General features: G+C 63.7%; 5 protein-coding genes across 5 annotated transcripts; 3 read left to right on the plus strand and 2 right to left on the minus strand.

Annotated features, from left to right (window-relative positions):
- Window positions 1-3,233: 3,233 nt before the first annotated feature.
- Window positions 3,234-80,928, minus strand: SND1 (staphylococcal nuclease and tudor domain containing 1). The gene is made up of 24 exons (XM_058022474.1): window positions 80,847-80,928; window positions 77,206-77,355; window positions 74,999-75,119; window positions 72,314-72,392; window positions 71,094-71,254; window positions 70,900-70,991; window positions 69,476-69,631; window positions 68,511-68,617; window positions 68,135-68,225; window positions 60,926-61,039; window positions 41,544-41,633; window positions 33,121-33,221; window positions 29,017-29,127; window positions 26,854-26,926; window positions 25,184-25,325; window positions 20,302-20,411; window positions 7,282-7,470; window positions 6,204-6,345; window positions 5,704-5,827; window positions 5,540-5,609; window positions 5,104-5,217; window positions 4,303-4,506; window positions 3,586-3,630; window positions 3,234-3,454 (listed from the first exon to the last, which is right to left on the minus strand). Exons 1-24 carry the CDS (start codon window positions 80,919-80,921, stop codon window positions 3,389-3,391), a joined length of 2,727 nt encoding a protein of 908 aa, XP_057878457.1. The 5' UTR covers window positions 80,922-80,928; the 3' UTR covers window positions 3,234-3,388.
- On the plus strand, window positions 11,460-14,004 carry LRRC4 (leucine rich repeat containing 4). The gene has a single exon (XM_058022473.1). It carries the CDS (start codon window positions 11,538-11,540, stop codon window positions 13,506-13,508), a length of 1,971 nt encoding a protein of 656 aa, XP_057878456.1. The 5' UTR covers window positions 11,460-11,537; the 3' UTR covers window positions 13,509-14,004.
- A 7,736-nt stretch (window positions 80,929-88,664) lies between the features above and the next one.
- PAX4 (paired box 4) lies at window positions 88,665-93,621 on the plus strand. The gene is made up of 10 exons (XM_058022222.1): window positions 88,665-88,677; window positions 89,110-89,240; window positions 89,314-89,529; window positions 90,892-90,967; window positions 91,140-91,253; window positions 91,784-91,866; window positions 92,620-92,689; window positions 93,089-93,147; window positions 93,280-93,403; window positions 93,503-93,621. Exons 1-10 carry the CDS (start codon window positions 88,665-88,667, stop codon window positions 93,619-93,621), a joined length of 1,005 nt encoding a protein of 334 aa, XP_057878205.1.
- Window positions 93,622-99,796: 6,175 nt separating this feature from the next.
- On the plus strand, window positions 99,797-104,730 carry GCC1 (GRIP and coiled-coil domain containing 1). Its single transcript, XM_058022554.1, has 3 exons — window positions 99,797-99,802; window positions 100,477-101,450; window positions 101,974-104,730. The coding sequence occupies exons 2-3, from the start codon at window positions 100,488-100,490 to the stop codon at window positions 103,246-103,248; spliced, it is 2,238 nt and encodes a 745-aa protein (XP_057878537.1). The 5' UTR covers window positions 99,797-99,802; window positions 100,477-100,487; the 3' UTR covers window positions 103,249-104,730.
- Window positions 104,731-112,023: 7,293 nt separating this feature from the next.
- On the minus strand, window positions 112,024-130,395 carry DENND6B (DENN domain containing 6B). Its single transcript, XM_058022375.1, has 20 exons — window positions 130,255-130,395; window positions 126,243-126,281; window positions 126,119-126,161; window positions 125,304-125,416; window positions 123,233-123,313; window positions 122,114-122,219; window positions 121,615-121,694; window positions 121,398-121,460; window positions 120,748-120,803; window positions 119,990-120,112; window positions 118,808-118,903; window positions 118,634-118,728; window positions 116,630-116,695; window positions 116,480-116,544; window positions 115,519-115,608; window positions 115,216-115,269; window positions 114,776-114,885; window positions 113,988-114,090; window positions 112,958-113,032; window positions 112,024-112,675 (listed from the first exon to the last, which is right to left on the minus strand). The coding sequence occupies exons 1-20, from the start codon at window positions 130,393-130,395 to the stop codon at window positions 112,553-112,555; spliced, it is 1,722 nt and encodes a 573-aa protein (XP_057878358.1). The 3' UTR covers window positions 112,024-112,552.
- Between the last annotated feature and the right edge of the window lie 633 nt (window positions 130,396-131,028).

A 131,028-nucleotide genomic window follows, 5' to 3' on the forward strand; every position in this document is an offset into this window, starting at 1 on the left:
GGGGGCGGCCCCCTCCCCCGCGTCTGCCGCTATTCTGGGGACGCGGCGACAAATATAGCGCGGGAGGCCACGCCCGGCACGGGGACACCCCCGCGGGGGGGCTGCGGGACACGGGCCGGGCACCGGGACAGCCGGGGGGCGCGGGGGGCGGACACGGGGACAGCGACAGGGACAGGGACGGGGACACCAAGGGGGACACGGGGACACGGACACGGGGACGGACAGACACACCATGGGGGACACGGACACGGGGACAGCTACAAGGGAGGGACACGGGGCGAGCGGGACGGACACGGGGACAGCGACCAGAGGGGACACCGCCACAGGGGAAGGCGACAATCGGGGACCAAGGGGACACCGGGACATGGGGACACCGGGAGGCAGGGCAAGGGGACACTGGGAACTGGGGACACCGGGACATGGGGATACTGGGACACCGGGACACAAGGACATGGGGACATCGGGACAGAGGGACATGCGGGTACTGGGACAGCGGCACGTCAGGATATGGGGACACTGGGACACCGGGACATGGGGATACTGGGACACCGGGAAGTGGGGACACTGGGACACGCAGACACGGGGACACCGGGACATTGTGGGGACGCTGGAACACGGGGACATGGGGGTAACTGGGACACTGGGAACTGGGGACACTGGGACTGCTGGACATGGGGACACTGGGAGAGCGGACAGGGTACAGGACGAGGGGACAGGAACAGGGACGGGCGGGGACAGGGACCAATGGGACGGGACGGTCACAGCTGCAACGGGGCCCTAGCGGGACTGGGCCGTAATGGGGCGGGGCCTTAATGGGGTGGGGCCTTAATGGGGTGGGGCCGTAATGGGGTGGGGCCTTAATGGGGTGGGGCCGTAATGGGGTGGAGCCCTCCTGGGAGGGGTTATACTGGGATGGGGCTGTAATGGGGTAAAGCCGTAATGGGGTGGGGGCCGTACTGGGATGGGGCTGTAATGGTGTGGGGCTGTAATGGGGTGGGTTTATGGTGGGATTGGTTTGTACTGGGGCAGGTTACGCTGTGCATTCCACTGGGACGGAACTGTACTGGGATGGGTTACACGGGGATGGGTTACACTGGGATGGGCTGTACCCGCACTGGTCCATACTGGGATGGGCTCTACTGGGATGGGTTACACTGGGATGGGCTGTACCCGCACTGGTCCATACTGGGATGGGCTGTACTGGGATGGGCTGTAACCGCACTGGTCCATACTGGGATGGGCTGTACCCACACTGGTCCATACTGGGATGGGTTATACTGGGATGGGCTGTACCCGCACTGGTCCATACTGGGATGGACCGTACCCACACTGGTCCATACTGGGATGGGTTATACTGGGATGGGCTGTACCCGCACTGGTCCATACTGGGATGGGCCGTACCCGCACTGGCCCATACTGGGATGGGTTATACTGGGATGGGCCGTACCCGTACTGGTCCATACTAGGATGGGCCGTACCCACACTGGTCCATACTGGGATGGGTTATACTGGGATGGGCCGTACCCGCACTGGTCCATACTGGGATGGGCCGTACCCGCACTGGTCCGCACTGGCCGCGCTGTTCTGTTTTTGCCGTTCCCGCCGCTCCCGCCAGGTGGCGCCATTTCCCTTCCCGTTCGGTTCCCGGAGCCCGCCCGGTACGGACCAGTACGGACCCGGTACAGACCAGTACGGACCCGGTACGGACCAGTACGGACCCGGTACAGACCCGGTACGGACCAGTACGGACCCGGTACAGACCAGTACGGACCCGGTACGGACCAGTACGGACCCGGTACAGACCCGGTACGGACCAGTACGGACCCGGTACAGACCAGTACGGACCCGGTACGGACCAGTATGGGCCCGGTACGGACCAGTACAGACCAGTACGGACGAGTACGGACCCGGTACGGACCAGTATGGGCCCGGTATAGCCCAGTACGGACCAGTACGGACCCGGTACAGACCGGTATGGACCAGTACAGACCAGTATGGGCCCGGTACAGACCGGTACGGACCAGTACGGACCCAGTACAGACCGGTACGGACCAGTATGGGCCCAGTACAGACGACTACGGACCAGTATACAACCAGTACGGGCACAGTACGGACCAGTATGGGCTCGTTATGGGCCCGGTATGGACCAGTACGGACCAGTACGACCTGTATAGGTCTGGTGCGGACCAGTACGGACCAGTATGGGCCAGTACCACTCAGTAGAGTGCAGCAGCCTTCTGCACCATCCAGCAGCACCCCTGAAACCTGCAGACCCCCAGATACACCCAGAGCCCTCGAGGGACCCCCAGAGATCTCCGGACCCCCCTCCCAGATGGAGTCAGAAACGCCCAGTGCCCCAAAAGCCGCCCAGAGCCCCCCCAGACCCCCCAGACGTGCCCAGAGACCGCCCGTGTCCCCAGAGCCCCGGCTGGGGCAGGTGAGGGTGGCCGGGCTGGGGACAGGGACAGGGATGTGGCACAGGGGACAGCCCCCCCTGCCCTCCCCCTCCCGTTAATTGTGATCGTTGCCCAGCGTTAATTATCGATCCGCCCGCTCCATGTTAATTGGCTTTGGATTCAATTAGCGCTGCCCCCTCCAGCCCCCCCCACCCCGGAATCGATCGGCGGCGCGGGGACAGCGGGGACAGCGCGGGGGGGGCACCCACGGGGACCCCGCGGGGCTGGGGTGACCCTGGCTGGGGTGCGGGGGTGACAGGGGGACCCCGGGGACTCTTCTGGGGGTGCTGCCCCCCCTCCGGTCAGGGGTTCAGGGGTCACACTGGGGAGGGGTCAGGTTTGGGCTCCAGGAGTGGCACCCAGAGCTGAGGTTCAGGGTCTGGAGCCACTCTGGGACCTAAATCTGGGGGCTGGGTGGGGGTCCAAGGTCAGGGGCTGGTGTGGGGTCCCAGGGTAGGAGGCCCACAATGGGGTCCCCGGGTGTGGGGTCCACAATGGGGTCCCAGGTTTGGGGTCCAAGGGTGGGAGCTGCAGGTGGGTGAGGTGCCAGGATGGGGTCCAGATCTGGGGGCCCCACTTGGCTCTGGGGGTGTTTGGCTGCTGTTCTTGTGCTGCCCCATCCCCCTGCATTGCCCCCCAGAGCCAGGACAGGGCCGGGGGTCCCAGGGCTGCACCCCCAGAGTGCCCAGCCTTGGTCCGAGGGGATGGGGGGAGCTGACCCAAGCTGGGGGGGCTGCCCCCAGCACAGAGGGACCCCAGAACACCAGGACGCTTCACTACGTTTATTGGGCCTCTGCAGCGTTAAATACAGGCCAGGCTTTGGGGGCGGGGGCTGAGGGCGCCCCTCCCCCGCAGCACGCCCCCCCGGGTGCTGGGCCGGCCCGGGGGGGGGCCCGGGGGGTTTGGGGGCGCCCCCAGGGCCCCCCGACCCCTCAGCGGCTGTAGCCGAACTCGTCGGCGTCGTCCGCGCGGAAGTCGCCGTAACGCCACAGGTTCAGCTGGGGGGACACGGGGGGACACGGCACCGTCACGGGGGGCAACCCCACAGCCGGGGGGCTCCCCGGGGGTGCTGCCCCCAGCCCCTGCCCCGGGGAACGCCCCCACCCCGGTCTGCGGTGCCCCCACTCACCCGGGCGCTCTTGGCCGCCTCCTGCGCGTTCAGGTACTCGGTGACCTGGGGGGACAGCCCTGGGTGACCCGCGGGCCTCGGGGGGCTGGGGGCACCCCAGGGTGGGACAGGACCCCCCGGCCTTCTGAGGCTCCCACTGCCCGCAGGGGATGGGGCTGGGGTGACCCCCCCTGGCACAGCCCCGAGGGGGACTCAGGGCTTTGGGGGGGTGGGCAGCACAGGGGGTGGGGGGACCCCATAGTCCCAGTGACCCCAGTCACAGTCCCAGTGACCCCAGTCTCAGTCCCAATGGGGCAGCAGCTGGGCTGGGATGGATCAGCACCAGCGGTGGTGGGGGGGTGACAGGGACCCCCCAGAACCCACCCGACATCCCCAGCACCCCCAGAACTCTCCAGAACCCACCTGACATCCCCAGTACCCCCAGCATCCCCAGATCCCGCCCCACACTCCCCAACATTCCCCCCACCCCTCATGCACCCACCTCAGGCCTCCCAAAAACCCACCCAACATCCCAGCACCCACCAGGAGCCTCCAGCCTCTCCAAACGGCCCCTGAGCACCCAGAACAACCCCAGCACCTCCAGCACCCCCCCAACACCCAGAACAACCCCCAGCGCCTCCAGCACCCCCCAACACCCAGAACAACCCCCAGCACCTCCAGCACCCCCCCAATGCCCCCCTACCCCTTGCCAGCCCCTCCCTGCCCCCCAGCACCCACCACTTTCTGGAACTGCCTCTCCTTGCGGGGCTCCACCATGACCAGCCCCTCCTTGACCAGCCCCAGCCCCACGTCGCTCTTGGAGTCGGCGAACTGCAGGGTGACGTGGGGACAGCCGGGCCCCAGGTGCTCCACGTTGAGCAGGCACTGCGTGTTCTGGATGTCCCTCACCACGCTGTCCACGGCGTCCGCCCGCGCCTCCTCCTGCGCCCGCAGCCGTCACACACCCCGAGGGACACCCCGGGACAGCGGGGACACCCCACAACCCCGGGGACACCCCACCCATTGGGGACACTCTGGGCCACCAGGAACAGCCCACAACTTTGGGAACACCCCCAGGGCTGCTGGGGACACCCCACACCCACAGAGACACACCATGGCCTTCAGAGACCCCCAAGACCCTCAGGGATCCCCCCCACCCCTCAGACCCCAGGGACTCCTAGGTGTTTTGGGGACACCCACAACCCACTGAGGGCTTGGGGTACCCCTGGGATTGGGGTGTGGGGGGGGCTGGGGTTACCCTGGGATCATGGATCAGGATTGGGGTCAGGGTTGGGGGTCAGGGCACACACGGGGGAGCTGGGGTTGGTGTTCGGGGTCAGGAGACACATTTGGGTCCCAGTGTTCCCAACTGGGACCAAGCTTGGGGTTGGGGCCCACCGGTGGCACCTGGGGCTCAGGGTGTGGGTCTGGGGGCCACGGGTGGGACACGGGGTGGAGGCTCGAGGTCAGGGGCCACAGTGGGAGCCCAGGTGTGGGGAGCCCAGGTGTGGGGTGACAGCAGGAGCCCCCCATACTCACATCCTGTGGCACCTGGATGAAGGCAAAGGTGTACTCGGTGGCCTGGGGCGGCAGCACCCGCGGGGAGAACGCCGGGGGCAGCGGGGCCAGGCGGCTGGGGGGCAGCGTCTCCTTCTGCGGGGACACCAGGGGGACACCAGGGGACATCAGAGAGGGGACACAGCGTGGGGGACACCAGGAACACCAAGGGGATGGAGGGAGGGAGGGATGGATGGATGGATGGATGGATGGATGGATGGATGGATGGATGGATGGATGGAAGGAAGGAAGGATGGATGGATCCACAGATGGACGGATCCATGGATGGATGGATCCACGGATGGACGGATCCATGGATAGGACGGATGGAAGGATGGACGAGGGATGGATGGATGGATCCACGGATGGACGGATCCATGGATGGATGCTTTCCCCCAGTTTCCCCGGTGGCACTCACGTTGCCGTAGTCAATGTAGAAAATGTGCACTTTGCCACCCGACTCCACCTTCTCCACCCGGGCACGGTACCTGCAGAGCAGGCGGGATTTTGGGGATCTGGTCCTCTCCCCACACCCCACGGCTGCCCTGGCCCAGCCCGTGGGTCGCCCCCTGCCCTCCTCACCATTCCCCGTCGACGAACTTGGCGATGCAGAAGTCGCCGCGGCGGGGGACGAAGGAGCCCTCCACGGGCGGGTGGGCGCCCACCTCAGCACGCATGTTCTCCATCAGCTTCTCCAGCTGGGCGCCTGCGGGGCCCCGGATATCCAGGATAAGCCCTCAGCCCCATCCCAAACCTGACCCCAACCCCGCTCCTCAGTGTGGCCCCAAAGCCTGAACCCCAAGTCCTAATAATGGCTTCAACAGTAGATCCCAAACCTGGACCTCAGCCCCAGACCCTGCCCCAAGACCTTTGGATCCCAAACCTGGACCCCAATCATGGACCCCTGCCCAGGTCCTGAAAATGGCCCTGGGAGATGGAGGGGCGACCCCACATCACCCTGGGCACATGGATTTGGGCGTTACCCACCAAACCCAGAGATCCTCATCCCATCCAACTCGCCAAACCACGCCTGGTCTGGGGAGCACCCCTGGGTGCTGGGGTGCCCAGGCGTCCCCCCGTACCCGTCTCCACGTCCTGCACGTAGAAGTGGAGGTCGTCGGTGATCTCGGTGACGAACACGGGTTTGTAGTTGGCTGTGCGCTCCTTCTCCTCCAGCACCTGCACCACCTCCTCCACCGGCGTCTCCTCGTAGTGGGACCACACCTGGGGGGACACGGGGACCCCAGCCACGCTCAGGGGACAGCAATGGGAGGGTGGGGGGCTGGGGACTGCAGTGGGAATGTGCCCAGGCCTCAGCTTCGGGGGTTGTGGGTGGGACATCCCTGTGGTGGGACACTCCTCAGGTGGGACATCCCTGGGCTGGGACATCCCTGGGGTGGGACACTCCTCAGGTGGGACATCCCTGGGGTAGGACATCCCTGTGGTGGGACATCCCTGGGGTAGGACATCCCTGTGGTGGGACATTCCTTAGGTGGGACATCCCTGGGGTGGGACATCCCTGGGGTGGGACATCCCTGGGGTGGGACATTCCTCAGGTGGGACATCCCTGGGCTGGGACATCCCTGGGCTGGGACATCTCTTGGCTGGGACATCCCTGGGGTAGGACATCCCTGTGGTGGGACACTCCTCAGGTGGGACATCCCTGGGCGGGGACATCTCTTGGTTAGGATATCCCTGGGGTGTTGGCATGCAACTATCTGGCATGCAACTATCATCACTTGGGGTGGGGACACCTCCAGGAGTGGGGACATTCCTTAGGGTGGAATCTCTTGGGGATGGGGACATCCATCGTGGTGGGATCACCTCTTGGTGTGTGGGCACGCACTGGGTGGGAACATTAACTGGGGCTGTGACATTCCCTGCAGTGGGGCCATCAGTTTTTTGGGTGGGGAATCCCTTTGCACAGGGACATCTCTTGGGACGGGGACATTCCTTGGCACGGGGACACCCCTCACAGTGGGAACATCTCTTGGCATGGTGACACCTCCTGGAGTGAGGCCACCCTTTGACACGGGGACATCCTTTGGTGGGCACATCTCTCAGGCTGGGGACGCCCTGTGTGGCTGGGCCATCTTTTGGGACGGGGCCGTGTCTCTGGGGTGGTGACCCTGCTGGGGCAGGTCCCCTGGCCCCCCTCACCTTCTCCTTCCTCTGCTTGGCCGCGTCCTGGGCGGCCAGCAGGGCCTTGCAGTAGGGGCTGCGCTCGGCCGTGAAGTGCACGCGGGACAGCGCCTGCTCCACCAGCGCCACCGACAGGTTCACGCCCTCGATGTGCAGCCACCCGATGAAATTCCCGGCCTTGTCCATGCTCTCCACCTCCACCTCAACCTGTGGGATCCCGGCAATCTCATGAGCTGTGGGGCCCCGTTCCCATGCCAGCCTGCCCCAGCTGCCACCTCCTCCCAGCGCTCCGACTTCACCCAGGTGGGACCCCCCAATCACCTCCCTGCAGCCAGCCCGGACCCAGGGACCCCCAGCCCAAAGCGTCCCCCTGAGGTGGGGGACAAGGGACATGGGAGCCACCCGTGGGGTACACAAAGCCACCAGGTCCTGCCACATCCTGTATCCCATCCCAGCCTGGGTATCCCATCCTGGGAATCACATCCCACTCCAGGATGGGTTGGACTTGTGGCCAGCGTGGCCCTGGGGACAGCACATGGCACAGGACATGCCAGGTGTGTGGCCGAGGCACTGGGGACAGCGAGGTTTGGGCCTGGGGTGACAGATGGGCCACACCACGATGGTTCAAACCCCGGCCATGGCCTCGGCCGTGGCCAGTGGGGTTTGGCTTTGCCAGCACTGCCACATGGAGCCTGTCCCAGCCCTGAGCTCACCCATCCCACCACAACTGCTCCCGCTGCTTCCCAAAGCCTGGAGGGGTCCCACTGTCCCTGCACTGCGGTGGCCACGGCACCACACTGGATATGGCACCAAAACTGGCCATGGCATCGTGTCAGACACAGCATTGCACTGGCCATGGCACCGAAACCCGCCACGGCATTGCTCCAACCACGGCACCGCACTGGACATTGCACCATGCCAGCCACGGCACCACACTGGACATTGCACCATGCCGGCCACGGCACCGAAACCAGCCATGGCACCACAGTGGACAGGGCATCACGGAGGAGAGAGCACCACATTGGCCACTGGGCACCAGTGCTGGTGATGGCACCATGGCAGACACAACACTGTCACCACAGCGGCCATGTCACCACTACGGATACGGCACCTCACCAGACACAGCACCGCACTGGATACAGCACTGCACCGGACATGGCACCGCACCGACACGGCACTGCACCGGACATGGTATGGCACCGGACACGGCACAGCACTGGACATGGCACTGCACCGGACACAGCACCGCACCGGACACAGCACCGCACCGGACATGGCACCACACTGTCCATGGCACCACACCGGACACAGCTCTGCACGGGACACGGCCCTGCACTGGACACAGCACTGCATTGTCCATGGCACCACACCAGACTTGGCATCACACCGGACACAGCTACGCACCGGACACGGCACAGCACTGGCCATGGCACTACACCAGACTTAGCACTGCACCGGACATGGCATGGCACTGGACACGGCACAGCACTGGACATGGCACTGCACTGGATACGGCACCACACTGTTCTTGGCACTGCACCGGACACAGCACTGCACTGTCTATGGCACCGCACCGGACAGGGCACGGCACTGGCCATGGCACCGCACCGGACACAGCACTGCACTTTCCAAGGCCGGTGTGTGGCAGGGACGTGGCCCCAGGCCACCCGCTGTCCCCCGGGCTGCCAGTGCCAGGCTGGTCCCTGGGGTCAGCACCCTGTGCACGCCTGTGGCACCTCCCCAGTGCCGCAGGGTGACACTCTGGGTGACAACAGTGTCCCTGTCCCCTGTGTCACCCCCGGCTCATTGGCCAGGGGACACGCAGGACACTGATGGACTCAGGGACAAGATGTGGCCACTGCAGTGAACAGGGAACATGTGGGACCCACCCGTGGGGCACTGGAGGTCACCAGGTCCTGCAGCTCCTGGGGGGACATCACCAGAACAGCTGCAGCCCCCTGGGGACGTGCCACCATCATGGGGAGAGTGACCCCAGTGAGGAAGGACAGGAGGGTCCTGGGGTGCCCTGGTGCATGCCAGACAGGATGTCCCAGAGGGGCCAGCAGCCCCACAGAGGTCCCCACCACCCCGCGGTAGCACTCAGGTGACAGCTCGAAGTGTCACCAGTGCCACCAGGAGCAGAGGGGCCCATAGGGTGCTGCAGGTGGCGTCGTGCACTCCCAGTCCGAGGGCAGGGAGGGGACAAGGCACAGCTGAGGGTGCAGAGCCTGGGCCCCAAGGAGCAGCGGCACCCCCAGGTCTCACGGTCCCCGTCCCCAGCCCCTGGCAGTCACCCCGTGTCCCCCCTCACCCCTGCAGGGCTGGAGCTCTCCCTCAGTGTCACAGCTCGGGTTGGGCCTCAGCCCCGCGGGCCGGGGGTCTCGGGGGTCTCCGCCCAGCCGGGGGAATCGGAGCCGGGATCCCCTCGGTCCTCGTCGCCTCCAAGCCGCCGAGCCCCGCGCTGCCCCGTCCGTCCGTTCCGTCCCTCCCTCCGTCCCTCTGTCCGTCCGTCCGTCCGTCCGTCCCCCCGGCCCCGGGGAGGGGTCGCTCGGGGAGCGGCCCCCCCCAGGCTCCACAAGCCCCGAGCGGGGCTGCGGGGAGGGGGGAGGAGGAGGAGGCGGCGGGAGGGAGGGAGGAGGAAGAGGAGGAGGAAGCGGCGCATCCCGCATCTCCCCCTCCCCGCGCACAAAACCGCTCCGGGGCCGCCGCACCGGCCGAAGCGGGGCCGGCGGGGGCCCCTCCGGAGAGCGGCGGGTGGGTGGGTGGGTGGGGGTGCGGGGGGGCGCGGGGGGGTCTGTGCGGAGCCGGGATGCGTCAGCAGGAGCAGCGGGAGCGGCGGCAGCAGCAATCCATCCGCGCTCGCACTGAAGGACAAAAGGATGAGCCAGCCGCCTGCGCGGCTGCTTCCCGCACCGCCCGCACCGCCCCGCACCGCACCGCCCGCACCGCCCGCACCGCCCCGCGCGGCCCCCGCCACCGGAGGATGCCCGCCGGCACCGCGACCGCCACCGCCGTCACCGCCGCTGTCACCGCCACCATCGCCCCGCGCCGCCGCTGAACGCGACACCCACGCGGGGACGCGGGAACGACACGCGGGAGGGGACGGGACGGGACCCCCCCGCCCCGCCACCAGCGCAGCCGCCGCCGCTACCGGGAGGTGCCCCCGCCGGCATCTCCCCCCCCCCACGCCGACGCCCTTTCCTCCCCCCCGCTCCCTCCCCGAACCGCGTTTTTCCCTCTCCCGGGGGGGGCTCCCCGCGATTTATTTATTTATTTCGGCCTATTTTTAATCTTTATTTTCCTGTTTTATTTTTAGGTTTCGTCCGGGTTGTTTGGGGTTTATTTTTTTTTTCTAATATTTTGAATTTTTATTTTTAGTTTTTCATCCGATTTTAGCCTTATTTTAACTTTTATCCTCATTTCCGTTCCTATCTCGATTCGATTTTATTTTAGATTTTTATTCCGTTTTTACCTCCTTTTCCATTTCCCTTTCCTGGCCAATTTTTTTTTTTTTTCCCCATTCCCATTTCCCTCCCCGTTTTTCATTTTTTTTCCTCACTTTTTCTCTCCTCCGCTCCCTCCCCTTTTCCCAATTCTTCCTTTTCTCCCGGCTTCTTTTTTTTAATTATTTCCTTTTTCGCCACTTTCCCCGCGTTCCCCCCCCGCGCCGTTTCCCCGCGGCCTGGGGGGGGCGGCCATGCCGGCCCCGCCGAGCCCCCCGGGCCGGCCCCACGGGCGGAGGTGCGAGGCCGCGGGGTTGGCCGCGCTCGGGGGCTGCCGGGCCCCCGCTTAGCCGGGCCGGCCCCCCCCCATCCTGCACCGCAGCCTCCAGGAGCCATTTTGTCTTTTTTTTTTTTTTTTTTTTTTTTTTTTGGGAGCCGGCCCCCCCCTCTCCCCCCCCCCTCCTCGGTTCCGCGCCCCCCGCGCTCGCCTCGAGCCCCCCCGGACCCCCCGATCCCCCTTCCTTCCCCAGGTAGGTACTGGCGAGCGGGGCCGGGCAGGGGGGGTTTCCTTCTCCTCCTCTCCCCCCACCCCCCCCCTCCCAGCACCTTCCGCTGATTTTTTTTTTCCCCTCCTTAAATTTTAATTTTTCCCTCCCCAAACCCCGCTCCCCCTCGGAGCCCCCCCCGACCCCGGCACCCCGACCCCCCCCTCCCCTCCGGCCGGCCGGGCCCCCCAGCTCGTGGGAGCCGGGAGAGGGGGGGGGCCCCGAGCCCGTTCTGCTGTTCTCGCCGCCATCCCCAGACGATGGTGAATGATGAACGTGCCACACCATGAAGCTCTTGTGGCAGGTAACTGTGCACCACCTCCGCCGCCACCGTCGCCACCGCACCTGGCCGGGGCTCCTGGCCGCCTCCCTGACCCTGCACGCGTGGCTCCTGGCCACGGCCGCCGCCTCGCCGGGCCCCCAGAGCTGCCCCTCCGTGTGCTCCTGCAGTAACCAGTTCAGCAAGGTGGTGTGCACGCGCCGCGGCCTGGCCGAGGTGCCCCCCGGCATCCCCTCCAACACCCGCTATCTCAACCTCATGGAGAACAACATCCAGATGATCCAGGCGGACACGTTCCGCCACCTGCACCACCTGGAGGTGCTGCAGCTGGGCAGGAACGCCATCCGGCAGATCGAGGTGGGCGCCTTCAACGGCCTGGCCAGCCTCAACACCCTGGAGCTCTTCGACAACTGGCTGACGGTGATCCCCAGCGGGGCCTTCGAGTACCTGTCCAAGCTGCGGGAGCTGTGGCTGCGCAACAACCCCATCGAGAGCATCCCCAGCTACGCCTTCAACCGCGTGCCCTCCCTCATGCGCCTCGACCTGGGCGAGCTCAAGAAGCTCGAGTACATCTCCGAGGGCGCCTTCGAGGGCTTGTACAACCTCAAGTACCTCAACCTGGGGATGTGCAACATTAAGGACATGCCCAACCTGACGCCCTTGGTGGGCCTGGAGGAGCTGGAGATGTCGGGCAACAACTTCCCCGAGATCAAACCGGGCTCCTTCCACGGGCTCAAATCCCTCAAAAAGCTCTGGATTATGAACTCGCAGATCAACCTGATCGAGCGCAACGCCTTCGACGACCTGACGGCGCTGGTGGAGCTCAACCTGGCCCACAACAACCTGTCGTCCCTGCCCCACGACCTGTTCGCCCCGCTGCGCTACCTGGTGGAGCTGCACCTGCACCACAACCCCTGGGACTGCGACTGCGACATCCTCTGGCTGTCGTGGTGGCTGCGGGAGTACATCCCCACCAACTCCACCTGCTGCGGCCGCTGCCACGCCCCGCTGCACATGCGGGGCCGCTTCCTGGTGGAGGTGGACCAGACCTCCTTCCAGTGCTCGGCGCCCTTCATCATGGACGCGCCCGCGGACCTCAACATCTCGGAGGGGCGCGTGGCCGAGCTGCGCTGCCGGACGCCCTCCATGTCCTCGGTGCGGTGGCTGCTGCCCAACGGGACGGTGCTGAGCCACGCCTCGAGCCACCCGCGCCTCTCCGTGCTCAACGACGGCACCCTCAACTTCTCGCACGTGCTGCTGACCGACACCGGCCTCTACACCTGCATGGTGACCAACGTGGCCGGCAACTCCAACGCCTCGGCCTTCCTCAACGTCAGCACGGCCGAGCTCAACACCTCCAACTACAGCTTCTTCACCACCGTCACGGTGGAGACCACTGAGATCTCCCCCGAGGACGTGTCCCCCAAGTTCACCAAGCCCGTGCCCACCACGTCGACGGGCTACCAGCCGGCCTACACCACCACCACCACCGTGCTGGTGCAGACCACGCGCCCGCCCAAGCAGGTGGCCGTGCCCACGGCCGACGCCGGCGACAAGCTGCAGACCAGCCTGGACGAGGTGATGAAGACCACCAAGATCATCATCGGCTGCTTCGTGGCCGTGACGCTGCTGGCCGCCGCCATGCTCATCGTCTTCTACAAGCTCCGCAAGCGCCACCAGCAGCGCAGCACCGTCACCGCCGCCCGCACCGTGGAGATCATCCAGGTGGACGAGGACATCGCGCCGGCCACCGCGGCCACGCCCGCGGCCGCCCCGGCCGGCGGGGCAGGGGAGGGGGCCGTGGTGCTGCCCAACATCCACGAGCACCTCAACTACAACACCTACAAGGCCGCACACGGCGCCCACTGGACAGAGAACGCGCTGGGCAACTCCCTGCACCCCCCCGGGACCACCCTGGCCGACCCCTATTTAATCCAGACCCACCCCAAGGAGAAAGTTCAGGAAACCCAGATATGACTCTTTTTTGGGGGATTTTTCCTGCTTTTTTTTGGGTCATCGTCCCCCCCCCACTTCCAACCCCGGCCCCGAATTATTATAAACGCAATAGATGCACAAAAGCAGAACTCCAAAAAGAAGGAAACCCAGGAGAATTCCTCAATACTAAGGAAAACCAGGAGAATTCCTCAATAATAGACACAACTTTTGTACAGGGGGGGGAAAAGACTCTTTTTCGTGTACATGCTTCTATAGCCAACCTCGGGGCCGAGAAGAGCAGCAGATTCTATTAAAATTTAACGAAACCCACCCAAAACTCCTACAAAAAACCACTATTTTCTAACTCGCAGGTTCTATTTAAACACAAAAAGAAACAAACCAGGAGAAACAGAGGAGGAAAGAAAATAATCGGTAATAAGAGGAAAAATCCCCGTGCTCGGGGACGAGCGGCGGTGCCGTGGCGCGGGGGGATGCGGGGGACGCCGGAGCGGTGGCGGAAGCTGTCGGGGTGTTTCTGGGGGGGCTCGGGGTGTTTTTGGGGGTTATCTGGGGGAGGGGGTGAGGTCGGCCCCCCCACCCCGCGGCGCTGCCCTTGGCCGCGCGCCCGCGGCTCCGGCGTCACCGGAGCGGGATCTCGGCCCCGCGCCAAGACCTTCCCAATGCAATAAAGGAACGGATTTTGGGGGGTGGGGGGCTCGAGGGGGGCGGGGGGCACAGCCTGAGGGCTGGGGATGGACGTCTGCAATGTATTCAAGCAAAAAAATTCCTCAAAAACCCACGGGAAGGGGGAGAACCCCGCAAGCGCCCGGGGGGGTGGTTTGGGGGGGATCTGGGGGGGCGGAGAGCGGGTGCCCCCCCGCTTTGCTCTGCACCCCCTTTCCCACGGTGTTTGTCACCCCCCCGGGCCCCCCGGACCCCCCGGCACAGGGCTATGGCTCCTGGGGGGCTGGGGGGGCCCCCACGGGAGACCTGACCAATGATTGTAACCACCTTCACTAAAAACGGCATTTTTAGTCCTTTTATTTGACTGGGGGGGAGGTGTGGGAAACACCCCCCCCGTCCCCGGGAGGGGGTGACAATGGGGACACCCCCCCCAAGGGCTGCTCATGGAATGGGGGGGGCTGGGAGAAATTAAGGGCTTGGGGAGGGGGGGGAGGTGACAATGGGGGGGCCACCAGCATCGGAGGTGGCGCCGGGGGGGGTCCCGGTGGGGACCCCAAGTGCCTCGTGGGGGTCCCGAGGGGATGAGGGGGTCGGGGGGGGGTCGGGCAGCAGCGAGGGGGGGCCCCCCCGGTTGCTCGGGCACTGGAATTACTTTAATTTCTTGTTTTAGCTTTAAAATGTTCTCGGAGGGGGGGGCAAAGCTGAGCTAAAATTTAGGGTTTGGGGGTGTCCGGGGGGGGAGGAAGGCGGGAAGGAGATGCAGAAGTTCCCTCTCGGGCTGTAAACGCCGGAAGGATCCGACTGTACCGCGAATCCAACAAAAAAAAAAAAAAAACAAGTGTATTTTTGTATTTTAATAAATATTGTTCCAAATTTGTAACGCCGAGTGCCCGAGGGGTTAAACGGGGGCGCTCGGGGGGGCCGCGGGGGCCCCCCCCTCCCCGCCAGCCTCAAAGGGGTTTTTTGTCCTCTCAGCAGGAAAAGCTTTGGAAAAATCGCAGAGCGGGAAAGGGAGATGGAGGCAGAGGATGGAGGAGGGGAGGGGGCGAGGACAGCTCACCGGGGGGGACAACAAGAATTTAGGGGGTGACACCGGGGTGACACGAACTGGGGGGGGGTTAAAATTAGGGGGTGACATTGGGGTGATGAGAATTGGGGGGGGGACATGGAGGGTGACATGGGGGACAATCATGGGGTGACATTGAGGGGAGTGATGAGAATCAGGGGATAACAGCAGCAGAGGGGCACTGATGGGGGGGACAGCAGGACCCTGACAGGGGCTGGGGGCGTTGGGGTCACACCCCACACATGCCAGGAATTGGGATTGGAGGGAGGGAGGAGGGACAGGGATCAGTCAGGGGCACTGCACCTGCCCAGGAGGGACATGGGGACAGCGGGACCCCCGGTGAGGGGACAGTGGGATCACTGACCCTGAGGGGACAGCGGGGTCCCCCATTCTGTGCAACGGGGACGCTTTGAGGGGACACCAGGAGCCTCGGCTGTGTGGGGACATTGGGACCTCCAGCCTGGGGACAGGACACTGCGACCCCAGCCTGGACACCGGGTGCCACTGCCAGGACACGGGGTGTGCTGGGCACTGCTGGTGGTGGGGACAGGGACACAGGGACAGGGACACAGAGTGTCCCTCTGGCAGTGGGGACACAGGGACCTCGCATGGCACCAGTGTCCCCAAGGTGTCACCTCCACCCCAGTGCCACCACCACGTCCGGGGGGCTGAGCCCCTCCCCCAGTCACCACGCAGCTGTCAGAGTTCAGTGTTGGGATTTGGGGGAATTTTTAGGATTTTTGCTATTTTTGGCAGATCCGGGTCAGTTTTTCCCAAAATCATATTCCTGCTTTTCCCTTTATTCCTGAATTTTCCCACCAAGGCCAATCGGGAATGCCAACACCTCCTGTTCACCCCGGGGGATGAACCCCCTTGTCCTCCCTGTGCTGGAGACAGACAGGAGTGATCCCAAAAATCCTGGGAATGATGCAGGGGGCTGGAGGCATTTATGGATTTTATTACCACTGATTTTAGCCCAAAATTAGAGCAACTAAGTTCATCATCTTCATCATCATTATCCCATCCTAATCCTGATCTCGATCCTGATCCTCAACCTCACCCCCACCCCCATCCCATCCCATCCCATCCCATCCCATCCCATCCCATCCCATCCCGCCCCATCCCATCCCCAAAGCCCTCTGGTTCTGGCCCCTCCCAGCTCCCACTTTCAGGAATTCCATCCCATCCATCTTGCTAAGGACAGTCCCTGTGGCACCCTGGCCCCCGGAGCAGCCTCAGGTCCTTCCCTGGAATGATTCCTTTGGAGCAGGGTGGGAATCAGGCCCTGGGATGTGGGGAAAGGCAAATACTGGCAAATTAAATCCAGCGATTTTTAGGGAATGACAGGGAAGTCCCCATGGCAGTGGGATTTGGAGTTCTGCTCATGCCTCCCCTGTCTTTGGTGGATCAAAAAGGGAGCAGGGTGAGGTGGGATGGGGTGGGATGTGGGACAATGCAATGGGACACGGCGCATGCTCCAAGCACAGGGCTGGGATTTGCCCTGGGATTGGGATCAGGGTTGGGATTGGCACTGGGACTGGGATCAGCACTGGGATCAGGCTGGGATTGGGATCAGTGCCAGGATCAGGCTGGGATTGGGATCAACTGGGATCAGGGTGGGATTAGGAATGGGCTCAGTGCTGGCATCAGGCTGGGATCAGGGTTGGGATCAGGCTGGGATTGGGTTCAGTGCCAGGATCAGGCTGGGATCAGCGCTGGGATTGGGACTGGGATCAGGGTTGGGATCCATGCTGGGATTGGGACTGGGATCAGGGTGGGATTAGGATTGGGCTCAGTGCCAGGATCAGGCTGGGATCCGTGCTGGGATTGGGACTGGGATCAGGGTGGGATCAGGATTGGGATCAGTGCCAGGATCAGGCTGGGATCTGTGCTGGGATCCGTGCTGGGATCCGTGCTGGGATCCATGCTGGGATCAGTGCCAGGATCAGGCTGGGATCTGTGCTGGGATTGGGACTGGGATCAGGGTTGGGATCAGGATTGGGATCAGTGCCAGGATCAGGCTGGGATCCATGCTGGGATCTGTGCTGGGATCAGGGTTGGGATCCATGCTGGGATCAGTGCCAGGATCAGGCTGGGATCTGTGCTGGGATTGGGACTGGGATCAGGGTTGGGATCAGGATTGGGATCAGTGCCAGGATCAGGCTGGGATCCATGCTGGGATCTGTGCTGGGATCAGGCTGGGATCTGTGCTGGGATTGGGACTGGGATCAGTGCTGGGATCGGGACTGGGATCAGGCTGGGATCTGTGCTGGGATTGGGACTGGGATCAGGGTTGGGATCAGGATTGGGATCAGTGCCAGGATCAGGCTGGGATCAGTGCTGGGATCAGCGCTGGGATCGGGACTGGGATCAGGGTTGGGATCCGTGCTGGGATCAGGGCAGCACTGACCCACTGGAACCCACATCTCCGGCAGACAAGAGGCACTGCACCATGTGGCGGGGCCGGGGCAGTTTCCCGGCAGCTCCCGGGGGTCCCGGCCCTCCCCGGGCGCTGCGGGAGCCGCGGTGCCACCGGAGCGTCCCGGCACCGCCTGCCCCCCGCGCCGCGGGGCCGGTTCGTCAGCGGCGGCTCCGGGCCCGTGAGTCAGCAGCAGCCGGAGCCGCCGGATAAAAATATCCCACGGCTGTGGGGGTGGGCAGGGACGCGGCTGCCGGCGGGAACGCGCCCGGGGCCACCGTGGGAACCGCGGGCACCCGCGCCGGGACCGCAGCCGGAGCCGGGAATCGGCCGGGGCAGCAACCCGGCTTCTCACAGCCTCCCTCCCACGGCATTCCTGCCCTGCCTCCCGAGACCCTGCCCTGCATCCCAAATTCCTGCCCTGCATCCCAAATTCCTGCCCTGCATCCCCAGCTCCTGCCCTGCATCCCAAGATCCTGTCCTCATCCCCAGCTCCTGTCCTGCATCCCCAACTCCTGCCCTGCATCCCCAGATCCTGCCCTGCACCCCCAATTCCTGCCCTGCATCCCAAATTCCTGCCCTGCATCCCAAATTCCTGCCCTGCATCCCGAGACCCTGCCCTGCATCCCCAGATCCTGCCCTGCCTCCCTAGATCCTGCCCTGCATCCCCAGCTCCTGCCCTGCATCCCCAGATTCTGCCCTGCATCCCTAGATCCTGCCCTGCATCCCGAGATCGTGCCCTGCATCCCCAACTCCTGCCCTGCATCCCCAGATCCTGCCCTGCATCCCCAACTCCTGCCCTGCATCCCGAGACCCTGCCCTGCCTCCCCAATTCCTGCCCTGCATCCCGAGACCCTGCCCTGCCTCCCCAATTCCTGCCCTGCATCCCGAGACCCTGCCCTGCCTCCCCAATTCCTGCCCTGCATCCCGAGACCCTGCCCTGCCTCCCCAATTCCTGCCCTGCATCCCCAATTCTTGTCCAGCATCCCCAGCTCCTGCCCTGCATCCCCAACTCCTATCCCACATCCCCAATTCCTGCCCAGCATCCCAAATTCCTACCTCACATCCCCAATTCCTGCCCTGCATCCCCAGATCCTGCCCTGCATCCCAAATTCCTGCCCTGCATCCCCAATTCCTGCCCAGCACCCCCAATTCCTGTTGTTCATCCCCAATTCCTGCCCAGCACCCCCAATTCCTGCCCCGCACCCCCAGCCCCACGTGGCCTCCCCCCAGCCCCGTTCCTGGGCACCAGCCCATCTTCCCATGGCCTCCCCACGACGTTCCCGGGGAGCGTCCCGGCCTCCACGTGCCCTCGGTGCCGCGGCATTCCTGGGCAGCAGCCCCGGCCCCATCTGGCCTCCCCGCCACGGCGTTCCCGGGCAGGTGCAGCGCCCGAGCCTCCGGAATGTGCCGAGGCAGCGGAGCGAAGCCCTTGGGATGCGGGTCAGCAATTCCCGGCAGCGCGAGATGCTGAGCAGGAGGGGGACGACTGCAGTGTCCCCGTGTCCCCGGACTCCCGTGTCCCTGTTTCTCCATGTTCCTGCACCCCTGCACCCCTGTGCCCTCGTGCCCCTGTGTCCCTGTTTCTCCACGTTCCTGTATCCCTACACCGCTGTGTCCCCATGTCCTTGTGTCCCTGTCCTCCTGTGTCCCTGTTTCTCTTCGTTCCTGTATCCCTACGCCTCTGTGTCCTCCTGTCCCTGTGTTTCCCTGTCCCCAGGTCCCTGCATCCCCACACCCCCGTTTCCCCATGTTCCCATGTCCCTATGTCCCTGTGTCCCTGCATCCCCATGTCCCACACCCCTGTGCCCCTGCATTCCCAATGCCCCACAGCTGGCACCACCGGCCTGCAGCTGCTGCCACATCTGGATCCACACCCACATCTGGACCCACACCTGCATCTGGGTCTACAGCCACAACTGCACCCGTGTCCACCACATCTGGCATCCATGGCAACACCTGGATCCAGGGCCACAGCTGTCACCGAGCCCACACCTGGATCTCTGCAGCCACATCTGCATCCACAAACCACATCTGTATCCTTGCCCACATCTGGATCCATGCCCACAACTGCAGCTGGGTCCACAGCTGCATCAACCGTGTCTGCAGCCACAGCCACATCCGGATCCATAAATCCCATCTGGATCCATGATTCCCATCTCTATCCATGCCCACATCTGCACCAGAGCCAACATCTGGATGGGGGCATCAGTCCCTGAATTTTGGCTCAGCAGGACTGCGACAGTCACGGGGGGGAAGGATCCGGTATCCACCTCGGAATTGTGAATCACGGAAAAATTACCCAAAATGGGCCCCGAGCTCCGGAGCTGCAATCAGGGAAATCACAGGAGTTCCAGGGAATTTTAATATTCGGAGACGTTAACAGGAGCAGCTTCAAACAGGGGGGATCCATCTGGAACCCAACCCCACATCCATCCCCACATGCGTGCTGCACCTGCCCAGCGCACTCTCAGTATCCCCAGGGATCTCCTGGATCTCTCAGTATCACCTGGCATGTGCTGGTGACACCTGGCATCTCTCCATATCCCAGAGGACACTGCTGGTATGCCCAGGATCTCTGGGTGATCTCAGCTGACAGCTGCTGCCCCCAGATCCCCCCGGATCCCCCCGGATCCCCCGAGCCCCGCGCCCGGCTCCGGCCGTACCTCCCTCTGCAGCACGAGCTCCTTGGTGAACAGTGTGGCCTCCTCGCTGAAGGGCTCCCCCTCCTGCGTCAGCCCTGGCACGTTCCGGGCACCCCGCGGGCACTCGATCCCTGCGGGACAACGGGGAAGGGTCAGGGCCTGGGAATGGCACACGGGGAATGGCACCACGGGGAATGGCGCACAGGGAAGGGCACACTGGGAATGGCACCACGGGAATGACACACTGGGAATGGCACCCCAGAATGGCACACGGGGAATGGCACACTGGGAATGGCACACGGGGAATGGCACCCCAGAATGGCACACGGGGAATGGCACACAGGGAATGGCACCCTGGGAATGGCACCACGGGAATGGCACACTGGGAATGGCATCCTGGGAATGGCACACTGGGAATGGCGCACAGGGAATGGCACACGGGGAATGGCACCACAGGAATGGCACCACGGGAATGGCACCCCAGGAAGGGCACACTGGGAATGGCACACGGGGAATGGCACCCTGGGAAGGGCACACTGGGAATGGCATCCCGGGAATGGCACCCTGGGAATGGCACACTGGGAATGGCACCCCAGAATGGCACACGGGGAATGGCACCCAGGGAATGGCACACTGGGAATGGCACCCAGGGAATGGTGCACAGGGAAGGGCACACTGAGAATGGCACCCTGGGAATGGCAACTTGGGAAGGGCTGGGAGGGAAGGGGACACTGGAAACAAGGGAGGTGTGAGGAGCTCTGGGAGGGCCCAGGGGTGGCACAGCTGTGGGACAGGCTGGGACCCGCAGGGATGGGGACATGGGGACAAACAGGGATGGGGACATGGGGATGTGTCTGCAGGGATGGGGACTCAGGGACACACAGGGATAGGGACATGGGGACACACAGGAATGGGGACATGGGGATGTGTCCGCAGGGATGGGGACACAGGGACACACCCAGCCCCCCCACCCAGACCCCTCTGTCACAGCCGCTCCCCTGCCCCCTTCTCCCGCTGCCCCCGGGATCCCCCTGCTCCAGATCAGAGCACAGGGAAGTCCTGCATTATTAATGATAATTTACATAATTTGCATAATGAATGAAGTGCAGGGAATACAGCTCCAAGCTGGAGCCACGAGTGAGGAGGTGACACATTCCCCAGGGCCATGTCAGTGTCACCAACACCCAGGGACACAAGGACACAGATCCTGCCCGGAGCAGCTGGGAGCACCCAGAGCCCATCCTGAGGGACAATGTCCCTGTGCCACCACGTCCTTCCCCATTCCCATCCTCATCCTCATCCTCATCCCTGGCCCTGTTGTATCCCCATCCCGTCCCAGTCCCCATTCCCAGGCCGTGCTGCCTCCAAGGGAAGCCATTTCCAGGGAATCCAGCAGGAGCTTCCCAGCCCTGTCCCTGCCCTTCATGGCACACACATCGGGGACAGAAAGGGGGATTTCAGGAAAAGGGGAATTCTGGGAAGCACAGCAGAATGTGGGATGGGGAGCAGGAAATCCCGGGATCTTTGTTACTGATTTGGAACCATCAGGCGCCCCCAAGATCCGGGATCACCCCAGGATTCTCCTTCCAGCACTGGCACGGCTCTGATCCCGACCCTGGCTCTGATCCTGACCCAGCACTGATCCCAAATTTCTCCAGCAAGGAGCATCCCCCAGTGCCGCACTGGGAATGGGAATGAGGGGCTGGAGCTGCCCTTCCTCCTCCATGGAAGGGGCTCGTGGGCCACAACGGAATTCTTTCCCTCAAAATAACAAGGGAAGAGCTGAGGAAGGAGCAGAATCCTTCAGCTCCACCAGCTCCCGGCTCCTCAGGGATGGGATCCCGCTCCGGATCCTCTCCGGCCTCCTGCGGGAAGGTTCTGGAAGAGGGAAAGCTCTGCAGGCTGGGCTGGGCGCGCTCATCCCCCCAGGAACGCTGGCGGGAGCGGGGAGGGGACGCTTGGCACCCGGAAAAGTTCTCCAGCACTTTAAAAATAGCAGCTAATCCCGAATCCGCGGCTGTGCCGCGCTTCCCGGGGAGCCGTGACGGATTAATGAGGGATGCGGCTGCAAGTGCTGCAGCCACCGCGCTCCCCTGGGCTTCCCAGAGAGTTCCAGCACAATCCTGCCCAGCCGGGGCTGGAGGGGGCAGGTCTGGGGCTGCTCCCATCCAGAATCAGCCCTGGAGGGATGGGGGCAAGAACTGCGCAGCGTCCCGGAGTACCCTGCAGCATCCTGAGCATCCCAAGGTATCCCTGGGCGTCCCATGGACATTCCAGAGCATTCCTGGGATATCCTGAGCATCCCAAGGTATCCCTGGGCGTCCCACGGACATTCCAGAGCATTCCTGGGATATCCTGAGCATCCCAAGGTATCCCTGGGTGTCCCATGGACATTCCAGAGCATTCCTGGGGTATCCTGAGCATCCCAGAGCATCCCAGGGCATCCCACAGCATCCCTGCAGGATCCTGCACCAGGATTCCAGGAGGAACTCCTCCCCGGCCCTCAGTGGGAACAGACAGAACAGATCTTTCAGGGAGAATCCCTTGGAGCAAGGACCCTTGCAGCCTTGATTCCAGGGATGTGAGCACTTTGTCCCCTCGCTGTGCCACAGCCAGCACCGGGATCTGGGATGGCTCCGGGCCGGGATCGGCTGTGCCGGGGCCGAGCGCCAGGGACTGACTGATCTCCCACAGGATTTACGGATTCTGGGAGCAGGGAAGGTGGGCCGGAGGGAGGGGACAGCCAGGACCTGCGGGAGTGGGGCTGGAATGCTGAGGATCCACTCCAGATCCCGGCGGGAGCAGCCCTGGGACAGCTCCACACCGGGAATGCTCACACGGAAAAACTCCGCATTCCCATCCCCGCCTCCCAGTCCCGCAGCTCCCGGGGAAGATTCTGGAGCCCGTGGAGGCACCTGGCCCCTCCAACATCCCCAGAGGTGCCCCCTCATCCCTCGGGAATCCTCCCTGCCCCAGCCCCCGCGCCGGGAAGGCGTCAGGCTCCCGAGTTTTGCCGGGAGAGAGGAATTCGGGATTAAACCGGCGCCTGTATTTGCACATATTTATAGTGCTCTGACGGATCTATTTTAGCTGGAAAGCCGGGATGAGCTCCCTCGGGAGCATCCCTGGAGTCACATTTTAAGGGACTTGGCATCTCTTTCTGGTGCTCATTTGCATTTGATATCCATAAAAAAGGCAGGCGTTGATAAAAGGCGGATATTTATCCTATTCCTGGCTTGGCAGAGGAGGGTTGGGAATGGCACCGGGGAGAAATCCAACAAAAAACAGGGAAAATAAAAGCCAGAAGGTCCCACCAGGATCATGGGATTCTATGGGATGGGATGGTCTTGGGGATGCATCCCTTCTAGAACAGAGCAGGGTGGAGCAGGATTCCCAATGGAGCAGGAGTTTCCATGGAGCAGGAATCCCAGTGGAGCAGGAATTCCTGTGGAGCAGGGATCCCAATGGAGCAGGAATTCCCATAGAGCAGGACCATGGAGCAGGAATCCCAATGGAGCAGGGATCTCCAAAGAGCAGGGATGACAGGGATCACCATGGAGCAGGGATGCCAATGGAGCAGGAATCCCAATGGAGCAGGAGCTCCCATGGAGCAGGGATCTCCAAAGAGGAGAACCATGGAGCAGGGATGCCCATGGAGCAGGGATGCCCATGGAATGGGGACTCCCCTGTGGAGCAGGGATCACAGCACCAGGAGATATCCCAGCATCACTGGGAGTAGGGATGGAGCCCCCACTTCCCAAAGGCCATCCCAGTGCTGGTGTCCACGGGGGACAGAGACAGGACACATTCCCAATTCTGGGAACAAAGGGATGGACAAAGAATCCCTGACTCCATCCTTGCTCCCCCCAGGATAAACACTCCCACTTTCCCAGTGTTTGATCCTAGGATTGAATCCTTTAAACGCTGATGGAATCCTTCCTCATCCTCATCCCCATCCCCATCCCATTCCCATCTTCATCCCCACTGCCATTTTGATCCTCATCCTATCATTATTCCCATCCCCATCCCCATCCCTGTCCTGCTCCTCATTCTCAATCCATCCTCATCCCCATCTATATCCCCATCCCCATTCCAGCATTCATTCCCTCCCTTCTGTCCAGTTTGTGCTTCCCCACCTGCTCCCAAGTTTTTAGGGTGGGATCACCCTCCCCAGTCCCAACCTCCCCCACCCCTCCCAGCCTGACTCAAGGCGGCTCCAGCGTTAATTGTGACCCCTCATCCCGGGATGCTGCTCCAATCCAGGGAATGCTCCCCGGTCAGCCTGGGCGATGCTCTGGTGCCGATCCCGGAACCCAGAGGCACCAATCCCAGAACCTCACAGTGCCAATCCTGGGATCCCAAGGTGTCAATCCCAGGAACCCTGCGGCGCTGATCTCAGAACACCACAATGATGCTGATCCTGGAACCCCACAATGCCAATCCTGGGAACCCTGCAGTGACAATCCTGGGACCTTGCAGTGCTGATCCCGGGAACCCCGCAGTGCCAATCCCACAGTGAATCCCACAGTGCCAATTCCAGGAACCCCGCAGTGCCAATCCTGGAATCCCGCAGAGCCAATCCCAGAACCCCACAGTGCCAATCACGCGGTGCCAATCCTGGGATCCGTCAGTGCCGATCCCGTGGTCCCGGTCCCAAAACCCCTCAGTGCCAATCCCATGGTGCCAATCCCAGAATCCCACATTGCTAATTCTGGGAACCCCGCAGCGCCAACCCCGGAACCCCGTGGTGCCAATGCTGCGGTGCCAATCCCGGGACCCCGTGGTGCCAATGCTGCAGTGCCAATCCTGGGACCCCGTGGTGCCAATCCCGGGATCCGTCATTGCCGATCCCACAAGCCCGCGGAGCCGATCCCGGGACCCAGCGGCGCTCCCGGCCGCGTACCTGCGAGCAGGAAGGTGATCAGGCAGGTCTCCTTGGGCAGGAAGAGCTTGAGGCGGGAGCCGCTGAACACGTACTCCACCACGGCCTCGGAGCGGCCGGCGCGCTGCAGGAACGGCAGGAACTGCTTCGCCTTCTGCGTGTCCTGCGGGAAAACGGCGCGTCAGGGACCCCGGGGGCTGCTCCTGTCCCCTGTGACACCCGGGGTGTGACACCTGGGCACGGAGCTGAGCTTCCAGCTGGGAACGGGCTGTGCGCCCCAAACACAGCCCAAATCCCAAATATAGCCCAAAACACATCTCCAAATACATCCCAAAGCAAATCCCAAATACATCCCAAAACACATCTCCAAATGCATCCCAAAGCAAATCCCAAATACATCCCAAAGCAAATCCCAAATACATCCCAAAATACATCTCCTAATACATCCCAAAGCAAATCCCAAATACATCCCAAAACACATCTCCAAATACATCCCAAGGCAAATCCCAAATACACCCCAAAATACATCTCCTAATACATCCCAAAGCAAATCCCAAATACACCCCAAAGCAAATCCCAAATACATCCCAAAACACATCTCCAAATACATCCCAAGGCAAATCCCAAATACACCCCAAATACATCTCAAAACACAACACATCTCAAAATACATCCAAAAATCCCAAATACATCCCAAAACGAATCCCTAGTACATCCCAAATCCATCCCAAAATGCAACCCAAATCCATCCCAAAATCCCAAAAATACTCTAAAACACATCTCAAATACATCTCAAAACACATGTCAAAATACATCCAAAAATCCCAAATACATCCCAAAACAAATCCCTAAGACATCTCAAAACAAGTCCCTAACACATCTCAAAACAAATCCCAAATACATCCCAAAACAAATCCCAAATACATCCCAAAGCACATCCCAAATATATCCCAAAACGCATCCCAAATCCACCCCAAAATTCCAAAAATACTCCAAAGCGCATCCCAAGTACATCTCAGAACACGTCTCAAAATACATCCAAAAATCCAAAATCCATCCCAAAATCCCAAAAATATCCCAAAGGACATCCCAAATGCATCTCAGAACACATCTCAAAATACATCCAAAAATCCCAAATAGATCCCAAAATAAATTCTAAATATATCCCAAAACGCATCCCAAATACATCCCCAGTCCAGCCAAAATGCATCCAAAATTCATCCCCAAACCCAGCCCCTAATCCATGCCAAAGCCCATCCTGTCCCTCCCCACAGGGCAGCTGCCTGGATCAGCAGGACAGATCGGGCCCCATTTCCCCATTTTTCCATTTACCCCATCCCTAATGGAGCATTCCGTCATTCCTGGGATCTGCCATTCCCCATCCCAGCATAGAAGGGCTCCACAGAAATCCTCAAAAATATTAATTAATTGAGGAGAACGTAAGGAGATCTGCTGGGAGGTATGGGGACCCCCAAATTCCCTCAGCAGAGTGGGCCAATCCCGGATTCCTGCATTCCCACCAGCATTCCTGGTTCCCAGGCTATGGGGCAACTCGCGGTTTATTTATCCAAGGAAAAAAGGGAAAAAAAACCCCCCATCAGCTCCCAAAACAACGGCAGGTGTGGGTTTTATCCCGTTTGATGCCCCGCGGAATTCCCGCCCATCCCATGCCCGAGGGGAGGGATCCTTACCCCGGAGATGTCGGCCACCCTGTGGATCGGCACCTCCTTCTTGCTGTGCAGCCCCTTCCCGTTCTTGATGGCCCTGGAGAGGAGAGGGAGCGCCAGGAATCAGCTCCGGCCGCGGCAGGAGGGGAGCTGGAGCCTCCCCATGCCCGCCGGGACACCGGGGCTGTCCCAGGCGTGGGGTGAGGGGAACGCCACACACGGAGGGCACTGAACACACACGGAGAACCAGCGGGATGCTGGAGCTGCTGCCAAGCCCAACGCTGGGCTCGGATCCTGATCCTTGTCTCAGCACAAGGATACAGGGCTGGGATGTTCCCTTGGGATGTTCCCTCGGGATGAGGCCACCAAGCTCTCTGTCCCCACCTGGAGCCTGGAGTGTCCCCTCGTGCCCCAGGGCCTGGCCTGGAGGGTTGGGAAAGGCTGGAGAGTGCCAGGATTCTGGCAGAACCAATGGTCTGGGATGTGATTCCAGGCTCTCTGAAGAGCTGGGAATGCTGAATGGATCCCCCAGACTGCTCCAGGCCCTGCACCACAACCTCATCCCAAATCCCAGAGCATCCCACTCCTGCTGCTCCTGGCATTGTCCCAGAGCTGCTAGCTCCTCTGCCTGGTGCCAGCACCATCCTGGATTTGGGATGTGCCAAAGCTCCCAATGGCATGGATGAGCCACCTCCATCACCTGATCCACTCCAGGATCGGGCAGGAACATCCAGCACCTCCACCTGGGGACATCCAGGCTGAACCCCAACCCTGGAGCGTGGCTCTGGCTCCAGGTGCCACATCCCAGATGCCTGGAGTGCCACAGCCCAGCCCCATATCCAGCTCCAGGTGCCTCATCCCAGCCCCATATTTGGCTCCAGGTGCCTCATCCCAGCCCTGTATCCAGCTCCAGGCCCCATATCCGAGCCCCATATCCAGCCCCAGGTGCCAGACCCCATCCCTGCATCTGGCTCCGGGTGCCCGATCCCATCCCTGCACCCAGCCCCAGGTGCCAGATCCCATCCCTGCATCTGGCTCCGGGTGCCCCATCCCATCCCTGCACCCAGCCCCAGGTGCCAGATGACATCCCGGCCTCCCGGTGCCCCCTCGGCAGCTCCGAGCTGCTGCCTTCCTGCCAGGCTCCCCAAAAGGCACATTCCAGGCGCTGGGAAGGAGCCTGTGAGCAATCTGCCGGCCGCCCACCGCCCGGGCGCGGCTGGGAGGGAGCGGGAGCAGCTCCCTCCGGATCGAGCCGCCTTTTCCCAGCAGCCAGCCCTGCCCGGCGAGGCGCCGCAGCCCCCTCCAAGCTGCTCTTCCCGGCTCTCGGCACCGTGCCGGGATCTGCTGCCAAGGAGGAGCTGAGATCCCACCATCCCCGCCGGGCTCAGCCGCCGCGGAGCCGCCTCCGGAGGGAGCGGGGCCGGGCACGGAAGGGTGTCCATGGCCATTCCAGGGGGAGTGTGGGATGGGGGACAGGGACACGGGGACACCTGGGGGGCTCTGGAGCGGGGCCGGGCACGGAAGGGTGTCCATGGCCACTCCAGGGGGAGCGTGGGATGGGGGACAGGGACATGGGGACACCTGTCCACATGGGACACCTGTCCACATGGGGAGCAGGGCTGGGCAGGGAAGGGTGTCCATGGCCATTCCAGGGGGAGTGTGGGATGGGGGACAGGGACACGGGGACACCTGGGGGGCTCTGGAGCGGGGCCGGGCACGGAAGGGTGTCCATGGCCACTCCAGGGGGAGCGTGGGATGGGGGACAGGGACACGGGGACACCTGTCCACATGGGACACCTGTCCAAATGGGGAGCGGGGCCGGGCAGGGAAGGGTGTCCATCGCCATTCCAGGGGGAGTGTGGGATGGGGGACAGGGACATGGGGACACCTGAGGGGCTCCTGAGGCTGGGAACAGCGATCTCTGTGTACATGGGGGGCACCAGGATATGAGATCCTCTGCATGGGGAGCTGGGCTGTGCACACCTGGATCTGGTGTACCTGAGACGCAGCTGGGGACAGACAGGGACACGGGCTGGGACAGGACAGAGGGACACAGACAGCTGTGTGGGAATCACCTCGAGCCACAGGGATGGGGCAGGGGGACACAGGACAGGGACACAGGACAGGGACACAGGATGTGACAGGGAGAGCCCAGGGGACCCTCGGAGCCCCCAGCCCCGCGCTCACCGTGCCTCAGCTGCCAGCAGCTCATCGTAGTGCGCCGAGCGCTGGTCGTCGTCCTGCCGGTAGCGCAGCACCGTGGCCAGGCCCTTGCTGACCAGCGCCTCCGCGATGTTGCTGTGGGAACGGGGTGGCATCGGGGTGGGAATGGGGCAGGGAGAGCCCAGTCCTATCCCAGTTCCATCCCATCCCATCCCATCCCACCCCATCCCAAGGGAAGGCCTTGGAGTGACACATCCCAGCTCTCTGGGCACAATGGGGGACCCAAACTGGGCTCATGCCACAGGGAGAAGCCTCCAAGGAGCACCCCAAAAATCTCACCCCAAAACCCAAAAGTCCCCTCCCCTCTCACCCCAAAGCCAGCAGGCTCAGCATTCCCGGCCCATGGGAGCCTAGTTCTGGATTTCCCAATCCCGTCACGTTTTTCCAGGAGCAGGGAGTGGTTTGGGAAGGAAGGCACCACCTCCAGATTCCCCCCAAACCCGAGGGGTGATGGCCCTCAGCCCATGGGAATTTCCTTGATTCCACCATCCTATTTTTTTCTGGTAAATAATTTGGGCACCGGTTTGGGGGGGTTGGACAGGGTGACCTCCCCACCCCCATTTCCATGGGAAGGGGCTGGGAGCAGCCTCTCCCAGTGAACTGGGATTTCTGGGATCGGCAAGGGGGGCCTGTGCCAGGCAGGGGTGAATCCACCACATTCCACTGCTCTAAGCAAATCCATGAATTCTCCTTCGCCAGCACTTCCCTAATTCTCCTCCAGCCACCGCCCCTCCCACTAATTCCCTCAGCATCCCCAAAAAAGAGGATCTATCCAGAGGATGGAGGGACTGATCCCTGCCCGAATCCCGGGCGTGCCCCTTCCTGAGCGGGGGGAAGGGCAAATCCAGCACCGGGAGCTGAAATTAGGTCTCGGAGCAGGGGGAGGAATCAAAAAATTCGGGATTGGCAAGCGAGGGAATCGCTGCAGCCGGAGCAGCTGCGGCAGCCTGGGAATGCTGAGCACTGGGAATGCTGAGCACTGGGGATGGGCACCCCGGGAATGGGCATCCCGGGAATGGGCACCCCGGGAATGGGCACCCCGGGAATGCTGGGGAAGGAGCAGGAGCTGGGGGAGGCCAGGGAAGGGCCAGGGCGGCTCCCGGCGCTCCCTGAGATTCCCCATCCCAGACATCCCACTCTCCCCATCCCAGTCAAATCCTGCTCCTCATCCTCAACCATCCCACCCCCCATCCCAGCCACATCCTGGAAAAGGGTGTGGAAAAGTGTCCCCTCCCTGGGCCACCGCAGAGCCCGGATGCTCTGGAGCATTCCCAGCACTCCCAGCCTCGAAATCCGGCTGCTTCCCAGTGCCACAACACTCCACTGGGCTGGAAATCCCGGGAAAAGCCCAAATTTTGGGGGGGCTCAGAGGTTTAAAGGCTCAGAATTCCCACGGGGACTGATCCAGGCACCCAGGGAAGGAAGATGAGGGGGAGGGAGGCAGGGATAATGGCTCAGAGAAGGAATCCCAGCCCATGAATTCCAGATGCAGCAGAGGAATCCCCCATTCCCACCTCCCAGCAAAGCTCTGGAATGGAGCTGGAGCTGTGGCCTGCAGGGAAGGAGCATCCCGTAGTTTATCCCAGATCCCACATTAAAGACTGGGAATACAATGGGAAAAATCTCCTTAGGCTGGAAAACACCAATTTGGGAACTTCAAGCCAAAAGTGTCATTTTTTAAGCTCCTCCCACATTTCCTTTCCCAAAGGAAGTTTTGAAGGGGTTTCATCCCACCAGAGCCGGTGCCCAGCATGGACTGGGGTTGGGATTGAGATTGGGATCAGGATCAGGGGTGCCAAACCCATCCCACCCCCCAAACTCCAAATCATCCCAAACTGCAGCACCCGGCCCCGCTGCCCCCAGGGAAGGGATCCCCCATTCCTGCCAGGAATTGCACCTGGAATTACAGCACAGGGTGCTCCTGAAATGTGGCATTAGGGATTTCTAGGAACGTTTTTTTTTTTCTGAGGATGATGCAGGATTCTGTGGGATGCTACGGAATGGTGCAGGATGCCGTGGAGAGCTGTAGGATGCTCTGGGATCCTATGGGATGCTCTGGGATGCTGTGGAATGCACCAGCATTCCTAGGGCAGGGATCAGGCCCAAAGCTTGGAGGAGATGGATGCAGGCAGGGAAATGGGCAGGACGCAGGCAGGGACAGGGGCTGGGAGATGAGCAGGGATGCAGGCAGGGATCCAGCAGGGAGCCAGGCTGGGATACGAGCAGGGATCCAGCAGGAGAAGCTGGTTTGTGCTCCAGCCCCCCCAGTCCCCGTGCCTGAGCTGGGATTGGGGCTGCAGCTCCTGCCCTGGCTCCCGCCCCGGCGCCGCCGTGCCCGGAATCCCAAGCAGGCTCAGCCCAGCCCAGATGCCGGGCGGACACTCCAGGAGGACAAGCCAGGCTTTATTCCCTGCTCCATCCCAGCCTGGCAAAGGCCTCGGGACACAGACCCTGCTCTGTTCCACCCCCGGCATCCCGGGATGCAGCACCGGGAATGGCACAGGCACTGTGGAATATCCTGGGATACAGTACAGGGAATGGCAGTGTGGAACATCCCAGGAATGGCGCAGGCACTGTGGAATATCCTGGGATACAGTACAGGGAATGGCAGTGTGGAACATCCCAGGAATGGCACAGGCACTGTGGAATATCCTGGGATACACTACAGGGAATGGCAGGGTGGAACATCCCAGGAATGGCACAGGCACTGTGGAATATCCTGGGATACAGTACAGGGAATGGCACTGTGGAACAGCCCAGGAATGGCACAGGCACTGTGGAATATCCTGGGATACAGTACAGGGAATGGCACTGTGGAACAGCCCAGGAATGGCACAGGCACTGTGGAATATCCTGGGATACAGTACAGGGAATGGCAGGGTGGAACATCCCAGGAATGGCACAGGCACTGTGGAATATCCTGGGATACAGTACAGGGAATGGCAGGGTGGAACATCCCAGGAATGGCACAGGCACTGTGGAATATCCTGGGATACAGTACAGGGAATGGCACTGTGGAACACCCCGGGACGCAGCCCTGGGAACGGCACAGGCACTGTGGAATATCCTGGGATACAGTACAGGGAATGGCAGTGTGGAATATCCTGGGATACAGTACAGGGAATGGCAGTGTGGAACATCCCAGGAATGGCACAGGCACTGTGGAATATCCTGGGATACACTACAGGGAATGGCACTGTGGAATATCCTGGGATACAGTACAGGGAATGGCACTGTGGAATATCCTGGGATACAGTACAGGGAATGGCACTGTGGAATATCCTGGGACACAGTACAGGGAATGGCACTGTGGAACACCCCAGGACGCAGCCCTGGGAACGGCACAGGCGCTGTGGAACACCCCGGGAATGCAGAGCAGCTCTCCCAGCGCTGGGATTAGGGAGCAGGAGAAGGCAGCTCTCCCAGGTTTTGCAGGGAAGGGAAGGAAGGGAAGCGCAGCTCTCGCAGCCCCTGGATCACGGAGGGAAAGGCAGCGCTGCAGCGCTTTGGGCGCTTTCCAAAATAGCTGCTACCGGGAAAAAAAACTGGGAAAGCAACCAAGGGCCTATGACAAATCCTCCCTACGCAGCTCCCGGAACCGCTGCCAGCCCGAGGCTCGGCCTATCCACAGGGATGTGCTGGGGGCCTGGCCTATCCACAGGGATGTGCCAGAGGCACCGGCACCCCGTGCCCTCAGGGGCAAAAATCACAAATTCTGGCTGCTCTGAACATGCCCCACTTCTGAACCTTCTCATGGAGAACAAAAATCAGGGAAGGGAAGGACAAACACCCCGGGATACACAGCAGGGATTACTCCTCCAAAGCCACCCCTGAGGCAGGCGGATGGGGAGAACCTGATCCTGATATCCCCCAAAACTGATGCAGCTGTGGGGGGGCAGGTACGGGGGGTCCAGACCCCAATGTACCCCACAGGATCACAGAGCTGGGATGCCGGGAATGGGGGCTGATCGCAGGCCAATGGGGAGCGAGCCAGCCTCCAGCCCCACGGAGCCCTGGCAGGGTGGGCAGGGCAGGTGGGCAGGGCGGGGCAGGGCAGGGAGCACTCACATCCCGCCGATGGAGACGGTGGCACAGGTGCGCTCCGAGAAGGCCGGCACGGTGTCGGTGGCGCTGCTGGCGGGGCGGATGTAATCCACGGAAACGTTCACCTGGAACAGGGAATGGCTCAGGGCTGGCACTGCCTGGACCCCCAGTCAGGGCCCAGATCAGCCAGACAGGCCCTCGTCCTCATCCTCATCCTCACCCTCACCCTCACCCTCACCCTCACCCTCACCCTCACCCTCACCCTCATCCTCATCCTCACCCTCATCCTCATCCTCATCCTCACCCTCACCCTCACCCTCATCCTCATCCTCATTCTCACCCTCATCCTCATCCTCATCTTCATCCTCATCCTCATCCTCTCTATGCCCAAACCCCTGGGATCAGACAGCCAGGCCCTCAACCTCATCCTCATCCTCTCCATGCCCAAATCTCCAGGATCAGACAGCCAGGACCTCATCCTCATCATCCTCATCCTCTCCATGCCCAAATCTCCAGGATCAGCCAGCCAGGCCCTCATCCTCATCCTCACCCTCACCCTCACCCTCATCCTCACCCTCATCCTCATCCTCATCCTCATCCTCATCCTCATCCTCACCCTCATCCTCATCCTCATCCTTATCCTCATCCTCACCTTCATCCTTATCCTCACCTTCATCCTCTCCATGCCCAAATCTCCAGGATCAGCCAGCCAGGCCCTCATCCCCATCCCCATCCCCATCCCCACCCCCCATCCTCATCTGCATCCCCATCCTTATTCCCATCCCCATCCTCCCCGTGCCCACATTCCCCCTGCCAGTCTCCAGCCCCTCTCCGTCTCCATGCCCAGGGAACGGAGCCGTTTCCCAGCGGCTCTGGCACCACCAGAGCTTCCAGGCAGGACAAGACCCCAGCTGGGATCCCAGCGCCTGCCAGGCGTCCCCAGAGCTCCATGGGGATCCCGAGGTGTGGTGGCCCCGGCAGTTCCCGGTTTATGGACACGACAATCCCACTGGGACAGGGATGGGAGCGGCACTTCACACTCCACCAGGAGTGTGCCTCGGAATCAGGGTCTCCAGGAGGGATGGGAAGGGCTGGGGCAGGGCAGGGAGCACCCCGAGCCTGGAATTCCACAGTGCCCCTACGGCTCTGACACAGCAGGGAGGGACTGGGACAATGCTGGCACCCTCTGGGATCCACACAGGGACTGGGAACACCTCTGGGCAGATCCTGCTGGATGCATCACCTCCCACTGCACCAGGGTTGGGGTGAGCTGGGACATGCAGGGATCAGGGAATCCTGGAATGGTTTGGGTGGGAAGGGACCCCAGAGCCCCTCCAGTGCCACCCCTGCCATGGCAGGGACACCTCCACTGTGCCAGGCTGCTCCATCCTTCCTTTCCTTGGGCACCGCCAGGGATGCAAGGGCAGCCCCAGCTGCTCTGGCAATGCCAGCCCAGGCAGGAATTCCTCATTGCCAAGATGCCACCCATGGCTGCCCTCTGGCAGTGGGAGCCATTCCCTGTGTGCTGTCCCTGCAGGCCTTGTCCCCAGCCCCTCTGCAGCTCTCCTGGAGCCCCTGCAGGCCCTGGAAGGTCTCCCTGGAACCTTTCTTCACCCAGGCATCACCCCCCAGCAGTTCCCAGCATCACATCTCACATCTGCAGGCGCCATTTCCATGAAAATCCCACCCAATCCCACCCCTCTGCTTCCCCAGGGAAGCTCCATCCTCGATGCTTTCCTGGTATCAGCTGCAACACCCTGAGGCTCTGGGGTAGAGGGGGTGACACTGGGGTGACAGGGGGCCGATGTGGGGATCTTTGGGGACACCCCAGTGCTGCTGCCCCGGAGCTGGGCCTGGCCCTTGTGCACTTTTCCCGCTCCTGTTCCTGTTCCCGTTCCGCATGGCCGGAGCCGCGCTGAGCCAAAGGCAGCCAGACAGGCGAGGCAGGAGCATCCCTGAGCCCCTCCAAAGCCTCGGCTCATCCCGAAAATCACTCATTAAACCCACATCAAAATGCAAACAGGGCCGGAGCGTCTGGCAGGGCGCCGGAGCCGCGGCTTTTCCGTGCGGAGAGGGGGCTCCGGCAGGAAAGAGCCAATTAAGGGGAGCGGTTACAGCGATTCCTCGCAGCAAAGCTCCCGTCGGAACCACTGGAGGGGAAAAAGAGACGCCGATTACTCCGAGAGGCAGGTTGGGAATTCAGCTGCTCCAGGGCTTTTGAGATGTCTGGCTCAGGAGCGGCTGGCGTGGGAAACACCTGGCTGGGGATGCGGCACCGGCAACGGGGAGAGGCGGCGGCGGCGGCGGAGCAGCCGGGGGGAACGGGGGATCCCGGGCTCGGGGAGGAGCCAGAGGGACTGAGATACTGGGATCGTGGGATAAGGGGATCATGGGATGGGATCCAGGGGATGGGGGGGATGGAATGGGATGGGATCCATGGGATGGGATGGGATAATGGGATGGGATGGGATGGGATGGGATGGGATGGGATGGGATGGGATGGGATGGGATGGGATGGGATGGGATGGGATGGGATGGGAAGGGGCCACCCCTCAACAGGAAAGCCCTCTATTGTGCCTCACTGTGTCCCGCTGTATCAGATGTGCCCAGGGGCAGGAAGGATCCACAGAGGGATCTGGACAGGTTGGATCCAAGGGACGAAGGCAGTGGGATGAGGTTCCACAAGGCCAAGTGGAGCCCTGGCACAGCGTGTGGCTGCCCCTGGATCCCTGGAAGTGCTCTAGGCCAGGCTGGACGGGGCTCGGAGCCACTCGGGATAGGGGAAGGTGTCCGTGCCATGGCAGGGCTGGAACCGTTCCATGATCCCACGAAGTTCCCCCTTGGATCACACCAGCCCCATGGAACACTCCAGACACAGAAAGCTGGGAAAGGCCCTGGGGGTGCCGCTCAGCTGGAGGGACACGGAGCTGCAGGGACAACGCCCGGGATCATCTGAGGGCAGGCTGGGCTCCATGTGACACCAGACGTGGCACCGGCACCCCACAGCCGCGGCACCGGGGACAGCGGGCAGAGCACTCCCGGGATCCGAGGGCGCCGTGCCCGTTCAGGGGCCGGGAGGGGCTGGGGGTGCAGGGACCCCCGGCACCCGCGGGCTCCGCTCCCCCCGGAGCAGCAGAGCCGCGCCTGGGCGGCTCTCCAAGGTCAGCTGCAGTCAGGGTGGATTAAATCACTCGGCAGCTCCGCTCCCGGGAGCGCATCCAGCCCGGAACGGCGGCACCGCGCGGGCTGCGAGCGGCCACCGCCGCCAATGTCACCCGTGGGGACCTGGAATCCGTGGGGACCCTGCACCCACGGGGACCTGCATCCATGGGGATACTGCACCCATGGGGACCTGACACCCATGGGGACCTGGCACCCATGGGGACCTGGAATCCGTGGGGACCCTGCACCCATGGGGACTTGCACCCATGGGGATCCTGCACGCATGGGGACCTGGAACACACGGGGATCCTGCACCCATGGGGACCTGACACCCACGGGGACCCTGCACCCACGGGGACCTGGCACACACGGGGACCCTGCACCCACGGGGACCCTGCACACAGAGGGACATTGCACCCCACGGGGACCCTGCAGCCCGGCACTCACTGCCTGGGCTCACCAGCACAGAGCTGGGGGTGCCATGACAAGGGGGAACAGGATGGGGTCCCCAGATGTGGCCTCTGGCCTTGTCCCCAGCACCAGGGTCCCAGCGAGGCTGCTCCCAACACGCTGCTCCCAGGATGGGGTTCCTGCCTCACTGTCCCCAGAACCAGGGTCCCAGCTCCTTGTCCCCAGGGTGTGGCCCCTGCCACCCTGTCCCCAGCAGGTCCCAAGGTGGGGGAGGCACCCCCGTGGTCCTGTCCCAGTTCCAGCCCCAGTCAGGGCTGGGGGGACACAACGGGACATTCCAGGCACATCCCCTGCTCCAGCCTCAGGACCCCAGGCAGCGGGGACATGTCCCCATCCCGGGGGGACATCCCGGGGGCTGCCTGAAGAGGGGGAATGGGGGCTGATCCCGCCGGGAAGGGCCGGGAGCAGCCCCACCTTTGGGATGGGGAGGGCGGGGCAGGTGCCGGTGCCGTTCCCTGCTATTCCCTCATCCCACGGGGGGCTCCGGGGGGCCGCGGGGACACGGGGGGGCCCGGGGGGGACAGATGGGGGGTGGGTGGCAGCCCAGACCTGCCGGGCTAAAAATACGCGGCCCGCCCGCGGATCTCCCGGCCCGGCGGCGTCACCCGCGCCCGGGAATATTTTTACTGCGCCGGCAGCTCGTGCCGGGTGGAAGGGCCGGGGGGGCTGGGCAGGGGCTGCCGGGGGGCTCGGGGGGTGCGTGCCCCCCGTGTGCCCCCGTGCCGCAGGGAGGAGGCTCCCGGAGAGCTGGGGGGCCAGGGATGGGAGCTGTTCCCGGGAATGTGCGGGGTGATCCCGGCGGGATGGGGGGATCCCACGGTCCCCAGCACAGCAGGGCAGATCCAGGGAAGCGTTTTCCCCCTGGAGCAGCGGTTTCCCAGCCGAGGGCCGGCTCGTCGCAGCCCCCAACCCACGCATCCTGCTGCGGGCTGCGGGATTTCCTGGGCACGGCGAGCGGAGCGGGCTGCGCTTCCCCAACGCCCTCCACCTCTCCATCCTCCCGTCATCCCTGCTGGAAGAGGCCGGGATGTGCAACAAGGATGCTCCACAGCAGCCGCGGGAGCGCCTCCGGCACCGCCAGCAGCGGATCCAGCAGCACCCGGCTGCCTCCTCCCTCCCGCCGCAGCGGCCGCCGGAGGGGCCGCGGAGACCCCCGGGGCAGGGTTGACCTTGGAGCGGGATAAGCACGGCAGTGCCGGGCTGGGAGGCGATGGGCGCGGGGAGAGCAGAGGCGCCCGATTTGGGATGCTCACAGCGGCAATAATCCCGCTCGCCCCTGCCCCTCCCGCGCCGGGGCCAGCCCAGCCCACTGCAGCAGCGTTCATTCCAAGCGCGTTCATTCCAAGCGCAACCCGGGCGGGAAAACGCGCTCCCCAACAGCTCTCCCGGCTCGGCTCCCTCCCCGGCAGCCAAATCCTCCCCGGCAGCCAAATCCTGCCCAGCTCCACACGTGGAAGCGGCGGCTGACGCAGCCGGCCCCGTGACGCTCCGGAGCTGGCAGAGCCGCCCCGGCTCCGGCGCATTCCCGGGAACAGCACCCGGATCCCGGCCGGGAACAGCACCCGGATCCCGGCCGGGAACAGCACCCGGATCCCGGCCCGGGAACGGCACCCGGATCCCGGCCGGGAACAGCACCCGGATCCCGGCCCGGGAACGGCACCCGGATCCCGGCCCGGGAACAGCACCCGGATCCCGGCTGGGCACGGCACAGCTCCCCCAGGGATGGGTCCCCATTGTCCCCAGCCCCGGCTGCATCAAGAATTGGGATCTTCCCAAAATCCCCCCGCCCCGGCATCGCTGCTGTGCCAGCTCTCCCAGAGCTCCCAAGCTCCCCTGAGACGCAGGAAAAATTGCCCGACATTCCAAAAATCCTCCAGTGTGCCAAAGTCTTCCCTCTCCCCGGCACCGGGATGGTGTTCCCAGGGAGAAGGCTTTCCCTGGTCAAACCCATCCCTGTTTTATCCCAGCCCGGGTCCCCAGCAGTGCTGGCACCGGGACTGCTGCTGCTGTAGCCCCAAAGGAGAATCCCTGGAAGCATCTGCGGGGACCAGACAGGTGAATGCCCTGGAAAACCACCGGGAAACCACTCAGGGCTCTGGAGATGGGCAGCATTCCCAGCTGGGATCAGCCTTCCCAAAAGGGATGGGGTGGGAATGATGGGACACAGGGATGGGACAGGATGGCGCACAGGGAGGGGACCCTGGGATGGGACACAGGGATGTGACACAGGGATGGGACACAGGGATGGGACACAGGGATGGGACACAGGAATGGGACACAGGAATGGGACACAGGGATGGGACACAGGGATGGGACACAGGGATGGGCACAGGGATGGACACAGGGATGGGACAGGATGGGACACAGGGATGGAACACAGGGATGGGACACAGGGATGGGACAGGATGGGACACAGGGATGGGGCACAGGGATGGGACAGGATGGGACACAGGGATGGGACACAGGGATGGGGCACAGAGATGGGACACAGGGATGGGACACAGGGATGGGACACAGGGATGGGACAGGATGGGACACAGGGATGGGACACAGGGATGGGACACAGGGATGGGGCACAGGGATGGGACACAGGGATGGGACAGGATGGGACACAGGGATGGGACACAGGGATGGGACACAGGGATGGGACACAGGGATGGGGCACAGGGATGGGACACAGGGATGGGACAGGATGGGACACAGGGATGGGACACAGGGATGGGACACAGGGATGGGACACAGGGATGGGGCACAGGGATGGGACACAGGGATGGGACACAGGGATGTGACACAGGGATGGGACACAGGGATGTGACACAGGGATGTGACACAGGGATGGGACACAGGGACGGGGTCCTGGGACGCCCCAGGGAGCCCCTCCTTTCTTCCCCCCTGAGAAGCTGGCAGGGACGGGGCAGCACCGCCTCCGTGCCCAGGGAATTTCCACCCCGGAGCTCTCCCTTGCCGGCTCCGTCCATGCGAGCGATTAATCCCAGAGTTAATTAGGGAAGAGCCGCGATCCATCTCCCGCCCCGGCGCAATTATCCGGAGCGGCTCCGCGGCGCAGCAGCGCGATCGATGGGCGGAGGAGCCGGCCCTTCCGACACGCTCCACGGATTTATTCCACAAATCCATAGCGGCCTGGGCAGCCGGCGCCGGCCCCGGCTCGTCCCGCGCCGCCGGGCAAATTCCAGCGGCTGGGAAGGACACGGCGGAGCTGCGAGAGGCTCCGGCACAGGAGCCAACATCCCCAAATCCAGCCCTTATGCGCCATGAAAATCCCGGCCTGGAAAACTCCCCCTGCCCAGGAATGAGAGGGCAAGAGGGAAAATGCGTTGCCTTCCACCCCTTCCCAGGGAACAGGGAACTCAGAGGTGCATTCTGGCATCCCAGCTCCTCTCCCAACAGCAGCTGGAGGAAAAGGAGCCGTGGCAGCCACAACAGGGATGGATCCTTCCTCATCCCCCCTCAGTGCTTTCTCCAGAGGGAATTATTTTGGAAAGCCATGTCAGGGCTGACCCAGCGCTCCAGCAGGATGGGATGGGATGGGATGGGATGGGATGGGATGGGATGGGATGGGATGGGATGGGATGGGATGGGATGGGACGGGGTGGGATGGGATGGGATGGGATGGGATGGGATGGGATGGGATGGGATGGGATGGGATGGGATGGGATGGGATGGGATGGGACGGGGTGGGATGGGATGGGACGGGATGGGATGGGATGGGATGGGATGGGATGGGATGGGATGGGGTGGGGTGGGACGGGGCGGGATGGGATGGGATGGGATGGGATGGGATGGGATGGGATGGGATGGGATGGGATGGGGTGGGATGGGATGGGATGGGATGGGGTGGGATGGGATGGGATGGGGTGGGATGGGATGGGATGGGATGGAATGTGTCCATGAGGAGCCTCCCAAGGCACAGGGAAAGGATCCATAAGGATGGGCCCCAGAGCGATGGGGATGGACGGAGCTGCTGAGGCAGGCCAGGAACCAGGGCAGGCTGAGCTCCCTGAATGCCAGAACTCCTTGGAATCCCACAGCTCCTTGGAACAGCCAGGCACCCAGGGCAGGCTGAGCTTCCCTAATCCCAGAACACCCTGAAATCCCAAGGTCACCCTCCGAAGGCACCAGTGCCAGAGCCAATTCCAATCCCTGATCCAACACAGGGCACAGCAACAGCGGATGGCAGAAAACTGGGCACCAGTAACCCCGGAATGGCTCAAACTGGGACCACACTGAGGTGCCAGAACCCCATTCCAGACCCAGTGATCCCATCACAAATCCTGCCAACACTCCCACATTCTTTTCCAACTCCAGAAAGCATCAGATTTCCCATTAAAAAAATCTCCCAAGCTGCTCTTTTTCCCTTTCCCTATTTTTTCGGACTGCCCGGGCAGGCTCCGAGCTGGAAAGATCCAATTAGGCACCGGAGCAGCCCCGACGAGCAGCAACGGCCGCGCCACGAAGGGAATTGATTTTATTTGACTGTTTTATGAGCATTGGAAAATTGCATCCGGAGCGTTCGCTCCGCTGGTTAACACATTCCTCATTCCCGGAATTGCTCTGAACCAGCCTCGGAAAACAGCCAGGGAAACAAAGGGAGAAGCCAGGCGGAATTCCCGGGAAATGGGGAGGGCAACGCCTCGAGGGGCTCTCCAGCCTTGGGGGCATCCCCGAATTTCCCAAGGAGCCACACAGCAGCACGGGCATCGGACTCGTCCCCTCGTCCACTCCCTCATCCTCACCGTCCCATCCCTTGTCCCCTCACCCTCAGCCCCACCCCAGCCGCGCCCCTCCCTCCGTACCTTCTTCCCGATGAGTTTCTTGCGCAGGAATTCCCGGGCCTCGAACATGTAGGGGATGTCGTAGAGGGGCCTCAGCTTCCTGTTCTTGTCCTGTCGAGAGAGGGGACTCGGGTCAGGGCATTCCCAAATCTGTTCCATTACCCCCCGCCAGTCCCAACATCCCACAGGAGGAGGTGCCAGCAGCCCCTGGTGCCAGGTTGGACATTCCTGAGTGACAGATCCACGAGGGAAGGGGATGATGCAATTTGGAGTGGGAGTGACCAGGGTGAACCCCCTGGGGTGTCCAACCCTGTCCAGGGGCATCTCCTGGAGTCACATTCCTGCAAAGGCTGAGCAAAAAGGGGAGACTCCCAAAGGAAATGGGGATTCAACCCAACGCAATCCAACACGACCCAAACATGACCTGAAGTGACCCAGTGTGACCCAAAGAGACCCAACACAACCCAGTGTAACTCAACGTGACCCAACATGAAGTGACCCGAAGTGACTCAAAGTGACCCAACACAACCCAGTGTAACTCAACGTGACCCAACATGAAGTGACCCAAAGTGACTCAAAGTGACCCAACACAACCCAAAGTAGCCCAACGTGCCCCAACAAAAACCAACAAAATCCAACCCAATCCAGCCCAACCCAGACTCTGCTCTGCTCGCCACCACAGTGCCATGGGCTGGTGAGGAAATCCTGGAAAAGGGGGAGATCAGGCCAAAACAGCCAGAAATGGAGGAGCAGAGTCAGACAGAGCAGGAGAGGGCGGACACGGGCGGCGGCACTCAGCTCCTCCCTAATGAACGAGGCTTTGGCAGAGTTTATTGTCCTTGACGCTGCTCATTGCCAGACTGCTCCTTGGGGACATTTCCTCCTCTGCCTGCATCGACCAGGGATGGGAACGGGATGGATCCTCTGAGGGGATCCCCAGGAACCCACAGACAGCACAAGGGATGGGAACGGGATGGATCCAGAGAGGGGATCCCCAGGAATGCTCAGCCAGTGCTGGGGATGGGAACGGGATGGATCCAGAAAGGGGATCCCCAGGAATGCACAGACAGTGCTGGGGATGGGAATGGGATGGATCCAGAGAGGGGATCCCCAGGAATGCACAGAAGTGCTGGGGATGGGAATGGGATGGATCCAGAAAGGGGATCCCCAGGAACCCACAGCCAGTGCTGGGGATGGGAACAGGATGGATCCAGAGAGGAGATCCCCAGGAACCCACAGCCAGTGCTGGGGATGGGAACGGGATGGATCCAGAGAGGAGATCCCCAGGAATGCACAGCCAGTGCTGGGGATGGGAACGGGATGGATCCAGAGAGGAGATCCCCAGGAACTCACAGCCAGTGCTGGGGATGGGAACGGGATGGATCCAGAAAGGGAATCCCCAGGAACTTTGGCACCTCCTGCCCCCACAGCAGGTCCCAAAGGAGATTCCAGGTGCTGCTCCAGCCCCTGGAGCTGTGGGAGCTCCGAACAAGCACGGAGGAGCTACCGTGGCACCACCAGCCCCTCTCTCTGCCCCTTTCCAGGGGAGCACAGCTCCCCCTTTCCAAACTTCCAGCCCCTGCCCACGGGCTCCTGGAGCATTCCCAGTCCCCAAACCCTCGGGGTGACCCCGGACCCTTCCATCAGTGGGATGTGATGGGTCCGGGCCCTGAGATGCTCCCGCCCTCCCCAAGGTCACGGCAGAGCTCCGACACCGAGCGCGGCTCCGCGCGGCAAAGCCCTGCGCAAACACTAATTAATCCTCACTAACGAACTCCAAATTTATGGCTTAGTTAAGTGTCTGTCTGGCACAGGCTGTTAAATCCCTAATCCCATCCCAGAGGGCAGGAAGCAGGACAGCAAAGCCCTGGGTGGCCCCGGCACCTCCGGGCAGTGCTGGGGGCTCAGGGGCCGGCAGGGAATTCCTGAGGGAGCCACGGGAGTGGGATCTGAGCCCTCCCCAAAGCTCCTCTGGGTCTGCAGCCACTGGGACCATCCCAAAAAGGGACCACCCCAAAAAGGGACCATCCCAAAAAGGGACACCCAGCACAGACCCCACAGCACCACTGCCATTCCTAAGCCATACTGGGATCCACGGTGCCATCCTGCCCGTCCCGGATGCGCCATGGAGGAGGGATCTGAGCCCTCCCCAAAGCTCCTTCAGAGCAGATCACAGGTCTGCAGCCATGTGAGACCACCCCAGAAAGTGGTCCCTCCAAAAATGAGTCACCCCAAGAAGGGACCATCCCAAAAAGGAGTCACTCCAAAAAGCGACCACCCCAAGAAGGGAACATCCCAAAAAGGAGTCATCCAAAAAGGGACGACCATCCCAAAAAAAGGAGTCACCCCAAGAAGGGGTCACCCCAAAAAGGGGGTCACCACCACAGGCACCCCAGTGCTGTGCTGGGACCCACGGCTGCACCATTCCAGCCCCGGATGTGCTGGTGCTGACCCAGCCCTCCCATCCTGCTGCTGCTGCTGCTGCAAAATGCCAATTCCCTCTGGGAATGCTCCCCGCACAGGCTGGCAGTGCCAGGAGCAGGATAACGGGAACGTTTACTGCCCAGCCCTGCCGCCCCCTGTCAGCCCCATTAAACGTGGCTCTGTTGTCCCACAGCAGTGACACTCCCAGCGCAGGGAAAGCAGCAGCTGACGGCTCTGGGAAGCCGTTCAAGACCCCGGACGCTCAGCGGAGCTTTCGCAAATAAACACGAGAAATCAATGGAACAGCGGGAAGTCAACGGAATCCCACAGCCGGCAAACTCCGGCAATTTCCGACGCGGACAAGGATTGTGTTGGGTCTAACCCATTTTCCGAGGCAGGAGCTGGATCCCAACAATGAATCACCTCGTGAGCTGTGGCTGCTCCATCCCCGCAGTGTTCACATCCAGGCTGGACAGGGCTTGGGACAGCCTGGGACAGCAGAAGTGTCCCTGCCCGTGGTGGGACTGGATGGGCTCTGAGGTCCCCTCCAGCCCAACCCAACTCATCCCAACCCATTCTGGGATCCCACGATTCCATGAAATGCCAGTCCCGGCTCTCCTCGGCTGCTGGAGAGAGTCATCAGCCACTGAGAAGTTAATTAAGCCCAGGGATCTGAGGCTCACTTAATTAAAGGTGAGCAGCGAGGACGTCGCTCCATTAGCGACGGAGCCGGAGCTGCATCTTCAGGGAGCTGCCGGAGGAGGGAGGGGGGCACCCGCTCCCTTCCCTCCTGGAACACGGAGAATTCAATCCCAAACCTGATGGGAATGCTCTGGTTCGTGCCAGGCTGGGGAAGCCGGGCAAGAAAGCAACTTTTTGGTTCCAGTGAGGGACGGAGCAGCTTCAGAGGGGGATGAGAGACCCCTGAAAACAACTCCCCACGGCCCAGAACAGCCAACAGGTGACAGAATTCCAGCTCTCCTCTCCAATTAACAGCGTTACACAGGGCAGGGCCTAATTAAGGTCTGTTTCCAGGGAAGCAGCAGCCCGTATCCACTGCCAGAATTCCTGGGGGACACTGACCATGGAGTGCTGCCATTCCCAGCTGCTGGGGGTCCTGCTCCCAGCCCCAGCCCCTTCCCACGGGCACAGGGTGGGGGTGATGACGGATGCAGGCACAGCTGGAGCAGCTGGAAATGCTCCAAGACCCGAGATGGCAACTCCAGCTCCACATTCCAGGGCTCTCCAGGGACTCTGCAGCCCCTGAGGGACCCCAGGATGGGGGGAACCTGCTCCATTCCCCTTGTGGGAGAAGGATTCCACCCGGAGCAAGAGAGGCTCCTGGGAATCCATGGAGTTGCAGGCTCCTGAAGCAGGGAAGGGGCCATGGCTCATCAGCGGTGTCACGCCACGCTTCACCCTCGGCTGAACCCGCCTGGGATGTGCCAGGTGGGGAATCCATCCCGGAGATCCATCCCAGAGGCCTGACAGGGAACAGGCAGCGGCTGGAACACGCATCCCACTGATCCAGGGGTGCTCAGAGCAGGGGGAATGGCCCGATCTCCTTGGGATGAGCCAGAGCTCCCGGCTCCCCATGCAAAGATTTTGGGGTTTTCTCCCAGAATTCTGGGTGCCAACACCCAAGGGGGTCCCCAGCAGCGCCGAGGGGACCCAGAGCCTGGTGGCACCGCGGGATGGCAGGTGGGGAGAGCCCCCCCGTCCCTGCCAGCGCAATTAGGGAAGCTCATTATTTGCAAAGTAATTAGCAGAGCTAATCAACTCCCAGCGCCAGGGCGGAATGAGCGGGAGGAGAGCGGGAGCTGCCAGCTGGAAACGCCAGGGCTGGGAGGGGACCCGGGGACACTGCAGCCCCCAGGGTGGGCAGAGCCGAGCGCTGGGGAAACATCCCAGCCGGAGCAGGAGAGGCCCCAGGGAGCTCCTGCTCCCGAGGCAGGGAAGGGGTGATGGCCCATCAGGGTGTCACACCACGCTTCACCCTGGGCTGAGCCTGCCCGGGATGTGCCGGGTGGGGAATCCATCCTGGACGTCCATCCCGGGGCCGGCAGGAACAGCAGCAGTGCTCAGGAGTTGCTGCTCCTGGGAAAGCTCCCACAGCTCCCTCCCAGCACCCCTGAGCCCAGCTGGGCTGGCAGTGACACCGGGAGCGGCGAGGGACAGCCCTGAGGACGGCAGGGATGTGACATGCATGGGGATGGAGATGAGCGGCTCCCAGTGACATCCCGGTGACATTCACAGGCAGCCCCAGGCAGGTGCTTGCTCAAGGAGCGACGCCTCAAGTGGGCACTTGGCCTCTCCAGCCTCTCCAGCCTCTCCAGCCTCTCCAGCCTCGCCTGCTCCACTGCTCCTGCTCCCTCCTTGTCCCCACTCGCAGCTGGCGCTGCAGTCCCCGAGAGCCACTCGAGTGGCAGGAGCTGGGCAGTGCTGGAGCCTCTGATGGCACCGGGGCACACAGGGCACAGCCAGGGGCTGGCAGGAAAAGGGCAGCACAGCTGGAGAACTGTGGGATAACTGAGGCTGGAAAAGCCTCAGAGCCCACTGAGTCCAACCATCCCCAGCACTGACAAGGCTGCCACTGATCCTGAAAGGGCTGGGCAGCCCTTTCCAGGAGGATTTTCCCCAAAATCCACCCTGAGGCTCCCCTGGCCCAGCCTGGGGCTGTTTCCTCTCTGGAGACTGTCCTGGGGCTGTGACTCCAGTGCCGACCATCCCCACTCCCAAACACAACCAGAGCCGCCCCGATCCTCCCCCAGCAACCCCATAGCATCAACATTCCAGCTGGGAGACCACAAAGAGGGGTACAGGGCTGCAAACAGAGGGGACAGGACCCCAAAGTGGGATACAGGACCCCAAATGGGGGGTACAGAACCCCAAATGGAGGGAACGTGACCCCATGGCCAGGACAAAGCTGGGGTCAGGACAGTGACCCCGAGAGCCCGGAGTGGCACAGCCCCGGCTCCAGTGGGATTGATGCTCCCGTGCCAGGCTCTGCTCCCTGCCCGCTCCAGGACATGCTGTGCGTGCCCATCCTCATCATCCCGGGCAGGGATGAAGAGCCGGGGAGGCTGGGCTGCGCCGGGAGCTGGAGCAGGAACACCTCAGGACAAATGGGAACGGCGGGGAGCGATGGAAGCGACGGCACGGAAATAACCGGGGCTGCTTCAGCACAACGCACAACTATAAATAATAAAGTTATAAATTATAGAATCTGGGCATCAGGGATTGAGCTGGGTGGGCAGGGACCTCACAGCCCCTTCAGTGCCACCCCTGACGTGGGCAGGGACACCTCCCACTGTCCCAGCCTGGAGAGGAGAGGGATCCAGGGAGAGCTGAGAGCCCCTGGCAGGGCCTGCAGGGGGACTGGGGACAAGGCCTGCAGGGACAGCACACAGGGAATGGCTCCCACTGCCACAGGGCAGCCATGGGTGGCATCTTGGCAATGAGGAATTCCTGCCTGGGCTGGCATTGCCAGAGCAGCTGGGGCTGCCCCTGAGCCCTGCAATGCCCAAGGCCAGGCTGGACACTGGGGCTGGGGCAGCCTGGCACAGTGGGAGGTGTCCCTGCTGTGGCAGAGGTGGCACTGGAGGCGCTCTGAGGTCCCTTCCTACCTAAAACATTCCATGGTTTTATGATTCCAACACTCCTGGCTGAAGAAGAACTGGGGAAGAATCCCTCAATTTGGGCTAGGGTGCTGACAGGAGCTCCTCAAAGGGGTTTCACCCCACTGGCAGCTCTGTGCCAGCCCCAGCCTGGCCCCAAACCCCTCCGTGGGGGCAGCAGGGTGGGCAGGGCCCTCCCTTTGCAGGGAATTACTGGGGAACATCCCAGCATGGCACTGCCCCTCCCAGGGGATCCATCATCCAGCAGCGCTTGGCTCCGCGCCCCTCTCCGGGGCTGATGAGGAAACTGAGCCATCCCAAAACATCCTCTCCTTCCACAGATCACTCGTGCTTTTCCCTCCCTCATTTCCCCGCTGCAGCGCTGGAATTTGGTGTTGAACCAGCCCGGCTTGCCCGGGAGCTCCCAGGGAGGCTGAGATCCCTGCGAGAGCTGCGCCAGCCCTGCTCCAGGCACCCAGGATCTCCTGCATAAACAGGAGACACCGCTCTGCTGCTGCTGCTGCAGGGGTCTTGTCCTTGTCCCAGCCACTGGAATTCATCCCCCCTCAGGAACGAACTGCCCACAAAAAGGTGGAAATCACAGAGCTGGATTTATGCTCAATACCCTTTGGCTGCTGGAATGCAGATCCTCAGCAGCAGCACCTGCAACTGGGGCACAGCATTCCAGGCATCCCAAACCAGGCCCTTGGAATTGGGGGAGGCGTCCTGGACACCCCAAACTGGGTACCTGGAACTGGGGAGCTGTATTCCAGACACCCCAAACTGGGCACCTAGAATGGAGGGGTGCATCCTGGACACCCCAAATTTGGCACCTGGGACAGAGCACTGCATCCCAGACACCCCATCCTGGACACCAGGAATTGGGGTGCTGCATTCCAAGCATCCCAAACCGGGTACCTGGAATTGGGGGATGCATCCCCACCCCTGCCATGGTGGGAGATGCTGGCTCCGGGCTGCCCTCGGCCCAGAATCCGGCTGGAGCAGCCTCGGGATGTGCCTTTGCAGGCACCAAGGGGATGTGGCTCTGAGGGCCACGCGGATCTGGGAATCCAGCAGCGTTTTGGCTGCTCCGCTCCCACAGAGAGGGAAAACGGGGTCAGCGTTCCTGGAACAGGGATGATCCCGACCCAGGGCCTGGCTGTGGGACACTGTGACACCGGGAGATGCCTCTGCTTCCCAAAACCATCACCGAGGGGACGGGGACGGGGACAGAGGCAGCAGCTGCTGCCAGGCACGGCCATTTCAGGGAAGAGCCTCCACACTGTCCCCGCTGCTATCCCGCGTTTCAGAGGATAACTGCAGCCCCTGAGGGATACGCAGCGGGGCTGTCCCTTCCAGCCCTGCCTGCCCTGGATCCGGGGTCGCGTGGGAGGGGACTGGCCTCACTCCCGGCCCCTCCTGTCCCCGCTCCCGGCCGTTTCACTGCCGTGGATCCTCCTCCCACACGGCCCCGCGGGCACCGGGACCCCGAGCAGGGTCAGGGCAGCGCTGGGGAGTGCTGGAACGCGGGAGCAGCCCAGAGCCCAGCCCAGAGCCCAGCCCAGAGCCCGAGCTGCACCGAGCGCTCCAAGCCCACCCGCACGTGACGGAGGGAAGGAGGAAAAGCAGCTGGAGAAAAGTAGGACAGCGGGGCCGGGAGCGAGGGAAGAGCTTGGAAGGATGGAGCTGCCTCCCCTCTGCGGGGCCTGGGACACAGGACAGCCCGAGCTGTCACTGTCAGTGTCACTGTCACCGTCACTGTCACCCCTGCCCTGCTCACAGCACGCTCTGAGACCCCCTCGCCAACCCCAGGGGGCTGCACTGTGCTGGCGGGTCCGGGGAAAAGGCAGCACGGATCTGCCAGCCACGGCACGAGCAGGTTCCCTGGCACAGGCAGGATGGATATGTCAGCCACAGCATGGGCAGGATCCCTGGCACAGGCAGGATTGATCCATCAGTCACAGCACAGAGAGGATGGATCCATTATCCCTGGCACAGACAGGATGGATCCATTATCCCTGGCACAGGCAGGATCCCTGGCACAGGCAGGATGGATCCATTATCCCTGGCACAGACAGGATGGATCCATTATCCCTGGCACAGGCAGGATCCCTGGCACAGGCAGGATGGATCCGTCAGCCATGGCACAGACAGGATGGATCCGTCAGCCATGGCACAGACAGGACCCATGGCCCAGCCCCAGTCCCTGGCACAGCCCAGGTCACCTCCAGCACACCCACAGTGACACTGGGGCCATGCCAGGCCACGCCACCCCTGTGCCAGCAGGGCCCAGCCCTTCCTCACCACCAAGCCCTGCAGATCCAGGGCAGCTCCTCCATGGAAAGCCCTTTCCAAGGGTCCCCACAGCTTTGCTCCTTGCACTGGGAATTTTGGGGGGTTCTGAGGTGCTGCCAGTGTCACCAAGGATGGCCAGTGCCACCAGAGCCCAGGAACTCGAGCTGGGGGGGGAAGGGGCTGTGGGGGCTGAAGGTGCCCCCCAATGAGGGACGTTCCCAATCCATCCCCCCCTCACGTCTCCAAATGTCTGGCACTGAATGCAGCCGGTGCTAATGGAGGGGGAATATTCATGATTCCCGATTCTGGGAGCGGCGCCGGCAGAGGTGCAGCAATGGGGGTGTTCCCGCTGCTCCCACGGCTCCAACCCCCAGTGCTGGGGAGGCTCCCGCTCCTGAGCACGGAGGGATGGGTGCCCCGGGATACACACAGAGCCCTGGCTCCAATGGGACCCCCTGGGACCACCCCGAGCTGGGAATTGGGGGTGGGATGTGAGCCTGGGCCAGGCCTTTGGGCTGGAGCTTCCCTGTGCTGTGCGGATGGAGCTGCGGCTGTGCCCTCCCTGCCCCACTGGGTGATGGCACAGTGTGGCCCAGCTCTGTCCCCAGGGTCCCCTCGGGCTGGCGACCGGGCAGGACCCGGGGCAATGCCGGAGCTGTGCCTGCTTCCCACCCGGAGCTGGGAGATGGGAAGGGAGCCAGTGCAGAGGCTCATCCCACGCTAAAATCAGGGATCGATTCCCGAGGCACAAGGGCCGGAGCATTAATTGCAGAGCTCAGCTCTGTGCCAGGACCGAGGCGCTGCTCCAATTCAGCGCAATTTCCCATGCGCTGAGGAATTCCAGCAGCTCCCGAGGAGCTCAGAAGGTCAAAGCTCCTCTCTCCCAGCAGCGTTTTCACGCTCATCCAGCCGAGCGGCAAACAGCCGGGCATGGGCACGGACCAAGCCTCTGGAGCGGCTCCCGGAGCGCGCCAGGCTGGAGCAGCATCCCCGGCAATGCGAGCTGGCAGGTGCCTGGATCTCCCTCCAAGCATCGGTGTCACAACACCAGGCAGGAATTACAACAGAGGAATTGCAGCACTTAGCGGGGAGCGGCTGGGGAAGGATCGCGCCGGCTCTCCGGGGATTATTCCTGCCACGCGGCAGATCCCGGGCTCGGCGGCAGCAGATGGGCCGAGCGCGGCCTGCTCGGAGCAGCGCGGCCCCGGGGCCTCCCGGAGCTGCTGCCTCATGCAAAAGCTGCTCCGTAATTGCTGGCAAGCTCCTGCCCAGCTCCCCGGCCGGCCGGCTGCTCCAGCACCAGCCCGGCTCCTGCTGCCGCTGCTGCCTGCTCCCGCTCCGCCGCCGAGCTGCTGCTCTCCGAGCCATGAGCAATTTCCTGGGATGCCAGCAGCTGTAATCCATACAGGAACCCAACTGTGCCAGCTCGCAAATGAATCCGACCCGGAGCAGGCCTTGTACCTGGCGCTGGCAGCTCCCCTGGGAGCCGGCTCCGCAAATTTGGACATGGGCAGGGAAAACGCTCCCGAGGCAAAGCGGAGCCCTCCCCCGGACCCCCCCAGCCGGAATTTAACGCCCTGCGCTGCCGGGAGCCGCCGTGCCGCAATCCAGAGGCGCGGGTTAAACACCGAAGGGCTGCCTTTCCAGCAGGAATGACTTTGGGAGCGGCAGGAGGCTCGGCAGCAGCAGATGCAAGCAAATCAGTTTTTCCCGGCGCAGCACTTGCTGCCCGGAGGGCACATTCCAGGTTCCCAGAACATGCTGACTGCACTCGTCTTCTCCCTGGAAGCGACTGCAGCTCCCATTAAATATTGATCCGGGAACTCCGGTGCCCCCGCGCCTCCTCTCCCCGGCTCTGCCAATATTTAGAATCCATTAAAGTCGCGTGCGGAGCACTCGGAGCCGCGGCGGCTCCGCACCGGCCACGCCGGCAAATCAGTTCGGTTACACAAGCCTGGATGAGCTGCCATGATCCCTGTAGCTGTAATTTAGCGGGAGCGGGCCCGGATGAGTTCATGGCTTTGTTCCTCGTTAATCTTTCATGCTCGTTGAGTGCGGAGCAATTTGTGTAGTACAAACCCTGCGCCACAAATCGCAGCCACGACCTGCTCCGCGCGCATCCCGCCCGGCATTCCCAGCGGGACCACGGCCCTGGATTCAACCCTGCATCCCGGGAATGGCTCTGGGACTGTCCTCGTGGCACCCACAGGGACAGGGAACGGCTCTGGGACTGTCCTCATGGCACCCACAGCGACAGGGAACGGCTCTGGTACTGTCCTCATGGCACCCACAGGGACAGGGAATGGCTCCCGGGACTGTCCTCACAGCACCCACAGGGACAGGGAACGGCTCTGGGACTGTCCTCATGGCACCCACAGGGACAGGGATTCATCCCCAGGAACAACTCCTGGGACTGTCCTCATGGCACCCACAGGGACAGGGAACAGCTCTGGGACTGTCCTCATGGCACCCACAGGGACGGGGAACGGCTCTGGGACTGTCCTCACAGCACCCACAGCGACAGGGAACGGCTCTGGGACTGTCCTCGTGGCACCCACAGGGACGGGGAACAGCTCTGGGACTGTCCTCACAGCACCCACAGCGACAGGGAACGGCTCTGGGACTGTCCTCGTGGCACCCACAGGGACAGGGAACAGCTCTGGGACTGTCCTCATGGCACCCACAGGGACAGGGATTCATGCCTGGGAACGGCTCTGGGACTGTCCTCACAGCACCCACAGGGACAGGGAACGGCTCTGGAACTGTCCTCATGGCACCCACAGACACAGGGATTCATCCCCAGGAACGGCTCTGGGACTGTCCTCGTGGCACCCACAGGGACAGGGAACAGCTCTGGGACTGTCCTCATGGCACCCACAGGGACAGGGATTCATGCCTGGGAACGGCTCTGGGACTGTCCTCATGGCACCCACAGGGACGGGGAACAGCTCTGGGACTGTCCTCATGGCACCCACAGGGACAGGGATTCATGCCTGGGAACGGCTCTGGGACTGTCCTCACAGCACCCACAGGGACAGGGAACGGCTCTGGAACTGTCCTCATGGCACCCACAGACACAGGGATTCATCCCCAGGAACGGCTCTGGGACTGTCCTCGTGGCACCCACAGGGGCAAGGACAACAAGGTGGGGACACATGGGGGTGTTCAGCTGAACTGGGGATCCCTGGCTCCTCCAGGCTCGTTACCAGAAGGATCATGGAATGCCGTGGGTGGGAAGGGGCCAAAGGGACCCTCCAGTGCCACCCCTGCCGTGGCAGGGACAGCTCCCACTGTGCCAGGCTGCTCCATCCCGTGTCCAGCCTGGCCCTGGCACTGCCAGGGATCCGGGGCACCCACAGCCCCGCAGCCCCAGGGATTTGTGCCGGCGCCTCCCTCCCTGCAGAGGGTCTGGCAGAGCCCACCCAGCCATTCCCGCCTGGCAATCGCTGCCGGTGCCAGCCCCTCCTCCCAGCCCTCGCCTGGCAGGGCTGCGGCATCGCCCGCGCTCCCGAGGGTGCCAGCGCAGCCCCTGCAGGCCCAGGAACGTTCCCAGCTCCCGGCGAGGCGCTGCCAAGCCGTGCAGCCGCCCTCTTCCCCAAATCCAGCTGGCTGCTCCCTGGAAAAGCTCCCGGCGGACACCTGCAGACCATCTGTCGAGCGGCACCCACCGAGCGGGGCCGGCCCCAGGCTCTCCTTGGGCATCCAGGGTGGCGCGGAGCCGGGAGCAGCAGCTCTTTTCCAGGGATGCAGCAGCTGGCATTGCTAAAAATGGGTGGGACGGGATCTCTCCCAGCTCCTTTCCCAGTCCTCCCACAGGGTTATAAATCCAACTGGAACGGCCTCAAAAGCTGAGCTCCGGGGGCTGGGCCGGGCTGCCCTTGGCCCCAAGGTCATTTCCTGCCCTTCCTGCCTCCGGCAGGGCTGGCAGAGCTCCAGGCAGGTCGCTGGTACAGAGCCCTTCCAACCCCACGGAAATATGCCAGGAGCCAGCGAGGCACAGGGAAAGCAGCAGAGGGCTTTGACAGGCGTGGGTAAAATGCTCCCTGAAACCTGCTGGAATGTGGCAGGAGGAGCAGCCCCATCCACCACCCCTCCCAAGGGAATGAGGGACACGGAGCAGCCACGAAAAAATTCCCAGCGCACAAAAATCCTGAATCCAGGAGTCAAACCCTGGCACCTCCTAAAGCAACTGGAAGCCCAGAGCCCTGGAGTCACTGGGATCTGCAGGACACAGAGTGTCCAGAGAGCCAGACACAGCCATGGGAATCCCACGTGGCACCGCCACCAGGAGCACCCTGGAACATCCCACGTTCCAGCTGGGATGCTGATCCCTGGTGGTCAGGGTCCCACGGGAGCAGGGCCTGGATGATCCAGCAGCTCCCTGCCTTTGGAATCACAGCAGAAAGCCAAGAAACCTGCATGCAGCTCCTCCGAGAGCTGGGGAAAAAAAATATCCAATCCCAAATCCATCTGTTCTCCCTCTTTCTGAAGCCATTTCCAGCTTTCCTGTGCTGCCAGCTTTTCCCTGCCGGGGTGGTGGCAGCTCTGGGAGGCTCCAGAGCAGGCAGAGCACCAGGATCTCCCATCCCAAATCCTGGCCAGAGGGGCCTGGGGTCCCTGCCCAGCACTGGCGTAGGGCAGAGCGACAGGAATGAGCTGCCATCCAGGGGAAACACGGAAAACCAGAGAGTCTCAGCTCTGCATCCCTGGAAAAGACATCTGGAAGTGTCCCGGTGCCATTCCGACAATCCCTGGAGAAACCCCACGCCTGCAGTGCCAGCCTGAGCTCGGCTGTGCAGGTGGGACCAGGGACTCCTGCAGCAGCTGGGAAAGGAGCTGGGATATCTCTGCTCCCAGTCCCACTTCCAGGGCTCCCAAAAGCCCCCAAAAGCAGCTCCAGGTCCCTGCTCCAGCCGGGGGCACTGCCCCAGTTCCAGCTCCCCGGCTCCCAGCCCACCCCCAGCAGCCCGCCTGCTCCCTGCTCCTCCCGTTGAATCAGGATCCATGTGCTCGGCTCCCCCTCCTCCAGAGAATTCCCAATTAAGAGATCAATTTAGATAAATTGGGGATTGGAGCAGATTTGTGCTGCAACTGCCGCAATCCAGAAAATTCCGCCGGAGCGGCTGACGGGGCCTGGAGCGCGGCTGTCCAAGGGAACGAGCTGGAGACTGGAAAAGGGAATGGAAATATCCCAAATATCCAAATATCCTCTGGGAACTGTGGCGGCACCGACAGCCAGGGAAGCTCTGAGGCAGAACCAGCACAGCTGGATCCAGCAGTCCTGAGCCCCTCTCGCTCTTCATGGGAACTGGCTCTTCCTCCATCCCATGGAACTGCCAGACACGGCCCAGCTCCGCCTCTGGATGGATCCAAGGCCAGCAAAGTGCCCCAGGGAACAGCATGGATCCATCTCCAAAATGGACGGATCCCAAACCCCACCACAGCTTCAGCTGCACCTCAGGAAGGGCTTCCCTGCATCCACAGGCACCTGGAGCATCCCAGGGGCTGGAGCATCTCACATTCACAGCCCCAGATGTGGGCTGCATCCCAGGGAGGTTCCAGCCTTCCCAGGGAGATTCTAACCACGTCAGAGAGAGGTTCCAGACATCCCAGGGAGAGTCCAGCCATCCCAGGGAGACATTCCAGCCTGCCCAGAGAGAGATTCCAGTTATCCCAGTGAATTTCCAGCCATCCCAGTGAGTTTCCAGCCATTCCAGTGAGTTTCCAGCCATTCCCGTGAGATTTTCCAGCCATCCCAGTGAGTTCCCAGCCATCCCAGTGAGTTTCCAGCCATTCCAGTGAGATTTTCCAGCCATCCCAGTGAGTTTCCAGCCATTCCAGTGAGTTTCCAGCCATTCCAGTAAGGGTTCCCAGCCATTCTAATAAGAGTTTCCAGCCATTCCAGTAAGGGTTTCCAGCCATCCCAGTGAGTTTCCAGCCATCCCAGTGAGTTCCCAGCCATTCTAATAAGAGTTTCCAGCCATTCCAGTAAGAGTCTCCAGCCCTTCCAGTGAGATTTTCCAGCCATCCCAGTGAGTTTCCAGGCATCCCAGTGAGTTTCCAGCCATCCCAGTGAGTTTCCAGCCATCCCAGTAAGGGTTTCCAGCCATCCCAGTGAGTTTCCAGCCATTCCAGTGAGAGTTTCCAGCCATCCCAGTGAGTTTCCAGCCATCCCAGTGAGATTTTCCAGCCATCCCAGTGAGTTTCCAGCCATTCCAGTAAGAGTTTCCAGCCATTCCAGTAAGGGTTTCCAGCCATCCCAGTAAGGGTTTCCAGCCATTCCAGTAAGGGTTTCCAGCCATCCCAGTGAGTTTCCAGCCATTCCAGTGAGAGTTTCCAGCCATCCCAGTGAGTTTCCAGCCATTCCAGTAAGGGTTTCCAGGCATCCCAGTGAGTTTCCAGCCATCCCAGTGAGTTTCCAGCCATTCCAGCGAGAGTTTCCAGCCCTTCTAATGAGTTTCCAGCTATCTTGATGAAGACTCCACCCATCCAGGCGAGGTTTTCCAGCTGTTCCCCCACCCCACAGCAGCAGTGCAGCGCCTGGAGCAGCAGGAGATCCATCTCCACCCCGACCCGAGACACTCCCAGACAGAGCCGAGCGCTGGGGACGCTCCCGGCCGTCGCTGCCGGGATCCATCCAGCGCTGGGAGATGAAAGGCTGGAGATGAAAGGCTGCAGGATCCCATCACACTCCGTTTTCCGTCTGTCACTTCCCATCTCCTCCAGCCGGAGCCGTGGGAGCAGCAATTAGCGCTCGGCGGGTCGGGATGGGATTCCCGACGGAGCTGCGATATCCCGGGGCTCCTGCTCCGGCACGGACGAGAGGCTGGGAGAGCCCTCAAAGGGGGGAAAAGCCTTCCAGGGGAGCCTGCAATCAGCCCTGAACTGTACTTTATGCATTTCATATTTTATATTAAATAAGGGTATGTATGCTCCTAGAATTCATATGGATGCCAGCATCGCTGAGGCTGGGAAAGCCCTCCAAGGTCACCGAGTCCAAGCTGTGCCCAGTCCTCACCTTGTCTCCAGCCCAGAGCCCTGAGTGCCACATCCAGGAATTCCTTGGACACCTCCAGGGATGGGGACTCCAAATTTCCCCTGCCAAGGCCTGACCCCCCTTTCTAGGGGGAAATTCCTGCTGATTCCACCCTGAGGCTGTTCCCTCTCCACTGTCCCTGGGAGCACAGCCCAAACCCCTCCACTGGTGGATTTTCAATAAATCCAGGCTCAAATGTTATAAATACTCCCATGGACTTGCTGTAAATCCTGACACATTCCACAGAGGTGCCCACAGAGAGATGTCCATGCTGATATTTGATCCATAAACAGATGTGTCCACACTCCCTGAGCTCCAGATCCACGTCTGGAAAGGCAGCTGGGATGGGGGTCCCCACCCTGAGCCCCAGCGAGGGTGGGTTTGGTCCCTTGCGGAACTCTTGGATGTTTTTACCGTAATTTTAACTGCTGGTGTGGAAGGGAGGAGCAAACCCATCATTAATTGCACTGCCAGGTAATTAATGACAGCGCCAGGGACGGAAACATGACGGAGCCACGGAAGGATGAAACCCAGGGAGAAATAATTGGATTTAACAGGAGCATCCCAGGCCAGAGGGACCCCGGTGGGGCAGAACTGGGACCAGTACAGGACATAAAACCCCCCAGTCTGGATCCCAGGCAGGGCTGACACAGACACAGAACCTGGACCAGCCCGAGGAAGAGGAAGCAGAGGAGGCAGAAGGAAGCAGCTCTTCCTCTGAGGATTTGAAATTCCACACTTCCTGCCCCCATAAACCCTGGATGTGCCCTAAAGGCACAGCTGATCCCAAATGCAAATCCCAATGCATAGGAACAGCCAGTTACGGACACAGAGCAGCCACAGGGCTGCGATCCGGGGACCTCGGGGCGCTGGGATGTGACACCGGGGTGCTGGGAGGGGACATTGGAGTGCTGGGATGTGACACTGGGGTGCCAGGATGCGACATTGGAGTGCTGGGATGTGACACTGGGGTGCCAGGATGTGACAGTGGAGTGCTGGGATGTGACACTGGGGTGCTGGGAGGTGACATTGGAGTGCTGGGATGTGACACTGGGGTGCTGGGATGTGACATTGGGGTGCCAGGATGTGACCTCAGGGTGCTGGGATGTGACACTGGGGTGCTGGGAGGGGACATTGGAGTGCTGGGATGTGACACTGGGGTGCTGGGATGCGACATTGGAGTGCTGGGATGTGACATTGGGGTGCTGGGATGTGACACTGGAGTGCTGGGATGTGACCCTGGGGTGCTGGGATGTGACACTGGGGTGCCGGGAGGTGACATTGGAGTGCCAGGATGTGACACTGGGGTGCCGGGAGGTGACATTGGAGTGCTGGGATGTGACACTGGGGTGCCAGGATGTGACACTGGAGTGCTGGGATGTGCCACTGGGGTGCCAGGATATGACACTGGGGTGCTGGGATGTGACATTGGAGTGCCAGGATGTGACACTGGGGTGCTGGGAGGGGACACTGGAGTGCTGGGATGTGCCACTGGGGTGCCAGGATATGACCTCAGGGTGCTGGGATGTGCCCTTGGAGCGCTGGGATGTGACCCTGGAGTGCCGAGATGTGACCTCAGAGTTCTGGGGCATTGAGGTGCCAGGATGTGAGCTCAGGATGCCAGGGACGCACAGGGACACCCCAGACCGGGGCACAGACCCCACAGTGCAGGGATTCGGGAGGAGCTGCCCGGCTCCGGGGCCCATCCCGGAGGATTCCCAGCGGATCCATGGGGCGGCACGGCACGGCACGGCGGGCACTGCCTCTCTGCAGCCTCCTTGGAGACTGTGACTGCTCCCAGGGCATCCCGAGGGGACCCCGCAGCTCCCGGCCCCGCCAGCCCGTGCCAGAGCAGCAGCAGGAAGAGGCAGTCTGGGAAGGCATCCATACCTCCGCGTGGCCAGAGCGAGGCGGCGTGCAGGGAGGCAGGAATTTCCAAATTCCCGTTCCCACAGCAACGCGGGGTCACCTCGGGAGCCGTCGCCCACCGGCACGGCCAGGCTGGCTCGGATGGAAAACAGCCTGGAAAAGGTGGGTCTGGAGCAATCCTGGCTCGGCCCCATCGTGGGCACGGGCAGGAGCCTTCCCAGGAGCCTTCCCGGCATCTCTAGAGGCTCTGAAGGAGGAGCAGGAGGAAGAGGAGGGATGTGCCAGGAACAAGGCAGGCGCTCCGAGGGTCTCGGGAGCTCCGTGATCCCACAGCTCTGAGTGTATCAGCCGTGGTGGAATGCAGTAACAGAATGCTTCTCCCTGCCCTGAGGAGCCCCTGCTGGACTGGCATCACCGAGAGACGGCAGGAAATGCCCAGTTCTGCACCCCCAGAGCTGGCCCAGAAAGGGACACAGGGATTGGAGCCACATCCTGGCTCCCAGAGCAGCTCCAGAGCTCCGAGGGGGATGGAGACTCTGCGAAGAGGGATCAAGCCCTCATTCCAGTTTCTGGAACAGCTCCAAATCTGTGAGCAGGGTCAAGGAGCCTCTGTGTGACACAGGAATCAAACCCTCATCCCAACTCCTGCAGCAGCTCCGGAGCTGTGAGGGGATGAGGGAGACTGGACACAGGGACTGATTCATCATCCTGACCCCTGGCACAGCCCTGAGCTCTGGGCACAGTCAGGGACACTGTGTGTGACACAGGGACTGATCCCTGATCATGCACAGCTCTGGGCACAGTCAGGGACGCTGTGTGTGACACAGGGACTGATCCCTCATCCTGCACAGCTCTGGGCACAGTCAGGGACACTGTGTGTGACACAGGGACTGATCCCTCATCCTGCACAGCTCTGGGCACAGTCAGGGACACTCTGTGTGACACAGGGACTGATCCCTGATCATGCACAGCCCTGAGCTCTGGGCACAGTCAGGGACACTGTGTGTGACACAGGGACTGATCCCTCATCCCAGCTCCTGGCACAGCCCCAGAGCTCTCGGCAGGGCCAAGGGCACTCATGACCAGGGCCATGTCCCGTTCCCCAGCCCAGCTCTGGAGCTCTGAGCAGGGTCAAGGACACTCCCCGTGCCCAACCCCAGCCCATCCCGGCGCTTTCGTGTCCCTGCCGCGCGCTCGGATCCAGCTCCAGCAGCGCCGGCCTGAGAGAGCTCAAACGCAGAGAGCAGGGACCAAGCTGTGCAGGAACAATGTGACTTTTGCAGCCCTTCCCAACGTTCCAGAGCCTGCCAGGAACCCATCGATCCCGAGCCGCCGGTCACGAGCCAGCCCTGGTGTCCCTCGGAGCGCAGGACACGGCAGCTGCTCCTCTGGGTATGGGGAGTCACAGAGCCCAGCCAGCCCCACAGCCCAGGGGAAGGGAAAGCGAGCATTCACCCCGTCAGGAGCAGCTGCACGGCCTCCCGTGCCCGCCCCACGAATGGGGACACGAGGGCGTGAGGCCACAGGCACCGGCATCCCTAAGGAACATCCCAGCAGCTGGGAGCGCCCACGGAACACGGGGGAAACTGAGGCAGGACAAGAGGCACGGAGCCGTCTCCCTGCAGCCACCAGTGCACGCTCCAGCCCTTCCCAGGCCCCCTGCATCCCACGGGGTGGGCTCCAGCAGGAAGGGAAAGGGGGCACGGGCATCCCAGGGGGAGCAGGAGCCTCATGGGAGGGGGCTGCATACAGAGCCCACCCTGCCCCTGCCCCTGCCCGCCCCCTTCCCATCCCGCTCCCATCCCCTCCCTGTCCCTGCAGTGTCCCCTCCTTGTCCCCTATCCCCACAGTGTCCCCCGGCACTGTCCCCTCCCTGTCCCTGTCCCCACAGTGTCCCCCGGCGATGTCCCCTCCCTGTCCCTGTCCCCGCAGTGTCCCCCGGCGCTGTCCCCTCCCTGTCCCTGTCCCCGCGGTGTCACCTGGGCGCTGTCCTGTCCCCGCAGTGTCCCCCGGCGCTGTCCCCTCCCTGTCCCCTATCCCCACAGTGTCCCCCGGCTCTGTCCTGTCCCCACAGTGTCCCCCGGCGCTGTCCCCTCCCTGTCCCTATCCCCGCAGTGTCCCCCGGCGCTGTCCCCTCCCGGGCCCTGTCCCCGCGGTGTCACCTGGGCGCTGTCCCCCTCGAGCCGCGGGGGCCGGATGCTGGACAGGTGAATGGTTTTGTGGTCCCCGGAGTTGAGCTTCACCACGATGGCGTCGGCGTTGAGCACCTGCATCACCTGGGGACAGAGACAGAGCTGAGCGTGGGGACAGCGGCCACCCGGGCACAGCGAGGGCCAGGTGCCACCGTGACACCGGCCCTGCCACCCTGGCTGCCATCCCCAGCACAGGAGCAGCCCCAGCCCCAGCCTGGCTGTCACCAGCGGCTCCTGGCACGGTGACACGTGGCACACCAGGGCACTGCCAGCCGTGTGTGTGCTGTGCCGGGGCTCAGCCCCTGGGCTCCATTCCAGAGGCAATTCCAGAGGGGCAGGAGCAGCAGCTGGACACCGGACAGGGGATGAGGAGAGAGCAAGGACAGCCCATGGTGGGAGCAAACTAATCAGGATCATAAAGTCAGGGAATCCTGGAATGGTTTGGGTGGGAAAGGACCCCAGAGCCCCTGCAGTGCCACCCCTGCCATGGCAGGGACACCTCCCACTGTCCCAGGCTGCTCCAGCCCCAGTGCCCAGCCTGGCCTTGGGCACTGCAGGGATCAGGGGCAGCCCCAGCTGCTCTGGCAATGCCAGCCCAGGCAGGAATTGCTCATTGCCAAGATGCCACCCATGGCTGCCCTCTGGCAGTGGGAGCCATTCCCTGTGTGCTGTCCCTGCAGGCCTTGTCCCCAGTCCCCCTGCAGGCCCTGCCAGGGGCTCTCAGCTCTCTCTGGATCCCTCTCCTCTCCAGGTGAGCACCCCCAGCTCTGCCAGCCTGGCTGCAGCCAGAGGGGCAGGAGGATCCCAGTGGGGCTCAGGACACACGTGTTTAGCACCCCCACTTCTCCAGCCCAGCTGAGTGGAGTCACTGGCTATTCCCAGGGCAGGACAGGAACCTTCCCCTGCCTGCTCCCAGCACAGCCCAGTGCCCCCAGCCCAAAAGGCTCCCACTGCTGCTTTTCCAGCAGGATCCCAATCCCACACATCCACAGGGGAGGCAGGAGCTGAGCCCACTGCAGCCCTCCTTGCCCAGCAATCACACCCGCCCCTCCCAGCGTGCTGGGCCGGAGGGAGAGCAGCATTTAAGGAATTCTGATCTGAGCAGACACCACGGGGCACGGCAAAGCCCTCGGGAACGTCCCGGCCTCTCCCGGCTCGCAGCTCCTGCATGTTTCCTCGGCAGGAGCAGCCCAAAGCCGTGCGCCTGCCAAGTGGAGTAATCCAATCTCACGCTCCAGGGCATGCAGGGGCGAGGAGGGAGCGGCCTCTCTCCTTCCTGCCGCCCAAGACTCGGGAAAAGCAGGATGCGAAGCGGAGCCGCTGCAGCCAGGGCAGGGCGCTGCGGGTCAGCTCCGGGGGCACATCCCGCGCTCCATTACACATCCAGCACATGCTTCCCCGGCAGCCGCGGTCACATCTCATTTGCTCCCTGGCAGCAGGAGGCAGCAGCCGGACAGCGGCTCCCGGAGGGCGGCCCGGTCCGGTCCGGTCCGATCCGATCCGATCCGATCCGTGCGGGACGGGCCGGGCCCCGCCGGCCCCCAGCGCCCCTCCCCGGCTGAGACGGCATGCAGGACACGGGAGGCAGGCAGCAGCACACGGATGCAGGACACGGGAGGCAGGCAGCAGCACATGGATGCAGCAGGACATGCATGTAGGACATGGGATGCAGCAGCACACGGATGTAGCAGGACACGGAATGTAGGACATGGGATGCAGCAGCACATGGACGTAGCAGATGATGGGATGCAGCAGGACAAGGGGTGCAGGACACAGAGGTAGCAGGACATGGATGCAGGATGTAGGATACAGGAGGCAGCAGGACACGGATGGAGCAGATGATGGGATGCAGCAGGACTTGCAGCAGGACACAGATGTAGGACACAGGATGCAGCAGGACACGGCACCTGGGACATTGTGTCTCCCAGGCAGGACAGAGCTGGGGGGCAGCAGGAGCCAAGAGGGACCTCCAGAGTCCCTGCAGGGCCCTGACCCAGTTACAGAGGGTCCCTGCAGGACACAGAATGCAGCAGGATACGGGATGCTGGAGGACAAGGGACACAGCAGGACGTGGGGCACAGGACAAGGGACACAGTACACGGGGCACAGCAGGACATGGGACACAGGACAAGGGACACAGGTCATGGGCACAGCAGGACATGGCACCTGGGGCCAGGGCTCCCGTGGGATGCCAGTCCCAGGCAGGACATGCAGGGTGGCACGAGGGGCACGCCCAGGTGCCCACCCTGCCTGGGCAGCCGCTCCCTCCTCTGCTGGAGGGTCACAGGGGGTGACAGAACGGTGACAGAACGGTGACAGAACGGTGACAGAGCAGCGACTCAGCACCGCCCCGGGGCCGGGGCTTTTGTCTCCCCCACGCCGGCAGCCCGCTGCAGCCACTTCCCTTATCCAATATTTATTGTGGCTTCTCCTGCCTGCGAGAGGCCCTTTGATAACGGGATTGGAGGGATTATTTTTTAAAGCTCTGCAGCTGTTTCTTGCAGAGCCAGCACGCTCCGGCTGCGCTCCCCACGTCCCCCGGGCTGGGAGCAGCGAGGGCAGCTCCGGAGTGTCCCTGTGGCACCGGCCACCCCGGTCAGCCCCATGCCACCGCCGCTGCAGGGCAGGGAGCCCGCAGCCCTCCCCTGTCCACATTCATCAGGGAAGATGCTTTTCCTCACTGCAAGAGCTGGGCCAAACAAAGCCTCCAGTTTTCCACCCCGGGCTTTGCTTGTCCCCATACTGGGGGCACACAGGGAGGGAGAACTGGGACCAGTAGAGGACACAAAACCTCCCACTCTGGGTGCCCTGGGCAGGGATGGCACAGACCCAGAGCCTGGACCAGCCCGAAGAGGAGGAGGAGGAGGAGGAAGCAGCAGAGGGAAGCAGCTCTTCCTCTGAGAATTGGGAATTTCACCATTCCAGGGCTCTGGCAGCACAACCTCACCCCCACAAACCCTGGATGTGCCCTAAAGGCATAGCTGATCCCAATCCATAGGAACAGCCAGTTACACACACAGAGCAGCCACAGGGCTGCAATCTGGGGACTTTGGAGCACTGGGATGTGACCCTGGGGTGCTGGGATGTTACACTGGGGTGCTGGGATGTGACCCTGGGGTGCTGGGATGTTACATTGGGGTGCTGGGGTGTGACCCTGGGGTGCTGAGATGTGACACTGGGGTGCTGGGATGTGACATTGGGGTGCTGGGATGTGACATTAGGGTGCTGAGATGTGACCCTGGGGTGCTGGGATGTGACCCTGGGGTGCTGGGATGTGACACTGGGGTGCTGGAATGTGACATTGGGGTGCTGGAATGTGCCCTTAGGGGGCTGAGATGTGACCCTGGGGTGCTGGGATGTGACCCTGGGGCGCTGAGATGTGACATTGGGGGCCAGGGATTCCACCTTTAGGGCTGGTTTCCCTGGGAGCTGGGGAGGACAAGGAGCCCCGTGCCTGGGGACCACGGGGACGTGTCCCCAGTCCCAAAGCTGCTGACTGCTGTGCTCCTAGGACAGCATCCCTGTCCCGGGACAGCACCCACTCTTGGGATGCACAGGGAGCATCCCCAAAGCTGAGGGTGACCTCCTGCACCCCAACAAGCACAGCGGCACTTGGGGAGCCAGAGCCCAGCGCCAGGAGAGGCTCGAGTGTCCCCCCACCCCAAAAGTGTCCTTTAGAGGGGTTTTGGCAGGGTCTGGCACTCGGCTCAGCCCAGGAGCAGCTCCCGGGCTCGGCTCTGGCACATCCCCCGAGCTCGGGGATGGTTTGGCCGCGACCAGAGCTCCCAGCAAGGGGAATAAAGCCCGGGATGGTCAGAGGAGCCGGGCCGGGCTCAGGAGCGAGGCAGGGCAGCAGAGGGGCGGGACACGGCCCGGGGGCTGCCGCAGCCCCCCCTGCAGAGGATGGCTCCAGCCCAGCCCGGCTCCGCAGCAGCGTGTCCCAAATCCCGCTGCTCCCCGAGCAGCTGACGCAGGCATTTCGGGAGAGAGCCTCAGCCCCTCTGACATCGCCCTTCCTCTCTTTTCCCCTCGCCCCTCACCAGCCCCACAGCCGCGGGCTGGCCGAGCCTCCCCGGCCCAGCCCTGTGCCCCCAGCGCCGGCAGCCGCAGCCAGAACCAGCCGGAGCCCGTTTGCCGCGGCTCATCAACGGTGCAAAGGCAGGTTGGGATCTTCCTCCTCCTCCTCCTCCCCCTCCCCTCGCAGCCCCTTCCAGCAGCTCCTGCGTCAGCTCTGCCGCTGCGAACGAGCCCCGCTGTGCCGAGCACGGAGGCGGCTGCGGCGCCATCCCTGCCCGCCCGCTCCGTGCCACCGGTACCGGCACCGGCACCGGGACGGGCCGAGCCCGGGGAGCCGCACGCTGCCCAGCTGCGGGCCCCGCGCTGCCGTCTGCCCTCCTTCTCCCTGTCGCTTGCGATTCCGGGCGCGGGGAAAAACAACAAAAAGCCCCCAGAGTGACACCGAAATGCGGGGGCGCTGCGACTGCCAAAGGCCAAATTCCAGAGCCCCGTGCGAAGAGCAGGAGCGACCCAACAGGCGGAGAAATGCCAGTCTCCTCCCCGAAAAGCAGGACGCGGTGTTGGCTGCCTTTGGGGGCTCCCGGGGACCCCGCAGAGCCGGGCAATTGGGGGCATCCTGCAAACTCTGCCCCCCAACCCACCCCACAGCACCGGGGGTCGGTGCCCACCATTGCCAGGGGAAAGCCGGATGCCATCGCTCCCGGGCACGGGGGGCAACGCTGCTGATCCCAAAGCCAGCCCGGACATCCCCCTGCAGAGACCGGGGGGCCCCGCCTGCTGCTATGCCACAGAATCACGGCATGGTGGAAGCGCCGGGAGCATCCAGCCGCCCCCTCCAGCAGCTGAGCGGAGCGTGACTGACGGCGCTGGCACCGCTCCTGGCACCGCTCCTGGCACCGCTCCTGGCACCGCTCCGGCGGCAGCCGCTGCCAGCGGCGCTTCCCGGCGTTCCAGAGCCGGCACGCGGCCCTGCCGTGCCCACGGGACACCTGCCCAGGTGCCATTTGTCACCGCCATGTCCTCATCCTGAGGGATGGGCTCTCAATGCCGGCCCCCCGGAGCCCCTCCGAGCTCGGTGTCCCCGCACTGCTCCCACAGGGAACGCCCTCCCCGGTTTGGGCAGGTTTTGGGGAGCCCTGCTCCTGTCCCAGCCACATTTGAGCCCCAGAGCAAGCACAGGAGCCATTCCCAACCTCATGCCCGCGGACACGAGCCAGCAGTGCCACGGGGATCAGCTCTGAGCAGCTACAGGAGCTCCTGGCTGTCCTGGCAGCTCCAGAGCTTCATCTCTGCTCTGTTCAATCTCCAGCATCCAAGAGACCCCCAGAGTCTGCCAGCCTTGATCCCATTCCTACTTTTCCAAGGAGCTGCAAGGTTTGATCCCATTCCTGTTTTTCCCCAGGAGCTGCCAGCTTTGATCCCATTCCTGCATTCCCCGGAGGAGCTGCCAGGCTTGATGCCATTCCTGCTTTTCCAAGGAGCTGCCAGGCTTGATGCCATTCCTGCATGCCCCGGGATCTGCCGGGCTTGATCCCATTCTTGCTTTTCCCCAGGATCTGCCAGGCTGATCCCATTCCTGCTTTTCCAAGGAGCTGCCAGGCTTGATCCCATCCCTGCATTCTCCAGGATCTGCCGGGCTTGATCCCATTCCTGGTTTTCCCAGGATCTGCCAGGCTGATCCCATTCCTGTTTTTCCCCAGGATCTGCCAGCTTCGATCCCATTCCTGCACCCCCCAGGAGCACCCAGGCGAGGCCAGGTTGCTCGGACACGATCCCGATCCCGGCAGGAGCGGAGCAGCCGGAAGGACCCGACCCTGCGCAGGGACCAGGCCGGCTTTCCAAGAAATGCGGCTGCTGCCCATGCCCAGGGAAACTCCAGCGGCTCGGGAGCCGCGGCTGCTGCCTGGGCGAGGCGGCAGCTCCATCTAGTGGGGCCGATGCCGCGGATCCCGCCCGGGTCCCGCATCCCACCGGGACCGGCCCGGATCCCGCAGCTCCCGCATCCCACCGGGACCTGCCCGGATCCTGCATCCCGCCCGGATCCCGCAGCTCCCGCATCCCACCGGGACCGGCCCACTCTGCTGCACCTCCCTCCTGCACTGGCTGTGCCCTTGGATCTGTGCTGGGGCAGGGATTGCTGGGCACCCATGGGCAGGGATTGCCGGGCACCCATGGGCAGGGATTGCCGGGCACCCATGGGCAGGGATTGCCGGGCACCCATGGGCAGGGATTGCTGGGCACACATGGGCAGGGAACACACCAGCACCCACCAGAAGAGGGGCTCAGCAGCATCTCCCGGCTTTGGGAGAAGTGGGAAACAATCCATGGAGCAGCCATCCCCTGGGAGGATGAGGAATTGATCCATGGGGCAGCCATCCCCTGGGAGGATCAGGAATTGATCCATGGGGCAGCCAATCCCTGGGAGGATCAGGAATTGATCCATGGGGCAGTCGGTCCATAGGAGGATCAGGAATTGATCCATGGGCAGCCAATCCCTGGGAGGATCAGGAACTGATCCATGGGGCAGCCAATCCCTGGGAGGATCAGGAATTGATCCATGGGCAGCCAATCCCTGGGAGGATCAGGAATTGATCCATGGGGCAGCCAATCCCTGGGAGGGTGAGGAATTGATCCATGGGGCAGCCAATCCCTGGGAGGATCAGGAATTGATCCATGGGGCAGTCGGTCCATAGGAGGATCAGGAATTGATCCATGGGCAGCCAATCCCTGGGAGGATCAGGAACTGATCCATGGGGCAGCCAATCCCTGGGAGGATCAGGAATTGATCCATGGGGCAGTCAATCCATAGGAGGATCAGGAATTGATCCATGGGGTATCCAATGCCCCAGGATGATCAGGAATCAGTTGAGATGCAATCCCATCCCCGTGGCTCTGCCTGACCAGAGTGAGGTGCCAGGACACCCCCAGTCCATGCCCACAAACCAAAGCCCCTCTTCTCTCTCTCTCTCTCTCAGGGCTCCTTCCCTTCTCCTGGGCATCCCTTCTGCTGGAGATCCCAGAGCACCCTGGGATCCATGGCCGGGATCCAGCCCAGGGAAGCCCCTCTGGGGTTTGTGCAAACCCATGGAGAGGCCAGACCGGCACCATGGGCACCCTGTGCTGTGCCCCTGCTCCCCACACGTCCCTGCCAGCCCCGCTCACCTTGGCCACAAACTGTTTGTCCTTCTGATCCAGGTTTGCCGTGGGGGCCACGTAATCCCTCCAGATCCTCAGCTTGCGCTCCTTGGCAAACCTGCGGGGTGGGGACAGCGGGACACGGGGCTGGGACACCTGGACATGCCGGGGGTGGCACTCCCAGCAAAGCCCCGGGGAGAGATGGAGGGGAGATCCCATAAACCCCACCCAGGATCAGCCTCACGGGGCTGGGGGGGCTGGAGTCACTCTGGGCACCCCATGGGTGGGATCAGCAGAGAGCAGTGGGAACAGCTGGGTGCAGTAGGATCAGCAGGAGCAGAAGGAACAGAGGGATCCGCTGGGACCAGCAGGAGCAGAGGGACCAGCAGGGTCCCCGTCCCACCTCTCGGCCGCGCGCAGTTTGTCGGCGCCGCGCGTGTAGACGGCGATGGACCAATCCACGCAGCGGGCAAAGCCCTCCTTCAGCAGCAGCTCCGTGATGTTCCCGTTCTGCGGGGAGCATGAGAGGGCCCGGGGTCAGCAGGATCCCCCCAGGCCCTGTCCCTGCTGGGGGGCACCTGCACAGCCCCTTCAATGTCCCCTGAGCTCCCAGTGCTACTGGAGACCCCACCAGTAACACCCCCTGCCTCTGCCCTCCTCACAGAGACCAGGGTGTCCCAAACCCACTGGGAAACAGCCCAAAATCCCAGTGCCACCCTCAGGCTCTGCCCTCCTCACAGAGACCAGGGTGTCCCAAACCCACTGGGAAACAGCCCAAAATCCCAGTGACACCCCAGGCTCTGCCCTCCTCACAGAGACCAGGATGTCCCAAACCCACCAGGAAACAGCCCAAAATCCCAGTGCCACCCTCAGGCCCTGCCCTCCTCACAGAGACCAGGATGTCCCAAATCCACCAGGAAACAGCCCAAAATCCCAGTGATACCCCAGGCCCTGCCCTCCTCACAGACCAGGATGTCCCAAACCCACTGGGAAACAGCCCAAAATCCCAGTGATACCCCAGCCCCTGCCCTCCTCACAGAGACCAGGATGTCCCAAATCCACCAGGAAACAGCCCAAAATCCCAGTGATACCCCAGCCCCTGCCCTCCTCACAGAGACCAGGATTTCCCAAATCCACTAGGAAACAGCCCAAAATCCCAGTGATACCCCAGGCCCTGCCCTCCTCACAGACCAGGATGTCCCAAACCCACTGGGAAACAGCCCAAAATCCCAGTGATACCCCAGCCCCTGCCCTCCTCACAGAGACCAGGATGTCCCAAACCCACCCACGTCCCGATTCCCCCACTGGGAGCACCCTGTGAGCCCAGAGTGTCCCCAGCCCCCCGAGACAGCCCGTGGTGGCTCTGACCGGGTGCAGGATGGTGCCCAGGATGTTCTGGTTGTGGCAGCTCTCCAGGACAATCTGCACGTCCCTCTGCAGCAGCCGGGACTCCGTGAAGAATTTGGCTTCGGCCGCGAACGGCTCCGGGACCTCGGAGTCGGCCTCGCGCTTGAAGGTGGGACACTGCAGGGCACGGGGACAGTCAGGGCATGGAGGGGCCCAAATCCTGAGGCTGCCCCCATTCCCAGCCCCAGGGGTGTTTTGGGGACTGAAATTGGGGAATCTGTGTAAGGACAGAGCCCTTTGACTGCCCTGGGAAACAGGGACCGACTCCAGTTCAGGGACACATAGACAGGGACCTGGAGTTGCTGCAGGGCTGGAGCCCCTCAGCTCCCAGGGAGCCAGGCTGGGAGAGCTGGGGGTGCTCACCTGGACAGGAGAGGGATCCAGGGAGAGCTGAGAGCCCCTGGCAGGGCCTGCAGGGGGACTGGGGACAAGGCCTGCAGGGACAGCACACAGGGAATGGCTCCCACTGCCAGAGGGCAGCCATGGGTGGCATCTTGGCAATGAGCAATTCCTGCCTGGGCTGGCATTGCCAGAGCAGCTGGGGCTGCCCCTGATCCCTGGCAGTGCCCAAGGCCAGGCTGGGCACTGGGGCTGGAGCAGCCTGGCACAGTGGGAGGTGTCCCTGCCATGGCTGAGTGGCACTGGAGGGGCTCTGAGATCCCTTCCCACACAAACAAGTCTGTGATTCCTTGAACTTGGACAACAGCAGGAATGAAGGATGATCAAACATTGGAAGGGGCTGCCCACAGAGTTCATGGAGTTTCTGGAGGTGGCACTCAGGGCTCTGGGCTGGGGACAAAGTGGGCACTGGGCACAGCTGGGACTGGATGGGCTGGGAGGGCTTTCCCAGCCTCAGGGATCCTGAGATCTGTGAACTCCCAGTGCAATCCTGACCAGGGTGTCTGACAGCCCCACCCAAGCCACCCATGATTAATGATGACACCTCAGGCTGCTTCCAGCCTGGTACTGCAGGTGCAGCAGGTGACAAGGATGTCCCTCCATCCCTCCCTGCTGCAGCCTGGGACCCAGACAGGGGCAGGAGCCACGGAGGTCGGACAGGGAAGGAATTGGGCAGTGGGATTGGGGCAGAGGGAATGGGGCAGTGGGAATGGGGCAGAGGGAATTGAGCAGTGGGGATTGAACAGTGGGGATTGAGCAGTGGGAATGGGGCAGAGGGAATGGGGCAGTGGGGATTGAGCAGTGGGGATTGAGCAGTGGGAATGGGGCAGGGGGAATGGGCCAGTGAGAATGGGGCACAGGGAACGGGGCACAGGGAACGGGGCACAGGGAACGGGGCACAGGGAATTGGGGCAGGGGGAATGGGGCAGAGGGAATGGGGCAGGGGGAATGGGGCAGGGGGAATGGGGCACAGGGAATGGGCTCACCTTGATCCCTGAGAGCATGACGGTGACCAGGTAGAAGTCGGGCAGGAGCAGGGCCCTCACCACGCTGCCATCCCGCACGTGCTCGATGATGGCTGCAGTGACACGGAGCTCAGCCCGCTGGGCTGGGGACACACGGGGACACAGGGGGACACACGGGGACACACGGGGACACACGGGGACAGGGGCCACCTCACCATTGACGGGTTTCTGGTGCAGGGAGTCCACGAAGTGCCGGGGGTTCTCCAGGGTGTACTTGAGGTCGCGCACGGTGTGCGAGCCCGTGCCCTCGCTCCACATGCCCTTCTTGGCGCTGCGGGCCTGCTCCTCCAGCTCGGCCAGCCGGCTCTGCTCGGGGCTGTGGGCACGGGGGTCAGCCCCGGGGGGCTCAGGGCCATCCCCCCGAGCCCACCCAGCTCCTCCCACCGCCCATCCCGGGGGAATGCAGCGGGAAGCGTCTGCTGCTCCTGCTGCCGTGGATGGGGAGGAGAGCCCGGGAACCCCTCCTGAGGCTGCTCTGGGCACCACGGGGCAAAGGCAGCGGCGTTCCCGGCTCCCAGCAGGGCAGAGCCAGTCTGGGAGAGCAGGGAAGGCATATTCCATGGGAATCCAGGGATCAGCTTGGCCCTGCATGCACAGGGAGCCACTGAGGGGTCACCAAAGTGGGCACAATCTCTTCCCAGCCCCGGCACAACAAACTCAGACATTGATATTGAACAGAGCAGCTGGGGCTGCCCCTGCATCCCTGGCAGTGCCCAAGGCCAGGCTGGGCACTGGGGCTGGAGCAGCCTGGGACAGTGGAGGTGTCCCTGCCATGGCAGGGGTGGCACTGCAGGGGCTCTGGGGTCCCTTGCCACCCAAACCATTCCATGACTCCATCACCCCACAAACGAGGCTGACCCTGCCCTCATGTCCTGCCCCTCTGGAATGGATCCTGCCCCCACAGCTGCAGCCCTGCACAGCCCAGGGATGTGAGGGAGCCCAGGAGAAGCCTCGGCTCTGCTGGCACAGGGATCACCCAGCCAGATCCAGCACCAGCCATGTCCCAGCACCTCCTCTGCAGTGGCAATGATGGGGACTCAACCCCACCCCAGGAGTGACTTTGGAGGCTCCCAGGGAGTCTCTGCTCCACAGCCCATGGACACAGCTCCAGTGTCTCCGCATCCAGGGAAGGAGGCAGCCCCTGCCAGCCCCAAAGCCCTCGGGACACCCCAGGGATGCCTGTGGGATGTGGGCACCTCGGAAGCTGAGGAGCAGGGCCTGGCCCTGCAGCTGAGGGATCCAGGGGCTCCGTGCCCGAGCACCAGCCTGGGATCGGGATCAGGATGGGGATGGGATCAGGATCAGGATCGGGATCAGGATTGGGACAGGGTTAGGATCAGGACGGGATCAGGATCAGGACGGGATCAGCACATACTTGTTGGCTCGGATGCCCTCCCGCCGGGATGCCAGTCCTTCTGCCACCAGGGACTCGGCAATGTTCTCACCGTTGGTGTCTGAGAGAGGAGAGCAGCAGGTGAGAGGAGCCAGAGGGACACGGGAATGGGGCAGCATTCCCAGTGATCCAGGTAAGCAGTGCTGCAACAACCCCAGAGCTCCCCTGGGGACACAGCCTGGGCTCCCTCACCCCCTTTCCACGGGGAAATTCCTGCTGTGCCCAGCCTGAGGCCGTTCCCTCTGCTCCTGTCCCTGTTCCCTGGGCTGTGCCCTCCTGGCAGGGACTTGTGCAGAGCCACAAGGGCCCCTGAGCCTCCTTTGCTCCAGGCTCAGCCCCTGCCCAGCTCCCCCAGCCCTGCTGGGGCTCCATTCCCTTCCCAGCCCCATTCCCTGGGCACTGCAGCCCCTCCAGGGCTCTCCTGAGCTGCCCCCAGGATCCCAGGGGGTCCCTGGGCAGGGCCAGCACAGGGGACAGTCCCTGCCCTGGGGCCGTGCCCACCCTGGGGCCGTGCCCATCGCCCTCCTGCCCCCCTGGGCTCGTGCCCAGCCGCTGGCACAGCACCCCCAGGGCCTTTCCCAGCTTTCCAGCCCCCTGCCCCAGCCTGGAGCTGAGCCCAGGGCGGCACCTGGCACCTGGCCTGGCCGTCCCCATCCCCCTGTAGAGCTCCTGCTCTCCATCCTCCCCAGGCAGGAGCTGCTGCAGGGAATCTGTCACAGCATTCCCACATTAACGGCGCTCAAGCCCTGACAAACTTCATCAGGAAACATTTTCTGCCTCATTTCTCCCGCCCGCGCCGCTGCAGGCGGGGCTGGAGCGGGGCCGGGGACGGCTCCAGAGGGGCCCCAGCACCCCAACCCTCCCCAGCCCCGCTCCCTGCCCTGGCATGGCCCTGGCTGCAGGGCGGTCAGGGGAGAGCAGAGCAGCAGCTCCCCAAAGCCAAGGTGCAAATCAAACACTGCATTCCATGGTCCGTGATCTGGGGGGTCCTTCCCAACCAAAACGTTTGTGATTCCAATCCCCCCCTCTGCAGCAGGGGATCCCCATCCCAAAGGGCCCCCCAGTCCCACCAGGAGCTCAGAGTGCATCACTGAATGTCCTGAGTGGGAAGGGACACACAGGGACCTGCACCCTCGGATCCCAGAGCCATCCTGGGCCCCCTCCCTTGGCTGAGCCCCCTGCCCCGTCCTGCCAGCCTCGGGATCTGCCTGGGACGTCAGCAAGGCTGGCTGCATGAGCCCAACCCTGCTCCTGCTCTGGGACAGGCTCTGAGTGCCATGGGAATGCCAGGAAAGGCTGCAAGTGCCATGGAAAGGGTCTGAGTGCCATGGAAAGGTCCTGAGTGCCACAGGAATGCTCTGAGTGAAATGGGAATGCCAGGAAACACCCCGAGTGCCACGGGAATGCTCTGAGTGCCACAGGGAGCACACCTGGAGCAGCTGCTCCCCCTTTCCAGCCCATTCCCACATGGAAAACAGCCGAGTCCGCAGGGATGTGGGGCTGAGGGCACCCAACCCTCAGTGCCCATTTCCCCCAAAACTCAGCAGCCCCTTCCCCGTGCCTGGCATCCCAAATATCCCACATCCCCCTGGTATCCCAAATATCCCAGGGCAGGGCTGTCCCAGCTGCACAGGGAGCATCACGGGGAGGGAGAGCTCGGAGTGAATCCATTGTGGGATCTCAGCCCCAGACAGGCAAGAGATTTGTAACAACAGGAAGGATGGGAAAAGGGAAGCTGTGGGAATTGACCCAGAGCTGCTCCTTGTGTCCACGAGCTCCTGCTCAGCGGGGATCAGCACTGGGCATTTCCCTCTCTCCCAACACTGGGAATCCATGGAGGAGCGGGAATGCATCCTGCGGCTGCCACAGCGCACCCCAACACCTCCAAAAGGCATTTCCAGCTGGATTTGTGCTTAGGGCACTCCAGGCTGAGCCCAGGAATGCTCCTGGAGCAGGGAGAGCAGGGCTGGAGCTTGGAAACCTGGGGGGCAGGTACCCCTCACTGCCCTCCCAGAGCTGGGGGCCATGGAAAATCACGGAAAAGTGATGGGGAAGCAGGCAGGCATCCTCCTGCTGATGGCACAGCCCAACACAGCCCAAACGTCCCCTTGTGCTCTCCCCCAGAGCCACCTTTTCCCAGGTAAAACATCCTGGGAACCACCTTTTCCCAGGTACAACACCCTGACCCACCTTTTCCCAGGTAAAACACCCTGGATCCACCTTTTCCCAGGTGCCCCATCCATCCCCCCCTGTTCTCAGGTACCCCACTGAGGCTGACCTTTCCCCGGTGCCCCATCCATCCTCCCCTTTCCCCAGGTTCCCATCCAGGCTCACCTTTGCCCAGGTACCCCATCCATCCTCCCCCGTTTCCAGGTGCCCCATCCATCTCCCCTTCCCCAGGTACCCCATCCATCCTCCCCTATTCCCAGGTGCCCCATCCATCTCCCCTGTCCCAGGTGCCCCTCCATTCTCACCTTTGCCCAGGTGCCCCTCCATTCTCACCTTTGCCCAGGTGCCCCATCCATCTCCCCTTCCCCCAGGTGCCCCATCCATCTCCCCTTCCCCAGGTACCCTATCCATTCTCACCTTTGCCCAGGTGCCCCTCCATTCTCCCCTTCCCCAGGTGCCCATCCATCTCCCCTGTCCCAGGTGCCCCTCCAGGCTCACCTTTGCCCAGGTAGACCATGCCGTACTCGCGGCCCTGCGGGGTCTTGTACTCCACGGTGAAGCACACCTCCTTCCCGATCAGCTTCTTCCGCAGGAACTCCCGCGCGGGGAAGCCCCAGGGCTGCGGGAGGGAGGCACCGTGAGCCGGGGGCCCGGGCAGGGCAGGGCAGGGGGAGCGGCCCCGGTGCCCCCGGAGCCCCCGACTCTGCTAGGAACCGGCTCCCGGGGAGCAGCTCCCACCAAGGGGCACCGGGAGAGCTGTGGGGCAGGAGGGCAGCGGCGTTCGCAGCCCGGGCAGCCCCGCCGGGGTTCCGGGGCACGGCAGGCTCGGGAGCGCGCTCCCGTTCCCGTTCCCGCTCCCGGTGCCGTTCCCGCTCCGGCCCCGCGGGTGGGCGGGAGCGCGGCCGGAGGTGGGAACATGACGCGCTCATAAACAATTAGCGGGGCTGACAGGCGTCACTTTGGCAGAGAGTGACATTTAGAGGCTGTTGGGAAGACAAAACTCCCCAGGGAGAGCAATTATCTGCCAGCGCTGCTCCCGCCGCCCCCGGCCCGCGGGAGGGGGGCCGGGCCCGCCGGCACCGAGGGCACCGAGCGGCTGCGGGACCGCCCCGGGGCCCCGAGCCCCAAAACAGCCACCCCATGTGCCCCAGAGCATCTCTCGAGCCCCAAAGCAGCCACCCCATGTGCCCCAGAGCATGCCCCGAGCCCCAAAACAGCCAGCCCATGTGCCCCAGAGCATCCCCCGAGCCCCAAAGCACCCCCCGTGCCCCAAAACAGACACCCCGTGTGCCCCAGAGCATCCCCCGAGGCCCAAAACAGCCACCCCATGTGCCCCAAAACAGCCAGCCCATGTGCCCCAGAGCATCACCCGAGCCCCAAAGCACCCCCTGTGCCCCAAAACAGACACAGTGTGAGCCCCAGAGCACCCCCCGAGCCCCAAAACAGCCACGGCGTGAGCCCCAGAGCATCCCCCGAGCCCCAAAGCACCCCCCGAGCCCCAAAACAGACACAGTGTGAGCCCCAGAGCACCCCCCGAGCCCCAAAACAGCCACGGCGTGAGCCCCAGAGCATCCCCCGAGCCCCAAAACAGCCACCCCATGGGCCCCAGAGCATCCCCCGAGCCCCAAAGCACCCCCTGTGCCCCAAAACAGCCACCCCGTGTGCCCCAAAACAGCCACCCCATGTGCCCCAGAGCATCCCTTGTGCCGCAAACCAACCACCCCACGTGCCCAAAACCACCCCCGTGTGTGCCAAACCGTGCCCTGGGTACCCCAAAGCACCCCTTTACGTGCCCCAAACAATCCCACGTGCCCCAAACCAACCCATGAGTCCCAAATCGCCCCCCATGCCCCAACACAGCCACCCCACATGCCCCAAACCACCCCTTCATGTGTCCCAAACTCTTCCACGTGCCCTAAACCATCCTGAGTCCCAAACCACCCCCTGTGTGCCCTAAAACAGCCACCCTATGTGCCCCAATCCACCCCCTCTTATGACTGAAACTCTCCCATGTGCCCCAAACCATTCCTCATGCCCCAAACCAGCCTTCCCATGTGCCCCAAACACCCTTTCATGTTGCCTCAAACCAGCCCATGTGTCCCAAGCCATCCCCCGAGTCCCAAATCTCCTATTCACGTGTCCCAAACCACCCTGTGTGTGCCGCCCACAGCACCGTGCCAAGTGCAGAGGGACAGAGAAGGAGAAGACCCCCCCAAGCCCCCCCACGTGACTCTGCCAGGCCACCCTGTCCCCTGTGTCCCCATGGGTGTCCCCTCACCTCGTCGGGGGTGTCCCTGCTGTCGGGCTGGCTGGCGTTGGCACGCCGTGCCAGGCTCCCTGCCCATTCCCATCCCTGTCCCCATCCCTGTCCCCATGGGTGTCCCCTCACCTCGTCGGGGGTGTCCCTGCTGTCGGGCTGGCTGGCGTTGGCACGCCGTGCCAGGCTCCCTGCCCATTCCCATCCCTGTCCCCATCCCTGTCCCCATGGGTGTCCCCTCACCTCGTCGGGGGTGTCCCTGCTGTCGGGCTGGCTGGCGTTGGCACGCCGTGCCAGGCTCCCTGCCCATTCCCATCCCTGTCCCCATCCCTGTCCCCATGGGTGTCCCCTCACCTCGTCGGGGGTGTCCCTGCTGTCGGGCTGGCTGGCGTTGGCACGCCATGCCAGGCTCCCCGCCCCATCCCTGTCCCCATGGGTGTCCCCTCACCTCGTCGGGGGTGTCCCTGCTGTCAGGCTGGCTGGCGTTGGCACGCCGTGCCAGGCTCCCCGCACGGATGTTGCTGAGGTTGATCTGCCGCTCCGGGGGCGGCCCGCCACGGGGCTGGCCCCGCACGATGATGGCACAGCCCGACAGCACCTGCGGGGACAGCGGGGACACTGGCGTTAGTGGGGACAGCAGGGGTTAGAGGGGACAGCAGGAACTGCGGGATAGCAGGGTCAGAGGGGACAGCGGGGCTCACAGGGGACAGTGGGGACAGCAGGGGACAGGGGGCAGCCCAGGGCACGGCAGGGGCAGCGGCGAAAGGACGGTGACACTGCACAGAAAGGTGACGTAGCATGGACACACACAATTCCAGGGACACAATTCCAGGGACACAATTCCAGGGACGTGCCCTGCCTTGGCAGGGCTCCCGAACTCAGCATCACTGAGTGCCACGGGCCTGGAGAGCCAGGAGCTGCCCCAGCTGGAGATGGGGGTCACAATCCACGAGCTGGGCTGATCCCCAGCAGGGCAGGGGGATCCTGCCCCTGAGAGACCCCACCTGCAGAGCTGCCCCAGCCCTGGGACACAGCAGCAGCACCTGGAGCTGCTGCAGAGAGCCCAGAGGAATCCATGGAGCTGCTGCAGGGCTGGAGCCCCTCAGCTCCCAGGGAGCCAGGCTGGGAGAGCTGGGGGTGCTCACCTGGAGAGGAGAGGGATCCAGGGAGAGCTGAGAGCCCCTGGCAGGGCCTGCAGGGGGACTGGGGACAAGGCCTGCAGGGACAGCACCCAGGGAATGGCTCCCACTGCCAGAGGGCAGCCATGGGTGGCATCTTGGCAATGAGGAATTCCTGCCTGGGCTGGCATTGCCAGAGCAGCTGGGGCTGCCCCTGATCCCTGCAATGCCCAGGGCCAGGCTGGGCACTGGGGCTGGAGCAGCCTGGGACAGTGGGAGGTGTCCCTGCCATGGCAGGGGTGGCACTGGAGGGGATTTGGGGTCCCTCAGAGCTCAGCACATGGGGTCACCTCCATGCACGCAGAATCCGAAGGAGGATTTGGAAAATGGGGATTTTGCAGCGGGTGGATGAGCCCAGCTGGGCCATGTCCCACCACAGCTCCGGCTCGGCGAGCTCCGGGCTGGGCAGTGCCAGCCAATCCCCTCTGCCAGGGTTCCCTCACACCCCCAGGCACATTCCCCAGGTCCTGCAGCAGGGCCGGGCTCCGGGCCAGCAGCCAGGCTGTGCTGGGATCTCCCTGTTCCCAACAGGATCTCTGACCCAGCCTGGGGTCAGTTCCAGTGCCTGCTCGCAGGGATCCCAAACCCCTCCAGCTGTGTCCCATCACCAGAGCCAGCCCAGCAAAGGCTCAGTGCTCTGTGCTCAAGGCTTAGAGGTTCCATGGCTGTAATTAACCTTAATCTTTAATTGACAGGGCACGGGGATGCTGGAGCTGCTCTGCTCAATGCCCAGCACGAGCCGTGGACCCCGGGGTGGGCTCCTTGGTGGAGCTGCGCCGTGTCCCAGGGTCAGAGCAGGGCTTGGGGGACATTCCAGCCCAGCTCCTGATACCTGTCCCTGCCCATGGAGTAGCCACACGCCCATGTGGCTGTGGGGATCCCCCAGCAGATGGGGAACTGCTCCAGGGATGGCAATGGGATCAGGACACTGTGCCAGCAGCCAGGTGCCACTGTCCCACCCTGCAGCAAGAGCCACCCCACAGCCCTTCTGTCCCACTGAGGGCTCCATCAGGGAAATCTGGGCTCAAACCAGGCTTAAGCTGGAAACAGCACAGGCACAGGGGTGCACAGACCCAACTCGTGCTGCCAATGCAGGTCCAGGGCACCAGAGGAGACGGCACCAAAATCCCACAGGCACATCCGGAATCCAGGGCTGCCCCTGTGGGGCACAAAGGGTTAAAAATCCTGCCAAGAGTGGGAGCAAAGTTCCTGCTCCCCATCCCCATCCTGCTGCCAAACTCCTGCTCTCAAACCCCTCAGCCTGGCTGTGATTGCAGTGAGCTGCACCGTGATTGCAACAGGAAGGTGCAAAAAACCCCAAAAACCTCAAGGCTGTGACGGAGCCGCAGCAGAGCACGAGGCTGGCACCACAGAGAGCCAGGGACCCTCTGCCAGGGGCATTTTGGGCTGCCTGGCCTGGAAGGGAGCACAGAGCACGAGGCTGGCACCACAGAGAGCCAGGGACCCTCTGCAGGGGCATTTTGGGCTGCCTGGCCTGGAAGGGAGCACAGAGCACACCCCAGGCTATGGGGCACAGGCACAGCTGCCTCCCAGCCAGCAGACCCCAAAATCCTCCCCAAAATCCTGCTGTGGATCCCCGTGCCCACAGATGGATCGGGCGGGCACAAGCAGCCAGGGGAGGGTTTCCTGAGCACCCCAAAACCTGCAGGGTGGGCAGGAGCCAGGGCAGGGTGGCAGCAGCAGATCCCCCATCGCCAGTGACACACGGCACGGGGATGGTGCCAGAGCAGACCTGCAGTGTCCCCAAAGCCCCGGTGTCCCCAGACCCCCGGTGTCTGACCACAGACCCCCAGTTATCACCCCCAGACCCCCGGTGCCCATCCCAAACCTCTGGGATCCATCCCTAGATCCCTGCCACGCGTCCCCAGCCTCGCAGGGTCCATCCCGCGGTGTCCCCAGCCCTGTCCCCAGCACGGCTCAGACTGCAGTGACAGCCGGGAGCGGGTCTCAGTCCGGAGGGAGCCGGGGGTGAAGGGGTCAGCAGAGACCCCCGGAGCCACCCGGACTCGGGCACGGCAATCGGGGGGATCGGGGGCACGGCAGGGAACGGGCTGGGGCGGGACAGGGCCGGGAGGGGACACGGGACGGGGACACGGGACAGGGACACGGGATAGGGACACGGGACAGGACCAGGAGGGGACACGGGATGGGTACGCGGGATAGGGACACGGGACAGGGACATGGGACGGGAACACAGGACGGGGACATGGGACCGGGACACGGCGCCCGGCACTGAAGCCGACCTTCGCTCCCGCGGCCCCCGCTGCCGGCACACGTGGGGCCCTGGCGCGGGGCACCGGGACCCTTCCCGGGGACCCCAAACCAGCGCTGTCCCGTGGGGACCCGACCGGGGCTCGGGGATCCCGCCCCGCCCCGCCCCGGGGATGCCCCGGTAGGGGCGGCGAGCGGAGCACGTGCGGCACCCCCGCCTGGGACGGCCCCGCCGCCGGCGGCACCGCGAGGCCGCTGCTCCGCCACCCTCGGGGCTCCGGGGCTCCGGCACCGGCAGCGCAGCGGGAGCAGCGGCTCCGGGAGCCGGAACTCTCCCTGCCCAGCCCAGCAGCCGGGACGGCACCGGGAGCGCGCAGTGCCCGGGGCGTGGGGGACCGGCTGCAGGGGGATCCCAGGGTGCAGCGAGAGGCGCCGGGCAGCGGGCGGTAACGGATCAGCAACTGCCGCCCGACGGGGCCCGGGAGCACCGGACGGGCTGCACCGGGCACGGGGAGCCGGGCACCGCGCGGGGAGCGGACAGGCTCCCGGTTACCGGGAGGGGAGGCGGGCAGCGGAGCGGAGCCCCGGGCCCCGGAGGAGCCTGCGGGAGATGGGGGTCCCCGGTCGGCGAGCGGCGAGGCGCGGGGTCGGTGCGGAGAGCGGCGGGCACAGCCCTTACCATCTTGACGATGCCGCGCTGGACGACGGGCGGCGGCGCGGAGCCGCCCTGGCCGGGGTTGGCCGCGGAGGCCATGGCGGGGCCGGGCGGGCGGAGAGGCCGGGTCGGGCCGGGCCGGGCACGGGCGGCGGGAGCGCGGCGGGGCCCGGGGCGAGCGCGGAAGGGACCGCGGGGCGGGGCCTGAGCCGGGCAGGGGGGCGCGGCCTCCCCGCGGCTCCGCCCCCCCCGCGCGGCCGGCGGCCAACGGGCGGCCGCTCCCGCCGCGCGCGCCGCCGCGCCTCGGCCAATGGCGACGCGCTGCCGGTGACGTCGGGCCCCGCGCGGCCACGCCCCAAGCCCGGCGCGCGGGTGGCGGGGCGGGACTTCCGGGGCGCGCGGCGCCAGGGACACGTCGGCAAAGGCCGCCCGCGCGCACACGTGGCCTCGCGCCGCCGCGGGGGCGGGGCCAGGGCGGGACACGCCCCTTTTCCGTCACAGATGGGCGGGGCTTGGTGGGGACACGCCTCTTTTCGTCAGCGGCGCGCGCCCGACCCCGGGGCCGGACCGAGATGGGTCTGGGGTCACGGGGGTCGCCCTTGCGGCGACCCCCGTGACCCCAGACCCATCTCGGTCCGGCCCCGGGGTTGGGGAGACCCCCAGACCCACCTCGGTCTGGCCCCGAGGTTGGGAGGGACCCCAGACCCATCTCGGTCCGGCCCCGGGGTTGGGGAGACCCCCAGACCCATCTCGGTCCGGCCCCGGGGTTGGGGAGACTCCCAGACCCACCTCGGTCTGGCCCCGAGGTTGGGAGGGACCCCAGACCCATCTCGGTCCGGCCCCGGGGTAGGGTCCCGCTCCCGGACTTTGCCGCACCGGCTGTGCCAGAGTGTCCCAGTCCATGAAGAATCCTCATCCCACCCTCTCCCTACCTGCCGCAACGTTCCACCGCTTCTGACCTCCCTGCTCCAGCCCTTTGATGATAATTTATTGATTGATTGCTTTTCTCCCCGTTTTTCATACTTAGCCCCCTTTTTCGGGGCAGGAAATCTCTGCCCAAGAACCTGGAAAAGCAGCTCCATTATCCTGATCCGTGGAATTTCTGGGCCTGCCACATCACTGTCCCATCCTGCACCTGCATTCCACCAGAGATGATGGGCAGCACACCTACAAGCCCCCAAATTGCCTCTTTTAGCCCGAATCCTGTAATAATCATCATTTTGATGGAAAAGAAAGTGAAATTGTAGGTGGGAACGTGGGGATAAACTCCGTTCTCTTGGTCGGCTGAGTCATCCGGGCTTTTAACTTCCACCCGTGCTTTCTGCAGGGGAAAACAATGGGATTTTCCAGGCATCCTGGTGCTCGGTGAGGAGCAGGGTGACCTGCAGGGAGAAAGCCCAGAAAGGTGCAAAAACAGCCTTGGACGTGCAGACAGGAGCGACAGAGGGAGGGAAATCAGGGAATCCTGGGATGGGTTGGGTGGGAAAGGACCCCAGAGGCCCTGCAGTGCCACCCCTGCCATGGCAGGGACACCTCCCACTGTCCCAGGCTGCTCCAGCCCCAGTGCCCAGCCTGGCCTTGGGCACTGCAGGGATGGGGATGCTGAGTGCAGCCCCTGGGAGCTGCTCCTGTCCCTCTGCCCTCCCAGCCCTCTGGAGCTGGCTCTGAGCTAGGATGAGGAGAGGGAATGCCAGGAACTGGGTGTGGAGCACTGGAACGGCCAGATCTCCTCTGGGCAGGGATGGGAATTCCCGAATCGGGTTATCCCAAATCTGGTTACCCCAGCACCCATCCCTGTGTGCAGCCTGGGAGAGCCCTGGGGATGCCCTGGGACCTGGTTCCCCCGAGCCACGGGCAGATGTTCCCTGTGGGATGGGGGCCCTGCTCCTGCCACTGCCGCTCAGGGAACGCAGTTCCAGACAAAGCCCCGGCAATGAGCTGTGGTGCTTTGGCAGCTTTGCCTCACTGCAGAAATCTCCTGGGATGATGGCATTCCCCGTTCTGCTCCCTCTGTGTCCCTGTTCCCATTCCTGTTCCACTCCATGCCCCCATTTCATTCCCTTCCTGTCCCTGTTCCTGTGCCACTCCAGGTCCCTGTTCCACCTTCCCCTTGTCCCTGGTCCTGTGTCCCTCCATGTCCCTGTTCTATCCTATCCCTGTTCCTGTTCCCTTGTCCCTCCATGTCCCTGTTCCATCCCCTTCATTTCCTGTTCCGCCCTCTTCATTTCCCTGGCCCCATGTCCCTCCACGTCCCTGTTCCTCCCTGTTCCCGTGTCCCTCCATGTCCCTGTTCCACCTTCTCCCTGTCCCTGTTCCCTTTTCCCCTCCACACCCCCGTTCCCATTCCCGTTTCCCTCCATGTCGCCGGTCTTGTGTGCCTCCCTGTCTCTGTTCCTGTGCCACTCTGTGTCCCTGTTCCTCCTTGTCCCTGTTCCCGTGCCCCTCCATGTCCCTCTTCCACTCTCTCCCTGTTCCTGTTCCCATTCCCATTTCCCTCCATGTGTCCAGTCCTGTGTCCCTCTGTGCCGCTGTTCCAGTGTCCCCGTGTTCCTGTCCCCATATCCCTGTCCCTGTGTCCCTCCCTGCTCCCGTGTCCATGTCCCTGTGCCACTCTGTGTCACCATTCCCATGTCCTTCCTCGTCCCTGTTCCTGTGTCCATGCCTGTCCCTGTGCTACTCTGCGTCCCTCCCTGTCCCCGTGTCCCTTCCTGTCCCCATTCCCGTGTCCCTCCCTGTCCCTGTGTCTCTCCCTGTCCCTGTTCGTGTCCCTCCATGTCCATGTTCCACCTTCTCCATGTCCGTGTTCCCATCTCCTTCCATGTTCCTATCTCCGTGTCCATCCCTGTCCCTGTGCCATTCTGTGTCTCTCCCTGTCCCTGTCTCTCTGTGTCTCTCCCTGTCCCCGTTCCCATGTCCTTCCCTGTCCCCGTGCCCCCTGTCCCATTCCCGGGCAGTGCTCCTGTCCCCCCTCTGGCGGAGCAGGGTCCCCTTCCTCCTCCCAGCTCCTCACCCACCATCCCTGCAGGGTCCCTCTCTCCAGACCCCAGTCCCCAGCACACCCCGCTCCTGCTGCCAGCCTGCAATGGGGACAAGGACCCGCTGTCCCCGGGCGGGGAGGGCTCGGCGCCCCCTCCCTGGAGGGACACCAGAGGGCAGAGACCCCCTGGGCACGGGCACTGGGACCGGGGGACAGATCCTCTGGGCACTGGGATCGGGGAGAGACCCCCTGGGCACGGACACTGGGATCAGGGACAGACCCCCTGGGCAGGGTCACTGGGATCGGGGACAGACCCTCTGGGCACGGGCACTGGGATCAGGGACAGACCCCCTGGGCAGGGTCACTGGGATCGGGGACAGACCCTCTGATCACTGGGATGGGGGACAGACCCCCTGGGCACGGGCACTGGATCGGGGACAGGGCAGTGCAGAGGGCAGCGAGCCCCGAGCCCTGACCGAGCGGGGCAGCTCTGCCCGAGCACGCCCGGGCTGCACGGGGCTCTCCCGGTCCCTCCCTCTGGAACAGCCCAGAGACACCAAGAGGGGATGGGGATGGAATGGAATGGGATGGAGATCGGATGGAAACGGGGAGCAATGTGGGGAATAGGATCGGGAATGTAGATGGAGATGGTCTGGGAGTGGAGGAGGAGATCGGGTGGAGATCAAAGCAGAGATGGAGAGGAAGCAGAGGTGAAAGAGAGGGGGAACAAAAGGATACAAAGATGGAGATTATGACAAAATACAGATGGAGATGGAGACTAAGTCACAAATACAGAGGCAGAAATGAAGATGGAAAGAGAAATGAAGATGCAGATGAAAATGGGTATAAAGGTGAAGGTGATGGATCTGCTCAGCTGGATCCCTGTGCCCTGCAAGCTCCCCGCAGAGCCGTGGGGACAGCTCCTCCTGCTGAGATGCTGCAGTGAGCGCCTTTCCAGGACGCGCCCTCTTTTGGGGAGCCCTGTGCTCCCCTCCAGAGCCCCCGGTGTCCCCAACACACCCCTGAGCCTGCCTGGGGACAGTGGGGACCGGGTTTTCTTTTTCCTTTCCTTTCCTTTCCTTTCCTTTCCTTTCCTTTCCTTTCCTTTCCTTTCCTTTCCTTTCCTTTCCTTTCCTTTCCTTTCCTTTCCTTTCCTTTCCTTTCCTTTCCTTTCCTTTCCTTTCCTTTCCTTTCCTTTCCTTTCCTTTCCTTTCCTTTCCTTTCCTTTCCTTTCCTTTCCTTTCCTTTCCTTTCCTTTCCTTTCCTTTCCTTTCCTTTCCCTTCCCTCTTTTCTCTCTCTGGAGTTGCAGCAGGGACACTCGGGTCCCCGCCATCCCCCGCTGTGTGCTGGCATTCCTGGCCCCCAGGGCAGAGGCCCCGTGTGCCACCTGCTGCCCCCATGTCCCCTCGCTATCCCTGGGCTGCTCGGCACCCTCAGAATCCCCGCAAAAGCTCTTCCCGGGGAGCAAGGCGAGGCCACAGGAGCACAAATGCCGCGGTGGGTCCTGGATCTTCCCTCCACCTTTCCAGAGCTCCGTCCCCACCTCTCCGTGTCCCCAGATCTGTCCCCACTGCTCCACCTCTGCCTTTGCACCTCCCCAAGCTCCCTGATTGCACCTCCACACCTCTCCACCTCTCCTTTTTCCTCTTTCCATCATTCCACGTCTTCACACCTTCACCTCTCCACCTTTCCCTGTCTCCATAATTCTGCCTCCACCTCCCCATCTCTCCATTTTAGCATTTCTCCACTTCTGCCTTTTCCCCTCTCAGTGTCCTTATGTCTCCATGTCTCCCCCTCTCCACATGGTCACCTCTCCGTGTCCCAACACCTATCCCCCATCTCCTCCCCATCTCCTCCTCTCCTCCTCTCCCTTTCACCACCTCTCCATCCGTCCCTGCACCTCTCCCGTGCCCTCCTCTCTCCCTCCGTCTCCTCCCGACTCCGTCCCTCCGGGTCTCCCCCTCTCCATTCCACCCTCTCTCCATCTCTGCTCTGCGCGTGTCCATCTCTCTCCCCACACCTTCCTCTGCCCGCATCTCCCGGTCCCGTCTCTGCCGCTCTCCCCGCTCTCTCCCCGCTCCCTCCCCGCCTTTTCCCGGCCCGCTTTCCGCTGCCCGCGGCCGCCGCCGCGCCCGGGACGCGCCAGGGACGCACGGCCCGGTGCCCGCCGCCGCCGCCGCCTCCCCCGGGCCCGCGGGGCTGCCCCGGCTCCCCGGGCGGCTCCGGGGGCTCCTCCCGCCGCCGGGGCAGCGCGGGGCCGGCCCGGGAGCGGCGCGGGGCCGGCCGGGGCTGTGCGCACCGGAGCCCGGCGCGCCCGTTCCCAGCGCGCGCGGCCCGGGGGCAGCCCCGCCGCTCCGGGGCCGGCCCCGAGCCCCCCGCGCCGCCCCCCGCCCGGGCCCGGGGGCTCGGGGACAGGCCCGGGCCCGGCGCCGCCGCCCCTCGGCCGAGCCCCGCGCCCCGCTCCCCGCGGCCGCGTTACGCACGGCGCCGGCCCGGCCCGGGGGCTCCGCCGGGGCTCCCCCACGGCCGGCGCGGAGCGGGGGGTCCCGGGCGGCCGGCGCCGAGCGGGGGGACCCGGCCCTGGGTGCGGGCGCTCCCCGCGCCGCCGGGAGCCCTCGCCCGGCCCCGGGGTGCGGGACAGCCGGGGCGCCCCGGGGGCGGCGGGGGGGCGGCCGGCGGCTCCCCGGGGGCCGGGGCCGGGCCCGGGCCCCGCGGGGCCGTGGTTAATGTGTAATTCGGAGCATATGGTATTTTCCAAAGGCGGGCAGCAGCGCGGAGCCCGGGGGCCGGGGCCGGGGTGCAAATAACGCTGGATGACTCGCGGGGCCGGGCGCGGAGGGCCACGGTGATGGGCTCCTCGCTGGCTAATATTTGCTCTTCAAATATTTTACTTGAAAGGTTTACAACGTTGTTTTTTTTTTTAATCTTCCAAGAAGGGGCCATCTGTGCCGGCGCTCGCCTGGAGCACACCGGGGAGTCCCCGCCGGGGCCCAGCCGCCACCCCGGGGGCCGCCTTCTATTTGTTCAGCACCCAAAATAAATCAAATCGATGTAATAAAAGCGAAGGTGGATTTATGATTGAATCCCATATGTCCCTGTTTGCTTTGCGGGAGAACGCGGGAGCGAAACCCCTCGGGGGGCTCCGCCGGGGGATCCCCGGGGATGCTCCGGGACGCGGGGAAGCGGCGGGGCCGTGCTGTCCGCCGGCCGCAGGTGCTGAAACGCCGGCGCTCCGCCGGCACCGGCTCCGAGCCCGGCCCGGGGGGCCCCGAGCGCCCCCAGGTCCCGACGGACCCCCCGGGCCGGGCGCGCGCTGGGCGCGGTCACGTCGGGCCGCCCCTTCCTCCCCGTGCCGCTCTCCCTCCCGCGGTGACATCACGGCCCCGCTGAGCGCCCGCCCGGCCCCAGCCCCGGTCCCGGCCCCAGCCCCGGTCCCGGCTCCGGCCCGCTCCGGCTGCCCCGAGGCTCCGCAGGTACCTCCTTGCGCCGCTGCGGCATCGCCGCTGTCCGAGCGCCCTTCCCGGCGCGTGGAGCTGCAGGGACCGCTGCAGGAATCGGTGGGGATCGTGCTTGAACCTGGAGAGCTCGGGGGTCCCCCGGCTCCGGCCCGGGCTCGCTGCTCCCCCCGCGCTGGCTCCGCACAGGGACCGAGCTCATCCCGGCCCCGGGGCCCCTCGGTACCCTCCAAGGGACACCCGCAGCTCGGCTTTGCAGCGCTCCCAGCCTCCCCGCGGGCTTTCCTGGGGCACAGAAATCCCTGTGCCGCCTGCGGGCACGGCACGGCCAAGGCAGGAGCGCTGGGGGCTCGTGTCCCGTTCCTCCCTCCCACCTTCCCTCCTTCCCTCCCGGAGCAGCCTCCGCGCACGGCCCGGGGCCGATCCAGCCCTCTCCGAGCAGGGGCAGGCGGGACGCGCCTCGGCTTTGCGGGAAACCTGCGGGAAACCTGAGGGCTTGTCCCTATTGTTGGATTAATTTGGCTTTTCCCGAATTTCCGAGGGTCGGTGTTGCCAAACTCGCTCGGGCTGTGCGGTGGGATTTGGGGACTGTGGGGGTGCCGGGAGGGTTTTGGGGTGTTCCAGGTGAAACCCCGGGTGGACTGGGGGCTCTGGCGAGGCCGTGCGGGAGCAGCAGCCGCCAGGCCCGGTGGCACCTCTGTGGCTGCGCTGCTGCCCAGGCAGGAGAGGCACCGGGGTCCCTGTGGGAATCCTGCCGGGAAATGCTACGGAGCCGGGCTGGGAGGGCTGGGGGTGTCCAGCATGGAGGCAGAAAGGCTCTGGGAGAGCTGAGAGCCCCTGGCAGGGCCTGCAGGGGCTCAGCAGAGCTGCAGAGGGACTGGGGACAAGGCCTGCAGGGACAGCACACAGGGAATGGCTCCCACTGCCAGAGGGCAGCCATGGGTGGCATCTTGGCAATGAGGAATTCCTGCCTGGGCTGGGAGGGTGGTGGGCGTGGGGATCCCTCCATCTCCATTCCCTGTGCATCCCGACACTCGGCTGGGCTGGGCTGGGCGTGGGGACCCCGCTGTGCCCGTGGGGTGTCCGGGGAGCTCTGCAGGCGCTGGGACACGGCTCAGCCACGGCGGCCCCGCTCCGCCTCGGCAGCACCGGCAGCATCTGCCGAGCCTCTCCAGAGCCCTGTGACTCTTTTCCGGCTCTTTAGCCGCTGTGCCTGCAGCACAAGGACTTCCCGAGTTGCCCCCAAGTGTTCCCATCCTCTCCTCCAGGGTTCCTGCCCCTGTCCCTCCTCCTCGCAGCAGGGTCGTGGCTGAGCCCTGGACAGCGGCGCTGATTCATCCGGCCCCGCAGCACCCCCCGTGTCCCACGGGGAGCTCCCAGGCCCCCACAGCCCCTGAAGCCTCTCCACGATGCAACACCGAGGTGAGGAGCGCGGCGTGCCCGGCGGGACCCGGGGATGCGCCGTGCCGCCATTCCCTGCTCCGCCCGGCCGCCCGTTCACCCGCGGCTCCGCAGGGCCCTGCCGGCCCCGGGCACATCCAGCCCCGCAGCCTGGCACCCCCTGCCCTTCCCAAATTCTCCCCGTGCTCTTCCAGGGGCTGTTTTCCTGCTTCCCGGCGCCGGCGTCCCCATTCCCTGCCTGCACCCACCGCCAGCACCGAGCCCCGCGTCCCTCCAGCCCCGGCTCCCCTTGCCCAGCCCCTGCAGCCCCCTCAGCTCCCCCTGAGCTCCCCCTGCCCAGCCCCTCCGGACCCCCTCATCACCCCTCTCTGTCCCCCTCCCCGGTGCCATCCTGGGGGGCCGGGGGGGCAGGACGGGCGGCCCCGCTGCCCCCAGCCCTGTTCCCCTCCCCAGGGCCCAGCGGGGTGAACCAGCTCGGGGGGCTCTTCCTGAACGGGCGCCCCCTCCCCACGTGCAAGAGGCAGAGAATCATCGCGCTGGCGGCGAGCGGCGCCCGCAGCTCCGACATCTCCCGCAGCCTCAAGGTGCGCCCGGCCGGGGCTGGGGGGGTTCTCCCGCCCCTCCCAAATGCCCCCCGCGCTCAAGCTCTGCCCGCAGGTGTCCAACGGCTGCGTCAGCAAAATCCTGGGCCGCTACTACCGCACGGGGGCCGTGGGGCCCAAGGCGGCGGGGGGCAGCAAGCCCCGCACGGCCACCCCCGCCGTGGTGGCCAGGATCGCGCGGCTGAAGCTGGAGCAGCCCGGGCTCTTCGCCTGGCAGATCCGCCGGCAGCTGCACGCCGAGGGAATCTGTGCCGGCAGCGGCATCCCCAGCGTGAGTCCTGCCCGGAGCCCCGGGGCTGCGGGAATTCACCGGGAAACGGGCAGGAGAGGGGGTCCGACCCACGGCCGGGGGCGGGAGGTGGGAATGGGAGCGGGGGAGGGCTCGGGACAGTGGGAGTGGGACAGGGAAGGGCTCGGGACAGTGGGAATGGGACAGGGAAGGGCTGGGGCTGTGGGAATGGTGAGCGGGGAAGGGCTGGGGGCAGTGGGAGTGGGACAGGGAAGGGCTGGGGTCAGTGGGAGTGGGACAGGGAAGGGCTGGGGGCAGTGGGAATGGGAGCGGGGGAGGGCTCGGGACCGTGGGAGTGGGACAGGGAAGGGCTGGGGACAGTGGGAATGGGACAGGGAAGGGCTGGGGTCAGTGGGAATGGGACAGGGAAGGGCTGGGGGCAGTGGGAGTGGGACAGGGAAGGGCTCAGGACAGTGGGAATGGGACAGGGAAGGGCTGGGGTCAGTGGGAATGGGACAGGGAAGGGCTGGGGGCAGTGGGAGTGGGACAGGGAAGGGCTCAGGACAGTGGGAATGGGACAGGGAAGGGCTCGGGGCAGTGGGAATGGGACAGGGAAGGGCTCAGGACAGTGGGAATGGGACAGGGAAGGGCTCGGGGCAGTGGGAGTGGGACAGGGAAGGGCTGGGGCTGTGGGAATGATGGATAGGGAAGGGCTGGGGACAGTGGGAATGGGACAGGGAAGGGCTGGGGGCTGTGGGAGTGGGACAGGGAAGGGCTGGGACAGTGGGAATGGGACAGGGAAGGGCTGGGGGCAGTGGGAATGGGACAGGGAAGGACTGGGGCAGTGGGAATGGTGCAAAGGGAAGGGCTGGGGCTGTGGGAATGATGGATAGGGAAGGGCTGGGGGCAGTGGGATGGATGCCCCGGGAAAGGCTCGGTGTGATGGGATGGATGTCCCGGGACGGGCTCGGAGCGATGGGAAGGGTTCTGGCCTTGGGAAGGACTCGGGAATGGGAAGGATGCACAGGGAAGGGCTCGGTGCTTGGTGAGAAGCCGAGCTGGAGCGGGTGGGCAGGGGAAGGCCGATCGCTCCTTCCCAGCCGAATCAGAGCCCCGAGCTCCTCCTCGGGCCGCGGGACACCGCGGGGGCTCCGTGACAGGTGTCCCTGCCGGGCAGGGCGATCTGCGCTCCCCAAGGACCGACCCACCCTGCCGGTGCCCCGCCGTGCCAATGGCCCCCCGTTAGATTCTGTCTGTCCCCGGGGTTCCGGGGTCCTGGGCCGCAAACCGGGAGCAGACGGGCTGGGCCCCGGGCCGGAGGACCCCTGGCTCCGGAGAGCACCCCAGAGACAGCTCCAGCTCCATTCCCGTCCCCTCCCGGCACATCCCCTGTCCCCTGCCCAGGTCTCCTCCATCAACCGCGTGCTCAGGACCCTGCCCAGCGACCTCCGGCTGGCGGCCGAGCCCCAGGACCCGCGGGGTGAGCCTTGCCCCGGAGCCCGGAGCCCTCCTGACCCTTCCTGGCCCCTCCGGGGAGCCCCAGCACCGGCTCCGGCCCCAGCACCGGCTCCGGCCCAGCACCGGCTCCGGCCCAGCACCGGGTCCGGCCCAGCGCCGGGTCCGGCCCAGCCGCTGTCCCTCTGTCCCCGCAGGGTCCCCTCCGGCCGCGCCCCCCGGCCCGCAGCCCCCGCAGGGCCCCGGGCAGCGGAGCGGGGGCAGGAACCGCACCGTGTTCTCCAGGCAGCAGGCGGAGGCTCTGGAGGAAGGTGCGCTCCGAGCGGGGCTGTTCGGGGGAGCAGTGCCGCTTTCGGGATGGGGTCGTGCCATCGCTGCGAGGCCCCAAACTGCCCCAGAGAGCTCCAGACCGCCCCAGACTACCCCAGAGCACCCCGAACCATCCCATACCCCATCAGACCACCTCAAAGCACCCCAGAGCACCCCAAACCATCCCATACCCCACCAGACCACCCCAAAGCACCCCAGAGCACCCCAAACCATCCCATACCCCACCAGACCACCCCAAACCACCCCAGAGCACCCCAAACCATCCCATACCCCACCAGACCACCCCAAACCACCCCAGAGCACCCCAAACCATCCCATACCCCACCAGACCACCCCAAACCACTCCAGAGAACCCCAAACCATCCCATACCCCAGCAGACCACCCCAAAGCACCCAGCGCACCCCACTCCGCTGGCCCCGCGGCCCGGCTGCAGTCACCCCCTGCCATGTCCCGCCCGGGTGCCGGGCTGGCTGTCCCGGCCCGGCCCCGCTCAGCCCGGTCCCCTTGCAGCGTTCCGGAGGGGACAGTACCCGGACAGCGCCACCCGCGAGCGCCTGGCCGCGGCCACCCGCCTGCCCGACAGCACCATCAGGGTAAGGGCGACCCGCCTGACCCGAGCGGGACCCGGGCACGTCCCGGTGCCCCGAGCAGCCCGGGGGGACCGCCGGGATCGGGGCTGCCAGCTCCGGGGGACAGGGAGCCCTCCCGCCCTCGGGGACACCTCCGAACCGTGTCACCGCTGCTGGCCACGGGGCTGGGACGGGCTCCGGAGGGCGGCAGTGACTGCCCGGGGCTGCGTTTGTCCTGGCTCGGGGGTCTCTCCCTGGCACACTCCCTGGCACACGTGGTACGTTTCATGGCACACTCCCTGGCACACCTGGCACACTCCATGGCACAATCCATGGCACTCTCCCTGGCACATTCTATAGCACACCTGGCACAGTCCCTGGCACACCTGGCACAATCCTTGACACATTCCCTGGTACACTCCATGGCACACACTCCCTGGCATTCCCTGGCACATTTCATGGCACACTCCCTGGCACACACTCCTCACACGTTCCTCCCAGCAGCTCCAGATCCACATCTCTGGGTGCCCGGCAGCCCCTTCCCTTCTGATGCCCAGAATCAAACCCATTCCTCTGCCCGTGCCCCAGCGCATGCCTGGGACCAGGACACGGGCATTCCTTTGCCCATGTCAGGGATCGAGCTCCGTTCTGTGCCCGTGTCCCTCCCGTGTCCCCGCTCGCTCCCGGGCAGTGACGGGCCCGTGTCCCGGGGCTCAGAGCTGTGCCAGGGGCCTGGGACGGGCAGGGGCCGCAGCCTCAGCTCCCGCCCCTGCCCAGGTCTGGTTCTCGAACCGCCGAGCCAAGTGGCGACGGGAGAGCAAGCGGCAGCTGGAGACGGGCGGCGCAGGTGACAGCGCGGGGACCGAGGGGACGGGACGTGGGACACAGGGGCGCCCCTGGGAGGGAGCGCGGCTGGCATTTGGCGCTGGGACCCCGGGGCTGCTTCCCAGAGCCCCGCTGGGAGCTGGGGAAGGGACACGGCCGCTCCCCGTGCGCCCCCGGGAGCCGGGCCAGGGCATTGTCCGAGCCAGGGCATTGTCCGAGCCAGGGCACTGTCCGAGCCAGGGCATTGTCTGACCCAGGACACTGTCCGAGCCAGGGCATTGTCTGACCCAGGGCACTGTCCGAGCCCGGGCATTGTCTGACCCAGGACACTGTCCGGGGCAGGGCACTGTCCGAGCCCGGACATTGTCTGACCCAGGGCACTGTCCGAGCCCGGCCATTGTGCCCGCCCGTGCCCACGCAGGCTCCTGGTGCGAGTGGATCCCGCCCGCTGTCGGTGCCGCCGCCGCCGCCGCCGCACGGGTAGGACATGGCCGCTCCCGGGTGCTGGGGACGCCCCAACCGGCCCGAGCAGCCTCTGGAGCGCCCGGTGCCCTCGGGGTGAGCCGGTGCCGGAGCAGCCCTGTGACACGGCGCTGTCCGGTCCCGACGCAGCCCCTCCCGGACCCCCCCGCGGGCTCGGCGCAGCCCCTGCACGGCCTCGACCCCCAGCCGCGCCCGCCGGCCCCGCTGCACCTCTGCGCCTCCGGGCCCTGCGCCTGGGACGACGCTTGCTGCGGTACGAGGGGCCGGCGCCGGCCGCCCCGGGCTGCTGGGGGTGCCCTGGGTGTCCCCTGCCGTGGCCCGGCCGTGCCTGAGCCCCGTGTCCATCCCGCAGGTCTGGCTCCCGGCGGGACCCCCGCTCCAGCGCCCTGGCAGCCCCTGGAGAGCGCCCGCTTCGCCCTGCTGCCCCCCGGGCTGCCCCCGCTGCCAGCCTGGGGCCTGGAGCCGCGCTGAGCCCCCGCTGAGCCCCCGCTGAGCCCCCGCCGCCCCCCGAGCTGTCCCGGCACCCCCCGAGCCGCGGATTGAGGATATCCGGGCAGGGCGGGCTCCGGGGGCAGCCGGGCCAGCACGGCCTGGCCAGCCCGCGGCAGGTCCCAAACCGCCTCCGGACACGGGGGATCGCGGAATTCAGGATCCCTGACCCGTTCCGGGAGCGTCACCAAACCCCGGCACTACCCCAGAGCCCGGACAGCTCTTTGGATCCCGCGGGAGCAGAGGGGATGTCCCGGGCCCGGGGATCCCAGCTGGGCCCGAGGGCACCGCGGGGCTGGCACCGGGGGTCCCGGCAGGAGCTGGGACAGAGGGGACAGCCCTGGGTGGCCGCAGCAGCTCGGGGGGCACCTCCGGCAGCTCCGCGTCCCTGGGGCTCCGGGCTGCTGCCGTTCCCGGGATTAAAGCGCTTTTCCCACCCGCCCCGAGCGCTCCGCGTCTCCTCCCGAACCGGGCCAGCCCCGCTCGTTCTCCCTCCCGGCTCCCGGCTCCCGGTTCCCGGTTCCCGGCTCCCGGCGCTGCCCGCAGCGGAAAGGCGCAGACGCCGCGGTGCTGGGGAGCACGAACAGCGTTGTTTGAACAGGAACGGGGCTGCGGCACGGGGGGCGGCAGGGGACGGGCGGGGGGACAGAGCGGCCCCGGGGCTGCGGCCCCTCGGGCCCCGCGGCGCGGCCGAGCCCCAAGGGAGCGGGCGGGACCGCGCTCGGCAGCAGAACCGCGTCCGCTCCGGCTGCGCTCAGCCCAGCTGGCTCCTCAGGAACAGCAGGAAATCCCTCAGCAGGTTGCAGAACTGCAGCAGGCTCTGGTACGGCACCGAGATCAGCAGGAGCCTGTCCGCTGCCTGTGTCGGTTCTGGTTCGGGGCTTGGGGCCAGCTCCTCGGGCTCCGGGAGGATGGTTGGCTCCGGTGTCGTCGGCGCCGGCATCAGCTCCTGCTCCGGCTCGGGCACCAACTCTGTCTCCTCCTCTGGCTCTGGTGTCGCCTTTGGCACTAGCGATGGCTCTGGCACCGGCACTGTTGTCGGCGCTGTTGTCGGCACTGTCGTCGGCACGGTCGTCGGCGCTGTCGTCGGCACCGTTGTCGGTACCGTCGTTGGCTCTGGCGTTAAATCTGGCACTGGCACTGGTACCAGGTTTGTTACCAGCTCTGGCTCTGGGGTTGGCTGTGGCACTGGCTCCGGCTCTGGCATCAGCTCTGGCTCTGGGGTTGGCACTGGCACTGGCACTGGCTCTGGCTCTGGCATCAGCTCTGGCTCTGGGGTTGGCACTGGCACTGGCACTAACTCGGGCTCTGGCATCAGCTCTGTCACCAGCTCTGGCGCTGGTGGCATGTCTGTTACCGGCCCTGGCCCTGGCACCACCAGCTCTGGCGTGGGCTCTGGCACCGGTGTTGGCTCTGTTTGTGCCTCTTGTTCTGGCCCTGGTGTCGGGGCCTCCTCAGAAGCTATGGTGAACTCTGCCTTAGGAGTCGGGGCGCACTTCGGCTCTGGTGCTGTCCCACTTATGTCTGCAGGGCTCAGGCTCGTCTGGATCAGGATCCAGTTGTAGAAGTGCTGAGTGGAGGTGTAGATCCCGGGGTGCCTGGCTCTGTCACAGCCTCTTCCCCAGCTGTTCAATCCCACCAGCCAGTAGTAGTCAGCTGCATTGTCCTTGCAGACGAGGGGACCCCCGCTGTCCCCCTGCACCGGGAGAGATGGTTCAGGGACTGTGGGGGGCTGCTGCCACCAATCCCGGGGCTGGCTCCTCTCTCCCAATCCCTGGGCTGGCTCCTCTCTCCCAGTCCCTGGGCTGGCTTCTCTCTCCCAGTCCCTGGGCTGGCTCCTCTCTCCCAATCCCTGGGCTGGCTCCTCTCTCCCAATCCCTGGGCTGGCTCCTCTCTCCCAGTCCCTGGGCTGGCTCCTCTCTCCCAGTCCCTGCCAGGTCCGCATTCCCAGCACATTCCCAGCACAGGTCAGGGGCTCTCTCATCTCTGCACATGGGCCCCAGATGTGCAGAGGACAGATGTTCCATGGTCACATCTGCACTTTGGGCCTGCCGGCGCCACTGGATGTGCTTTGTGGGCAGGAACAGGCCTTGGGGACAGGGGGACACAGGACAGAGACCCACGGGTGGGGAGGGGAGGGTGGACAGGGGACAGGCTGGGCTGCCTGTGGGGGCTCCTACCTTGCAGGTGTCGATGCCGCCCTGTGGGTACCCAGCACACAGGTTGTCAGCATGAACAGCCCCCGCGTACCACCGGCTGCTGTTGCAGAGCTGTGTGTCCATGAGGTGAACCTTGGCCTCCTGCAGCACCATGGCTGTTCCCTGAGCTGTGGGCACAGAGGGGAATGAGCCCCAGCAGCTCAGTACCCATCCCTTCCCCTGCCTGGGGTGAGCCCCCTTCCCAGGCCTGGCTCTGCCCCTTCCCCAGGGGTGACATTGTCCAGCTGTGTCCCTGCCCCTTCCCCACGGGTGACATTGTCCAGCTGTGTCCCTGCCCCTTCCCCACAGGTGATGTTGTCCAGCTGTGTCCCTGCTGTTGGCCTGGGGAAGGGGCCAAACCCCCGAGGTTTCCCAGGGCCAGCAGGAATTGTTTGGGTGAGCAGGGACCTTACAGCTCATCCCGTTCCATGCTTGTCTTGGTGGAGGCTCCTTCCCCCAGCCCGGGCTGCTCTGAGCCCGGCCCTGCTGGCGCCGTGCGGCCGGACCCTGTGTGTGCCCTGTCTGTGTCCAGCCCGTGTCTGTGCCCAGCCCGTGTCCCTGTGTGTGCCCAGCCTGTGTCCCTGTGTGTGTCCAGCCCGTGTCCCTGTGTGTGCCCAGCCCGTGTCCCTGTGTTGAGCCCGTGTCTGTGCCCAACCCGTGTCCCCGGGTGCCCAGCTCGTGTCCCTGTCTGTGTCCAGCCCATGTCTGTGCCCAGCCCGTGTCCCTGGATGCCCAGCCCATGTCCCTGTCTGTGCCCAGCCCGTGTCCCCGGGTATCCAGCCCATGTTCCTGTCTGTGCCCAGCCCGTGTCTGTGCCCAGCCTGTGTCCCTGTCTGTGCCCAGCCCGTGTCCCCAGGCACCCAGCTCATCCTGGGAGCACACATCTGTTGGGAACTCACCTCTGGCAAATTTCCAGCCAGCGATGTAGCAGGATTTCAGCTCCGAGACCCTGAGTGAGGGGTCGGGCACACAGCCCAGCTGGATGTAGTTGCTGCACTCCACGGGCTGGTCCAGCTCCACCAGGGCGATGTCGTTCCTGGCCGTGGCAGTCACATATCGCTGGTGCACCAGGAGCCTCTGGATGCGTCTCACCACAGCCCCGGGGCCTCGCTGTCTCAGATCTGTGGCCCCAATCACCACGTCCCACGTGGAGATGCCCCTGGGGAGCAGATGGACAGAGGGGTGACAGGGAGCAGAGCCACGGGCTGCAGCAGCCCAGCATTTCCCGGCCTTCTGCTTGCCCAGGTGGGCAGGGCAGCGGCCCGTGGTGCTGTGAGCTGGGTGCCTGCCCGTGCTCTGGGGACATCTCTGTCCCTGCTGTCTCTTACCCGGCCCTGGCGAAGCAGTGTGCCACCGTGAGCACCCACTGGGAGCTGAGGAGGACACCCGTGCACATGTGCCACGTGCCGTTCTCCCAGGTGGCCTGGATGCTGACAATGCCGGGCCAGGCCCCAGGCTGGACACTGGTGCCACCCTCACGGGACGTGCCAGCAGAGCTGTGGTCGGAATTCAAGGGCCGGAGCCCACAGGTGCCCCTGGAAGCACAAAGCCATCAGTGCCCTGCTCGGGGACAGCAGGGACAGGGAACCCCAGGGGCTCCTCTGTGCCCAGGCTGTGCCAGGGACCCCCCGAGTGCCCACTGACTTGCAAGTGTCCCCGGTGCCCCCCACGGGCCCAGCCAGGGCCAGCAGCACGAGCAGCCACAGCAAAGCCATCAGTGCCAACACTGCAGGTGGCAGAGCCAGAGCAGAGCTGTCACCTCTGGTGACACCCAGGGCCCTGGCAGTGCCCACAGTGCCACCAGGCCGGGGTGATGTCACAGAGGGGCCGGTTCCATGGGCAGGGCATGGCGGGGAGGGGCAGCTCAGGGTCACAGAGACGTGGAATGGTCTGGGGGCAGCACCCCAAGCGTGAGAGTGGTCAGACACTGCTGGCACCGAGCTGGGCATAAGCAGCTGGAGCAACCCTGGGAGAAGGATTTGGGGGTGCTGGGGGTGAGAGCTGGACCTGACCCAGCCCAGAACCCCCCAGACCTGGGGAGCAGGGAGGGGGATGCTGCCCCTGTGCCCCCTCAGGTGAGACCCCACCTGCAGAGCTGCCCCAACCCTGGGGACAACATCAGAAGGACCTGGAGCTGCTGCAGAGAGCCCAGAGGAATCCATGGAGCTGCTGCAGGGCTGGAGCCCCTCAGCTCCCAGGGAGCCAGGCTGGGGGAGCTGGGGATGCCCAGCCTGGAGAGGAGAGGGATCCAGGGAGAGCTGAGAGCCCCTGGCAGGGCCTGCAGGGGGACTGGGGACAAGGCCTGCAGGGACAGCACACAGGGAATGGCTCCCACTGCCAGAAGGCAGCCATGGGTGGCATCTTGGCAATGAGCAATTCCTGCCTGGGCTGGCATTGCCAGAGCAGCTGGGGCTGCCCCTGATCCCTGGCAGTGCCCAAGGCCAGGCTGGGCACTGGGGCTGGAACAGCCTGGGACAGTGGAGGTGTCCCTGCCCAAGGAAGCATTCAACACCCAGTAGAAGACAGACTGCTAATTAATGAAAGAGATTTTAATGTCGTTTAGAGCCAATTCGTTTCTTTGTCTGCTCAGAATGTACACAAGGGTGACAATGTTTTGTCCTGGGGTCTCTGTGGGGACCGGAGCTTTGCTGGCCACAGCCCGTGGCCAAGGACAGGGCAGGGCCGGACTCACGGACGCTGAGCCAGCGCGGTTCGAGTCTCGTTCATCCCGGCCGCACCGAGCAGCCCCGGGTCCCTCCCGCAGGGGACAGCGGGGACAGGGCCCGGCTGAGGTGGCACTGGGACACACCGAGGGCGCTCCAGCTCGTCCCCATCGCTCTCCGGAGGGTTCGGAGCACCGGGATGCTCCTCAGGCCCGTCCCAGCGGGGACACCCCCTTGGGCTGGGGCTGCAGGGGCTGGGGGGACAGCGACCAACGTGGGGACAGCACGGGACGGGGCGCGACACTGCTCCGTGTCACCTCCCTGCCCCGCCCGCCACGACCCCACTGCAGGCTGGCACTGAGACCCCCTCGGGGCGACACGGAGGGGACACGGGGGGATACAGAGGGGACACGGAGGGGACACGGGGGACACGGAAGGAACACGGGGGACGTGGGGGAACACGGGGGGACACGAGGGCACATGAGGCGCGGGACGGGACACGGGAAGAACACAACGGGACACGAGGGGACACGGGGGGAAGGGGGGGGACACGGGTGCACAGAGGGGGACACGGGGGGACAGGGGCTTGACGGGGGGGACACGGGGGAACACGGAGGGTCACGAGGGGACACGGGGGGACACGGGGGGACAGAGGGGGACACGGGTGCACAGAGGGAGACACGGGGGGACACGGAGGGACACGGGTGGACGGGGGGGACACGGGTGGACAGAGGGGGACACGGGGGGACACGGAGGGACACGAGGGGACACGGGTGGACAGAGGGGGACACGGGTGCACAGAGGGGGACACGGGGGGACACGGAGGGACACGGAGGGACACGAGGGGACACAAGGGGACACGGGGCACTCCAGGGGACACACAGAGGGACAAGGCATCACCCTGCTGTCACCGCCGTGCGGAGCCGGGCCAAAGGCCACGCCCCATCATCAGACCACGCCCACATAAATGATCACGCCCCGTGGAGACACGACCATTCCTTGCCGCTCAGGCCACGCCCCTCGCCATAAGACCACTCCCCCAACGCAACGGGCCACGCCCACGTCGCGCTCCGCGTCGCGCGCTGAGGCCACGCCCCATGTGGGCAGAAACCACGCCCACACCGGTGTGCACGCGCACATTGCCCCGCCCCTCGGTGTAGCCACGCCCACAGATCGCTTTATGTGGGGGTGGCTCCGCCCCGCCTGTAACCGCTGCCTTTGCCCCGCTCCTCCAGCAGCTTCCGGCAGAAGTGGCGGCGCGGCGGAACCGGCCGGAGGTGAGGGGGGACCGGGGAACCGGGGGTGAGGATGGCGGGGCCGGGGCTTGCGGGGCGGCCGCAGCGGTCAGGGTCGGAGTCGGGATGGTCCAGAGGGGCTGACGGTGCTGGGCCCGGGTGGTGTCCAGAGGGATCACGGTGGCCCGGGGGTCAGGGTGCTCCTGAGGAGGGGTTCTGAGGGGTCAGGGTGCTCCTGAGGAGGTGACAGTGGAGGGCCCAGGGGGGTCTGAGGGGTGTCTGGGCGGTTGGAGTGGTGTCTGAGCGCTCAACATGGGGGTCCCGGGAGGGTCAGGAAGGGGGTCCGGGAGGGCAGTTCAGGGCGGTGTCCTGGGGGTCAGGGGCCTATCCTGGCGTGGTCAGGGTGGGGGTCCTGGAGGGCAGCTCAGAGTGGTGTCCTGGGGGTCAGGGGCCTGTCCTGGTGGTGTCAGGGTGGGGGTCCTGGAGGGCAGCTCAGAGTGGTGTCCTGGGGGTCAGGGGCCTGTCCTGGCGGGGTCAGGGTGGGGATCTCGAGGGGTCAGGCTGGGAGCCCTGGGCAGGTCAGGATGGGGTTCCTGAGGGGTTCAGGATGGCCCTCCCGGGCAGGGCATGGTCAGGGTGGTGTTTGTGATCTTTGCTGCCCGTTTGGTGTCCTGGTGCGCCCAGGGCGATGCTGTTGCCCATCCCAAAGGTGCCCTTTCTCCTTGCTCTGCTCGCCCCCAGGTTCCCCCGCCATGGAGAAGTTCGGGATGAACTTCGGGGGCGGCCCCAGCAGGAAGGAGCTGCTGGAGACCATCGAGACGCAGAAGCAGCAGCTCCTGCGCTTCCAGGCGCGCCTCAAGGACGTCGTCCACGCCTACAAGAGCCTGCTGAAGGAGAAGGAGGCGCTGGAAGCCAGCCTGAAGGCGCTCTCCGTGTCCCACGACGGGGAGCTGCCCGCGCCCCCGCCCGCAGCCGCGGACTCCCCGGACGACCGGAGCTCGGAGCACAGCGAGGACAGCGCGGGCACGGCCGCCAGCGCGGACACCGCGGCCAGCCCGCCTGGGGGGGACGAGGAGGACAGACCCGCGGGCGGCCCCTCCGCGAGGGCCGAGGAGCCGAGCGGCGCCGAGGGCGGGGAGCCGAGCGGCGGCGAGCCCGAGCGGCGGCTGCAGCAGCTGAAGGCGCAGCTGGCCACGCTGACGGGCGCGCTGGCCACCGTGACGCAGGAGAAGTCGCGCATGGAGGCCTCGTACCAGGCGGAGCGGCGGCAGATGAAGCAGGAGCTGGAGGAGGCGGCGGCGCGGGCGCGGGCCGAGGCCGAGCGGCTGCAGGAGCTGCAGGAGCAGCTGGCCCAGACCCGCGGCCGCCTCCTGGAGCAGCAGCGCGAGCGGGAGCGCGAGCAGGGCGACCACGGGCTGATGCTGCGCGAGCTGCAGGAGCTGCTGCGCGCCGAGCGCGACGGGCGCCGCGCCGCCGAGCAGGAGCTGCAGCAGGCCCGGGAGGCGCTGGCCGGCACCGCCGGCACCGCGGAGCGAGCCCAGGGCCACGAGCAGCAGGCGCGGCAGCTGAGCCAGGAGCTGGAGGAGCTGCGCAGGGAGCTGCAGGGCGTGCGAGAGGAGAGCGGCAGGGCCGACCCGCGGATCCAGGAGCTGCAGGAGGAGATGGCCGGCCTCAAGAACCACTTCCAGCTGCAGCTGGTGCAGGAGATGAAGAAGGTGATTGCTGAGGCTGGTGTCCAGGGACTGGGGCTAGAGGCGCCAAATTCCCTCTCCCAGTCTCTGAGAGTCTGTAGAATCCTGGCTTGGGTTGATGGGATGACAGTCCTGGGGAACAGCTCTCTGTGGGATGTATCCAGACAGTGGGGCTGGAGTCAGACAAATTCCCCTTCCCAGTCCCTCAGATTCCAGGAGCTTCAAAATAAATGGCACAGGGTGCCCAGAGCAGCTGTGGCTGCCCCTGGATCCCAAGGCCAGGCTGGACGTTGGGGCTGGAGCAGCCTGGGACAGTGGGAGGTGTCCCTGCCATGGCGGCACTGGAGGGGTTTTGGGGTCCCTTCCCACCCAACGCATTCCAGGATTCCAAACACACAAAACCCTAAAAAGCCACGAAAGGGAGGTGTCTCAGGCAGGGTTCCTGGGGTGGGAAGGAGGGCCCCTTGTTGGTTTGGACAGAGCAGGGTCCCTGTGTGACCCCAAGTGTGTCCCCATGCTGCCCTAACCCTGCTGTGTCCCCGCACAGACAGCCCAGGCCGAGGAGCAGCTGCGGCAGCGCTCGCAGCGGGAGGAGCAGCGCGTGGCCGAGCTGGAGGCCCAGGTGTCCCAGGTGTCCGAGCTGCTGGGCACCTACGAGAAGGCCAAGCAGAGGGACCAGGGCACCATCCAGAGGCTCAAGGACCGCATCGTGCAGCTGGACCTGGAGAACAAGACCTTGGCCATCGCCGCCTCCAGCCGCTCCCTGGGCGAGGTGGCCGTGGAGGAGGCCACCCTGGACGTGAGCGTGCTCAAGGAGAAGATGGAGAAGCTGCGGAAGCTCCTGCAGGCGGCGGCCGGGAAGGGCGCGGAGGCGGAGGAGCCGCAGGAGCCGGAGCCGTCCCCGAGCGGTGGGGACGGGGACAAGGCCCCGGGCGGGCACTGCCAGCAGGAGCTCAGGCAGCTCAAGGAGGAGTTCGAGCGCTACAAGGTGAGGGCGCAGCAGGTGCTCAAGAGCAAGGCCAGCAAGGACGTGGGGCTGGCCAGGGAGCTGGAGGAGGCGCGGGAGCAGCTGGCGGAGCTCCAGGACAAGCACGTGCTGCTGCAGCTGGCCGCGGACGACGCGGAGAAGCGGCACCGGCAGGAGCTGGAGGCCCGGAAGCAGGAGCTGTCCCAGCTGCAGCAGCTGCACCGGCAGGAGCTGGAGCGGTGCCAGCTGCAGTTCCGGGAGCGGGCGCTGCGCCTGGAGGAGGAGATGCACAAGCAGCGGGACCGGGCGCTGGCCGTGCTGGCCGAGAAGGACCGGGAGCTGGAGCAGCTCCGCACCCTCGCGCTGCCCCACGGCCCCAAGGGCTCCCGGGAGGGCGGGCCCGGCCCCGGGGACGCTCCCAGCCAGGACTCCTCGGAGATCCTGCCCCAGGAGCTGCAGCTGTGCTCCGGCTCCGAGCCCACCTTCTTCCTGTACGCGGAGCAGCTGGCGCGCAAGGAGGTGGAGATCGCGGCGCTGCGCAAGCACCGGCACCGGCTGGAGGTGCAGCTGCACCAGCTGCAGGGCAGGGCCCTGGCCGAGGAGGACCGGCACCGCGAGGAGGTGGCGGCGCTGCGGGACGAGATCCAGAAGAACTGCCGCGATAAGAGCAGGGAAGGAGCCAACCTGGAGTACCTGAAGAACGTGGTGTACCGGTTCCTGACGCTGCCGGACGCGCGGGGCCGCCAGCAGACGCTCACGGCCATCCTGGCCATCCTGCACTTCAGCCCCGAGGAGAAGCTGAGCATCGCCAAGAGCTCAGCCCACGGCTCCTGGTGGCCCCACGGGAAGAGATGAGGGCTGGGTTTTATTCCCTTTGCTGTAAGAGCTCCTTCCCGAGGACTGACCGAAACCTCGTCCCAGCCACGCTCGCACCTCTCTGGGATTTGGGCTCCAGCTGGGGTTTTTAGCACTAACTTGCCAGGATTTGGGCTCCAGTTGGGGTTCTTAGCACTAACTTGCAGTGAGGTTGTGCCAACTTTTCCAGCCCCAAAGCCTCTGTGGTGGGAATTTGCTTCGAGTTGAGACTTGATTTGGAAACCATGGAATTGAAGATGCTGAGGTTTTTTAAAGGTGGTTTAAAAGCAATCCCTACCTTTCAGACGTGGCATCGAGTGGAATTCACTTGGATCTTCAAGCTCCAGCCAGGCTGGTGACTCAGGAGATGAAAGGGAATGTGGGAAGCACTTTAGGTGGAGCTAAAATAGCAGCAGGCCATGGAAAGCTCAGGAAGATGGGGCTCAGTGCAGGAAATCTTGGGCATTTCCCCTAAGGCTCTTTTCCAGAGCCTAATTTAACCAGTGGATGCAGCTCCAGGCTCATCCAGGGGCTCAGGCTCTCCTTCCTTCCCAGGGATCCTCTCTGGGCTATCAGGGATTCTAGGAAGGAGAAAGGATCTCCCTGTGGACGATTCCCGTCCTGAGGGTGTTGTTTGGAATTAAATCCTGGCTCTAAAGCTAGGCCCAGAGACAGGGACAGGTCTGGATTAGCACCCCCAGGGGTCCTGGAGCCCAGTCAAGAGCAGGTTTGGGAGCAGCTCCTGGTGCTGCACTGCCCAGAGAGCCTTGGGAAGGATCAGCCACTCCTGGCACTGCCAGGGACAAGGACAGGGACGTGGAACTTCCTCCTTTGCTCCTTGGCTGTCCTGGCCCTGTCAGCAGCCAAACTCCCTGGATTCCACTGTGGCCAGTGCAGCCCTTGGTGCCAATTTCTCCTCCAAAAAATCCTCAGGGAAAACGTGCCCTGGGCAGAGCCTGTCCCTGCTGGGAGGGGGCAGAGCTGGGGGATGTTCCACGGGGAACAGCAGGATCCAGGTGCTGCCCTGATGGGAGAGTTTGTCCCAGGAATGTTTGAAACGCTCCTCAAGGATCAAAGTGCTGGCTCAGCCAGGAGAGAGCCCAGTGCCTGCTCCCAGTTTGGAAGTGCTGAATCAAGGGGTGCCTCTGGAATGGCAGGGATGGCTCCAGCTCTTTCCCTGGAGCCGTTCCCAGGACTCCAGAGGGAGGTGGAGCCTCCTCCTGCTGTGGCTTCACTGCTCGGGCTGGGGGCATGGATCCCTGTTCTCCCTCTGCTCCTGCAGGATGGAGTGACCTGGAATGGGCCCCAGGGGTGGTGGGGACCCAGCAGGGCAGAGAAATGGGGTGGGACCCAGCTGGGAGCACAGGTTGGAGCAGGAAATCGGTGTGGGATCCAGCTGGGAATCAGTGTGGGATCCAGCAGGGAGAGCAGGGGATCAATGTGGGATCCAGCAGGGAGAGCAGGAATCAGTGTGGGATCCAGCAGGGAGAGCAGGGGATCAGTGTGGGATCCAGCTGGGAGAGCAGGGGATCAGTGTGGGATCCAGCTGGGAGAGCAGGAATCAGTGTGGGATCCAGCAGGAATCAGTGTGGGATCCAGCAGGGAGAGCAGGGGATCAGTGTGGGATCCAGCAGGGGAGAGCAGGGGATCAGTGTGGGATCCAGCAGGGAATCAGTGTGGGATCCAGCAGGGAGAGCAGGGAATCAATGTGGGATCCAGCAGGGAGAGCAGGGGATCAGTGTGGGATCCAGCTGGGAATCGGTGTGGGATCCAGCAGGGAGAGCAGGGGATCAGTGTGGGATCCAGCAGGGAGAGCAGGGGATCAGTGTGGGATCCAGCTGGGAGAGCAGGAATCAGTGTGGGATCCAGCAGGGAGAGCAGGGACAAGGCAGGATCCATCTGTGAGGACCCAGATCCATCCCATGCCCTCTGTCTGTCCCTGGCAGAGGAGGATGAGGAAGATGAGGAAGCTGCTGCAGGGGACATCTCCAGGAGTGCCCAGCTCCGTGTCACTGTCACCCTCCTGCAGCTCCCAGTGCCATTCCTGCCTCTGCTCCCCTCCAGCCCCTCTCCCTCCCTCTTCCCTCTGTCCCTGCAGCCAATATCCCTGAAATAAAGGTAAAATTCCTCTTTGAGGGGACTCTGGTGGCTCCTGGGGACTGGATGGGCATTGCTTGGGGATTTTTGGTGGATGTTGGAGCATTCTTGGGTTAAAATTATCACAAAATCGTTAAATCCCGTGATTTCCAGAGGTTCCTGGGAGTGTGAGAACGGGAATGGTTAATTCCTGCACCTGCACTCGGGCTGTGGCAGCTGAGGGGATGCAGAGGAGCCTGGCACTGAGAATCGTGGGATGGTTTGGGTGGGAAGGGACCCCAGAGCCCCTGCAGTGCCACCCGTCCATGGCAGGGACACCTCCACTGTCCCAGGCTGCTCCAGCCCCAGTGCCCAGCCTGGCCTTGGGCACTGCAGGGATCAGGGGCAGCCCCAGCTGCTCTGGCAATGCCAGCCCAGGCAGGAATTCCTCATTGCCAAGATGCCACCCATGGCTGCCCTCTGGCAGTGGGAGCCATTCCCTGTGTGCTGTCCCTGCAGGCCTTGTCCCCAGTCCCCCTGCAGGCCCTGCCAGGGGCTCTCAGCTCTCCCTGGATCCCTCTCCAGCTCTCCCCCAGCTCTCCCACCCTGGCTCCCTGGGAGCTGAGGGGCTCCAGCCCTGCAGCAGCTCCGGGGCCTCTCTGGGCTCTCTGCAGCCCCGCAAGGAGCTCCCGGCTGCTCTCCCGGCGCTGCTCCCTCATTCCCGGTGTGCCCGGGGGCATCCGAGCGCTCATTTGGGCTCTCCCGTGCCTGGGGCTGATCCCTCCCCGCTCCCGGGCTGGCACGGCGCCGCTGCTCCTTGGGAAGCTCCTGGGAAGCTGCTGCCGCCCGGCCGGGCAGGTTCCTCCGGCTGCGCCGCGGCCGTGTCCCGCAGCGGGGCGTGGAGCGAGCCCGGGCCGCAGCGGGAGCCGCTTCCAGCTCCCGCTCCATCCGTCCGGGCTGCGGCCGGCAAGGCTCCGGGTTCCGGCCATGGCCAGAGCGCAGGAACAGCCCGCGGCTCTCTCGGATATCCAGGTAAGGCTGCGGGGCGCTGCGTTCCCCTTCCAACAAACCCTGCCGAGGGAGGTCCCCCCGCGCGGGGCTTGGGCCACCAGCGCTTTGGGGACCGCCGGAGAGGGAGGGTGACACGGCCGGGCAGGGACACGGCCGGGCCGGGCTGTCGCTGGGGCCGGACCTGGCTCTTCCCCGGCTCCTGCCCCGCTCTCCCGGGCCCGGGGTCCGCCCGGCTCCGGCGGCCGCTCCGGTTCGTCAGGCGCCGTCGGGAGCCGCTGCGGGCGGGACGCGGCTTCTCGGCGCTCCCCAGCCCCGGGTGAGGGAAACTTGGGCGGAGATCCCAGCGGGAAAACTCGGGAGGAAGGAGCAGGGAAACCCCGCCAGGTGCAGCCGCCGCAGAGGGACTGCTGAGGAACCGGCCGTGCCCCTCTGTGCCCCCGAAACGCCTTCGCTGCGGTTCCTGGGCGCGGCTTTGGGCAGGGATGGCCGAGGGACAGAGTCCGGCCGTGCCCAGGGTCCCACATCGCAGCCCCGTGGGGGCTCGGGGTGGCCCCGCTCCCGGCCGGCCCAGCCCGCGCTGCCTCCGTGCCTCCCGCAGGTCCTGGCGCTGGCGGGCGTCACCGTCCCGGCCGCGCTGCTCAGGTGCGTCCTGTCCTGTCCCTATCCCTCGCCCGGGGCTGGCACCTGGCGGGCCGGGACATTCATCCCCCACCCCGTCCCCTGCAGCCTCCTGGGCAGCGGATCCGTCCTCGCTGTCACCTCCTGGCAGGGGCGCTGCTGCCACATCCAGGTGAGTGCCACCGGCTTGTGACAGCGCTGCCACATCCAGGTGAGTGCCACCGGCTTGTGGCAATGCTGCCACATCCAGGTGAGTGCCACCGGCTTGTGACAGTGCTGCCACATCCAGGTGAGTGCCACCGGCTTGTGGCAATGCTGCCACATCCAGGTGAGTGCCACCGGCTTGTGGCAATGCTGCCACATCCAGGTGAGTGCCACCGGCTTGTGTCACTGCTGCCACATCCAGGTGAGTGCCACCGGCTTGTGGCAATGCTGCCACATCCAGGTGAGTGCCACCGGCTTGTGACAGTGCTGCCACATCCAGGTGAGTGCCACCGGCTTGTGGCAGTGTCACTGCTGCCATATCCAGGTGAGTGCTACCAGCTTGTAGCAATGCTGCCATATCCAGGTGAGTGCCACCGGCTCCCAGGGACACAGGGCTGGGTCTGGCCCCAGCTAAGCCCGAGTCAAAGCCGAGCCAACAGCGGGTTTAAAGCCCCGGGCAGGGGACAGGAGGTGCAGGATGCCCCAACACCCGGCATCCGCCCCGGTCCCCGGGAGCCGCCGAGCCCAGCCCGTGAAGGGGCTGCTGCCGACAGAGCTAACGCGGTGCCCTGTCCCCAGCTGCGGCCCCTGTTCCTCCTGGCCCTGGCAGATTTCCTGGGTGCCACCGCGCTGCTGGGCACGGGAACCATCCCGCTGCTGCCGGCCCCGCTCTCCGTGCCCGCCTACGCCGTCTGTCCCTACGGGCGGATGCTGACCACGGTAAGGGGACACTGCTGGGGACGGCTGAGGCTGGAGTGTCCTGGGGACACTGTCCTGGGGTCCCCTCCTCGGGATGGGCACCGGGACAGGTCTGCCGGGCCGGGGTGGAGCACGGGGAGGGACGGGCAGCGGCAATGGGGGATCCTGGCGGCGCTGGACACAACAGGATCCGCGGTCCCTTTCCCTCTCCTCTCTCTCCCAGACCTCCTACGCCGTCTCGTTCCTCATGGTCGTTGTTTACGCGTACGAGTCGCACCGCACCGTGCTCGGGGGGCGAGCCCGGCCCCCGGCAGCGCTGCAGGTCCGAGCCTGGCCCGGGCACACCCGGCGCTGCCAGGGCAAGGGAGCAGCGGGGCGGTCCAGGGCAGCCCCTTTATGGAGTTCGGGGTTCCCCCGGTCCTGGCAGGGCGGGGCGGTCCAGGGCAGCCCCTTAGCCCGGGAATTTGGGGTTCCCCCGGTCCTGGCAGGGCGGACCCTCGGCCGCGGCCGCCCCTCAGCCCCGGCTCACGGCGCTTCTCCCGCAGGAGCGGAGCCGCTGTCTGGAGCGGGCCTGGCAGGGCATTCCCTACGTGCTGGCCTGGTAGGTGCCCGTTCCAGTCCCGGCGGAGCGCCCTGGCCGTGCCGGGCTGGCCCGGGGCTCCCGCCTCACACCAGCCCTCGTCCCTTGTCCCGTGCCCAGGCTGGTGCCCGCTCTCACCCTCCTGGTGCAGCTGCTCGCCCGCGGCTCCTCCGCCGCCGCCATCGCGCCCGTGGTGCCCTGGGCCGGCTCCAACGACACCTTCGGCCTTTACTGCTCCAGGTACGGCCCCTCCGCCCCGCCCTGCCCTGCTCGGGGCAGCCCCGCACACCGGGCGAGGCTTTGGGACCTCCAGCCCCGCTCTGTCCCCGCAGCTGCCTCCTCCTGATCCACCCGAGCCGGGACATCTGCTCCCAGGTGGGCGCTGCCTCCCCTCGCTGCCCCCACCCTGCGGGGCCGGGGGCTCCGGGGGGCTCCGGGGGGCTCCGGGGGGCTCCGGGACCCGGCCCCGCTCATTCCCGCTGCCTCCCAGTCCGGCGGGGACGCGAACGCGGGGCTGGAGGAGAAGATCATCTTCCTGCTGTACCTGGGGCTGGTGCTCGGCTGCTGCTCGGTGAGGTCCCGGCCCCGGGGGAGGCCCGGGGGTGCCCCGGCCGCGCTGAGCCCCGCCCGTCTGCCCGTCCGCAGCTCCTGTACCGGCGGGTGCGGCTCCGCTGCCGGGGGAGCGCGGCGCTGCCGCTGCTCGGCCTGCACCGGGACGGCGGCACCGGCGGCAGGAGCGGCCGCGGCGTCAGCAGAGCCTTGCTGCACTTCCAGCTGGTTTTCCTGCTCTGCTGGACACCAGGCAAGGCCGGGGGGTGCCCCACAGCCCTGGGCCCCGCAGGGTCACACTGAGCCTGTCCCCATCATCCCCAGCCCTGCAGGGTCACACTGAGCCTGTCCCCATCATCCCCAGCCCTGCAGGGTCACACTGAGCCTGTCCCCAGCTCCCCCAGCCCTGCAGGGTCACACTGAGCCTGTCCCCAGCCCTGCAGGGTCTCACTGAGCCTGTCCCCAGCTCCCCCAGCCCCGCAGGGTCACACTGAGGGTGTCCCCATCATCCCCAGCCCTGCAGGGTCACACTGAGCCTGTCCCCAGCTCCTCCAGCCCTGCAGGGTCTCACTGAGGGTGTCCCCAGCTGTCCCAGCCCTGCAGGGTCACAGTGGGGGTGTCCCACCAAGGAATGTCCTTCTGTGTCCCATCCACAGCCTTCCTCCTCACCATCCTCTCCTTCACCAGCATCAGCCCTGCCTCGCTCTTTGTGCTCTACGTGTCCACAGTGAGTAAAGCCCTTTTTCCAGGGCTCCAGGCTGGACATTTGTCCCCATCCCACGTGGGAGCTGTGACAGCCCTTGGGGACACCCTGGGCAGGGTGAGGACACAGCCCTGGGCCCAGCGTGGCTCTCCCCACTGGATTTTGGGTTGGGATTTTGGGTTGGGTTTCCCCCTTTGGCTTTCCCCGAAGGGTGGATGTCCTTTAATTGGCCACACCGAGGGGAAAGTCCCCCCGTGTCCTGTGCCACCCTGCCTGGGCTGTGCCTGCAGGGACCGGGAGCCCTGACCCTCTGTCCCCGTGTCCCCAGGCCCTGAGCGTGTCCCTGCAGGGCTTCCTGCACAGTCTGGTCTATGGCTGGATGAGGGAGAACTTCCGACGGGAGGTGCTGGCCCGGAGCCTGTCCCTGCAGAGCCCCGAGGGGATCGAGGCTTTCTACGACAACTCCCTGGGGGCTGCTCCCTGAGCCCATCCCATTCCCTGGGGGCTGCTCCCTGAGCTCATCCCATTCCCTGAGCTCCCACCTCATCCATTCCCTGGGGGCTGCTCCCTGAGCCCATCCCATTCCCTGGGGGCTGCTCCCTGAGCTCATCCCATTCCCTGAGCTCCCACCTCATCCATTCCCTGGGGGCTGCTCCCTGAGCTCATCCATTCCCTGGGGGCTGCTCCCTGAGCTCATCCATTCCCTGGGGGCTGCTCCCACCTCATGCATTCCCTGGGGGCTGCTCCCACCTCATGCATTCCCTGGGGGCTGCTCCCACCTCATGCATTCCCTGGGGGCTGCTCCCACCTCATCCCATTCCCTGGGGGCTGCTCCCTGAGCTCCCACCTCATCCATTCCCTGGGGGCTGCTCCCTGAGCTCATCCATTCCCTGGGGGCTGCTCCCACCTCATCCCATTCCCTGGGGGCTGCTCCCACCTCATCCATTCCCTGGGGGCTGCTCCCTGAGCTCATCCCATTCCCTGGGGGCTGCTCCCAGCTCACCCATTCCCTGGGGATTGCTCCCACTGCATCCTGTTCCCTGTGCCCAATCCCAAAGCCCGGCTGGGATTTGCACATTCCCAGCAGCTCAGGGAATCCTGGAATGGCTGGGTGAGAAGGGACCCCAGCGCCCCTCGAGTGCCACCTCCCACGGCTCCCGGTGTCCCAGCAGGATCCCCTGGATGCAGCCCCGGGTGCCCAGAGAGGTTTGGGGAGGCTGAGTGGGGCTGAGCAGGTGCCACAGCGCTGGAGACCCCCCAGCTTCCACAGACCCGCAGGGATGGAATGCTGGAACCACTGAGGCTGGGGTGGCACTGCAGGGGCTTTGAGGGCCCTTCCCACCAAACCATTCCAGGACTCTGGGATATTGGGCTTGCAGGAGATGGGGTCTGGCCTCCTTGGGAGGAATGCAAGGCTAAGAATGCATCCCTGAGGGAGAATTCCTAAAGAGGGAAGTTCAGGCTGCTGAGGAACAGCTACAAGAGATGCTGGAGTCCCCACTCCAGGAGGGATTTCAAAGCCCTGCTGTGGATGTGGCACTTGGGGACTCGGTCAGTGGTGGCCTTGGCAGTGCTGGGAATGGTCGGACTCGATGTTCCAAGGTTTTTCCAACCCTCTGTGATTCGATGCCTTGGGAGGGGCAGAGGGACACACAGCCACCCCCAGGTGCTGTGAACTCTCTGGAAAATCAGGATGGCTACGAGTGACCGAGAGCAGGGACAACCATTCCCCACCCAATAAACCTCCCCAGCCTCCAAACCAGGACCAGTTTGGCTCCAGGGTTTTTTTTTAAACCACAATTTCCTGCTTACAGGAGGGTTTGGGGCCTACATGGACACACGTGGGATATGTCAGGATTTACACCATCCCGAAGGATATTGCTCACAACTCCTTACTCCGGCAGGGCCAGGGGCTCTGAGACACCCAGCAGCCTCCGGCAGCTCTGCCTGGCTCCAGAGGGGAAATTCAGGAGAGTTCAACCCCCTCAGCCCTTCCCCAGCCCTGGGAATGGGCAGGGACCGATGGAAACGGCACAGCTTGCACTGGGAGCACTGGGAGCCGCCCCAGCTCAGGGCAGGAACGATCCAACAACCCCACCGTGAGCAGAGGTGCTGGCTTCGACCCCCCAGGCTGCCACATCCCTCCCAAACCCTTCTTTTAGGACAAAATTCCGTCCCTGGAAGGACCCCCTAGCGGCGCAATGCAGGTCTGGAGCGCCAATGCCCTGGTCCCAGCAATGCATTGCCGAGGCAGGAAGGGGATCCAGGCACAGGAGCTGCTCTGGAGCAGGGGCACAGCGGCAGGGCCCACTGCAGCTCGGCACAGGCTGTGCAATCAGCTTCTCCAGGTTTTATTGGGAAGGGGCTGGCAGGAGCTCTCCCAGAGCCTCGGGCAGAGCCCCAGCCCCGCCGTGTCCCTGGAGCTCAGGCTGGGTTTCCAAGCAGAATAAATAGGATTTGGGGCCAGCTCCTCCCAGCAGCCATGCCCAGGCACTCCGGGGAGCTCTGATCCCCGCGGATGCTCCAGCCCCTCCTCTGGCCCTGCCCCGGAGGAACAGAGCAGCAATTGTCCATGTCCAGCGATCCTCCTCCTCCTGCTGCCCCCGCGGCTGCCCGGGCCAGGCACGGCTCTGTCACCTCCTGCCCGTGCCCCTGCACGGCTGCTCCTGCTGCTCCCGGGCGGGACGGGCATGCCGAGGGTCCGAGCACGGGTGAGGATGGGGTGTCCGGGCGGGCCCTCCTGCCCTGCGGTGCCACCCAGGGGCGGTTCGGCGGGGACAGCCCCGGCCCGGCTCCGCCCGCGATCCCGGCCGGCCCGGGACAGCCCGGGACAGCCCGGGAAGGGTCTCCAGGAGCCCCCCGGCTCAGGGGTGGTGCAGCACAGTCTGCAGGTCCTCGGGCAGCGAGCCGATGATGGTGTCGATGTAGAGACCCACCCTCTGCAGGGTCTCCTCCTTGACGGGCAGGTGCTGGCAGCGAGCCCTCACCTGCAGGAGATGGGGATGGACACATTCCAGGGGCCTTGTCCCTCTGCTGGGCTCTGCCTGCTGCAGCTCGGGATAAACAGGGGCAGGAAACGCCACCTGAGCCTCGGGGGGGGAAGGAGTTCTCTGGATCCTCCTATTTCTGAGGATTTCACACAAACACCAAAATTCCCCGAGCTTGCCAGTCCTCCAGGTTTTCCACGGCACAGGTGTGATCTGTGCCCCGGATTTCTCTCCACCCAGACAGGAAGGAGTGCAGGGGGAGGCAGGGAGGGAGGGACTCACCAGCTTCTCCCGCAGCTTCAGCACCAGGTCCACGATCTCCACCTCGGACTTGTCCTTCATCCAGGCCACGATGTCCTAAGGAGAGAGTGGCTTCCCTCAGGGATGCTTCCCAAGGGATTCCCCTAAGGAAAGCCTGAAGTGAGCAGGGGGTTTCCATCCTCATTCCTGAAACAGTGACAGAGCCCCTCCAGTGCCACCCCTGCCATGGCAGGGACACCTCCCACTGTGCCAGGGTGTCCCAGTGCCCAGCCTGGCCTTGGGCATTGCAGGGATCAGGGGCAGCCCCAGCTGCTCTGGCAATGCCAGCCCAGGCAGGAATTCCTCATGGCCAAGATGCCACCCATGGCTGCCCTCTGGCAGTGGGAGCCATTCCCTGTGTGCTGTCCCTGCAGGCCTTGTCCCAAGTCCCTCTGCAGCTCTGCTGGAGCCCCTGCAGGCCCTGCCAGGGGCTCTCAGCTCTCCCTGGATCCTTCTCCTCTCTGAGTAAACCCAGCCCTGTCTCTGTCACCCAGCGCCTCACAGCCACAGCCCTGTCCCAGCCCTGTCCCTGTCACCCACCGCCTCACAGACACAGCCCTGTCCCTGTCCCTGTCACCCAGCGCCTCACAGACACAGCCCTGTCCCTGTCCCAGCTCTGTCCTTGTCCCTGTCCCTGTCACCCAGCGTCTCACAGACACAGCCCTGTCCCTGTCACCCAGCGCCTCACAGACACAGCCCTGTCCCTGTCCCAGCTCTGTCCTTGTCCCTGTCCCTGTCACCCAGCGTCTCACAGACACAGCCCTGTCCCTGTCACCCAGCGCCTCACAGACACAGCCCTGTCCCTGTCCCAGCTCTGTCCTTGTCCCTGTCCCTGTCACCCAGCGCCTCACAGCCACAGCCCTGTCCCTGTCCCTGTCACCCAGCGCCTCACAGCCACAGCCCTGTCCCTGTCCCTGTCACCCAGCACCTCACAGACACAGCCCTGTCCCAGCCCTGTCCCTGTCACCCAGCGCCTCACAGCCACAGCCCTGTCCCTGTCCCTGTCACCCACCGCCTCACAGATGGCCTCCAGGTGCAGGGCCTCGAGCTTCTGGGTCATCTCGCGGTGCCGCTGCCGGAACCAGCCGTCGAAGTTGGGGGACTTGAAGAATCGCCTGTGGAGAGGTCAGCAACTGTGAATTGTGGGGTGCTGGAGCTGGCAGGGACCCGCAGGGCAATCCTATCCAACAACCCCACCCTGTGACCCACAGCTCCCTGAGGGGACCCTGGGAAGGGCTCAAGGGGGCCCTGGGCTGGCTGGGGACACACCAGGACAAGGGCACAGGTGCCCAGAGCAGCTGGGGCTGCCCCTGCATCCCTGGCAGTGCCCAAGGCCAGGCTGGGCACTGGGACACCCTGGGACAGTGGGAGGTGTCCCTGCCATGGCTGGGGGGCACTGGAGGGGCTCTGGGGTCCCTTCCCACCCAGCCCATTCCATAATTCTGTAATTATTGTTTCTGATCACTTTCTGTGATTTTTTTCATTCTCTATCCGCGCATTTCCCATTTTCCTTACTTGGGTATCCAACTTCTGCATTTTTCCCACTCCTGTTGAACCAGGTGTCTTCTCCATCCCAGTCAGAACCAACTATCCAGGAAAACCCTGGACCAACTCCCCTGCAGGATCTCCCCTCATTTAAAACACACGCACCCCAGGCTGGATTTGCCCTGGGTTTGCTCTCCCTGAGCATCCTGAGTTAATCCATGGCTGAGTTCTGCAGGCCCCACAGCTCCCAGTGCTGCTGCAGGGTCTGCTGCCCATTTGGACAGGCCCAGCTGGGGGTGGGATCAGGGCTCTCACCTGTAGAGCCCCAGCCAGTCCCCCTTGAGCACACAGGTGAGCTGGGGCCCAGCGTGCTCCAGGCTCTTCATGAAATCCTCCTGGCAGAACGGGCGGATCTGGGGGGGATTCTGCACAGGAAATCCACGTTAGTCCATGGAAATCCATGTCAGAGAATCCCAAAGGAAACCAGGAAAACAAGGGCTGCATTCCCAGTGGGAAAGGAGCCCAAGGCACTGAGGATAAAAACCGCCCAAGGCTGATCCTCACGTGAGATTCCCAGTAACTCAGCTCCTGGTAAAACTGGGAATATCTGTCACAAGATTTCTTTCAACTTTTTAATGAATTTTTAAAGGAGTGAAACCCTCTTCCTTCTACAGGGGAGGTTCCCAGGAGTGTGCCCAGCACCCTGTAACCACTCCCAATCCCAAAGGGAAGGAGGACTGGGAAGTGCATCCTACCTTCCACGGAGTGATGGCCCTCTGCAGAGGCATCAGGCTGGCCATGTAATGCTCCTAAAACAAGAAAAGATAAAAATAAAAATAATAACTTCCAGGTGAGGAGCCTCTTGTGGTGCCCCCAGCAGTGCCCAAGGCCAGGTGGGCAGTGGGGTTTGGAGCACTGGGGACAGTGGGAGGTGTCCCTGCTGTGGCAGGGGATGGGATGAGTTTAAAGGTCCTTGCCATGCAGCCCCTCCAGGGTTCCCTGCCCTGGGCTCTGTCCCAGGCGCTGCTCCCCGTCCCCCCAGGCGTCCCTGCACTCACCAGAGGGATGATGAAGCTCTGGGTGAGCTCCAGGAGGTGCCTCCTCAGCAGAGCGCTCTGCACCTCCGAGGGGCGCTTCCGCTGGATGCCCTGCGCGACAGAGGGGACACCGTGGCACAGCCGTGTCACACAGGGTCACCCAGGGTCACACGGGGTCACCCAGTGTCACCCATGGCACAGCTGTGTCACACGGGGTCACCCACGGCACAGCCGTGTCACACGGGGTCACCCACTGTCACCCATGGCACGGCTGGGTCACCCAGTGTCACCCATGGCACAGCCGTGTCACATGGGGTCACCCAATGTCACCCATGGCACAGCTGGGTCATGTGGGCTCACCCAGTGTCACCCACGGCACAGCTGGGTCACCCAATGTCACCCATGGCACAGCTGGGTCATGTGGGCTCACCCAGTGTCACCCATGGCACGGCTGTGTCACACAGGGTCACACAGAGTCACCCACAGCACAGCTGGGTCATGTGGGCTCACCCAGTGTCACCCATGGCACAGCCGGGTCATGTCGGCTCACCCAATGTCACCCATGGCACAGCTGGGTCACCCAGGTGTCCCCTCGCTGTCACACACAACCTGCAGCTCTGCAGGCACAGAAGCCTGAAGTGCTGCCCAAACTCCAGATCCCCAAATCCAGGTCCCAAACTCCAGATCCCATAGCACAGACTCCGCCCTCCACTCAAACACATTAAAATTTCAAGTTTTACTACACAAAACCTGGGGGGTTTTTTTCAGGACTTTTTAAATATAAATTATTCCCACTCAGTTTATTGCTAGCACCAGGATTTAATCCTCAATATCAAATGGAAATTCCTAAACTGGGCATGATGAATGGACCCATTACAGACTAAATCATCCCAAAGTGTAAGTCCTGCTCCTTTGGAGAGCTCTGTCTGATCAAATGGAGCTCTTGGCAGTTTCCCACCAGGACAGGGTGGGAGGTGCTTACCTTCAGCAGCCTTTTGATCAGGGTTTTGTCTTTGTGAAGGAATGTTTTATAGGAAGTGTAGATTCCTGCGTGGGAAAACCACGGCATCAGGAAAAATCAGGAGTCACAAATGGACACAGCTCCTGAGGGGTTCCTGAGGCCTGCACCCACCTGGTTTGGTGTCCAGGGTCTTCAGCTTGGCCAGCTTCTTCACCTTCACCTGCTTGGGCAGGTCTCCTGTGCCACCCAGCGGGGACAATTCAGGCTCTGTCCTTCCTGCTGGGACTGCACCTGGGGACACCCAGCCCTGCCCCTGCCCACCCTCAGAGCAGTGCCAGCTCCCTTCCCTGCTGGAATTCTGGGATCAGGATGTGCTGAAAACCAGCTCCTCCTCCCCAGGGCTGCCTGGGCTTCCCAGCCAACAGAGGTGCTCGATAAAGGAGAGGAGCTTTCTCTCTCTCCACCTCTCAATTTCCTGCCCTGGAAGCTCCAGGACAGCAATTCCTGCTCCCCACACCCTGCCCCAGCTCCGTGCTCATCCTGCACATGGCCACAGCCAGAGGTGAGCTCCTGTGGCTGCTGGGCTCTCCCAGGAGAGAAAACCACTGCCAGGGCAGCTCAGTGCCCAGTGAGCAGCACTGACAGCCCTGGAGTGCCTAGGTGAGCAGCACTGACAGCACTGAGCCATGGGGTGCCCAGGTGAGCAGCACTGACACCTGGAGTGCCCAGGTGAGCAGCACTGAGCCATGGGGTGCCCAGGTGAGCAGCACTGACAGCACTGACAGCCATGGAGTGCCCAGGTGAGCAGCACTGACAGCCATGGAGTGCCCAGGTGAGCAGCACTGACAGCCATGGGGTGCCCAGGTGAGCAGCACTGACAGCACTGACAGCCATGGGGTGCCCAGGTGAGCAGCACTGACAGCCATGGAGTGCCCAGGTGAGCATCACTGAGCCATGGAGTGCCCAGGTGAGCAGCACTGACAGCCATGGGGTGCCCAGGTGAGCAGCACTGACAGCCATGGGGTGCCCAGGTGAGCAGCACTGACAGCACTGAGCCATGGGGTGCCCAGGTAAGCAGCACTGACAGCCATGGAGTGCCCAGGTGAGCAGCACTGAGCCCTGGAGTGCCCAGGTGAGCAGCACTGACACCTGGAGTGCCCAGGTGAGCAGCACTGAGCCATGGGGTGCCCAGGTGAGCAGCACTGAGCCATGGGGTGCCCAGGTGAGCAGCACTGACAGCACTGACAGCCATGGAGTGCCCAGGTGAGCAGCACTGACAGCCATGGGGTGCCCAGGTGAGCAGCACTGACAGCCATGGGGTGCCCAGGTGAGCAGCACTGAGCCATGGGGTGCCCAGGTGAGCAGCACTGACAGCACTGACAGCCATGGAGTGCCCAGGTGAGCAGCACTGACAGCCATGGGGTGCCCAGGTGAGCAGCACTGACAGCCATGGGGTGCCCAGGTGAGCAGCACTGACAGCACTGACAGCCATGGAGTGCCCAGGTGAGCAGCACTGACAGCCATGGGGTGCCCAGGTGAGCAGCACTGACAGCACTGACAGCCATGGGGTGCCCAGGTGAGCAGCACTGAGCCATGGGGTGCCCAGGTGAGCAGCACTGACAGCCATGGAGTGCCCAGGTGAGCAGCACTGACAGCACTGACAGCCATGGGGTGCCCAGGTGAGCAGCACTGACAGCACTGACAGCCATGGAGTGCCCAGGTGAGCAGCACTGACAGCCATGGGGTGCCCAGGTGAGCAGCACTGACAGCACTGACAGCACTGACAGCCATAGGGTGCCCAGGTGAGCAGCACGGAGCCATGGAGTGCCCAGGTGTGCCCAGGGAGCAGAGGGCACACAGGTGCAGGGCATGAACGTGAGGGCATAAAAGGGTGGGCAAAGACCAGCAAGGGCAGATGCCTGCAGCCATCTGGTGTGGTGTGGTGTTACCCTGTGTGGGCAGATGCCTGAAGCCTTCTGAAGCAGTAAGGTGTTACTGTGCACGGAGGAATGCTTAAAGCTTTCTGAAATTGTGTGATGATGCTCTGTGTATTATGGCTGTCATGACTGTGACACCCTGGCAGCCACCCTGGCACCTGAGCTCCCCTGCAGGCCCCCTGAGCTCCCCCTTCACCCTGAGCTCCACTGACAGTCACCTTGAGCTGCCCTGGCTCACCTGACATGCGGGGCTCGCCCACCCGCAGGATGTGCGGCCAGTGCTGCAGGGTCTTGATGAAGAAGGGGTTGGTGACACCCACGACGATGTTGGGCCTGGAAGGAGGGGACAGGCTGAGCACCAGTGGCCCTGGCTGTCCCTGGGGAGAGGTGGCAGGGCACAAGGGGCACTCACGGGGCCTGGGTGCGCGTGGTGTATTCCTTGAACTCGCTGTCGTGGATGGTGAAGTAGGGCCGGAAATCGCAGCAGTAACGCAGCGGGGCCAGGCAGCTGCAGGGACAGGCACAGAGCCATGCAGGGTCACCCTGGGCGTGGCAGGGTCACCCTGGGCGTGGCAGGGTAATCCCGGGCGTGGCAGGGTCACCCTGGGCGTGGCAGGGTCACCCCGGGCATGGCAGGGTCACCCCAGGCGTGGCAGGGTCACCCCAGGCGTGGCAGGGTCACTCTGGGCGTGGCAGGGTCACCCCGGGTGTGGCAGGGTAATCCCGGGCGTGGCAGGGTCACCTTGGGCGTGGCAGGGTTATCCTGGGCGTGGCAGGGTCACCCTGGGCGTGGCAGGGTCACCCTGGGCATGGCAGGGTTATCCTGGGCGTGGCAGGGTCACCCTGGGCATGGCAGGGTAATCCCGGGTGTGGCAGGGTTATCCTGGGCGTGGCAGGGTCACCCTGGGCGTGGCAGGGTCACCCCGGGCGTGGCAGGGTTATCCTGGGCGTGGCAGGGTCACCTTGGGCATGGCAGGGTCACCCTGGGCGTGGCAGGGTCACCTTGGGCATGGCAGGGTCATCCCGGGCGTGGCAGGGTCACCTTGGGCGTGGCAGGGTCACCCTGGGTGTGGCAGGGTCACCCCGGGCCAGCACAGGGTACAGTCCCTGCCCTGGGGCCGTGCCCACCCTGGAGCTGCCACAGCCCAGGGCCCATTGGCCTCCTGCCCCCCTGGCCACCCTGGGCTCGTGCCCAGCTGCTGGCACAGCACCCCCAGGACCTTTCCCAGCTTTCCAGCCCCCTGCCCCAGCCTGGAGCACGCCAGGGACTTGGGCTGAGCCCAGGGCAGCACCTGGCACCTGGCCTGGCTGACCCTCTCTAGGGATGCTGCTGTTTTTGGGGTTTTGTGCTAATGCAGAGCTCTGAGCTGGGCAGAGAACATTCCTCAGGGCTGGACCCATCAGGGGAGATTCCTCTGTACTCCTCTCTATCCTTGCTGGAAAATGAGCGTGGAATATTTGCAGCTTGTCTTGCAAAGCTTCCAAGAGCAAACTGAACCCAACCCAGGTGAGCAGCACAGAGTGCATGTGGCAGGGAAAAGCTGCCAGAATTTGGTGCCACAGCTCCCAGTCCCTCCCAGCCTGTGGGTGGTACCTGGTGAGGGCCAGGACCATCTCTGAGGACATGGTTGGGGACGGTGCCATCACCACCATGGGCTCCCCCAGCAGCATCAGCTCCCACAGCATCTGGATGTGGATCAGCACTGGCTGGAAGCACCTGGGACAATGGGAACGATGACAGGGTCAGTCAGGATGGAACAGACACGGCTGTGGCCTGCAAGCCCCCCCAGGTGTGCTCCTGTCTGGGAATTTGAGATCTAGGATGGACTTTCAGCATTTCACAGGGAAATTCAGCTGTTTTCACCTGGGCTGTCACTCACTTGTTCCATACAAGTTTAAAGGAAATGCTCTAAGCACAGTCAAGCAATCTGTGATCAGAGTGGAATGGTTAGGGTGGGAAGGGACCTCAAAACCCATCCAGTGCCACCCCTGCCACTCTGGGGCCTCCTCTGGGCTCTCTGCAGCAGCTCCAGGTGCTGCTGCTGTGTCCCAGGGCTGGGGCAGCACCTGAGGGGGCACAGGGGCAGGATCCCCCTGCCCTGCTGCCCACACTGGGGCTCAGCCCAGGGCTGGGGGGTTCTGGGCTGGGTCAGGTCCAGCTCTCACCCCCAGCCCCTCTCCTGGCCCTGGGGCTGTGCAGGCACAACCCTCAGCTCAGAGCCTGCCCAGAATCCCAAAGGAGTCCTGGAACACAGCAGTGTTTGACTGTGCACCATCCCTGTGATGTACGGGATGCTCCCAGCAGGGAGAGGGCGGCAGGTGGAGGGGAGAGGGTTGGCAGGAGCCTCTCACCTGAACAGATCCAGCTCATGAACACTGGGGAGAACCAGGGGGGCTGGTAACAGATTCTGGATGAGGAAGGGAGAAAAGGCTGTTAGTAGCTGTTAGTGAACTGTGAGGAGATGGGAGCAGGCTGCCTGGAATTCCACCAGCCAGCCACTGGGAACACAGGGAACAAGGCTCACACCCTGAGGTGGGCACAGCACTCAATCCCAAACCAATTCCTGTGCCTGCAAACAAGGAAGATTCCCTTCTTTTCCAGATGGGAAAGGCTGCCCATGCCTGCTCCTTTGTTTTCCAGGGTTTCCTCTGGTGGGAGAGTGTTTGAGACACAGCAGAGCCAGCGGGGTTAGAGATGTGGCATCAAACCAGTGTTAGTCAGAGAAAGGGGAAAGGAAGGAATCCAAACCAGAGCTGAACCAAAACACTGAAGCAAATTCAGAACAACTCCAGGGTGACGGCAGGAGACCCAGCAGGGCCTGACTTCCCAGGAAAAGCAAAGGGAGCAGTGAGTAAAGCACCCGGAGTGGGTGCACAGAGCCCTGTGTGACTCCAGGCAGGAGAGACTGGCGTGGAACTGCTGAGACCACACTGACCCCAGCCCAAAGGGTTCCCAAGAGGATTCAGGATGCAGCTCCTCCCTCTGCTCCAGCCCCTCTCACCTCCTGGTTGCACTGCTTCACTGGGCTGGAGCCTGGCTTGTCCACCCGGGATGGGATCCTCACCTGCAGGGCAAGGAGAGCAGGGATCACACTGGGTGGGGTGGGACTGGCAGGGCAGAAACTTCCCAGGCACCATTTCCAGCTGGAAGGGCTGTGGGGAACGTGGGCTGGGCAGGGATTTCACATGCAGGAACACGGAACACAGGTCCCCAGGTACCTGGATGACAACTCCCATCACAGGCAGGTTCAGGGTCTGGCCAGGCACTGGGGGTGGCCACTGGTCGATCTCGTTGCACACTGAGGGACACAGGGAAGGGAAGAGATTCATCTGAGGGAAAATCCAGCTCATCCTGGCATTCTGAAAGGGAATTGTTCCCTTTCCCAGCTCACACATCCCCCTGGCTTGTGGCAAACCCAGAGCTGATAGATCAGGATGAAATCAGGCACAAAAGGCCTTATGGAGGCACAGCAGATTCCTGGCTTTGGGAATACACTGCATTCCTTGGGAACACCCTGCATCCAAACTGCCAGCCCCATGCCCTGCCTCCCCACAATCCCTCCTTTACACCTGGTTATCCACTTGGACAAGCAGGAGGAGGTTCATCCCTGCTGGAATCTGCTCCGGAATGAAGCCCTTTGGAGCACTGCAGCTGTTTCCCAGGACCCTCCCGATGCAGCCCCTCTATCCCAGGCTGGAAGCCCTGCCCCCAGCTCACCTGCCTCCAGGCAGGGCTCCAGCTTGTCGAAGTATTCCGGAGCAATCAGCTGCAGCAGGCACTGGAACAGGTTCACGTAGGGAAGGCGGGACACGAGCACCAGGGACTGGGAATGGCACATTTGGGATCAGGACCCCCCTGACCCCAGCACTGCACATTTCTGTACTGCTTGGAGAGGGGGGAACTTAAAAACCCCAGCACTAAATCCACGGAGCAGCTCCCAAGCAGCACTTTGGTGGAATTCCTGCTGCCACCTGCTCCTGAGCCAGGATTTGGGAGAGCAAAGGGACGGGAGCATGGCCTGGCAAAGCAGCAGCTGGAGAGGGAATAAAACTCAGTTGCTGGTGGGTTCAAAGCTCCCAAAAACCATTTCAGGTGGAGAAGCACAAAAGAGTGACTCCTGAAATGGGAATTGGGCAGATAAACAAAGTCAAGGAATGCTGGGGAAGGACAAAAGAACTTGGAATAATGAATTGTGTCCAGCAAGGCCTTTTCTGTTCTAATTGGGGCCTCCTTGTGAAATAAATCCCTGGTTTTTTACAGCTGTCCCAACCCAGCCCACTGGAGGTTTCATTGTTACACTGACTCTCCTCTTCCCCTAGCCATTAATGAGTGCATTAATTAGGAATGCAGGAGTCATTTAAACCCCTCCTGTCCAACTCCAAACTTGGCCATTTGAATTCAAACCTCATCCAAGTGTGATAATTCCTTCCCTGAGCAATCCCACTGTTCCAGTGGAAAACTCACTGGTTTAGTGGGGATGGAAAAACTGAATTCTGCATTAGCAGGAGTCAGAAAGGAACTCCTGAAGGTGGAGGGCACGAAGCTCAGGACACTGCTGGGACTGAGATGTCCCCATGGACCAGCACAGGACAAAGCTGGGCCAGGGGAGGGTCTGGGTGGGCACAGCAGGAATTTCCCCCTGGAAAGGGTGGTCAGACCTTGGCAGGGGCTGCCCATGGAGCTTTGGGGTGCCCATCCCTGGAGGTGTCCCAGGAACTCCTGGAGGTGGCACTCAGGGCTCTGGGACAAGGTGGGCACTGGGCACAGCTGGGGCTCCGTGGGCTGGGAGGGCTTTTCCAGCCCCAGGGATCCCGGGATTCCAGACTCAGCACTGACCTTCTGGAAGTAGCCCCTCCTCATGGAGCTGTCCTTGACCTGCCGGAAGTACACGTACCCAAAATAGTGAGCAGCCTCTCGCTGCAGGGACAGGGGGACAGGGAGGGACAGACGGACAGAGAGACAGGGAGGGACAGAGGGACAGGGAGACAGGGAGGGACAGAGGGACAGAGGGACAGGGAGGGACAGAGGGACAGGGAGACAGGGAGGGACAGAAAAAGAACAGAGAGACAGTTAAGGACAGCCCAGCCCCACTGCCCCCAACCCCTCCTGAGCCATCCCCCTGCTCTGACACCTCCCAGCCCTCCAAGAGAGCTTTCCATGGGGGCACAGGGAGGGACACAACTGGAGCCAGGCTGGGAGAGCTGGGGGTGCTCACATGGAGAGGGAGGCTCCAGGGAGAGCCCAGAGACCCTGGAAGGGCCTGCAGGGGCTCCAGGAGAGCTGCAGAGGGACTGGGGACAGCACATATGTGCTGGGGACAGCACATAGGGAATGGCTCCCACTGCCACAGGGCAGCCATGGGTGGCATCTTGGCAATGAGGAATTCCTGCCTGGGCTGGCATTGCCAGAGCAGCTGGGGCTGCCCCTGATCCCTGGCAGTGCCCAAGGCCAGGCTGGGCACTGGGGCTGGAGCAGCCTGGGACAGTGGGAGGTGTCCCTGCTTCAGCTCCCTCTCCCAGATTTCCCAGGCTGCTCCTGTTTCAGCTCCCTCTCCCAAAATAACTGAGGTCTCCCAAATTCAGTTCCCTCTCCTAGTGGAACTGGGGTCTCCCTAATTCTGCTCCACCTCCCAAAATAGCTGGGGGTCCTCCTGACTCAGTTCAGTTCCCTCTCTCTGATTCAATTCACTCTTTGATCCCCATGACCTAATTCCCTCTCCCAGCAGTTCCCTATCCCTGATCCAGTCCCACCTTTGATCCCATTCCCTGTCCCAGCAGTTCCCTATCCCTGATCCCATTCCCTGTCCCAGCAGTTCCCTATCCCCTGATCCCATTCCCAGTCCCAGCAGTTCCCTATCCCCTGATCCCATTCTCAGTCCCAGCAGTTCCCTGTCCCCTGATCCAGTCTCACCATTCCCTGTCCCCTGATCCCATTCCCTGTCCCTGATCCAGTCCCACCTTTGATCCCATTCTCAGTCCCAGCAGTTCCCTGTCCCTGATCCAGTCCCACCTTTGATCCCATTCTCAGTCCCAGCAGTTCCCTGTCCCTGATCCAGTCCCACCTTTGATCCCATTCCCAGTCCCAGCAGTTCCCTGTCCCCTGATCCCATTCTCAGTCCCAGCAGTTCCCTGTCCCTGATCCAGTCCCACCTTTGATCCCATTCCCTGTCCCAGCAGTTCCCTATCCCCTGATCCTATTCCCAGTCCCAGCAGTTCCCTGTCCCCTGATCCAGTCCCACCATTCCCTGTCCCCTGATCCCATTCCCTGTCCCTGATCCAGTCCCACCTTTGATCCCATTCTCAGTCCCAGCAGTTCCCTGTCCCCTGATCCCATTCCCTGTCCCAGCAGTTCCCAGTCCCTGATCCAGTCCCACCTTTGATCCCATTCCCAGTCCCAGCAGTTCCCTGTCCCTGATCCAGTCCCACCTTTGATCCCATTCCCAGTCCCAGCAGTTCCCTGTCCCCTGATCCAGTCCCACCATTCCCTGTCCCTGATCCCATTCCCAGTCCCAGCAGTTCCCTGTCCCCGATCCAGTCCCACCATTCCCTGTCCCCTGATCCCATTCCCAGTCCCTGATCCAGTCCCACCTTTGATCCCATTCCCAGTCCCAGCAGTTCCCTGTCCCTGATCCAGTCCCACCTTTGATCCCATTCTCAGTCCCAGCAGTTCCCTGTCCCTGATCCAGTCCCACCATTCCCTGTCCCTGATCCCATTCCCAGTCCCAGCAGCTCCCAGTCCCAGCAGTTTTCTGTCCCGCCCTCCGTCCCTGTGAGCACGGAAGGCAATCCCTGAGCTGAGCCGTTCTTGTCCCGCAGTTCCCACGGCCAGGAGCAGGAGGGTTTCCCCGGGGACCCCAGCCCCACAGCATGCCCGGCTTTGCCCCGGCAGGGCGAGGGCCAGCACCCACCTGCAGCGTCACCGGGGCCTCGCGGTTGTAGCGGCCGTCGTCCTGGAACGGGGAGCCGCGGGAGCCCCCGGCCTGGCGCAGCCGGAAGCTGAACTGGGTGTCCCCGAGGCCCCCTGCCACAGGGACACGGGGACAGTGACGGGAATGGCTCCAGCACCGTGGGAATGGGGGCCGTGGGGAAACCCAGCAGGGAACGGGGAGGGATGGGGGAGAAACCAAAGAAATCCGAAAGGGAGACCAAAGGGGAAAAGGAAGCAAAATGGGAAGGAAAAGGGAAATGGAACTATAGAAAAAGCTTTTCCCTGGCAGGTGGGCAGGCCCTGGCAGCTGGGGCTGCCTCTGGATCCCTGGCAGTGCCCAAGGCCAGGCTGGGCACTGGGGCTGGAGCAGCCTGGCACAGTGGGAGGTGTCCCTGCCATGGCAGGGGTGGTGCTGCAGGGGCTCTGGGGTCCCTTCCCACCCAACCATTCCAAGATTCCATGAAAATGCAGAAACCCAACCCTCAAAGCCCCAGGGCCTGGCTGGATGAGCAGATTTATTTCTCATTATCCCTTTGTGAAGTACAAACTCAGGTTTGGGAACATTTCTGCTGGAAGCGTCCCCTCCCCAGCTCCTGCTCCCAACCACAGGAATGTGACAGCTGCCACCCCTCCTGGCCACATTGGGAATTCCCTTGGAGCACAGGTTCCCACCCAGCAGAGCATGGGGGGCTCTGGCTCAGCCTCAGGGTGCTCCCTGCAGTCCCCTCGGCCCTGCTGCACCCCACGGACTGTCCTCCCACCAGGGACACTTCTGTCACCCCCGGAGCCACCCACCTGAGTAGGAGTCTGGGAAGGACAGGTAGCAGATGCTCGTTTTCTGCAAAAACACAACAGCCAGTGAGACGCTGGAGAGCCGCTGGCAAAGCAGGGAGGAGGGAAGGAAGGGTGGGCTGGTTACCTCCTTCTCGGTGAGCCTGAAGTCGTGGGGATACACCAGCTGTGGAGAGAGCAGAGCCTGTCAGCCCCTGTGCCCACAGCTCCACACACACCTCCTCCCTGACCCCAGCAGAGCCCACGGGAGAGCACCTGGCATGATTTAAACTCTGAACCTGGCACTGAACCCGGCTTTATTTGCATTTCTGGACAGACCCAAAGGCTCCTGGTTTAGATTTATTCCTGATGGCTGAGTGAATGAACAGCCCCAAATCCTCTGGGAGCATTCCAGATGTGCAAACATCTGTTCTGTCAGCAGCAGGACAGGACACACAGGAGGGACAGGGTGGAGCAGGAGCTGGGAAAGAGCAGGGGGGCGTGGGGGATGCACTGCAGGAATGGGGAACCAGGAGGGCTCAACAGCCATGGCTGAGACAAATCCCAAATGGAGGAATTCTATAACCTGGATTTGATAAACTTGGAGGGCTTCTCCAGCCTGACTCTGTGCTTCTCATAACCCATGGAGATCACAGAGTCAGGGAATCCTGGAATGGTTTGGGTGGGAAGGGACCCCAGAGCCCCTCCAGTGCCACCCAGCCAAGGCAGGGACACCTCCACTGTGCCAGGCTGCTCCAGCCCCAGTGCCCAGCCTGGCCTTGGGCACTGCAGGGATCAGGGGCATCCCCAGCTGCTCTGGCAATGCCAGCCCAGGCAGGAATTCCTCCTTGCCAAGATGCCACCCATGGCTGCCCTCTGGCAGTGGGAGCCATTCCCTGGGTGCTGTCCCTGCAGGCCTTGTCCCCAGTCCCTCTGCAGGCCCTGCCAGGGGCTCTCAGCTCTCCCTGGAGCCTTCCCTGCTCCAGGTGAGCACCCCCAGCTCTCCCAGCCTGGATCCCTGGGAGCTGAGGGGCTCCAACCCTGCAGCAGCTCCATGGATTCCTCTGGGCTCTCTGCAGCAGCTCCAGGTGCTGCTGCTGTGTCCCAGGGCTGGGGCAGCTCTGCAGGTGGGGTCTCGTGGGGTGGGTCCTGAGGAGGATCCCACAGAGCCCTGCAGAAGTGCAGGAACTGCAGTGGAGCAGAAGGAGCTGGCACAGACCAGGCTGAGCTGGATCTGCCGTGTCAGCCTCAGGACTGCGCTCCAGAATCAGCTGCTGGAGCTCCCTCGGTGCCTGGCTCTCCTCTCCAGGCTATAAATAGCCGGGGTGGCCCCGTGCCAGGGGCTGGGAGTTCACCCAGCTCTGACAATTCCCGCGGGCCCCTCGGTGAGGGCGGCGCTCCGGCCCAGCCAGCCAAACTCCCGATTAACAGTGCTGCTGATGAGAGCTGAGCTGAGCTGAGCTGAGCTGAGAGACAACAGCCACCAAAACCCCGGGGCCAAACGATCCCTGAGCAGCTCCAGGGACTCAGCAGGGAGAGGGAGGGCTGGGATGCTGCAGTGGGAAGGGACTGGGATTGTCCCAGGGCATCCATCACCTCCCTGCTGCCCCTGTTCTGTGCCAGGACCCCCAACGCATCCCTGTGGTTGGGACTAATGAACCCCATCCAAACATTTATCCTGATAATTCCCAGGGAATCATGGCCTGGACAGCTGATCCTGGTCCATCAGTGAATCCCAGGAACTGTGCTTTCCTCAACATTTGCTGCCTAATTCAGAGCAGGACTTGGGACAAGGCTTCAGCTTCTCCTGCTGGACTCTGGGGGGGCTTTCTGCAAGAGAACGTTTGGAAAATCAGGCTTTAACCTCCAGGGCTGGAATCGATGATCTCAGAGGTCCTTTCCAACCTTAATCCCTCATCTCTGCTTCCCCTTCACTTTAACTCTGATGTTTCTCTATGTTTGGGGTATATCCAAAAGTTCAAAACTTCAAATCCAAGCCAAAAGGAATCTCAGTCACTATAACTTTTCAAAACCCAAAAAAAGGCAAATGAAAAGGAAATTAGGATGTGTAGAAGTCCTTGGATGTCTCCAGAGCAGCCCAACAGGGCTTCAATCACATCCTGAAGTGTTTATTTGGTTATTTGAAGGTGGCGGGGCCAGGAACAGGAATTCCATTTAACTCCTGCCTTGATTTGGGTTCTCCTTTCCTACTGCTTCTCCACTGTCCACGGAAGCAGAATGGGAATCGTTGAATTCCAGGATCTTGGGGCTCTCCCTCAGTCTGCTGGATTTCTGAATCTCCCAGAGCTGAATTTCAGAGACCCTCCAGGTTTGTACCCACAGAGACCCCCTGGGTTTGTATGGCCAGACCCCCTAAATTGGTACCCCCAGAGCCCCCCAAGCTTCTCCTCTTGCTGGCTTCCCTCCCCATGTCTCATCCCTGCTCCTTCCCCTTCTCTCTGGGATGGAAATCTAAAACATTTTTCCAAAGGAAGGTGGACAATGGGGCTGTGTCATCCCCACTAACACGTTCCCAGTTTTCCTAAGTCATTTCTGCCACAGAAGGAACATTTTCCCACTGAAACTTACGCAGGGAAAGAGAGGAAAAGAATGAAAATTCCTTTCCAGGGATGAACAAACAACATTCCTGCATCCCTTACCCACAAAGGTCCCTCCTCACAAAGGCAGACAGGTGAGAACCCACCTTTACACATCAAAACACAACTACAAAGCGTTGAATTCACCATGTTAATTATCATCCCGATATTCTTCCCTCTTTTGGGGTACTTCAGGCCTGGTTTTGCAGGAAAAAGGATCAAACAGGTGAAACTCGGGTCTGGAGGAGATTTTTTTATTGACTTTGAGGCTCCAGGGAAAGAATCAAGTGTTCAAGGCAAGGGAGCAGCAAAAAGGTGGTGTTGGTTCCTCCTGCTTCCCATTCCCTTTGGAAGCTCCAGCATTTAAAACTGGGAAGGCTGAATTCTCTGAAAACCAGATCAATCTCCTTAAAAAGGGCAGAGCAAGGAGCGACTCCCACAACCACAAGAAATAAGAGGAAACTTGAGGTGGTGCCTCAGGTTCAGACAAATCCACACTTCCCTGCTTTCCTCAGAGAGCAGCCCCTGAGGAGCCCAGCTCATCCCGAACCCTCCTGCAGGACCAGCACTGGGAACTGGGAACAGCTGTCCAGCCCTTCCCATCCCAATCCCACCCAAAGGGGGCTCAGCCCTGCTCCAACCCAGCCAGGGCACTTCCCGTCCCTGGGAATCCTGCGCTGACACCTCCCTGCCCTGGCTGCTGGGAATGTGTGTCTTTGGAATCCTGGGATGGCTTGGGTGGGAAGGGACCCCAGAGCCCCTGCAGGGCCACCAAGGCAGGGACACCTCCACTGTGCCAGGGTGCTCCAGCCCCAGTGCCCAGCCTGGCCCTGGGCACTGCCACGGATGCAGGGGCAGCCCCAGCTGCTCTGGCAATGCCAGCTCGGAGCTCTCCCTGGATCCTTCCCTTCCCTCCCAGCTGGGCTCCATGGGATGTGTCACCGTGGGCAGGTTTTATTCCATGAAGAGGATCCATAAAGCTCTCTTGGATGCTGCCCTGGCCCCTCCCTGCCCTGTGCACCCCCCACCCCACAAAGATCCCGTTCACCCCAAATCTCTGCTCAGGCTCCGCTCCCCTCCCTGTTCGCTGCCTCCACCCCAACCCTGATCCCCCTGTCCACACCCCCAACCGCGATCCCGCTTTCCCCTTTCCACTCCTAATCCCGCTTTCCCCTGTCCATTCCTGATCCCGCTTTCCCCTGTCCATTCCTGATCCCGCTTTCCCCTGTCCATTCCTGATCCCGCTTTCCCCTGTCCGTTCCTTATCTCGCTTTTTCCTCTCCATTCCTTATCCCGCTTTCCCCTGTTCATCCCTAATCCCCTCCGTCTCCATCCTTAATTCCCCTTCCACTTCGCCATCCCTGATTCCCTCTCTCCCCATCCCTGCTCCCTCCACACCCCCAGTCCCCGACTCCCCTTGTCACCTCCCTATTCCCCATTCCCGACCCTCAGCCCCATCCCCGATTCCCCGTTCCCTCTCCCCATTCCCGTTCCCCTCCTCTCCATCCCGGCTCTCCTCACAGCTCCGCTCCCTGAGGCGGAGTGCCCGTGCCCCTGGCGCACCTCCATGGCCTGTCCCAGCTCCAAATCGAAGGTCACCACACACACGCAGTCGATCCATGCTGCGAAGCGGCCCCAGGGCAGCGGGGAGGCGGCGGCGGCGGCGCGGCGGGGCCGGGGCCCGGCCCGGCTCAGCGCGTCCATGGCGGCGCCGCCCGCCCGCGCGCGGCCCGCCCCGCGCCGCGCCCCCTGCCGGCCGGGAGGACCCCGGCTCAACGCGCCCCCGCCCTGCCCCACGGCGCCCCCCGGCGGCCCGGAGGTCCCGAGACCATCGAGACGGGAGCGCGGGCGGGGCTGTGCGGGTGGCATGGCGGCGGCGTGAGGGCTCCGCGGGGTTGGCTCTATTGAACCCGCGGCGGCTTCACCGCTCGGCGCCCGGCCCCCGCGTGTGCCGGCCAGGGCCCGTCGGACTCCCGTATGTGCCAGCCGGGGCCCGTCGGACTCCCGTGTGTGCCGGCCGGGGCCCGTCGGACCCCCGCGTGTGCCGGCCGGAGCCTCCCCGGACTCCGCCTGTGCCCGGTCTGAGCCTCCCCGAGCCCCCGTTCGCAGCCCCCCGGTCCTGCAGGGCCGGTTTTAGGAGCGCTCCAAACACCCTTTAGAAAAGACGCTGTTTGTTCCCTGCCGGGCGTGAGGAGGAGATTTCCACAAAGCAGGCTCACGAAGGGGTAAAAAATGGCATCTCTTTTACCAGAGAAGTTGCACGGACCCGCCCCGGTGTAACTCACACTCTCCACCTGCCTAACGCACAACTCGTTGTGTGACCTAAGCTGACCCAGC

The sequence above is a fragment of the Melospiza georgiana genome, chromosome 4, assembly GCF_028018845.1.
Source record: "Melospiza georgiana isolate bMelGeo1 chromosome 4, bMelGeo1.pri, whole genome shotgun sequence".
Lineage (NCBI taxonomy): Eukaryota > Metazoa > Chordata > Aves > Passeriformes > Passerellidae > Melospiza > Melospiza georgiana.

Coding starts and splice junctions, on each gene's coding strand:
- LRRC4 (XM_058022473.1), top strand. CDS start 11,538: ATGAAGCTCTTGTGGCAGGTAACTGTGCACCACCTCCGCCGCCACCGT.
- SND1 (XM_058022474.1), bottom strand. CDS start 80,921: ATGGCCTCCGCGGCCAACCCCGGCCAGGGCGGCTCCGCGCCGCCGCCC. Junction 68,618..69,475: donor TGGGCACCATCCTGCACCCG/GTCAGAGCCACC, acceptor TGCTCCCCGCAG/AACGGGAACATCACGGAGCT. Junction 4,507..5,103: donor TCATCCAGGTGCCACAGGAT/GTGAGTATGGGG, acceptor CTGCGGGCGCAG/GAGGAGGCGCGGGCGGACGC.
- PAX4 (XM_058022222.1), top strand. Junction 90,968..91,139: donor CGAGCCCCAGGACCCGCGGG/GTGAGCCTTGCC, acceptor CTGTCCCCGCAG/GGTCCCCTCCGGCCGCGCCC. Junction 93,148..93,279: donor CCGCCGCCGCCGCCGCACGG/GTAGGACATGGC, acceptor GTCCCGACGCAG/CCCCTCCCGGACCCCCCCGC.
- GCC1 (XM_058022554.1), top strand. CDS start 100,488: ATGGAGAAGTTCGGGATGAACTTCGGGGGCGGCCCCAGCAGGAAGGAG. Junction 101,451..101,973: donor TGGTGCAGGAGATGAAGAAG/GTGATTGCTGAG, acceptor GTCCCCGCACAG/ACAGCCCAGGCCGAGGAGCA.
- DENND6B (XM_058022375.1), bottom strand. CDS start 130,395: ATGGACGCGCTGAGCCGGGCCGGGCCCCGGCCCCGCCGCGCCGCCGCC. Junction 126,282..130,254: donor AGCTGGGACAGGCCATGGAG/GTGCGCCAGGGG, acceptor CTCTCTCCACAG/CTGGTGTATCCCCACGACTT. Junction 122,220..123,232: donor GGAGGGGCTACTTCCAGAAG/GTCAGTGCTGAG, acceptor TGCCATTCCCAG/TCCCTGGTGCTCGTGTCCCG.